General features: G+C 46.5%; 6 protein-coding genes across 8 annotated transcripts; 2 read left to right on the top strand and 4 right to left on the bottom strand.

The window, feature by feature from the left end:
* Positions 1-33,713: 33,713 nt before the first annotated feature.
* On the top strand, positions 33,714-58,752 carry LOC146182093 (transcription factor RFX4-like). The gene is made up of 8 exons (XM_084575894.1): positions 33,714-33,817; positions 33,886-34,009; positions 34,222-34,349; positions 34,403-34,795; positions 42,146-42,246; positions 42,296-42,484; positions 42,901-43,249; positions 58,425-58,752. The coding sequence occupies exons 1-8, from the start codon at positions 33,714-33,716 to the stop codon at positions 58,465-58,467; spliced, it is 1,431 nt and encodes a 476-aa protein (XP_084432020.1). The 3' UTR covers positions 58,468-58,752.
* Positions 58,753-58,897: 145 nt separating this feature from the next.
* Positions 58,898-89,874, bottom strand: alpha-PheRS (phenylalanine--tRNA ligase alpha subunit). The gene is made up of 6 exons (XM_084577090.1): positions 89,374-89,874; positions 87,899-88,242; positions 85,083-85,266; positions 79,270-79,423; positions 60,855-61,404; positions 58,898-59,383 (listed from the first exon to the last, which is right to left on the bottom strand). The coding sequence occupies exons 1-6, from the start codon at positions 89,509-89,511 to the stop codon at positions 59,278-59,280; spliced, it is 1,476 nt and encodes a 491-aa protein (XP_084433216.1). The 5' UTR covers positions 89,512-89,874; the 3' UTR covers positions 58,898-59,277.
* Positions 67,927-73,340, bottom strand: LOC146182092 (uncharacterized). Its single transcript, XM_084575601.1, has 3 exons — positions 72,981-73,340; positions 71,955-72,516; positions 67,927-70,363 (listed from the first exon to the last, which is right to left on the bottom strand). The coding sequence occupies exons 1-3, from the start codon at positions 73,070-73,072 to the stop codon at positions 68,357-68,359; spliced, it is 2,661 nt and encodes an 886-aa protein (XP_084431727.1). The 5' UTR covers positions 73,073-73,340; the 3' UTR covers positions 67,927-68,356.
* Positions 89,875-90,551: 677 nt separating the features above from the next.
* On the bottom strand, positions 90,552-115,263 carry LOC146182090 (GTP-binding protein 2). 2 transcript variants are annotated; one of them, XM_084577088.1, is made up of 12 exons: positions 115,084-115,263; positions 112,449-112,664; positions 111,294-111,469; positions 109,957-110,111; positions 109,213-109,412; positions 106,952-107,046; positions 106,578-106,667; positions 104,975-105,193; positions 99,201-99,329; positions 98,207-98,432; positions 95,355-95,620; positions 90,552-91,144 (listed from the first exon to the last, which is right to left on the bottom strand). In XM_084577088.1, the coding sequence occupies exons 2-11, from the start codon at positions 112,597-112,599 to the stop codon at positions 95,400-95,402; spliced, it is 1,662 nt and encodes a 553-aa protein (XP_084433214.1). In that variant the 5' UTR covers positions 112,600-112,664; positions 115,084-115,263; the 3' UTR covers positions 90,552-91,144; positions 95,355-95,399. The 2 variants fall into 2 exon arrangements, with proteins under 2 accessions (XP_084433214.1, XP_084433213.1); XM_084577087.1 differs by having other exon boundaries at positions 90,552-91,135.
* A 2,588-nt stretch (positions 115,264-117,851) lies between these two features.
* Positions 117,852-127,017, bottom strand: LOC146182089 (protein YIPF1). Of its 2 annotated transcripts, XM_084577086.1 has the most exons (10): positions 126,931-127,017; positions 126,624-126,663; positions 126,423-126,523; positions 125,798-125,981; positions 123,160-123,276; positions 121,629-121,783; positions 119,183-119,302; positions 118,756-118,818; positions 118,157-118,193; positions 117,852-118,046 (listed from the first exon to the last, which is right to left on the bottom strand). In XM_084577086.1, exons 1-9 carry the CDS (start codon positions 126,967-126,969, stop codon positions 118,185-118,187), a joined length of 828 nt encoding a protein of 275 aa, XP_084433212.1. In that variant the 5' UTR covers positions 126,970-127,017; the 3' UTR covers positions 117,852-118,046; positions 118,157-118,184. The 2 variants fall into 2 exon arrangements, with proteins under 2 accessions (XP_084433212.1, XP_084433211.1); XM_084577085.1 differs by lacking the exon at positions 118,157-118,193.
* Positions 127,018-127,227: 210 nt separating this feature from the next.
* Positions 127,228-132,496, top strand: LOC146182088 (glycoprotein-N-acetylgalactosamine 3-beta-galactosyltransferase 1-like). Its single transcript, XM_084577082.1, has 2 exons — positions 127,228-128,260; positions 131,065-132,496. Exons 1-2 carry the CDS (start codon positions 127,421-127,423, stop codon positions 131,287-131,289), a joined length of 1,065 nt encoding a protein of 354 aa, XP_084433208.1. The 5' UTR covers positions 127,228-127,420; the 3' UTR covers positions 131,290-132,496.
* The last annotated feature ends 468 nt before the right edge of the window (positions 132,497-132,964 follow it).

Raw genomic sequence — 132,964 nt, 5'->3', positions numbered from 1 at the left:
GCTACACAGTTGTGTGTGTTTCTTGTCATAACGGCATTGTCACTGCCACTTGGCAGCATAGACGACCGAATGTACCAGTTAGCTACCTTCTTGAGATATATGACTTCTTGCATAGCAAAGTTAACGCTCGTACGAAACTCATGCGAACAGACGATTTCAATTTTTCAGGTACTGAATGGACAAACTTAACAATCGGGAGCAACGAAATAGCTGTGAAAAGCTTCTGGTTCTGTTTGTGGGGTTCAACGTCCCAAAACGACTCAGGCTATGAGATACGCCGTAGTGGAGGACTCCGGAAATTTCGACCACATGGGGTTCGTTACCGTGCACTGACATCGCACAGCCCACGGACGCCTTGCTTTTCACCTCCATCGAAAAGCGACCGCCGAAACCGGGATTCGATCCCGCATCCCTGGGCACAGTAGTTGAGCGCCGTAACAACTGCACTACCACGGCGGGGCGGAAGAACTTCTGGACTCTCTCGAGTAGTTGTACGAGCGGAACGCATATCCAAGGTCAGGCTATTTCGGTATTAGGTCTACCCTTTGTATTTAGTTTTCTCAGTCCTGAAATTAGTGTGGAAAGCGGAATTTGGTTGGTTCACAGGAAGGGAAAGGCGAAGTATCTGTCACACTTGAATCTGTGGACACCTGAACCACGCCGTAAGGGACGGGAGGAAGGTGGGAGTTAAAGTGGAAAGAGAGAGAGAGGGAGGAGCCGTAGTGGAGGGCTACGGAGTAATTTCGACCACCTGGGGATCTTTAACGTGCGCTGACATCGCACAGCACACGGACGCCTCTTCGTTTCGCCTCCATCGAAACGCAGCCGCCGAGGTCGGGTTCGAGCCCGGGTATTCCGGACAGTGGTCGGGCGTCTTACCACTGTACCACCCCGGCGGGGCCGGAATTTCAGATCATAAATTGCTTTTTCTCACTTTTCCCAACCTGCGACATATTATGCTACTCGTAATGAAAGCAACGCTTTAATCACTGTCAAAGACTACAGCACGGCAGATGAAACGATCGATTTCCGACAGTTTTTCTTCCGCAGATTCCTTCAGTGTGAATAACCTGTGGCTACAATTAAAAGGAGCAATAACACCGCGAGAGAAAACATTTATAAAACGAACAAAAAGTAAAGCCTCGTGGATTGCACGTGTCATCATTCATTGCAAACGAAGATTGCAGCGAATGCGTAGCCGGAAGGGAAACCGCGTGCCAAGACATGTGAACTGGCGAACAGACAAAACTAGAAGTTAAACCGCGCGTGAAATGCTCTTCTCGACAGCCTTATCTGATTTTATCACTCACGATCCAGGAGTGTTTTGGTGATATTGTCACGTATTGGTGACAATGCCGTCGGCAACAAATGAGGAGATTTTCACATAAATGAACTCTTTACTGGGCTGACTTAAGCTCGCGAAAAAACTGACTAGCCGTCAAGAATAAGACTACAAGCTGGACTTTCGGCTGCAAAGGAGAAACATTTACACTTGTGGCTAACGCACAATATTAAAAGCCGGAGCTTGCTCCGGCTCCTTGAAGAAAATAGTTTACATGACTTCCTTTATGTTAAACGACAGCCTCATTCTATGCCAAATTGAATCCTTCGAATAAATCCTTCGAATAAAAAATATATACTCGGCGATAGCAACAATCGTGCTCATCGGTCGTCGATCTACTACTCCGTCATACCGACAAAAGTTCAATTTATAGGCGGCGAGAAAACATCTAGATAAAGCGCCGCAAACGGCGACTAACACAACCCAGAACATTGCCGAAACATACGCGAGTGGCCGGAATCATCGAGACGCATCTCGGCGCATCTTGCGCGATAAAGGAACTGATAAAGCTGCGTCTCGCGACAACGAGCATGATCAAACAAAGAACACAGAATTGATGCGCGTGCCAGAATCAGGGTGATAAATAAGGGCGCATGCCGGCGGCTGTCGAAAAATTAACAAATAAAGACGAATGGTTTGCAGCAATATTTATTGAGCCCATAACCCCGTGTATCACTAATGGAAAGAGATGGTACGGCAATTACAGACCCCCTTAATCGAAGATTACTTCAGACATCTTATAGTAGCGCGAACAAAAACACACACAAGACAGGGTACAGGACGAGCGCTAACTGCCAACTGTTTATTGGAAGGAAAGAGGAACGTATATTTAAACCCTCGGCCACTCAGGTGTTCATAGCCCCAATCGCACTCACCCCACCCGGTATCAAAATTCATCAATGACAAGCCTAGGCATGTGTGAATAAACACAACAAGGAAGCGATAAATAAACGATACATATCTTAACAACAGTCAAACGTAGTAAAGCATTGTGAAGACTTGAAGCAAAAGCAGTCAAAACTAAACAACGTAAAAAGTTAGAGCTCACAACAAGGTAAAAACCAAAGGTAACTAGCAAAGAGGCAATAGCAGTCAATCCCCCGTAGCAAAAGCAGTGTCCATAGCAAAGCAAAAGCAGTCTAACAAAAAGCCGTAAAAAAACCAGAACAAACAACAAGGTAACAAAAGCATTTTAACAAAAAAACCAACAAGGTAAGACCAAGGTAAAAACCAAACCCAAGGGTAACTAACAAAAAAAATTGTAGCAAAAGCAGTCAATACCTCGTAGCGAAGGCAGTGTCATGTATACGAAGCAAAAGCAGTCAAAATCTAAAAATTAATCAAGGTAAAAAAAATCTATATATAAATATATAAAAACGCCACCAATACCAAAGACATGTCGTCCGAGGGTTTAAATATACGTTCCTCTTTCCTTCCAATAAACAGTTGGCAGTTAGCGCTCGTCCTGTACCCTGTCTTGTGTGTGTTTTTGTTCGCGCTACTATAAGATGTCTGAAGTACTGCACCAACTAGGCCGACAACACATCTTAGCGAAGATTACTTCAATCTATAATTCCAGTCTGTCTTTGTTCGCTGGTTGGCCACAAGCGCCATGGCTTTGCGAGCGCTAGAAGCGAGCCACAATCACTGATGCCGCATATTGTGATTACTGATATTGCTAATTTGTTTTTGAAGATCAATGTTAAAGAGACTTCCGGGTCAGACAACATCTCAAGTACATTTCTTAATCGACACGCTGGACAGTGACCCAATTTTTGCACAAATGTTTTACACTTTCCCTCGAAACAGGTGTTCTTTCGGTTTGGTTATCAGGCTATGAGAGACACCGTAGTGGAAGGCTCCGGAAATTTCGACCACCTGTGGTTCTTTAACGTGCACTGACATCGCACAGCACACGGGCGCCTTGCTTTTCGCCTCCATCGAAAAGTGGCCGCCACGGCTGGGATTCGACCCCGGATCCTTGGGCGCCAAGGAGGTTATATATATAAAAACTTCCTCATTGTTGGGTGCTGTAGTTGAGTGTCCCAACCACTGCACCACCACAGCGGGGCCGTATTCATCCGTCTAAGTGGCTATGTGCAAAGGTTATTTCGATGCACATAAGCGGCAACAGACTATATGTTGACACGTATAGACCATTTTCACTAACTAGCTGCTGCTTAAATAGATCATGTGATCAATAAATCCATCACAAAATACTTGGAAAGAAATAGCCCAATTTATGCCAGACAACGCAGCTTTAGAGAAAGACTATCAATAATTACCCAACTATTGGAAATAACAGGCGATTTTTCACAATAGATAGATTCTCAGATTCAAGTAGATGCCATTCATATTGACTTTAGAAAAACATTTGGTCGTTTTTTCGAGAAGCTCCGTGCCATTGGCATTAATTCAGAAATAGTAATCTGGATAGCCTCTTACCTCATAGCTTGGACGCAACACGTCGACATGAGCATGCAAGACCGGAACGAGTAAGCGTTTCCTCCGGTGTCTCACGGGGATCCGTCTTGGGACCGATTCTACATCACATTAATCTACATTAATGATATTCATGCTGGCCCTGAACCAGGAGTAACAGTAAGGCTCTTCGCAGACGACTGTGTGCTGTACACCACAGTCAGTACACGTGACGACCGAATACAGTTAAATAATTCCATAAATAGGTTTGTGCGAATCATGGGGATAGAAATAAATGTATACAAAGATTCTTGTATCACAATAATGCGCCTTTAGTATATTTCTACACTTTATCAGGATCTGATATAGACAAGGTAGATGTGGTGAAATACTTTGGCGTCGCATTTACACATAAACTAAGTTTGGATACACATATAACAAACACGTGTGCAAAATAATTAAACAACTCGGGGTTCTTCGCAGAAAATTATCACAAGCTTCTTAACTGACAGCCTATATAATACCCTCATAAGGCCCATCCTTGTGTATGGCAGCGCTGTTTGAATCCCTCACACCTCAACCAAAAACTTGAAAAAATTCAAAATAAAGTCAGTCGTTTTTTTTTTTTTTTTCCTGCCACTCACGCCATGACACTATCGTTCATGATAGCTAAAGCAGGTATTCGTATCCTTTCTTGTCGGCGATGCGTAGCTTCCATGAAATACCTATTAATTCTTTACAATGGTGGAATAAACATTGATCCATATCAGTACACCAATGCGCCTTATCATCGATCATGGAGGTTAAATCACAGAAAGTGCATCAGCGCCATATAAATTCTCGTTTTACCCCCTTCAGCCATTCAAAATTAGAACAGTTCGCCTCGTTAATTCATGGACATGGTTCTTGATCTGTTAAAACAAAATGTATAGTAAATTTAGTTCTTGCGATGTCCTCCTTTATTCACCACGAGTGTTCAGTTTGTTTCATCTTGCCAGTGCCTCTTGATTATCATGTTGAGTCGTATAGTTCTTATCAGTGTTCTGATACGTCAAACTGTGTGCATCACAATGTTGCAGTGCGCATGCTTTCCATTTCTTTGCAAGTTTTTTTTTTTTATATCTGGCACTCTTTCATAACTGTGTCATTAGTTTGCTCACTCCTGTAAGAGCCTAATTAAAGCCTACAGTATCTTTAAATTAAATAAATGAAAAATCAAAATCAAATGTTTTCAATACCGAAAATATGAAAAGTAGCGTTTTCAGGAAAACTAACAGACGAGAAAATAACCACATGGACAAACGCTTAGAACAACCCCCCCCCCTCCCTCCCCCTTGTAATGTCTAGATAAAGGAAGTAAGCATGGACACCGAGCAGGACATGGAAATGCTTCTGCGCAGAACATTCATAAAACCGACGACGCGTGTGTGTGTTGCAGTCTGCACGCGGGGAGATCGGCTGCGGCGATAGGACGATAATCGATTCCCGCGAGTAATTCCTGGGTTAGAATCCGCTGCTCTTCTACGGTTTTCTTGTTAGCGTTCAAGCACTGCAAGCTGACATAGATGACGAAGCGTTGGATTCTGCTAGGCACCATCAGGGGATTAATAGATAGACCGATGACGTAACGTTTGTAAGCACTGTTCGAAATATCTGCACCAGGATACGCGGACTGTGACGTCACTATCTGGCAGATTGACCAGCAGCCGGTGTGCGGCAGTAGTACATTGACCGAGGGAGCGACGGACTCGTGCACTGCTTTCGCTTTCTGCCGCTGTGGCTACGTGCCAGTGAAGTTTGTGGACGTCGAACTTCGACCATCGGTGGCGATGACTGACCGACGGTGTTCGGGCGCAGCGTCAAGCGGAAATAGGCGGTGGCGAACTTCCAGCAGGTTCCTTCCGCGCACGAAACGGCACAGTTGTGTTCATGCGCAGTCGCCAACGCGATCAGCACACTTTCTTCATGACGAAAAGGTTTTTGTGTCCCGTTGTTTAAACAACACACACACACACACACACACACACACACACACACACACACACACACACACACACACACACACACACACACACACACACACACACACACACACACACACACACACACACACACACACACACACACACACACACACACACACACATATATATATATATATATATATATATTTACGGAGTTTCTTACATCCAATATGCATAGCTTCAGGACATGAATCCCTGCGATTTGAATGCTTAACTTACCGGGGTATATTATTCGGAATGTTTACATTTCCAAAAAGTCCCGATTATGAGGCGGCAGAGGCCAAAATGGAACGCGTTCTTGAGCGGAGCTCCCTTCCTAACTTTTAAAAACGCTCGGTCTCCCAACCTGCCCGCGCGTTTGGCACGACGCGCCAGTTTTTGCGACGATGACACGAACACTAAACGGACGGTTGCAAATGTTTTCGCGTGCCAGGCGACAAAAAAAAAAATAAATAAATCATACAAGAACGAAAAGAGAAACAGCGGCACTGTGGGCCAAACGCTTTTTAGTATAGCGATCGTGCGGGCAGAAGTGACATCACCAGAAGACGGTTGGCCCCCTCGGCCTCCGCGCACTGATTGCGTAACGCACTCGAAGACGTACTGTAAACAGTGCACGCAGTGGGGCAAAAAATAAAGGAAACGGAGACGCATTCGGGAAGTGGATGCATAAGACACGATGACGTCAGAAACAGTATCGCGAAAGAAGCATTTGCAGCAAGATGAAGTATGTTTGTATAAAGCCAGTGTGTGTTGACTTAACAGACTTCCGCATGGAACGAAATATGAGCATGTTTTCAGACTTCAAAAGTGAGCATATTTCTTTTTGAAACTACTAACCACGCATTAATTTTTTTTTTATATTTAGAGACATCTGTTATTTTGCCAAGTCAGCGTGACATTTCGAAGATAGCCTTTGGACTGCAGCCAGGACAGATCATAATCCTTGTTTTTTTCAGGATTAGATGTTCTTTTGTTGCTCAGAAACTGAACACATGACCTTATTGAAATTTTCATAAAAATGCCCCGAATGAATTTTCATCCTTCAGAATGCCTTTTTTTATATTCTTTGATATACGCCTACAATAATCCGACGACCTCTGGCGCTGCATGTTTATACGCAAACACAACACACACACACACAAGAGAATTAAACCAAGACGTTCACACAGATGATGCGCTCGCTACCGTTTGTTTTTGTGGTAAGAAGAATGCATGACAAAAAACGTAGGGTTACTATAAGAAGTAAACAAAAGATTCAGAAAAAATGCGAAGAAATTCAGAAGGAAAAAATTAAACGAAAATAAAACGAAAATTTCAACAGTGTCGCAGTCGTATAGCCAACTATAGCCCGCTCGCAAAGTACTACTAAGCCTACAATACTCTTGAATTTCGACGCAGATCAGTTTTGTAATATAATCAGGACATACATATCATATGCGACACTGTTCTAAATTACCATGCGAGGTTCATCTTCTGCGTAGTAAAACACACACTTGAGCTAGTTGGTACACCTTCGAAAACTTTAACAGCGCTGCCACAGAATACAGAGAAGAGAAGTGCTTGTCTTTCCTTCTCTTCTCTGTCCCCTGTCGCAGCGCTGGTAAAGTTTTCAAAAATCGTCTACATAAATTCTTGCAAACCACAGTGATGCATAATGAGCACAGTGTAGGAGTAATTACGAAACACGAGAACAGTGCCACGGGGCGCCTAGGTGTCCTTATGAGATGGCACGCATTGTTCGAACTTTCCAGGTCCGCGCTTGGGACGGAGAATAGTAGCACTTTCATAATTACTTTGCGTGCGATAAAACAGAACACGCGCAGTTAGACACCTTTGTGTAACGTTATTATTCTGGTAATACGCGCTGGTGGGGCTAGTTGGTCCACACTCGGAGTTCTCTCAGATAAAAACAAAGACAACACAGAAACAGACAAGGAACACAAGACAGGGCAGCGCCCTATCCTACTTTCTTTGTAATTATCTCGTTCTCTGTAGTCTATCTTGTTTTTGAGCTAAAGAAATTTGAAATGCACTCCCAAAAGATAAAAATTTCCCACCCCTCAGTCTGCCACAATCCCGGCTCGGCGGCCGCTTTTCGATGGAGGAGAAAAGTAGGGCGTCCGTGTGCTGTGCGATGTCAGTGCACGTTAAAGAACCCCAGGTGGACGGAATTTCCGGAGTCCTCCACTACGGCGTCTCTCATAGCCTGAGTTGCTTTGGGACGTTAAACCCCACAAACCAAACCAAACGCAAAACGTTCAAATTGCCTCGGCGGCCGCTTTTCGGTGGCGGCGAAAAGCAAGGCGCCCGTGTGCTGTGCGATGTCAGTGCACGTTAAAGAACGCCAGGTGGTCGAAATTTCCGAAGTCCTCCACTACGGCGTCTCTCATAGCCTGAGTTGCTTTGGGACGTTAAACCCCAAAAACCAAACTAAACGCGAAACGTTCAAATTGCCTCGGCGGCCGCTTTTCGATGGAGGCGAAAAGCAAGGCGCCCGTGTGCTGTGCGATGTCAGTGCAAGTTAAAGAACCCCATGTGGTCGAAATTTCCGGAGTCCTCCACTACGGCGTCTCTCATAGCCTGAGTCGTTTTGGGACGTTAAACCCCACAAACCAAACCAAACGCAAAACGTTCAAATTGCCTCGGCGGCCGCCTTTTCCGTGGAGGCGAAAAGCAAGGCGCCCGTGTGCTGTGCGATGTCAGTGCACGTTAAAGAACCCCAGGTGGTCGAAATTTCCCGAGTCCTCCACTACGGCGTCTCTCATAGCCTGAGTCGTTTTAGGACGTTAAACCCCACAAACCAAACCAAACGCAAAACGTTCAAATTGCCTCGGCGGCCGCCTTTTCGATGGAGGCGAAAAGCAAGGCGCCCGTGTGCTGTGCGATGTCAGTGCACGTTAAAGAACCCCATGTGGTCGAAATTTCCCGAGTCCTCCACTACGGCGTCTCTCATAGCCTGAGTCGTTTTAGGACGTTAAACCCCACAAACCAAACCAAACGCAAAACGTTCAAATTGCCTCGGCGGCCGCTTTTCGATGGAGGCGAAAAGCAAGGCGCCCGTGTGCTGTGCGATGTCAGTGCACGTTAAAGAACCCCAGGTGGTCGAAATTTCCGCAGTCCTCCACAACGGCGTCTCTCATAGCCTGAGTCGTTTTGGGACGTTAAACCCCACAAACCAAACCAAACGCAAAACGTTCAAATTGCCCCGGTGGCCGCTTTTCGATGGAGGCGAAAAGCAAGGCGCCCGTGTGCTGTGCGATGTAAGTGCACGTTAAAGAACCCCAGGTGGTCGAAATTTCCGGAGTCCTCCACTACGGCGTCTCTCATAGCCTGAGTTGCTTTGGGACGTTAAACCCCACAAACCAAACCAAACTAAACGCAAAACGTTCAAAATGCTCTTCCTATCTCAAGTCCTGCTGGAAAATACAGCGTTAGTTTCGTCCACTGTCCTGTCTAACGGCACCCGCACCTGTTGAACGCACTGCCCCGCTTCTGGTAGGAAGACGTACGTGCACTGCTTGGATTTACGAGGACACGGTTAAGTAGACACAAACGGTTAAGCGCGAACAAAGTGTCGTCTTCTTAACCTCGTCCTCGTAAATCCAAGCAGCACACGTCTTTTACGAAAGCACATCCCAACTAGCCCATTCCTAAGCACCTTTGGTAGGAAACGCGTCCGACAAAATGTGCGGCAGGCCCCACTTGTAAGCCGGAAAGTGCAAACAGTCAGAAACAAGCAATCGACTGAAGCCTGCCGCGCGAGCTCGGGAGGGCGAGCCAGCGGCAGCAAAGCGGGCAACAGCAGCAGCAGCAGCAGGTGTTACCGTGGTAGGCATGAGCGAAGGGGGCCATGCAGCCGGCAGCGTCTGTGCGGGATACCTGCGCTGGGCACTGGCGTGGTCGTGGCTCCCCTCCGGCTGCGCATCGCACACTGCGCCACGCGGGCGGCCTATTTCGGTGCGTGGCGGCCTTGGGCTGGCACTCGTCATCGGCCGCATTCCAGCTGCGGTCGTGGCCGCGTTGTTTTGGCACCGCGTTCCAAACCTCAGAGCTGGCGTCAGCGCCAAGAAGAGTAGGGACGTCGGCATGACGTATTGTTCGACTGCTGGCAACCGCACGTGTGATGGCAAGGGTTGCGGGGAGACCCAAGATCGTTGGCTGCTGACTGAACCGCAGCGCGGGCACCCACGTGTCGCTATTTCTCGATCACGGACTCTGGCCAGTTACTACACCTCGTCAACGCGTCGAGGGATCGCTCGGGAAGTTGTCGCGCCGACGAAATAGGAGATTGGCGCCTCCCATACGTGGTCTGCGCGCATAGTGTTGGATGCTATACTGTTCACGGTGCCTTGAACCTTGCGAATAGATATGACGACGAATTAATAATCCGCGAGGCAGCTAGCCGTTGTATGGTCTGGAAATAACCCTAAGGTAAATCGTGCAACCCCTAAAAAGCTTCGCTGTCTCTAACATCGTACACTGCACCGTACGCTTTATATTATGTATATAGTTTGAGGCACCTAACAGGACATTGCCTTGCTAAATAACTCAGGGGATGAACTGCAAATAATGATTGATGACCTAGACAGGAAAAGCAGAAAGGTAGGCTTGAAAATCAATATGCAGAAGACTAAGGTAATGTTCAACAGCCTCGGGAAGGAACAGCAGTTTACGTTAGGTAGCGAAGCCCTGGAAGTAGTAGGTGAATATGCCTACTTAGGACAGGTAGTAACCGCAGATCCGGACCATGAAAAGGAAATAACAAAAGAATAAAATTGGGATGGAGCGCATTTGGCAAGCATTCGCAGATTATGACTAGCAGCTTACCGGTATCGTTCAAGAGGAAAGTATACAACAGTTGCATCTTACCTGTACTCACCTATGGGGCTGAAACGTGGAGGCTAACCAAGAGTACCAGAGGGCTATATGGAACGAAAAATGGTAGGTGTAACAGTAATAGATAGGAAGCGTGCAGAGTGGGTCAGAGAAATAACTCAAGTTACCGATATTCTAGTGGAAATAAAGAAGAAGAAATGGGCATGGGCAGCACATGTAGTGCGAAGAGAATATAACCGATGGTCGCTTAGGGCAACAAACTGGATTCCAAGGGAAGGAAAGTGTAGCAGGGGGCGGCAGAAAGTTAGGTGGGCGGATGAGGTTAAGAAGTTCGCAGGGGTCAAGTGGATGCAGCTAGCAGAGAACCGGGTTAATTGGAGAAATATGGGAGAGGCCTTCGCCCTGCAGTGGGTATAGTCAGGCTGATGATGATGATGATGACCTAACAGGAAACGCTACCCGGTGAAGTGATTTGGCCTGGCAGTCAACCGAACGAGCGTTGCCCAGTGAGTGCATGGACCATCATCCAGGCAACAAGTGCGCCATAACAAATTAAATTGTTACAGAGCACCCTCACTTCCACCTAGCATCACAAGTGGCATACACTCGCAACCTCTCCAGAACCTATAGTGATAATGCCGGTATTATATCTCAGTCCGCGCACACTGGCTTTCGCGCACTTTGGGTGCACGGAGGACGGGGAAAGATAGAGCTATGTCGGACTCGGAGCAGCTTGCATGAGTGCTATCGGTTTTGAATAAATGATCCTAACATGGTTGTGCTGGCGCTCCTATCATTCTTATCCACCGGGCTAATCGTAATTGTTGCTTACTGAGGTTTGGCAAGGATATATACCTTTCTTTCTACTCCACCTCACGTGAGTTGTGAAGAGGATGCCAATTTTTGTACCGGCAGACAGCTGGGCATCGAGGCTTTGTTTTAAATGAATTTCTGAAATATCTGTGCCCACGTGTCTAGACGTGCACTGTTTTCGATCGCCCGAAATTCAAACTGCGGAAAAAATGAGCGCGGTCGAAGAAAGGAAAGCGTAATTTGGAACTTGCCAGACAAAACATGTACTTTAGCAAACAAACCATATTGCGAAACAGGATACTCCGATCGAGACTGAGACGAAGCAGTTATACCCTACCTGCAAGAGCTATAACGTACAGCAGCCATTCCGAGTGATAGGTGCGATCGCCACTGAGAGCCAGAGGATAAAAAAAAAAAAAAAAGAGAACTTTCGGGCCCGCAAAAGAAAAAAATCGACAAGAGGGCACGAAATCAGTTCATCATAGGCGGCCTTATACCACACACGTGCACAAGGGCTTACATTCTGTCTTGACATCGTGAGTAGGCGTAAAACGGACTGCAGAAGAGGCGCAGCGTATTCTAGGACGGCTCATAATTATATACATGGCGGTAGCCGCAGTAGAGCCCCGATGCATGAGCGATATCGTGCAGTTCTGAAAAGTGATCCGCTCCCTTTTCCTTTTTTTCCCGATCGACCGGCTCGAGTATACGTGCCATATTTGCACGATGCAAAGCACACCCTTCTTTTCGCGATCACCATGACAGAAGTGAAGAAAGGTATGCTTATATGGCTAAAAAAAAAAGGTAACAGTTCGAAGCCGCGAGAGGGTCTGCAACCATTCCTCATCGCCGAGGATATGGCAGAATATTTGGCAGATTTCGAGCGTGTCTGCAAAAATAAGCGCTTCGAGCGAGATACTTGGGCACAAAAATTGGTAGCTCTTCTCTCCGCTGAGGCGTCGGAAGAAATCAAGAGCGTGATAGACGGTGACTTGAAAAAGTACGATTACCTGAAAGAGTCATTACTGAAAAGACATCGGCTGTCACCAATGGAGCTTAGGGACAGGTATCGGCGTGAGAAAAACTGTACCAAAACGTTCTTGGATTTGGCGTATCAACTGAAAGCCGCTATAACCGAATGGCTAGACAGTCAGGAAGTCTCGGAGCAAATTGTACTTGCACCAGAGATTGAGACACAGCTTGGGGAAGCGGCCGAGCAACGCGACCGCAGCAGCTAGCCGATCGAGCCTCGAACAGCAATGTCTCGGGTTACCTTAGTCGAGCCACTGGCAGCTGTGGCGGTTGGAGCCGGCACCATCGGCGAGAAATCCGCAGTGACACCCTCCTACACACCGCCCCACGTAGCTGTAAGCAATCCACGAAACGAGAGTGGGGAACTGGCAGTAAATGAACCGCCTGACAACTCAGAATCAGAAGTTGTACAGCGTGGCGGACATGTACTCACGCTAGGAGACGACAAATTGGCAATTTCCGAGATCAGCGTTGTCGTAGATCATCGCTCGCGGAAAAACGAAGTGCCGTTCGTGGAAACTGCCCACGAGTGTTGAACAGCGAAGGCAGACACATGACGCGGACGCTGTCGGGAGCCACACTTGTGAAGTCGACAGCGAGTGACTAGACAGGAGCCATGAATTTTCGTGTCCTGACGCGCTCAGTTGTATTGGCGAAAACGACAACCCTAGTGCGAACATGGACCTCACGCGATCCGAAGCGCCCCAGCTGTCGGACGAACTTGATAGTGCGCCGGTTAGCGCTGAGCGATGCGGCACACCGGCAGATCAGGGTAACTTGAATAGCGAGCCTGCAGAGGATATGCCTAGCTCGGTAGCTGGCGTGAGCGAACCTTGTTCGGACGCGACTGGCAATGAGTCATGCTAGTCATGCGCTGCTGGCCGCGATGCAGGCGCGGCGACGCACTCCGACGATGCTGGCGCCATACCCGCTCCGGTTAGCGGCAGCTTGAAAGAGCTGGCACCAAAAGAAAGAAAGCAAAAATTGAAGTGCTGCCGCCGAAAAGAGCGGAAAGGCAGATGCATGAAAGAATGCTGTCATCGAAAGGTGAGAAAACGCAAACGATTGCAAAAGGAGAAGAAGCGGCGATCCCAGCGGCGCAAATGCACCCGTGCTGAGAAAATGCGCAATTGGTGCGCAAAGCGTAAGGAACGAGACAGATCGTTCAGCAAAGCGAGTAAATTGTGCACGTCTGTTTTTTCACTCACAAAGTGGAAAGAAAGGTCTCGTAGAGAAATGGAGCCGAAGCTGTAGCGGAGGAAGGAGAGCCAAACCGCCCGAATACTGCTACGCGTTCTGCTGCTTGCGGAAGACAGCAGCACAGTGCGAACTCGGATGCTTTGAGTCATGCATTCGAGACATAGCTACCTTCGACGAGCGTTTCGTCGCTAACGGTAATGTTGTAGACAGATCAGGGCAAAATTGAATGACCTCCTTGCTTCCTCAATTGTGGTTTACGGCCCAAGTGATTTCAAGGGGACTTTTTCATTATTGATTATTACTTTTCCCTGCTATTTAAAGTATCATTAATGTGCAAAATTGTTGTTTGAACCTTGCGTACTGCATCCTATACACTTGTCTCTTGTTGTAGTGGGAGCAAAAAGGGGACAACAATTTAGCTAACTGAATTTTAAATTTTGCCTCCGTCTGACGTTTGACGGGTGACCGAGGGTACTTGCTTGTGCTGGGTGTTGCCTGTTGTCGGTTGGTTTTGCAAGACGCAGAACAGTCTACCACTCCCAGTGGCGAGAGGCAAGGGCATCGGAGCGACCCGAGCGAAGTTGCTGGACGTGCCCCGGCAACAAGGCTGTCGGCAGAGATCCTGACCTGGCGAGTGAAACCCGAGGCACGTGAGGCTACCTGGCGCCCGCGGACACTGGGCGTGAGCTTGGAGGAACCTGGCGAACGAGCGCGCCCGGAATCCTAGCCACATGCGAGCAGCTCGTCTTCCCGGCGCATTGTCTGACGGCGGGGGTGCTGTTATGCCCGGCCAAAGCCGCCCAGAAATTCAGCCGGACGCCAAACTTCTCCGGCGAACGCCTCCTTCACAAAATCTGGATACTGCTCTGCTAGACACCGGTGTACTGGAGGCGAGCCATGCCAAGGGGAGAGAAGCGACGTGTTTAAACATGAGCTGAGCATCCAGACAGCTCGGCGCCGTGGCCCTGGCGGCGGACCCCTTCTCGACCCGCGGCATATTTGAAGCAAGAGCGCAGCAAGCTCTCCCATTGGCCCTGCGAAAGTGCTGCCGTCGGATTGGACCATTTGAGCGTCAACGGTTTCTCGGTTTACGGAGCCTCAAGTGCTTCCGTTCGAGACTCCTGAGTGAGAATTCGTCACTAGCGTCCATCGGGGGCAGTTCGCCCCCTGAGAGAGCGGACGCGGCGGAATCTCCCCGGTCGTCGCTGCGCGAGGACAGTCGTGCATGGCTATTTTAGCTTTCGGCCCCAGAGCCTAACTCGTTGTGTAAATGCCTGTAAATAGTGTATAAAGCTTTTTCGTCATCTCACCAACGCCGACTCGGATTCATCGCTACCGCCCAGGGGGCTGTCAGTCCTCGTTCACGAAACGGGTGACGAGCGCTACGCAACCAACTCCTTGGCACAACCCTGTTGACGGTGGGCTACTGTGTGAAAACCCCATCGGCACAACAGTCTTCTCCACAGACGTCGACTTCAAAAGCCTGAATTTCCTCGTTTAGTACACGGCCGTCGTTGCATGATTCCAGCCTCTCCTGAATAAGCTTTAGTGCAATAATATTTATTTCATTCGAATTCAAAAGTTCTCTTGTCTCATTTAACGGCCCGGTTAAAAAAGCGCTTCCCTTCGATGCGGTTCATGGTGTCTCGATGAAGCCCTCTTCTTTCTCCTGTACGGTTCGTTGGCGGAGATCCTGGTATTTTGCTAGAGGGTCGTCGGCGTCCCTCTTGCAGTTTCCAGGAAGGATCGATGGACGAGCTCACATTACCCTCTAGGGTTTAGGCACCAAATATATATAAGAAGCAGGGCGGACACCAGGACGCCTCTACACTGCGTTTAATACTTTTAATACTCGGCTGTCCTTACGCTTGTCGGTGTAGTAACATGGCATCCAAAGGACCCTGGTTCATTCCCGGGTTTCGGCACCAAAATATAGAAGAAGGGCAGGCACAAGACCGCCTCTGAATGCTTTAATGATCCCTGGCTGTCAATGTGCCTACATGGCGCTCATCTCTGCCGCGCGCCCTTCCTGTCCCAAACCTCTTCTTCCTCTTCGTTCAGCTTGCAGATTCTTGCAGAATCTGCAACACCATCCTCCTCCTCCTCCTCCTCCTCCCAAGGAGCCGTTCTTATTAGACACAATTCTTTTTATTGCGAAAGCAATACTACGCCAGCTTTCGGCCCGTCGCATAGTCCGTGGCCGCAGTCACGAATGACCTTCAGCCGCAGCTGGTGCCTTCGCTCCATATTCGGTTCAGCAGCGTTGAACCCTTCTCATTTTTTTTCAATCGAAGTGGACGCGGAAAGAGAGTTGGTGCTTCCAACCGCGCTGCGCTGCTCCTTTCCGCATAAGGGATGAGACCACACGGGGACCGGCAACAAAAAGCACAGAAAAACGCAGTTTTAAAAAACACACAGTCACAATACAGGCAATGTAGACAGTAAGAAAAAAAAAAAAAACTGCACAAAGTTTCTGCCGTCACAACAGAATTTCTATGCGGTTGCACCGATTTTGAATCTGTTGCGACAACAGGAATATCTGTACTTACATCAGCCTTTGTCCTTTTACAACAGAAACGCACTATGGAACTACAGGAAGACAAAATTACTGAACAAAAAAAAAACATAATTACAAAAAGAACTACAGAACTACAGAGACGCCTGGCGTTGTGATGGAACTCAACAATATATTGTCGTATATTTGAGAAGGTTCTGTGTTGTTTTTTCTTCGACTGAGAGTGCAAACGTAGAAATGTTAACATAAAACAAAATATATATTGCAAGCTAAGGTAGGTCGTAGTCACAGTAGCCGCTAAGAAACCGAAAAATAGAATAAAGGAAAGGTAAACACCGGGCAATAACAGTGACTTATGCCTCAGACATAACATAGCAACTTAAGATTGATTGATTGATTGCTTGATTGATTGATTGATTGATTGATTGCCGTGGAAATCGTGATCGCGCAACGCGCAGGCAAACACGGAGTGTACGAGCTAATTAAACAAATAATCTGCTCGAACAACATATCGGAATCCCAAGGATGCCGCGGTCCTCAAGAAAAGATTTTAGCGTTATGATTGCCCGTCTATGTAGTGCGCGTCAGCCATGGACGAATAACTTTCAGAGACTGAACGGCCTCCTATCAGCGTGGTCAGGTCTCTCACGCGAACTAAGATTATCGTGCACAGGACAATAAAAAAAAATAGATGATTATAATTCTTGTTCTCATTACAACATGCGGACATTGTCTGTACTAGCGATTCTATGTAGAAATTTGTTCCGTGTAAGCTGCTTCCAATCGTAAACTGTGACGGCCAGTTTACTGAATTCTGTGATAGTGGGATTGTGAACCGTGACAGGGAGTATAGATTCGATAAAAAATAAAAGTTTCTGTGATTTAGTTCGTATCACAGCTGCACATTCCGAAAAAGAAATGCTGCAAGTAGTATTTGTGTGCGTTTTCCTAGCCGCTGCATCTGCCTCAGCGTTTCCTTGAATGAGGAAATGACCGCGCGCGTATCTATGCTGATTCTCTGACGCTTGGGAGAATCCTTTAAGAGTTTCATAATATGACAGGTTGAACAGCGGGCAATGGACGAAAACACAAGAAAAGGAACGATGCGACATACAAGCGCTGACTTACAACAGTTTATTTCGAACTTCGGCCCTACAATAACGAAGACATCACGCATGCGCGGCAAGTTCAAAACACAGCCGCTGGCGGAGGTATATATATAAACCTCCTTTTGGGTGAGAGTTGTTGTTGTTGTTGTGGCTGAAGGAAAAGAAAATGCACGGGCCTGCTACTGGCTCTGCAGCTGAGCCCCTTCCGCTGCCTCGTTCATACAGAAGAGAAAATAGAGAAGAAAGAAAAGGAAGAGGGAGAGAAAGACGCGCGCCGCAACAACAGCCGTCGTCCACCACCCAACCGGTGGCGGGTGCAATGACGGCCTACAACAGATAATTCGGTGGCAGGCTAGCCCCCGCCGCAAGAGGCGGTGACCTATCTGCCCCAGCTCCATCAGGGGAGTACCTCATCGATGGTTTTGGTACGAAACATCACCTAAACGACCTCTATCATTTCGGCTTCAACAATTTCGCGAATCAGTTATTTACATATGTTTTTTGGGTGTTACATTGAGTATTAATAGGGGTGACACATGGAAACTTGAGTTACTTGGCATTTCATCTTCACTGCATCTTCAGGCTTCCATTTCCTGCAGTGTGCGTCCGGAAAACCACCTCGCTTTTCAGACACGTTGTAGCAATGCTCCTTTTCCCGCACGACAAAGGAAGGTTGAAGGTTGAAGGTTTATTTCCGCAACTGGTGTTGCGAGGACAACGAGAGGAAAAGCTGTATGGACAGCTTGAGGGGTCCTGGCTTCCTCTTAATGAACAGCATTGACGGCGGCCGAGTACAACATCAAACAAGATGTGAGGGGGGAAAAACATGTTCGGTACAAAGAAAGAGACATGTACGTTCGGTACGCAGTACATTGTACTTGTACAGTACAAAAACTACACGAACATTTAATTGGGGCAATTCTTTCAGAGAAATATTGGATAAATCTATAATTTCGAAACAGTACAACTGGTTCAGAAGGGTCGATAAGGTATGCTGCAATAGTTTGTATACAACTGTATACAACTGAAAGCTGTATACAACTGATTCGGAACATTCAACGAGTTTGGTTCGGTGCTTTTTGCACACTTCATTCTTTCCGCCACCGGACTTGGTCGAACGGCGCAGTTTTTGCAGCTTGTCTGCGGCGGAAAAAGAAGTCCGATCTTTCTTTAAGCGGTGGGAGAAGCCGTGTAAATGCGGAACTACCGCAATCTGCTGTTTGGCGGAAAGTTGGGATGGGAGGGGGTCTTCTGAACAAGCGTGGTTAAGAATTACATCTGCGACATTGACCAGTACGGTACATGTATTGGATACTCCGCCGCACTGAGACGCAGAATCTGCTCGTTGAAGCTGACAATCATGAGCTTACGACAAGACTTATCTAGAGCATTTTTAAAGCATAGTCCTGCAATGCCCTTCTTCACAAGTTTGTAATGAGAAAACCCGAAAGGCATCAGTGGCTTATTTGTGCGTGCTTCGTATACTTCCAGAAATATCTGTTCATAACGAAATGAAAGCCTAAAATCAAGATATATAATACTGTCGTCTGAAGACGTCTCGTGAGTGTTCTCTAGTGGTGATAAGCCAGCATATACAAAGGTTATTTTGTTACTCACCAATGGTTCAAATGGTCGGAACTGCGGTCAAGAAAAATTAGGAAATCGTGTGCATGCCTATAACAATCCAGGTCATTTAAAATCTGGTAGGCGGGCAAGGGCCCTGCCGTGTTCAGCTAGAAATAATCACAAACAACCGGGGCGATGCAGGAGCCAATACAAATTCCCTGTTTTTGAAGACAGAGTCGCTTCAACTCATGGAGGAAGGAAAGAACTTAGGAGGCCCTGGCGTAACTTTTTGAAGCCGACGCGGCCGCGCCGCGACCGGACACTGCAACGTCTCTTCTCCCCCTTTACCCTCCGCATTTTCTTTCTCCGCGCTCACGTACCTAGGGCATTTAGCAACGCTGTTGCTAGTGGCCCGAGTTTCCATAGCAACAGCGTCGCCGTTGCTAATGGCCCGACTTGACTAACCCTAAAATTTGACGTCACTTCCGCCACATTTTCTCCAATGCATTGGGTATGGCAAGGGCCTCTCCTCAGCTGTTTCCTTCCTCCATGCTTCTACTGCTGTATAAAAATTGACAGGAGGTAAAAACTAAGAAGCTCTAAAAAGAAACCCACAGTATCCGCTGTAAAATGTCACCCATGCACTGTCGGCTGCATTGAAATTTCTTATCAATCCAGCTAAGTGTTGTACAAGGCTAGTTTGACTTACGAAAAGAGAATTCTCCAAAGCACAACAAAAGCAGCATTTAAAATGCAATAAAATGGAGAACTGAGAAAATGGAGAATTGAGAACAATTAAAAGCAGCGCAACGGACAAAAGACAAGCGAGTATACGGGACAAGCGCTGACCATCAACGGCTTGATTTATTGGAGTAGCACATATATGTATAAAATGTTCTGACGTGCAACCAATTGCGCATGTTCGTTTCCTACACGGGCCTCTTAGTATAGACGACTACATTCGTAACTGATTTTGGTAAACTAAGACATAGCCGTAAAGCCTCTCCAAAAGCAACAATGGTCGTACTTGGTATCTAGGAATCCCAGACATAAGAAGATTAGAGGTCTCTCAAATATCTCTTTAAGAACGGTAAAAGCCTGCCCTTCCTCTTGTATCATTTGGCTCTAAAGCTTCTTCCTCTTTTTCTCTTACTGTTTGCGTTGTGGTCATTACCACTCATAGCTAAGCATATTTACTAATTTCTAGCCAGTTGCGGCAATTACAAGTCTTAGTTTGACATACTGGTCGTTCCACAGTCATGCCGAGTCATGAATAGTCGTTGTAGTCATTACCATTCACAGCTAACCATATTTACTAATTTCCAGTCAGTCATTTATTTATTTACCCACAGCACCAAGCGGCATTACAGTGGGGGAGGGTATACATAAACAAACAACATAAGCAGTGTCAGCCACTGAAGCAAGTCAAAATCGCATCAAAACAAATACAAAACAATACATTCACGGCCATTACAAGCCGTAGTTTGACATACTGGCCGTGAAATGTGGATTTAATAGTTTGGTCGAACGTCTAGCGCTGCCAGTAGTTCGGGCACAGCAGGATCGAATTGCCAGCAGCAGGGCACAGCTTCAGCGCGAGAGATGGGCGCCGGAGACAAGCGATAGTGATGGCGATGCCGCAGCGTTCTCTGTTCTTTGTCTTCCTTACAGCCGTTCCGTAGTCATGGTGAGTCACGCTGAGTCATGTCTAGTCATTGTAGTGATTACCACTCATATCTAAGCACATTTACTCATTTCCAGTCAGTTGCGGCCATTACAAGTCGTCGTTTGACATATTGGTCATTCCGTAGTCATTTTTAATCATTTTATGACCATTTATTTTATTAGACATTATCATTATTCATTAACTTTATCGATATCTATCGTATAACTTTTATTCATTACCAATCACCATCAATCGTTATCATTCCTAATTTTCCTCCTCATACATTCGTCATTAGCAATTAAGTGACACTCAGCGCACAGATCCCACGCACAACTCTCGCGCACGGGATTTCGTTCTATGAGCTTAGAAAGGCTTTCGCCTCAAAAGCTATCGAACTCCAGAATTGCCCTTACATAATTTTTAAAGAGAGGAAAGTATACAACAGTTGCATCTTGCCTGTACTCACCTATGGGGCTGAAACGTGGAGGCTAACCAAGAGAGTTCTACTTAAGTTGAGGACAATCCAGAGGGCTATGGAACGAAAAATGGTAGGGGTAACATTAAGAGATAGAAAGCGTGCAGAGTGGGTGAGAGAAATAACTCAAGTTACCGACATTCTAGTAGAAATTAAGAAGAAATGGACATGGGCAGGACATGTAGTGCGAAGAGAGGATAACCGATGGTCGCTGAGGGTAACAAACTGGATTCCAAGGGAAAGAAAGCGTAGCAGGGGGCGGCAGAAAGTTAGGTGGGCGGATGAGATTAAGAAGCTCGCAGGGGTCAAGTGGATGCAGCTAGCACAGAACCGGTTTAAGTGGGCCCACTGCAGGGCGAAGCTTCGCCCTGCAGTGGGTATAATCAGGCTGATGATGATGATTATGATGATGATGAAGTTTTAAAGAGAAACAAGAGTGAGAGAGAGAAACAAGAGACACACAGTTAACGGTATCGAATGGACATCTTTCGCAGATGCAAAAAAAAAAAAGCAATATCATCCGCATACATGTACACTTATATATCAGGATGAGCAGGAATATCCCGCATTAGCATGCTAAAAAGAAATGGAGAGATGACTGATTTCTGAGGCGCACCTCCAGTTTGGTGATAAGTTTTGGAAGTAAAATAACCTCTATAGTACAGAAAACTTTTTATTCCTTAAAGGGTCATTGCCCAGGGTACGTTTTTGCACGGTTTAATAGTAAACCATGCAAAAATGTAAAAAGGTCGCACAATTTCGTTAAGTTTGTTCAAAAATATAGAGTGTTGTATACACTGTCATGTGCTCTTGCAATATCCAAAGTGACTAATGCCGACACCTCCTTCTTGTCAGTACAGCCTTAATTCTGCTCTCCGAGTCTACATGAGCTGTCCAAATCGAGCACCCTCAACGAAACCCAATCTGCACGTGAATTATTAATATCCAGAGACATGACATGGTCTGTGAGGAGCGTGTGAACTATGCGTTCAGTAAGTTTCACCAAGTTTAACGTTATAGAAATCGGCCAATATTATTAAGATCAAAACTTTAAGATCTTTGATGATTAGCGTAATTTTGGCGACTTTCCACTCTTCAGGCAGCTAAGCTGACTCCGGAGAAAAGTTTACAATATTCAAAACCTTCGAGATGTGGCCTTGCAATAAAGTTTTTAGCATATCGACTGTGACGTAGTCGGACCCAGGAGCTGCAGGTTTCAGGCCAGACGCTATTGAATATAACTCCGATATTTCAACTGAGCAGCACATGGCGTATACGTCGAACTAACGGAACCATCGTTCGCGCTTGAGAAAGAGCCAGGCCTTGCGCTATCAGGTCAAGTTTATCTTTTGCTTCACGGAACGGTACACCACTGACTTTGTTGCATGAGATGTGGACAAACTTTGATTGCATTCCATAAACCTAAACTATAGGCTTTCCGATTATTCGGACTGAAGAGATGAATGTTCATATTAGCACTCTACTCGTCCTTGGCTTTACCAATATTTGTTTCAAATGAAGCCACAAAAATTGTAATTTATCTAATTTTGAGCACTCTGATTATGGGAAATTAAAGGGTCTTACATGAAGCTTTTCTACGACGGTGTGCTTTTTCACATTCTTCGTTCACCATCGGCACGACATTTTGTTATTGGCCAGCGATTTCACCATGAACACAGAACTCAGTGTCGTCTAACAGAGAAGAGAGTGTTGAGCGCGTTGAGAGTTGTCAGATGATGCAGAGGAAGAGAAAGAGGAATTCATAAGCTTTTTTAAAGAGTTCATGGTTGCGGAGGTGACGCTATATCAAACGTTCGCTGATAACGTTAAACCAATGATTGACCTACAAGCTGCAGGCATATAAATTATGTCTAGACTGTTACAGCTATAGCAAGCACATCACTTACAGACATCCTGTTCCAAAGTCGCTGTCGCAGACATCTGAATGGTGACGTCAAAGAAAATTAGGCGAATTAAAATCGTCAGCAGTAATCACTATGTTGCTAGAAGGCAATAGATCACTTAATCAGTTGTACGGACACCTGCTGGTAGGTAGGTATTTTCAATAGTATAGGGGGACACACTGTTGAATTTAAATATCGACTCCTAGCAGTTCACAATCTGGTCGCAGAATTTTGCCTGACACCTTCGCCCGATGAAATGTTTTTGAAGAAATTAATGTTATCAAGCCGCCACCTAACCGCTAATGAGATCGGATCTGAAAGTTCGGAAATATTTTAGAGAAAATGGCCGAATCGGTGAAGGCCAAGTTTCTTGTAGCAAAATTATGCCTGGGCTGAATTTAGAGACAAGATTCTGTAAAATGGGAAACGAAGATGCAATTGAACAGCAATTCCGCAGTAGTACTTTTAACCCCCTTATGATTATTGCAAAATCAGATAGGCTGCCACAGCCTCCTTTAAGACGTCAAGACGTCGGTCTTAAGCCTAAGACTAGGGGAACCTTTTGAATGGGCGAACGTCGATGAAGGGGAAGATGCGCAGCGCTTTTGGGATGAACATGTCCTCTCTATATCCGAAGAGAACGGTGGACAGGTGGGTGTACCCTGACTCAGCACTTTCGTGTGTGCAGAGGGAGCAGGCGACAACTGGGTAGAGTCCCCAGTAACGGAGTCCGCGGTAAAGTAGAAGCATGGGTCAGATAACTAACAGAAGCGAGTTAGTTATCTGTCTAGTTTACTAATCTTTTGGGCAGAAAATGAACCAAAGGAAGCACTGCACAGATTCCACCGTTTTTTTGCATGGAAGGACCGTTCGCTTTGATGGACATCTAAGGCAATCACTTGAGGTATCGTGAACTGATACCTGAAACCTGTCCAGCTTCTATAGGGATTCATTCCAAGCTTGAAAAATAGAAAAAATCGCTTTCGGAGACACGTACACGCACGCCCCTATATAATCTACATCCAATGTTTTCACGTGTTTCGCTCCTGGCTGTCACTCTGCCTCTACTTGTTCCGGTAACTCCATCTCTTCACACGAAACAAACGCAATATCCCTTCATTCACTTTTTCTCCACGCGGGTACTGGCTTTATTCTTCGCTTTTGTTTCACGTTTGTGTTACTCTCGCTTCTGTTCTTTTTTTTCTTTTTTTTCACTCTCTCGCGCCACTGCGTCCATATCCGTAGCGAGTTGGGCGCCGGGGGCCTCGTGCTCGCGCGGGCGCCATCTTTGACGCCGAGCCCGGATGCTGGAAAGGGGAGAGAGGAAGAGAGGGACCGCCGATCAACAGGAGGCTCGCTCGCATGCATGGGCGAGCAGCAGTAATCCAGGCGCCTGTCAGCCGGATTTATTAAATTCCTGGTGCTATTAGCGGGCGACGCGGGCGGAGCCGCCTAATTGCCGTCGGCACGTGGCTCCGGCATTCCCTGGGCGGCGCCGTAATAAAGACGCCTGTCACGCCGCCATCTTGGACGGCGACTACCGATCGATGGGGGGCAGCTAACGAGCGCCGCGCCCCGGTGAGCGCCGCCGGGCAACGCGCGCTTGTTGCGCGCTAATTGTGCCCGGCCCCCGGACGTCGGTTGTTGATCGCCAACGGCCTCCTCTGCGTTGCCGCCCGAAGCCTGCGTTCGGCTTCAGTGTTCGACGCTGCCGCGCTGATCTCGGCCGTTGGAGCTGCCCTCCAGATGAGGTGGCCTCCTCTTCGTGTGTCACGCGGACAGGCAACCCTCACTGCGCAGTCACGAAATGTTACTATAAGAATGGCGTTCACATGTCTGCCAAGCATCCTCAGCGATCTCCACGCGACCATTGTGCTAAACACTCATTTACTACTACTCTCTTTCTTGCCGTTTTGTACAGACGCCTTCAAAACGTAGTTTTCTTTTTTGGGCCAGTGCTGTATACAGGGAAGAGAGGGGACTTAACGATAAATGTTCGCTGCTGCGGTATATCTTGAGGATATCATGTTGTGGACATTTACAACGCAGTGGACTGAAGGGTGCGGCAAATGAAATGCAACCACCCATGCACATTTTCCTATCCGCATTCTTTTGTCCCCGGGACAACTATATTGGGGGAGAGAGTGAGCTACCCCAGAAAACAGGCTGCTAATCTCAGCAGTACTGGTGAATAGGAACAGCGACGACAGAGGAACAAGCCATCCGGTTTGTCTGTCTCTGAGGTGAACGCTTTGCCTTCGATCGGCACGTTCTCATGAAGCCGTCAAGGTCGTTAGACGTCTGTGAGAAATGTTGCTTTGCTGTGGGCAACTAGCAAAGATAAACAGCATTTGCGCCAAGCTTGTGCTGCAGCTTCCAAACAGGGGCAGCATCAGCGCGTATCCAGACCAAGACAAAATGACAGTAAACAGAAACTCCCTGTAGCAACAGCAACAGCTGCACCGCACCCACTGCTCGCTTCATGAGAATTCCCAGTTTACGCGCAATCAAGGCCTAACCGGACCACGTTACCACACGAGGCATATCCTCCAAATCACCAACTCTCAGACCCACTTGCAAAGAACGAGAAGTCTAATAGTTAGAAACTTCTTAAGCCGTTTCCCTAGGTGTAAGCAAGGAAGCACGGATGACAATATATATACGCGTCAGACCCGAGCAAAAATTTGGATTTATAGCTGTTTCGATTTGTTGTGAGTGAGGTTGTTTGCTGTTGGTGATCATGTGTGGGCTCGCTCGGTGCGTGATGACGTGGTGAAATGTGCGTGGCCTGGACGAATTAGCGAGTGAAATCGCCGACAACATATTTGGTGCATGTGAGAAACAAAGTGCGGTTTGTGCACGCTGACCACTTGCGACGATCCTGCATCATGTCGAGTGCAAGATGAGTTCCTGAGGTGGAACTGCCACATGCATCACACCTAGGGCTTCATTCATCCGCTGAATCAAACCCGTCACCATTGCCAGCACAGCAAACAAGCTGTGGCCAACCGGTGCCACTGCGAAGGAGCACCAGACAGCGACGGCCGCCGGATCATTTAGCATCGTAAAAGGAAGGCGTGCACTGCATAGGTGGGGCTGCAATTTTACCGCAGCTTGACTCAAGAATGTTGCTGTTAGCCGCTTGGTTCGCGGTAAACGACCGAGCACATTGAGCAGCATTATAGATACTCGTGTGACAGATAACGTCCTTGCCCAGGCACTCTCGATGTAACCCAGTTATCTGACACAGGCCATCCAAAGCTTCGACAGAGCGTGCAATCTGATCCCTGCAAGCTCATGAAGGTGGCGTGAAAACGCCCTAAAAAGCCGCCTCAGAAGTGTTTGCTCTTCTCGCTAGGCTATGTTACGGCGCGGCGATCGACACAGCAAACTTCATTGCAGGTTGCCAATAGCGTGGTGCTGTATCGCGAGTAGGACGCTCGCTGTGTATTGTGTTGGCTGATCGCGTTCGTCATGTTTGCGCATGCGCTGGCAGCTCACGCAGGAATAAGACGGCACGCGTTCTCTATGTACAGGGTTGTTGATTTGAGGCTGCGAGCTTGCACCTCGGAATAAAGCCTCCTGTTCCTGTTGGCCTGGCGTCTGGATACAACGGGATTGCCATCGTTTATCGAAATTAAGATGCATGCAAAGACGATCTCACAAGACGTTCCTCTGTGAGTTTTCTCTACCCTCTCTAGTGCAGGTCGTGTGACTTCAGAAACATACAGCATGTTTAGTGGAATGCAAGCAAGACATAATTGGATTATAATATCTTGCTCAATATGGGAGAAAGTTTAGTGCGAATTGGCAGCTTATTAGAGCAAAAATCTGATTTAGAGAAAGGAAACCGTATCATGTATATTTGGAGACACTTCCCCGTCTGTTATTAAGTGAACATTAAGTTAACGGCGCACAGTTAGATTCACAGCTACTTTTCATTACCATGATCTGGGTTCGTATTTTCTGGCGGTTAGACACATTTCTTGTGAATTCACGAGAGTTTTGCTAGTGCGTCCTATACAACGGTGCGTCTTATATGTGTTTTGTTTTTGCATTCGCAAACTTCATAGGTGGACTTTATCGTGAAACAGTGGCGATGGCGAGTTCTGAAATTACGAATCAATGGTCGTCTCAGAGGCTGGTAATATGAGAGGCCAAACAGTGCTCCTTACCTGCCCACACTACCAGGACAAGCCCACTATAACTTTTCCAGCTGCCATTCACTTTGTTAGGCGGCTGCTGCATGTGTGTTTTCCTACTGCGTGCCCGAGCACGGCAGTGATCACAGCAGCGATTCTGACTGCGAAGAGGATGTCTGCAGTGTTACCACCAGAAATCGGCGAAATGCCTGATTGCACGTCGGAAGCTTTTGAAGGCTTTTGAGGGAAGATAATGTAATGTGTATGCGCTTAGGGGTAATAAAATGAAATGAAAGTGTTGCTGTTCTGCCAGTGCAAGAGTTTTTTTTTTTTTTTTCTGAGCGTGATGTTGCCTCTTTTTATTTTACAATTTCCTGACGCGTAACGTGTGTTCTGACGAACACACGAGAACTTATCGACATTCATTCCCTCCCCAAGAACATGCACCCCGAACATCACGCTGCATCTACACAAGCACTGTGGCACCTAGCCGTGGAGACCGAGTATACGTAGGCGCTGCCCCTTACACCTCTTCTTCCGCATTTGCCCTGACGGTAGTGTCAAACTCATCCACCCTTCTTACGGCAGGTACTGTCATCGCTTCCAGTTCCGTAGAAGCGGAGGAGGAGGCAGTAGACTTAGCAATCGCTACTACATCGGCGACGTATTTTTCACTGACTCAAAGACAGCGGTCCAAAACTGCGAAATGCCGCATCTCCAAACCAGCGTTCCGGCTTCTAAACCGGTTTCCCGCCTCTGTCCGGCCTAGTCAGCTTCTCTGGGTCCCGGCCTACGCAGGCCACCTAGGTAACGAGGCGACTCATTCTTTAGTTCGAAGTTTCGTCAGCCGACCAAGAGCCGCCGACGCCTGGGTATATGCTAGAGATCGTACGCTCGCTTACCACTATATACTGTGAGAAGCGGTTTACGTATCCCCCTCCGCACAAGTCTTTCACTACATTGCAGCAGGTGAAGTGACGCCAGCTGCCATCTCGTAGCTTCATCTCCCCTGCCTAATTATCCACCAGAGAATGTTCACGTTGAAATGCAACCTCTGTAGCGCTCCCAAAGTGAATTTTGCGCATATTCCTTATTCTTACTTCGAGCTCCTTCTGCCAGCCAACTGGCAACTCACAGACCTCGAGCAGTGGGAGGCTGCAGTGTCCAGTTCTGACCCGTGGTGCACTGGGCTTTGGAAGTCGCCGGGAAGGGCTTAAAGTCAGAGGGGTCTGAAGGGGGGGGGGGGGGGGGTCTGAGACCCCCCGCCAGTATTTAAGAGGGGCCTGAAACTCCGCACTCGAAAGTATGAGGACTGCATGAATACGAGCAGGCTGTCATCTTTTAATCCTGTGAGGTTGTTAGAACGTTTCTCTGCTGATTCGGCAATTTGGCAGTGTTTTAATAAGAACCATAAACATATATTCTATAACCCATGACGGAGAAAAATAATTTCTCTCCTTTGTACGAAATGATGTGCGATCGAAGCAGGCCACCAGTCTCTCTCTCTCTCTATTTATTTATTTATTTCCCTTTCCACCTGCGCTGAAATCAGTAGAGACCCTCCTCCGATGGTACTAGACTTTAAGCACTTCCGGGAAGTATCCCCTGAATTGTACCACCATACGCCATCGCCGCGGCCAAAAATACCCCGCATGTTTAACTTCCAGGTTATCGTTGCTTTCGTTGTGATCTAAAAGACGGGAAAATAAATGCACGAGCTTGTCAATTATCCATTATTAATTTAAACAGCGCGAACAGGAAGACGCAGGACAAGATAAAAGGAAGCCACAGTACAAGCGCTGGATAATGGATGTTTACCAACTCGCCCAACAAAGTATCTTGGTAAACGGACTTGTCAACTTGTTGAGCCACAACCGCTGCCTCGTCCGTAAAGAGGAGAAATGAAAGAGATGCGAAGATATTGAAAGAGGAGGCCCGCGTTGCAACAGCCGTCGTGTGCCACCAATGCGGTGGTGTGTGCGGCGACGGAATGCACAACTGATACCCGTGTGGCAAAGGGCCTCTATCACAAGGCCCCTTATAGGTAAGAGAAAAACACCCTATGCTTAGGTTCCCAGCCTTTCAGGGCCAGGAGTAGCTACCACCATCCCTTTCCATTTACTCGCGTTGTACAGCTATAGGACCATTCAGATTCAAAGCGACGCGTCGCAGAGACGTTCCAAGAGGCGGCGCTCGCTCGCAGGTGGCATCAAAACAGAGGGACCGTAGTCCTGTAGCCTACTCCTAGTTCACGAGAATTGCCCGGACAGATGAAACACCTGAACAATAAGTCACTAGATTGAAAGCATGTGCTTCATAAGCAGGTAAATGCTAGAGAAAGCGCGAAGTTGAATGCATTAACACGGGAACCAACTTTGCAGACATACCTGGCGCGGCGGGATTTGCGGAGTCTTTTCCAAGCGCACGCCCCGAAGCAGAGTGGGCGGGCAGCTTGTACATACGCCTGGCGGCGGTTTCTAACGAACCACCTCCAGGTGCCAAGGTGGACAGGCCATTAGGTAACCCGTCGGCGCCTCCCATCATCTTCAGCTTCTCTCGCTCTCTCCCTTAAAAGTGGAAGGGGAATGCAGAACCTCTTACAAACACACAAGCGCGCACCCCAAACCACTAGAGCCCTCGTAGTCTCCTACTTTACCTTTCACCTCTCTCCCCTCTTGCTCAGGTATTGTGAGGGGCATACGGAGCCGTATATCCCAAGGATATATGGAACCAGTCGCCATGCTGGGAGATACTTGCACATAACCATTCCCGGTAGTGGGATTCGAATCAAGCGCCCCCCGGTGCCGAGGAGGCCGCCTAGGCTATAAGCCACATGTGGCCTCATACCCTTTCATAGTTCCTGCTCTCCCCTATAAGTAGAGAACGGGACGTGGAGCCTTTACCATGCACGTAACCCGATAGTATATGAAGCTGGTTGCCGAGGGCGGCTGCATCCATTGTTCCTAGTCAGCAACCTCCCACTGACGAGGTTCACAGCCAAGTCTATAAGGCCACCGTCACCTCTCACCCACAACCACTTCACTCTCTCCTAACCTCTAAATGTGGAAAGAGGAATGCAGAGCCTCCCCCGAGCACACATCACAATGCATGGTATCTGAATCAGGTCACTGGGCCGGGGGGAACTATAACAATCATTCTTCCCTTGCAATGGAATTCGAATCAACCACATCACGCTGTTCACACTGCCTCCCAAGCCACCTTTTCATGTTGATCTTCATCTCTAATATATTTTGTCCTCGCTCTCTCCATTTTCTCTTAAATGTGGAGAGATAGATGTGCACCTTCTTCTAAACACGCACACTTTTTAGAACGCAGGCGCCTGTTTCGTAACCAACGGCGTAGTCGGCAAAACAGGCCATCTGCCAGCCATAGCATGCAGAGCGAATTAAACGACACCTGCAACGGCAATAGCCGATAGCAGAGTGGAGAGATGGAAATTCAGGCTTTGTGACGGGAGTGAAGGGATACGCAGCTAACCGGAATGAGGCTGCTACGGAAAGAACCCGCAAGGTGGCTGCCGTGGAAAGAGGAGGTGATGACTAGGTAGGAGGATTGCGTAACCTGAGGTGCATGTTGCTGCGAGAAACCAACGGTGGCTATAAGTGAAAGAAGGTTGTGGTGAGAGCGCAGGAATGCATCTAGAGACAGGAGAAAATAAATTAACAAGGAGGGCCGTCTGCGGCCGGAGGATGAGGAAAGCGGCTGGTGCCGCGGAAGAAAGGTGGAAGTGTAAGGTGGAAAACGGAGAGGAAGGATACTACAGTGCGGTGCGCGTTGTGAAAGGTCACCAGCAGCATGCCTCTGGAATATGGCAACTGGCTTGTTACGTGGATTGCTGGCATGACGATTGCAAGACTGGTACTCGAATTAGCGGCTGCTAAATTGGAAGGTAACCAAATTGGAAGCTGAGATCTGAATCACACTGGGAAGCCTTGAGCCCCCAGTGACACATGCAACCCCGAGTCAGCGCAAACACTTTCAGACGGCTTCGTTAAAGTGGGGCTTTAAATATGTTATATGATCTTTCACGATTGGTATAGATTAAGGCTATTTAATTTGTTTGAGGTGACGTGTGAGATGATTATGTGCGAAATAATAGAGATACACATTAGAGTGATTAAGCGAATAGCAAAGTACATTCACTCGTATATAAATCCGGAAGTTGCAGATGGAAGCCATTAATGCGGACTTGTCGGGGAGCTTCACAAATTGCCCCCGGTGAAATATGTTTGCGCAGAAGAAACACGTGGTCAAGTGGTGGTGGTAGAAACAATTTATTGCCATTGGAACAAATAGTGGGGGGCGAAGCCCCCTGCATGGCACTTGGGTGCTCCCTTACTACATGAGACCCATGCGCGCGCCACTCGGGGCGAGGTCGACAAAACGCGATGAGCGCCGGCAGGTATGTCATGCCGGCGTCTCCTTCATAATGTTTAGTTGGAGCTAAAATGGAGCCGGTCGCCGGGCCGTGGAGCTATGTTTACACGCGCATCCTTGTCCGGCAACGAGGCTGCCGACAGAATAGCCAGAGGGCATACTTTCCGGGCACCTGCGCCGGCTGCCCCTTCAACCCGTCTCACATACGGGAACTAATGCAATACTTCAAATTAGAAAGAAAACGATGCGCAGAACCGCACAAAGACCACAGCAGACAGGAGGCAGTAACCTGGAGGAACATACAGGCTAGGACATTCCCAAACCTAGCAAAGTACCACAAAATCTGGCCCGAAAAATTTAAAAAATAACACATGCACTGCATGCGGTGAAATCTCAGACATCCTTCACATGTTATGTATCTACAAACAGCAATTACAGAAATATAAAGCTCGAGCGCTCAGCCAAGCGGAGTGGGAGGCAGAGCTGGCCCACACGGGTCTCTCTGAGTAGCGCAGCCTGCTCACCAGGGCCCGGGAGACAGCCCAGGCCAATGGTATCCTGGACTGAGGAAACCACCCAAGCTACTCCGTTAAACAATTAAAGTTTACTCTCTCTCTCTCTCTCTCTATCCGGCGGTGAATTTCGAACCAACTATATATCTCCCGCTATCAAGGTAATGTCCAAGCCACTAGAACATCCGTCGTCTCTCACTCTTCTCGACATCCGATTGACAACTTCGCCCACCAGACGAGCGACGTGCATCTGCCTCGCAGAACCAGTCGCAGAGTAGGGAGCCAACTTCCCTGCTGAGTCCGATTCCCACCTGAAAGCAGCTACGCGAATTGACAGCTTCCGCCGTATCGTGTGGCCCAACCTGCCAAACAGTCAGCGCCTGACCACGTCACCTGCCTTTAACCACCTGCCAGAGATGTGCTCTTGATATTTCGCTCACAACGCCACATTTCCTTAACAATGGAGCTTGTAGCGCTATCGATTTAAATGTGGAGGAGGCTGCGAAGCCTCTTCCAAGCATCTGGTGAACGCTTATACATTTGCGGCGAATTTAGAACCAAGTATACTGCAGTACAACCATCTCCCGCTGTCGAGGCGGAAGCCCAAGCCACTATAGCATACCCATTGCCTCCCACCTTGTATCTCTTACCACTATCGCTGTGGATGCCAACGGCGACGGCGCGAAACTGAGGAAAGAGCTAATAACCCCCTCCCCCTTTCTCCCCTCCCACTCAAGAAAGAAATGTCAATAATAAGATTCTTTAACGCCACAGCGTCAAAGGCCCTGTTCACCGAAAATCTAACGGAGCCGGCTTTGGTGTTCTGAGCAAAACATCGCAAGCGTGGCATTGACAGGCGGTAGCTGACATGGCTGCAATGACTTAACTGACATTAAGCTTGGCAAGAGCTGCCAACTCGGGCCTCTCCTTTCATATGGGAGGGTCGGATATCGGAATCAGCTGGCCAGGATCGTTGCATTCACGTTGCCCTTAGGCCCCACAGGCGCGTCCAAACGGCTTGGTTAAAGCGGGGCTTTATATCTGGCCTGGTTGCTGACGCTATCGCGTCACACCCTTGAAGGCAGAGCTTAAGTATCGCCCATACACCATCTAGATAATGCGCGAATAGATTTTAAGGCGAAAACACTATACGTTTTGAGGTCTAATCGGCTCTTTGGAATTTTGTGTTCCTCGATCGACCCCGGATTGTCCGTCAATTTGGCAGGCGTTGCCATCCCAAGCTTCGCAGTAGAGATGAGAGCGTGAGATATTTTTGTTTTGTACTGTGCCAGACCAACTAACACAATATTTCTCTGTCTGCTTATTACTTCACTTCCCATGGGCATCACCAGTGACCTCACTGCAGCCAACCAGCACGACATGTATACTTTCAGCAGTGCACTTGGAATATACCACCTGTACCCTCGTCCCCATCAAAGTAGCAAAGCGTAGTGATACCCTTCCACAACTCGCTCTCAGGGTCCCGCCACTGATTCAAACCGACCAGCAGCTCACTTTTCCCCGACTCGGCCTCCAGACGTGAATGATTATATGGCTGCCCGCCACGCGGTCGGTCTTCGTGAGATCCGCTGCCCATGCGCAGGCTCTTTCGCGCAGCTAACGGGACGTTGAGCTTTGGAGACCCATCGCACTTGGCTTAGTGGGCGCCGCCTCCGGGGAAGCCGCGCCCGCCGCCCCTCCCACGGGCGTGGCGCAAGCTCCGCGCCGCGGCCGCGGCCCGCCGGCGCCAGAGCCATGCACGATCCGGGCCGGGACGAGGCGTGCGGCGACCGCTCGCCGGTCAAGTGCGAGTGGGGGCACTGGCTCCGGCCCCACTCGACACCGGCCACGCTGCTCTGGTACGCATACGGCGGTGTACCAGAAGGAAGACGACGGCGTTCTCATAGGTGGTATACTGGTTACGCAGGCTGCAAGAGAACTACGAGGTGGCCGAGGGCGTGTGCATTCCCAGGAACACGTTGTACCTGCACTACGTAGACTTCTGCGCGCGCAACGCCATGCAGCCGGTCAACGCCGCCAGCTTCGGAAAGGCACGTGCCTCTTTTTCTCTCAAGGCCATGTGCCCAGAGATAGACAAACAGCGTTTATTGCCGAGAACTTGCTGACCCGCGGAGGGTACGGGGACGAACAGTCACTCGCAGCCTTCAGGACAATCCCCGGATATTCTTTCTGGAAGATCGTCTCCATGCACGCACTCTTCCACGAAGGGCACCTTCTAACACCCTGCATGTCCTCGCCGCAGATTATCCGGCAGCAGTTCCCGCAGCTGACGACGCGCCGTCTGGGAACTCGGGGCCAGTCACGCTACCACTACTACGGCATCGCGGTGCGCGTCGGCTCGCGGTACTTCGAGCCTCCCTACGCCAAGGGGTGAGTGAGTGGTTTTGGACGCTGCGCAACACTCAGCCTGCGTGGCCTCCCAGCAGGGGCGACGCCGCTGCGACGGGCTGCAGGCAGTGGCGCCAGTGTTCGCCGCCCCCGATGCCCACCTCTCTGCTGCCGGAGTTCCCAAGGGTGCGCGAGCTGCTGCTTCCGGCAGGCGCCGACAGCGAGCAGCTGTCTGCCTTCGTGGCCATGTACCGGGGCCACTGCCAGCGGCTGTTGGATGAGTGCTCTGGGCCAGCGCTACAGCAGGAGCCACCGTTGGCAGGCGTGCTACACTACGTCGCGCACTTCTGGCGCCGCGTGCCCGCCCACCTAGCGCCCCTGCTGGCGTCCAATGCACTGGCCAACCTGGTGGGCATCTGCGACAGCCTGCTGTACGGCGCCCTGGCCGACGCGCTACTGCCGCCACTCCAACCCCCTCCAGTGGACAGGTACGTGGCGGTCCTCTGTCGCACACGCCTATGTAAGCGGAGGCGATAACAGCGTATACGCATGTGCTACAGCACTAGATGAAACCAGCTGCCATGTTCTTTCCAGACTTTATACAGTATATGACGTATTAGTCCCAACATGCATGGAGTCAGGAAAAGCAGGACATTGTGACATACAGCTCCAATAATAAATGGCTACTTTTGGAAGAGGAGCCGGGCCTCCCAGAAAAATGATTGGCGGGTCTGCATGTGCGAACAGGAATTGGAATAAAGCTTCCGCTTCAATTAGATGGTGTTTCTTTTACGATGCAACAATTTCGCCCATTTCCGTAACTCTCGAACCATCAAGTCCGCACCTCAGTAGATGTGAGCCTCTCCGGCATAGGTTCTGCAGCGCTCTGACGTCCTTTTGCACACCACGCTGTAAGAAAACGAGGGCACGATGCATCTCCGCCGCCAACAATCTTGCTAGTAATTATGGACTACAAAAGATATGCCTGAATTGCGATCAGGACAGGTCAAAAAGCCTGAGACTTCTTACATCATATGCGCGAACTCAATACTTACGCTCTTTGATATGCATATTCCGGAGACAGACCTATTCTGGCATAATTGCACTCGATGTTTCCACAGAATATCGGAAAGTGCATTATGATGATGCGTAAACTATAGTATACGATGAGGAACATGCACAGGTAAACGGCGGCTGAAAAGTTCCGTGATGTTTTAACAAGAATCAAGGTCAATGGTGCCCTTTTGACCTTAAGCTCTCGCGAAACATCGTCGTCTTCATCGTCGTGTCAAGGCACATCACTATCTGCTATATATTGCCACAGCTAATTACGCCTCGTGTAAAACTGCAAAACACTCTCGCGCTGTGAATAGAACATCGTATTTTTTAAGAAGTTTTATTTGTGCCCCTTCTTCAGTTAACTGTAGGTAAATACGCCACATGCGCCATATCGCTAAAGAAAGAGACCCCAACCGTGCCAGACAGGCTGCCGAGACCATCGAGCAACGAGAAGCCAGACATCCTATTGCCGAGATTGTATTGGATTGGAAAATATTTATTGTCAGCATTAATTGAGCCCTGCATGGGTCGAGTCCGTGGCTCTCGGCGACTTTGTGAGCCCACTTAGCGGCCCAGGTACGCGGGCCCGAGCTGGCCACTATCGCTCAAGGGACTGGTAGTATATATGGTATATATGTCCGCGGTTGCGGCATCTTCTTGCAGCTCCATAAAACGTAACCATATCCGGCTATCTCGCCACATTTTCTACAAGTTCGATTGTATTGCATGGGTACATGTGTGTTCGACGGGCTAAAGAAAATGAGGAGTCAAAGAAAGATTTCTTCCGAATGGTTCAGGCTTTTGTGATGAGAAGATTATATATATCACTGTAAAAAAATGTGTTTGAAATTAGAGGTATTTTTAAAGAAAATTTCTGTCCCCGTACAGAGAATATCTGTTCTACGCCATTGACCGAAAAAAGTTAACGAAAAAAAAAAAAACAATAACTTTCTGTTTTCCAGCTGAAACCTCGATTGGAAGGCAAACAATTCGATATATTTTTGTCGTCTGTTCTATTTTCTGCTGCAAACTGATTTTCACTTGACTTGTAGGTAAATGCTGAATAGAAAGCGAAATGGTATGACCCCGAAGGCGCTGTCCAACGAACAACTGCGTAAGAATATAACTAGTGGCGCCACATTGAGGTCTGTTGTTGGTTGGCTCCCTGCTACAGTGGTATCTGCTGTGGATTTTTCACTTGCCTCTTTACGGTGGCTAGGCAACGACTGTTGCGCAGCCAACTCTATGGGTGCCATCAAGTATTGCCAGCACCGAGAGATATTCGTGAGACGGGGTTGGCAAGGATTTCGCCTTAGTAATGGTGTTCATTGAAGGAGCTGGCGCTTAACGCAGTTTTGTTGTTACATGCAGAAAACGAGAAATGAAAGACGAGTGGAGAAAGATATATTTGGACCATACTTTTACTGCGCAGAAAAAAACAACAAGAAAATAATAACAAAAACACCGAGAAAATTTGTCAATTTTAAAAAAATGCTATCAGTTGTAAAAAAAAGAAAACCGTAAATTGACAGAAATTAAAAACAAAACATAGTAGAGCAGAAATTTTCTCTGTTTTTCAATAAATGTTTACATTTTTATCAAAATGGCCGAGGACAGGTGGGGTCTTAAGCGGCGCTTGAGTTGCTCGAAGGCTTCTGCTTGCGATGCTTTCCACACAAACGGTACGTCCGCATTTGTAAGATAGCGTCAAAGGTTCAGCGAGGAATGAAAAGTTCTCGACGAATCGTCGGTTATACACGCAGTCCAAGGAATCGGCGCACAGCTTTCTTATCACTTAGCTGAGAAAACTGCGCGATCGCAGCTGTTTCGTTTGAGTCTGGACGAACACAATCCTTGCTTACTATTGGCCAAGGAACAAAAGCTCCTCGTAAGCGACATGGCACTTCTCTGCTTTCAGTGCAGTCCTGATGACTTGATTGCGTCGGACACTGTGCGAAGCCTTTTCAAAGCCTTTGTGGTCTTCAAAGGTTGAAGAGAAGACAACGACGTCGTCTAAGTACACCAGACAAATTTGGCACTTCAAGCCAGCCAATACGGTATCCATTACTCGCTGGCACGTTGCGGGTGCGGAGAAGAGTCCGAATGGCATTACCTTGAACTCGAACAGGCCGTCTGGTGTGATGAACGCAGTCTTCTCGAGGTCTCTTCCGTCGACCTCAATTTACCAGTAGTCGCTCTTTAAGTCCATCGATGAGAAGTACCTTCCGTTGCAAAGCAGGTCCAGTATGTCGTCGAAGCGAGGAAGAGGGTAAACATCCTTCTTCGTTATGCTATTCAAGCGGCGATGATCGACGCAGAAACAAAGTGCCCCGTCTTTCTTCTTCGCCAGAACTACTGGGGCTGCCCAGGGGCTCTTTGACGGCTGGGTGACGACGTCACGAAGTATTTCATCGACTTGCCCGCGGATGGCTTGGCGTTGTCGTGGCGATACGCGGTAGGGGCTTTGGCGCAGAGGTCGGGCGTGTTCGTCCGTGATAATGCGATGTTTTGCTAATGGGGTTTGTCGCACCTTCGACGCTGGCGAAAAGCACTCGCTGCAGCTTTTAAGAAGAGGACGAATCTGGTATTCTCTACACCAGGATAGTGCTGAGTTGACGTCGAAAGTGGTTAGACTTCCTCGGGTGGGTGCATCGTTTGCGGGCTAGTCGGGTAGGGCAAAGACATCTCGGGTATCTACTAGCGCGTCGAGGGCAGCGATCGTCATTCCTTTGTTAAGATGCTGGTATTCTTCGGTGAAGTTCGACACCAGCACCTGAGCTTGTCCTCTCCGGAATTTGGCGATGCCTCTTAAGATTCCGAAACCTCGTTTCCAGAGTAGCTGGGTGTTTCCTTCGACGACGCCTTCGGCGGATTCGATGTCTGCGCTACCCACACATACTGTACCACGTTTTATCGAGGCGGCACGGTCAATTCTTCGTCGAGAACGTTTAGATCGACAGGTTGCGTCGAAGTCGTCGTAATATAGGTATGGCATTGTCCGTCGAAAGCTTGATGAGCTTTGATCGAAGGTCTATATGCATGCAACTCGTGGGACAAGTGCGCCCATTCACTGTCACTCTTGCGGTGCATCGCCCGGACGGCGTAATAAGGTTACCACCAGCGGTACGGATTAGCGGGCCATGCCAAGTGGTCTTCACTTTTTTTATATTTAAACTGGGCGGCGAACGCTCCACTGACGACAGAATAGTCGGCTCCGGTGTCCACTAAGGCGGTAACCGTGCGACCATCGACAGCAACTTCGAGGTCACTTGTTCGCGTCCTCGTATTGCATGTTGACTTCGGTGTTCGATCTCTACTCCGCCGTGGTCTGAGATCGCGCCCGGGGCTCACCACCGTCACTTCGCTGGGCGGCGGCGCTAATTTGGAATCTGGACGCATGATCGTCGAGGGCGTTTTCATAAGGAGCGTCGGCGTAATAGCGTCGTCGGCGGCGGAGGATATTCGTTAGTTCGCCGTGTAGCAACCTCACCTCCAAAGGTTGCTGCCTTTTTCCCCCTAAAGGGGCTAGGAGACCTTCCTCGGACGTAACTGCGGCCCGGCAACGCAAATTGGGCGCTGTGCGGCAATGGACAACGGTAGCGAAGGCTTGGAGACTCTGCCCTGCGCAAGTATATATGTTCGATTTCTTCTGGTCGCTCGCAAGGACAGGTTCGTGGAGCGTCAATGGCGAAGGCCGATGCGTCTATACGGGCAGTGGAGTAAAATGTGGCCAGCGTCGCCGCAATGGAAGCATAGAGGGCGGTTGTTCGCAGTCCTCCAGGCATCGCACTTCCTGAGGCTGGAGGGTTCTTAATTCGTAAGGTTGACGGACGGGGGCCAAGGGGCGGCGTTCGGCAGCATCCTGGTCGCGTCAAGGGGGGCGGCTTGGAGGGTAACGTCGGAAAGCATTTCGGCGTAACGAAGCAGCACAGTTCATTGTTGTTGCTTGCGTGGAAGCTATCGGGGCCATCGCTTGAGGAACACCCAGTGCCTGCTTGACCGCCTCGCGGACGACGCCCGTTAGCGACGAAACCTGCGGCTGCGATGGCGAAGGGAGGATTCTGTGCAGCTCTTCTAAAACTACCTCACGGATAATCTCACGTAGGTTATCCCCACTTGCAGCGGCGGCGTCGCAGTTGTTTGCAGAGAATACTTGAAGAGGCCGGTTGTACAGTCGGGTCCGAGCTTCTGGGTTCCGTGCAACTGAATGCTCGTTCGAATTCGGCCACGGTTTGGAGTGGGTTTCTGACGAGGCAAGCAAAAAGAGATTCTTTGACGCCTCGCGTTAAAAAACCTTTTCCTAACTCATTCAGGGTCTTCGCGGCGAAATAGGCGCTTCATTCCTCTGCGTAAATGAGAACAGACTCATTAGGAAGCTGGATTCTTAACTGAATGTATGACTGGGATCTTTCTTTTCTCATAGTATGTACTTGTAAAAGCATTCAATAGCTCTGTTTTGAAAGTGACCCAATCCTTCAGAAGACCCTCGCGGTTCTCAAACCAGATTCGGGCGGGTCCCTGAAGAGCAAAGTACACGTGCCTGCAGTTTCGTTTCGTCATCCCAGGGGTTGTACATTGACACGCGTTCGAACAGCTCGAGCCAGTCTTCCGCATCCTCAGTGGGCAGTCTTTGGAAGATGGGGCCTCCCGGGGCTGCACGAAGACAACCGCCGCTGGCCATTGTCAATGTTGACGCCTTCCGGGGTCGAAGGGGTTGTGGTAGCAGACAGTGTTCAGATTGTAGCTCTTGAAGTCGGTGGCTGGTTCTGTCGCCTGTTGTCTGGTCCTCCAGGGCGGCAAGAACAGGGCTGTGGTCGCTTGAAGGGTAGACCAGAACACGAAGGCAGCACCTCCACCCGATTTCACGTGGTGGTGACAAAGCCGAAAAGAAAAGACAGGCGTAATCGCACTGAAATCGACTCGTTGTTGGGCTGACTTGCTCCCGCAAAAAGAAGTAAACAACTCGGAGGCGGCGATAGCGACAAACGTGCTGTCTGGTCGGCGAACAAAGGATGCCTGTTGCACGCGCCAACTCTCAATTTAGAAACGGCAAGTAAACATCGATATAAAGCTACAGACCGTGGTTAGCGTAATCTGGAACATTGCACAAACACATGCGAGTGGCAGGAATCTTCTAGACTCCTCTAGGCGCATTTTGTGCGACAAATAAAATGATAAAGCAGCATCTCGAGACAACGAGCATAAACAAAAACAATGGACAGAATCGAGCCTCGGGCTAGAATTACTGTGATAAGGCCGCATGCCTGCCGGTGGCTGTCAAAAAAGAACGAATAACGACTTGAATCGTTCGCGGAAATTTCTGGACAAAGGCTACAGGCGATATTTTGTTCCAGACGTAACTCATCATGCAAGCTGTAGTAGTGAAGCATCTCATGTTCATCCTTAATTGTAGCTGACCGAATAGACCACCTGGGTAGATGGCATGGACTGCACGCCAATGGTCTATATCAGGAATCTTCGTTTTGCGATGATCCGAGTGCTGGAACAGCACTGTGCGTTAAGAAACATGGTGGTGTGTTATCGTGAGACTTTTGACCCACGTTTTTCAGTCGGTTCTACCGAATTGCCGACAGCAGTTCCATGATCTGTCCCAGGCTGAACGCCTTGTTTCTGCTTCATAACTAAGTGTCCACTCAATATCGAAACACCATAGTGATAAGAACGATTACATTGTAAGAGGAAGCGAGACCATATTTTCATTCCTCAGGATGGCATGGGTGGCACACGGTGCAGCAAGCCTTGGAGTTGAAGGCTATGACTGCAGCTTCTAGACGGATGCCTAAGCATTATTAGGTCTGCGTTCGGATTCCTCTTGCAGAAGCGGCCATGCAACAGGGCCCCCGCTAAGCACGAACTAGAAGTTTGTGTAAGAGTATGTGTAGTCAAGACAGAAAGGTACGGAATAAAGCACACACACGGAGAGAAGGACCAACAGACACGAAAAACCGCGGTTAAGCCGTCAGGCAGGCGGAGAAAGTTCACAAGGGAGATCCTGGCTCGGGCGGTCGAGGTATAGTGCCAATCTCCTAAACTAAAGCCGAGGGCTGCCCTTGCATGCGGAGTGACCAAGCCGGAAAACTCGCCAATGAAATGCCGGTTGACTCCCATGAAGTTATTTGTTCGAAGTTGGCTAGCGATGCATGTACTAGGCTCAATTTCGGGGGAATCCTGAAACCAGCGTAGGGAAGTGCGATATTTTTTGTTATTGCAACAACGTGCCTTTCGGCATGAAACGTTCATTTTCAGAGGTATAGAGGCCGGGTTATCGAAGCAAGACCAGCAAGGAAAGTGCGGCATACATGCGCTGCAAGTGAACTGAGCTGGATGCACGCTGCCGTAGGAGTAGGAGAAACGAGATTACACCTTGGTGAACTTGCTCCCTGTCGTTTATATCACGGCCTCTGAGGTGCTGCGTTGTTGCAAGCGCAAGAGACTGGCCCGAGGAGAGCAGCTTACGATTGCCGACCGCCGCGAAGAGGGCGGATGATGAGATATATGAGCATGTCCTTGTTCACACTTGGCAAACCGAATGTCCAGAAGTGAGAAAGCTTTTCCTGTCCATGAGAAAAAGCGATGCCCACTATATAATAAAAATAGCGGTTTCATTTTACTCTTTCGCTTGCCAGCTCGGAAGGATAGGTCGACAGGCTCGATCTTTTAGTTAGGGAGAATTTCGAGGCCTTGGAATGATCTGTAACTCACCGAGAACAGAACCAATTTATGCGCCAAAACGTAACTTGTGATCACGGACCACGCAGCGTGTGCCGGGGTGCGCGGCTACTGTCGGAGCAGCTGGAACCCTGGCTAGACGCTGCGCTGGCTGGTTTCCCGGCGCCCCTGCGAGCCATTAAACTACACAGTGAGTGGTGATGGGGCTGGGGAGGACGAGAAACAGCCCTGGTGGCCAGTGTGCCGTTGCCTGTCGCAGGCGCTGCGCCGCCGGCTGTCGCTGGCCAAGCTGTCGCAGGCGTGGAGGGCAGCGGTGGCCACCGGCGCGCCCCAAGACTGGGCCCTGCTGGACCTGGCCACACTGAGCAGACAGGCAGCCGCCCAGAGCCCGAGACCCGGAACACCATCGGCGCGCTTCCTTTACGCACGTGAGTTGTGGTTTGAACGCCGCCGATGTATGTAGACGAGGAACATAGCCTTATACGAGGAACACCTAGAGGCCTACACACGGACTATAGGGACAAAGACTAGATATTGGCATGGTGCTCTGCCCTTGACACAGAACAACCCCACCCCAGACACAAACAGAACATCTAGACGTAGACAGCTAGGGCGCGCGGCCTTGACGTAGTGCATGGAGCAAATAAAATACTTATGCTCCATCTCGCAAACTGTTCGCAGCAGAGTACACGTAATAAGCTTGAGATGACGGCTTTCAGGCCTGTCAGGTTTGGCCGCGAGCGGGTGCGGACACTACACTTGAGGAAGGTGGTAGAGTACAGAAACAGAACACAGGCAAGACACACGGTGATTATATGCTGAGCAGCATTCTGTCACGGAGCAGGGACTCAGGAGCTGTCGCTGCTGCTGCTGGAAGGCGGCGAGCCACCGGCACTCATGGGCTGGCTCGAAGCCCTGGTCGAGCGCAGCGTGGCGGCTCCCAGTGCGGCCGACGGCCCGCGGCTGGCGGCGTCCCTGGCGCGCCACTTTCTGGCGGTGTGGGGGGCAGCAGGGGCCGAGGCCGAGCGTCAGCTAGCCTCTTCGTCGTCGACGTCGCTGCGGCCGCTGCGCGCGCTGTTGGACGAGTGGGCGCGTTCGTTGGTCGAGCGGCTGCTGGGCGACGCGCTCGTGCGCCAGCTGCTCGCCAACGTAGCCAGCGACGCACCACCCGACCTAACCGACTGCTGGCACGGGTATGTATAAAGCTTTCTGCCACTTAAATAACGGCCTTGTGTGCGCGAGGGCAGGGGATCTATAAATTAGTCTGAAGGCTCTTTTTGGAGCAATCATTGTGATACTTCCTAAAGCCCACAGTTGCCATACTAACAGCGATAATTAAAAATCTTAAGACTCCTTTCTCCAGCAGTGACATTTTCCTCAGTTATGGTTGTTTATATTCATGAGCAATAATTTCACGCACATGAAAAGAGCAAAGCGAACTATTCAAATCTTTTTTTTTTTCAACAGTAGCCGGCATGCGTCCTTATCACTGTGATTGTAGCGCACGGATCGGTTCATGCTCGTTGCCGCGAAACGCAGCTTTATCATTATCTTAATAATAATAATAATAATAATAATAATAATAATAATAATAATAATAATAATAATAATAATAATAATAATAATAATAATAATAATAATAATAATAATAATAATAATAATAATAATAATAATAATAATAATAATAATGTGAAGAGGAAGAAGTGCACAAGGAACATGCCAGTCAGTGGCATCGTGATCGCTGCGCGTGCTGGATCTGCCTGTGTTCGCTGCCGCTGTGTTCGAAGCTGATCTGCTCAGTCCTGCTGATCAAGTCCTGTTGATCCGCTGAATAAACCCCCCATTCTTACATTTGGTGGAGGTGCTGGGTAAGATCTATCCTCTCGCCCTGGAACTCCGCAGCCGTACATTACCACCTCCTGCGATGCCTGAGGACGTCAACCACCAAGCCGTACAAGTTGGCTCTGCCATCATCTGCCCCGGCTCCCTCCGCCAGCGAGACCCCGCCATCTTCAGCGGCACTGACGACCACGATGTCGAGGACTGGCTCACATCCTATGAACGAGTGAGCGTTTACAACAAATGGGACGCGGAAACAAAGTTAAGCAACGTCATTTTCTATCTCACCGGCGTAGCAAACCTATGGTTTCGAAACCATGAAGCGGACATTCCATCATGGTCCGCGTTTAAAGCCAGCTTCTCTGAAGTCTTCGGCCGACCAGCTGTGAGGAAACTCCGCGCTGAACAGCGCTTGCGTACGCGGTCTCAGCAAGCTGGCGAAAATTTCACGAGCTATATCGAGGACGTCGTCGACCTGTGCAAGCGCATTAACCCACACATGTCAGAGGCCGAGAAGATCAAGCACATTCTGCAAGGCATCGATGACGATGCCTTTCAGATGCTGTCGGCTCGAGATATCCGCACCGTCGCACAAGTGGTCACACTGTGTCAAAGTTATGATGAACTGCGAAAACAAAGGGCCATAACTCGCGCGAACACCATGCACTCCGAGTCCCTTGCTGGCCTGACAGATGCATGTGAACATTCTGCGCTCCTACCACAAATTAAGAGCTTCATTCGGGAAGAAGTTGCTCGACAGCTCTCCCTTATATCCTGCCATCAAGAACCTTCCTCAAACCTAGCTCCTAGTTTGCGCCACATTATTCAAGAACAGGTAGCTGAATCTCTTCCTCCAGCCCCTCAACCCATGCCTGTTACAGCGCCGTTAACTTATGCGGCTGTTGCGGCCCGACAGCCACCTGCATATGCTCCACCGCCACCAGCCTACGTTCAGCCGCCTCCTGCGCCTGCGCGAGAACCTGCGCAGTTTATGCGACCGGCTCCAAGACCACGTAATCCCTGGCGCACGACGGATAACCGGCCAATCTGTTACACTTGCGGGCTTGCTGGACACATTTCTCGTTACTGCCGCAACCGTCTCCCGGTGTCGGCACCACCTACTCATGGTTCTGCATACTGGTCTCCGACGCCTCAGTATTCCGCGCCTACTGAGCCTCCAGCTGGCCCTCAGTTCTCCCCAGACCGCTCAGCCATGTCCGACCGCCGTTCACCGTCGCCGCGACGCCGCTCTATCTCTCCGATGCGACGTCGACAGAACGCTTCACATGAGGAAAACTAGAGGCCGCAGTTCCTGAGGCGAGAACTGCGACCCAGTCGAACTTCCCAAGTCCTCATCTGTCGCCGACAAACCTAATTGAAGTTTTCGTCGAGGGTGTTGCTGTCATGGCTCTAATTGACACTGGTGCTGCGATTTCGGTAATGGAAGCAAAACTATGTCGCACTTTAAAGAAAGTGAAGACGCCAATTGCGGGACTTTCGTTGCGAACGGCCAGCGCTCAGCATATCAAGCCTTTAGCAGCGTGCACCGCTCGAGTAGTTATTCAAAATTCCCTTTATACGATTGAGTTCGTCGTGCTGCCAAGTTGCTCGCACGCTGTAATTTTAGGCTGGGATTTCCTGTCGCGTCATGCTGCTATTATCGATTGTGCTCGAGCTGAAGTGGGGTTCTCGACTATGCCCGATGCCTTACCAGACGCTGATCAGTCAAATTCCGGTGCTAAAGCCCTCGTCGCCGAAGATATCGACCTTCCTCCCTGCTCTTCAGTGCTTGTTCGTGTCGCTTGTGCATCTCTTAGCGATGACACCGTTCTCTTCACACCAGCCCATACTTTCCTGCGCCGCAAGTGCCTTCCATTGCCCTACGCAGTGCTCGCTATTTCCGCTGGCTTTTCCATGTTATGGGTCTCTAACCCATTTAACTCCCCTACTGCTTTGCGCCATGGCGAATGTCTCGGAAGTATCCAGCCAATCGCATCTCTTCTGATCTCCGAGGAACCTGACGACGCGCCGCACTGTGCCGTGACTGCGCTCAGCCCCCCTTCAATTGCGCCCGCTCCCCCCTCTACAGACTTGTTTCTCCGTTCCATCGATGCCGATCTTCCTCCAGAGCAGCGCACTCAGCTTTTGAACCTACTACATCACTTTCGCTCCTCCTTCGACTCTCATCAAAGTTCTTTGGGTCAAACTTCTACAGTCACTCATCGCATCGACACCGGCACCCACGCACCACTACGACAGCGTCCCTATCGTGTGTCTGCAACCGAACGCCAGGCTATAGAAGAGCAAGTCGACCTAATGATCCAGAATGGCGTGATTCAGCCCTCAAGCAGCCCTTGGGCCTCACCTGTTGTCCTTGTAAAAAAGAAAGATGGTTCTATCCGCTTCTGTGTCGATTATCGCCGCCTTAATAAGATAGCGCGAAAGGACGTCTATCCTCTCCCGCGCATCGACGACGCTCTCGATTGTTTGCAAGGCGCCGAACTCTTTTCTTCCCTAGATTTACGTTCCGGGTACTGGCAAGTCCCCTTGGAAGCGGCTGATCGCCCCAAAACTGCCTTTGTAACTCCCGACGGCTTGTACGAATTCACAGTTATGCCGTTTGGCCTTTGTAATGCTCCGGCAACATTTGAGCGGATGATGGACACCATTTTGCGTGGCCTAAAGTGGAAGACATGCCTCTGCTACCTCGATGACATTGTCGTCTTTTCTCGTGACTTTGACACACACCTCTACCGTCTGAAGCACGTTTTGACCTGCCTATCTGATGCCGGACTGCAGCTGAATTTGAAAAAATGTCGTTTTGCCGCCCGCCAGCTCAACATTCTCGGCCACGTTGTTTCCAAAGAAGGTGTATCTCCAGACCCTGCCAAACTTCGTGCCGTAGCAGCCTTTCCCAAACCGACTTCCATCAAAGATCTACGTAGCTTCCTCGGGCTGTGCTCTTACTTTCGCCGCTTTATTAAGAATTTTGCTTCCATTGCTGCTCCCTTGACAGAACTTCTGTCCGGCAGTTCTGTCACCCCCCCCCCCCCCCCATTCTTACAATAATAATAATAATAATAATAATAATAATAATAATAATAATAATAATAATAATAATAATAGTTCAGAGGAACTGAAAGGCGCAGTATCTGCCACACTTGTTCTGTGAACTATATGTGAACATCTGAAGCGCGCCATATCGGAAGGGAGGAAGGTGGGAGTGAAAGAGAGAAAGGGGTGCCGTAGTGGAGGGCTCCGAAATGATTTCGACCGCCTGAGGATCAACGTTTTCGGCGCGACTGGCAGAGCCAGTGACGTCAGTCACGTTATATGATTACAACGGGCGCGTCACGAAACTGCCGCCTCTACCGACGTGCCTCTAGCTCTGGCGTGGGTAGCGTGCACGGTGCCGCGGCGCGCAAGCGCACAAGACGCCCTCGAGCGCCGGTACGTTTTCGGTGTGCATTTGCGAGCAGACCATAAACCGGCGAACTCACTCATGAGTCGACTCACTCAGGCTCACACTCAGATCATAATCTGAGTCGTGAGTGAGCCCGGACTCACACTCAGATCATGATCTGAGTCGCGAGTGAGCCCGGACTCACACTCAGATCATGACTGAGTTGTGAGTGAGTCCGGACTCACACTCAGATTGTGATCTGGGCCGTGAGTTCGGAATCAAACTCAGATCATGATCTGAGTTTGAGTGAGTCCGGACTAACACTCAGATCGTGATCTGAGTTGTGAGTCTGGGCTCACATTTAGATCATGATCTGAGTCGTGCTGAGTCCGACCTAGAAAGTTCCTATGAAATCAAATGAATTCTTGCTCAAAGGGTGAATAATCATGATCTAAAGTGATCGAGTGAGTAATGGGCAAAAGTCACTATTTACATCCTAGCGGACTCGAATTGCCTGTGTAATTCCAATAATGAATAAGCTTCTTGGTGAGCTGATGATGTAGAGCAATTTCGTTGTTTTTTGTTACACAATTATTTTGACTATGACGATTAATGCAGATTAATCGAACTTTGTTCTCGTTGGCGTGTTGTAATGCGGTAGCTATATAGTTCTTCCTTTGCTGTTTATTTATTTCGGAATATCTCGCAAATGATTTCACGGGTTAGCTGTTCGTTGGTGCACAGAGATGCGAACAAGCCAGGCTAGCCGTGCATAGCTAATAATATCAGGCTAATGAAGTTCGAAGAGACCACTGTGTAACCACATTTTTTAACGTTCTTATCACGAAAGAAGTCATAGCTCACCACCACAGACCAAGAATCTTGTCCAATATTCCTTTTGTGCGCCATTGCTCTAATTGGGTAGGCTGTTTGAGGAGGTCACAAATACGTGGCTACGTACGTGGTTAATTTAAACGCATTCCGGTATAGCTGTAATTTTGCTTCGGTCGATTTGGTCCAAAGCCTGTCCAACATAATTCGCCTACGGCGATCACGATGGTGACCTCCTGGGCCGACTTAAACGTTGTCCACCCACCGCCGAAATTCGACCTCGATTGATTTGGGCAAAACTCTGTCCAATTTAATATGATGATGGCGAACAAGATGGTGACCTCCAAATTTGACTCGTCCCGCCTTCAAATTTGGTCCACTCAAACCAGATTGATCTTGGCCGATTTCGAACCAAAATGAACGTACAACATAATTCTATTACGGCGAACACGATGGTGACCTCCACATTTTGGTTCGGTTCACACACGGTTTACCAATCTTCGAAATTTGATTTGGTTTATTTGCATCAATAGCTATCAGTTCCTAATTACATTGACCATCCTCGACACTATGGTTATCTATAAGTTGGGCATGACCATTTCCAGAATTTGGCCTGGCCACCTTCGAAGTTTCACCTTTACAATGGGTATCCAACCACTATTGACTGTGCCCGACAAGACGGCAACCACCAAATCGGCCATAGCCATTTGCAAAATTTGACCCGTGCTATAGCTAAAAAGACCATGCTTTCATACTGTAATCAGCTTAAAAGAGATAATCCCTACAATATGTTTTTCTTTTTTTTTTGTAATCTTTCAACTCGTTCATTACTGAAGAAAAGTCTAATCATGTAATTTAGTAGTGAGTGTGAGTGAGTTTTTTCCATTTGTTTGCCGCGTTTTTCTCTACTGCTTTCCGCCTGCGAATACAAGCTTTAGGACCGTCAGTGGAAATGAGTCCATGACGAGTTCCGATGAGTGAGTGAGTTCAGATGAGTCTCGAGTCAAAAATGAGTGAGTCTGAGTTCAGATAAGTAGATCTCGAGTCAAAAATGAGTGAGAGCAAATGAGTCGCGAGTCAAAAATGAGTGAATCGAGATGAGCGAGTTCAAATGAGTCGTGAGTTGAAATGAGTGAGTGAGCCCAGATTAATTATGAGTCTGAGTGAGCCCGAGTGAGTCGTCATCATGCGTGAGTTTGAGTTCATGAGTCTGAGTGAGTCGTTATCATGCGTGAGTTTGAGTTCATGTCTCTGAGTGAGCCCGAGTGAGTCATCATGCGTGAGTTTGAGTTCATGAGTCTGAGTGATCCCGAGTGAGTCGCCAGCTTGTGTGAGTTTGAGTTCATGAGTGTGAGTCCAGGCCTTGCGAGTCTGAATGAGAGCAAGCCCGCAGATGGACCAAATTTTTCTGAGTGAGTACACGTGATTTTGCCAACCTATGGATCAGACGAGAGGGCTCCTGGGAGGAACTGGTCGCCTACCACTGGTTGCCTACCGAGACACTGTCGTGATCAAGGCAATGATGCGACGTGCTTACTGCGAATGTTCAAGTGGCACAAAGCATTTACAGCTGACCGTGGAGACGTCCAGCCAGCAACGGCCTGAGCCCACGTTGACGACGGCTACGGACGGAAAGGATCAATAATGATTGTGTACGTGCGTGTTTTACTGAAAAACTAATCATCACATAAGTATATGTACGACTGCAGAAGAGTTAGATATTGCACAGTCATGAGGATCATTTTCTCAGTCGGCTGCAGTTCCTGCGATTTCGCAATTCCCAGATTGTTGAGCCGCTGCCGTTCCATGTCGCCAAATTGACGGCCCTCGATTCCGGCGTGTACCGGTGACAACTCTATGCGAAGCCGCTTCCGCAGTTTCTGGTATTCTTCCACTGAAAGTACCGCAGATAAGGGAAACAATACCATCGTTACACCTCGAGCGCTGCATTAAAACGGGCATAACACATTCGCATTGCAGCGAGGAGGTGGTGAAGGGTGGCTAGTCCTGGCCCTGATGGGGCTGGGACAGGTGGGTCACCGCCGCTTGCGGCGAGGGCTGGCCTGCCACCGAATTTTATCTGTTGTGGGCCGTCATTGCACCCGCCACTGCTTCGGTAGTGGATGACGGCTGCTGTTGCGTCGCGCCTCTTTCTCTCCCTCTCCTTTTAGAGCGCAGCTCTTTGGCGCCCGTTCCTGCGTTTCGCGTCGTCGTCACAGGCGTTGTCCCTTGTGACCAGCTCCGCAGCCGGGGCAGCGCGCGCTCCCGCCACCGTTCGCCGCTACGTGTACCTCCCCCCCTCCCCCTCCCTCGTGTTCTCCGGTTGCTGCGCGTGCTCCTCCCGCCACCGGTCGTCGCTGCGTGTACCCCCCTCTTCCTGCGTGGCGGTGACGGGCGACGGTGCTCTTCAGTTGCCGAAGCGCCGGCTCGGCGTCAGTGGATCACGATGCATGCATTCGCCGAAACGCAGAGCCACGTTTACTTGACACGCTAGTGGCATGTCAGTCGCTGCATCTCTTCGCCGCGCAACGTTCCGATGGGCCCATGCACCGCCTCCCGCGACCTCCCGATCCACAAAGCTTCTTTCATGAGTCAAGAACTGTTAGTGGTGTGTTGAAGGAATATGAGTGAAAAATAAAAAGTCTGTGATTGTACACACGTCTTGTTCGAATTATTTGCCTCAACGTATGGAAAAGCTGAAATACCTAATGTGCTGCGCTCAAATTTCGCATTAGGAAGTAACGTAATCGTCGGCAATTTTTTTTTTCTTTCATCTCTATTTTCCTTTCTGTCCGCACGAGGCAGCACAGGTGGCTCAGCTACAGAGCCAGTAGCAGGCCCGTGCATTTTCTTTTCCTTCTTCCTACAGTCACAACAACATGGTCGAGGCGTTCGGCGCGGCACCTCGGGAATGGTCAGCGTGGGCTTCCATCTGACATGCAAGGAGCAGGAGGACAAACGTTTGTTGCGAAAGCAACATTACGCCAGGTTTCAGCTCGTCGCGTATGCCGTAGCCGCGGCCACGAATGACCTTGAAAAGCCGCGCCCCGCAACTGCAGGGTCTTTACGCTTAGCCGAGCTCCGCCAGATGGCGCCGTAGTCGGCACCGCGCTAAAGTTCCGACTTTACGCCGCGCTGAAGGATACAGGCACAGGCACTAATATCTTTCTCAATGATACAGGGGTTTTACGCCGCGCCGCAGCCAATCGCTCCCGCCAGATGTGTGCTCCGCGGGCAGAGGAGAGATGACGCTTCGCAGTAGTACATCGCGGATATAAACGCGCTTCGCCTCGGTTGAATCTATAGTCGTTATGAAGAGCGCTAAAGAAAGGCAACGACAGAACGAAGCTAGAAAGAGACGACGCGCTCAAGAGGCAACAGAACGCGCTGCACGACTCGCGAAGCGTAGAAATGAAGATGCAGCTAGAAGTCGTTCTACTTCCCAGAGTGACTCTACGACGACTACGGAAGACTCCGGGTTGAGTTCCCAGGAGCGTTGGGATGAGACGAAGCGCAAACGACGTGCCTAGGCGAGTGTGTGTGTGCGAAAACCTTTATTTCAGGCAGGAAAGCTTGAGGTATAGCCGGGGCAACATCTCGCAATCACTGGGTGGGCTCCTTATTACAGGAGCCCATTGGCGACCGCCGCGGCTTGGGTTCGGTGGACCAGGGCCTTCTGGCTTGAGGTCGGAGCAGCCGAGCAGGCCTGCCTCCCAGTCCTTCCGGGTGGGGTTAGGTCTGGGGGAGAGGTTCGGGGGTTGACTGGCATGCCCACACCATGTGGAAGATGTCCGAAGACTTCTCCGCACAGTGCGGGCATTTTCCTGTACAGGCAGGATCAAAGTATTTTAAAACTGCTGGGTACAGCAGCGTTTTGTTGTAAAAACGGAGGAGTGTGCGTTCCTCCACCTTTGTAAGGCCCTTACAAGACTTGGGATAAATTGCACGGCTGAATTGAAATCATTCAGTAATTTCTCGAAAAGTGAGAGCCGGATTGGGTTCGGGATCCGTATCAAAAGGGTCGGAAGGCGTTGCCTGGAGAGTGAGCGCGCGGGCGGCGGCGTCTGCCGTTCCATTGCATTTGAGGCTCGTGAGCTGGAGCCCATACAATCGTTTGAGACGCGGGGGCCCCGAGGTATTCACTGTTTTGAAGAATGCGGTGCGCAAAGAGAGGAACATACTTTAGGAAACGTAGCGCAAAGAAGACAAGGTCAAAACGCACCAACTCGTCCAATTCAGCATTCTTGTGAGGAATGTACCCCTGTTTAATATTTCTGCATGCCCCTCTAGAGTCGGTGATGATGAACTCGCGAGTCCTTGTCTGCGGCGGCTAACGCGATGGCAACTTCTTCCGCATGTGTTCTTGAGCTCGGAACGTTAGCGTCATTCACTGTCATTTTTGGATGGACGACTGCGGCCGTGTACTACCCCCCATGGTGAGGGCCGGAGGCGTCCACGTGAAGATTCCGTGTTTGTTCCCATAGTGACGGGCCAGTGCCTACGCCCGCGCAAGGCGCCTGCTGCTGTGGTCGTCGCATGTCATGTTGGCAGGAAGAGAGCGTACGTGCAGGGGTATCTCCAGATTCCAGGAATGTGTACGCGCTCTTCCGTAAATGTTGGGTGGTGGATGTGTAGTCGGGCTAATAGCCGGCGTCCCGACGGCGTTTTTGAGAGGCTTTAGTTTTTGAAAGCCTTGTGTATTGATTGGTCAAGTGCGCCTCCCGGAGCTCCGCGAATGTGTTAACCATCCCCAGGCACATGAGACGCTGGTTGGATGTGTTGATCAGGAGATTGAGGGCACGCTTGTACTACATCTTTCTGAGAATCACTTCGAGGGCGTTCTCCTCAAACCTGCGCAGGTGGAAGTAAGGAGTCGAGTAGAGGACTCGACTGGTCATGAATGCATGCGCCAGCCGCAAAGCGTCTGTGCACCGTAACCTCCCGCGTTTGTTGGAAACCCGGCGAACCATCCGGCCCGCCTGCTCCCCCACCTTGCGCAGTTTTGCTAGTATTATTAGCCCGTTTGTGGATAACGAGACCAAGTACTCTAATTTCATCGTGTTCGAGTCACTGGCCAGGGATAGTTCCATTTTGGTGGTGCACTTAGGCGACAGGCGAATGTGCACAAATTCGGGTTTGGACGGTGAGCATTGAAGGCCGCAGCGGCAGGCGTAAGCACCCACGATCTCCGCCGCTGCAGGTTTTGGCCTCAATGTCTCCAACTGATGCGTGTTTGGCCCAGGTGGTTATGTCGTCGGCGTACAGCGCGTGCTGGATGCCTTCGACCTTCGCCAGCTGAGCCGGGAGTTTCATCATGGCCAGATTGAAAAGCAATGGCGAGAGGACCGCACCCTGCGGGGTTCCTCTCGTTCCCAGTTTATATGGGCCGTGTTCTTCATCTTGTATTCGGATGAAAGATCGTCGATCCGAGAGAAATTGCTTGATATACTTAAATGTAAACGGAGGAAAAAATGTAGAAGGTGGGTCGAGAAACCGCGGGCCGACGCTGCAGATAAACGAGCCGGTGGTGCGACAGAAGAAGCCAGATGTAGGCGCAACGAAAACCTCGGGAGACAGCGTGCCGAAGAAACGGATAAGATCGGGCCGCACGTCTAGAGAAAAGGAAGCGGTCTTTGGCCGCTGCCAGTTTAATCGTCGAGTCTGGAGACATCGAAGTGCCGACTACAAAGAATGGGCGAGCACGAGATCGGCCCCGCCAGAGTTCCACCGCCGGGTCACAAACAAACCCTTCAGAAACAACTTCAACCATGCTTCGCCTTCTTGATATAACCATAGCTGCCACTATGAAACGTACATACACCAACTAACCGCAAGCTACCACAAGCGTAGCCATGCAGCGGTTGCTTTTGCAACTCGACCACGCTTAGCCAGAGGTAAACCGAGCCTAATGTTTTCTATACGGTTCAGGTATCCACGGTGAAAAATGTGATACTGCATTTCCTATAACCCAACACATTATTTCCAGGAGCCACAGGGCAGAGTGTGGCTATTATAGTGAGTGTAGGTGTATACCCAAAATTGTACTGCACCTTCCTTTCCCCAAAACATAGCTTATAAAAAGTATGTGCCCGGCCACGGTGGCGCAGTAGTTAAGACACCCGACTATTGTTCTGGAGTACCCGAGTTCGAACGTGACCGCTTGCGGCTGCGTTTCATTGCAGGCGGAGCGGAGGCGTCTGTGTGCTGTTGTTGTGGCTGTAGGAAGAAGGAAAAGAAAATGCACGGGCCTGCTACTGGCTCTGTAGCAGAGCCACCTCCGCTGCCTCATGCGGAAAGAAGAGAAAGTAGAGAAGAAATAAAAAGGAGAGAAAGACGCGCGCCGCAACAGCCGCCGTCCACCACCTAAGCAGTGGCGGGTGCAATGACGGCCTACAAAATAAAAATTCGGTGGCAGGGTAGTCCCCGCCGCAAGCGGCATTGACCTACCAGTCCCAGCTCCATAGGGCCAGGAACAGCCACTCTTCACCACCTCCCCCTTGCGTGATGCCCAATAAATATTCCCAGGTTGTCGAAATTACTCCATATAGCCCTCCATTACTGCACCTTTTTGCTCCCTTTCCACTTTCACTGCCACTTTCCTCCCTTCCCTTACACTGCGATTCAGGTGTCCACAGAAAAATTGAGATACAGCACCTTTCCATTCTTCTATTTACAAAATCCAAAAAAGAAACTGCATATTGAAAAAAATTATCTGTGGTTTAGCTTGTGGAGTTGTCATTTATGCAGACGACACGACATTACTTTTTTCCGCGACTTCGCCTAATCATTTATTTGACCAGGCAAACAGAGCGCTTATAAGGCTTGAAGAATGGTCTGAACGAAACAAGTTAACAGTGAATGCCAATAAAACTAAAGCTATTCTCTTTCGTCCGAAAAATAGAAAAGTGTTTATCAATGAAGATATCAGATATAATAATTCAGTAGTAGATATCGTTAGCTCATTTAAAATACTTGGTGTCGTTTTCACAGAACAGATGTCATGGGACGCCCAGGTAGATTACATTGTACACAAGTTGTCACGTGCTGTTGGCTTGACTAATATCAACAAACACACCTTCCCTACTCAAGTTAAAGTTCTTATATACAATGCACTGTTTCACTCGCACATAAAATATTGTCATTTGGTGTGGGGAACGACAACCCTAAGAAACATGCATAAAATACATCGACTGCAGAAAAAAATGTTAAGAATTATATCTAACGTTCCTTATGACCATCCATCTCTTCCACTTTTCCAGAAACATAACATAATGGCGATTCATGATATGTACGCTTATCACTTAGCTTTAGCCTATAAAAAGGAAATACGTAACAATGTCAGCTTTTTGAGAGAACTGGCTTGCCTGCAGAGAAAGGAAGTGCCTTACCCTACTCGTAACTCAGACATATGGAGCGAATTTCAATGCCGCACAAATTATGGTGAGCAGATGATTCAATGTCGCCTTCCAAAATTGTTAAACTTACTGCATAAGCATGATTTTCAACTCGAACAGTCATCGAAAGATGACGTCAGAGTAGTTTTATCAGCGACTGAACCTGTTTGTCTTTGATATGCTATTTGAAGCCTTCAAAGTTGTTATCTTGATGTACTACCTTTGTGACGGGAATTGATTGCGATTGTTTTTCTTTTGTGTAAAAACTCAATTTTTGAATGTTTTGCTGTCTTTCCTTCTTCTTTTCTGTGTGCGACAGTTTGACACTGCTATTATTATTACTGTCACTGCTGCATTGCTGACACTGCTATTATTACTACTGCTATATGGAAAGAAACTGGTCCTTTTTTTTTGTTGTTTTACATTGCCTGATCATACTGCGATCTCGTTTTTCTTTTTTGTTACCGACTCTCTGTTCATGTGCAATAAGGTGCTGGTTCTTATCAATTTTTTTTTTTGCGCTATCATCGAATGCGATGTCTCGTCGAATGTACTTCTGTTTATTTTATTTCACTGTTTTTTGTGGACGCTACACTGCTCTGCCTATGTATATTTACTTTGTATTTTCTTTGGGGGGGTGGGAGCTCGTCAAGCCGATTGCTCGGCTTTTTCTCCCTGCCTCCCCCATCACTCTGATGGAAAATAAAGGTATTATTATTATTATTATTATTAAACCTGGGGTTACGCCATAGCTATCTGCATGGCTACGCTAAGGTTGAAAGTAAAGACATATGGCTTTTGCACATATTTACTGTATGGCTTCAGCTTTATTTATGCCACGGGGGCACTTTGGACCACTAAAGTGCGATGACGCTATAGTGTAAGCTACCAGCCAACATACAAAGCCCAGCTTTAACCGAGCCGTATGAACGTGCCTGCATGGCCTAGGGATAAAGTGAATGCAAGGATTTTGACAAGCTGACTCTGATATCACCCTCCCATATGAAAGGAGAGCCCGGAGTTGGTAGCTCCTGCCAAACATAATGTCAGGAAGCCCTACGTCCAGTTAGTGCTCGGCCATATGTCAGCTGCAGCTACTGCCTCCCACGACTTTTCTTTCTTCGCTCTTCGGACAGGCACGGCGAAATGGCGAGACTGTGGCCAATGTAGCTCTCGCTAAAAAACTTGAGGCACGCTGCTTGCGGCGGGGGCTAGCCTGCCACCGAATTGTTATCTGTTGTAGGCTGTCATTGCACCCGCCACCGCTTAGGTGGTGGACGACGGCTGTTGCTAGCATGCGTCTTTCTCTCCCTCTTCTTTTTCTTCTCTAATATCCTCACGAGACAGCGGAGGTGGCTCAGCTACAGAGCCAGTAGCAGGCCCGTGCATTTTCTTTTCCTTCTTCCTACAGCCACAACAACAACAATGCTCCTTAGATGCGTACCATGGAAGGAGAGCGGCCATGCGCGGCAGCAGGAAGATTAAAAGGAATGTTTCGCGAAGAGACGCCGCCAAGCCGCTGAACAACTACGGCGTGCCGCTACCATAATGTCTGTAGACGAGGGTGAAGACATGGCTACTTGGCGGTAACTGACCACATCGTCCGACTGTCTATTTAAAAGTATACTTTAAAAGTATAAAGTCAAATGTTGAATAAACATGTGCCTTACACACAGCAAACTGTCTCTTACTAGTACTTATCACTGCGCACATACACAAGCAAAACCAGGCTTAACCTTAGCTTTCACTATGTATATTCTGGCTTAGCCCAGCTCTTTTTTCCTCCATGGTGTGGATGGAGCAGGAGCCAGACGCATTGGCAACCGCAGGTTGTAGCGAATTAGTGCATGTTGCGTTGTTAGACGCAAAAAATCTGGCGAGCGGTGATGGCACCGAAGACAAGTGTGCTAACAAGCACTGCTTACAAATGAAACCTACCACTTATTTTGTCTGTTCCAGTGCTTCCTTATGCACTTCATTAGCCCGCTAAACTTGAATACATCTATTGGTTTGACAGACTTAAATTCCTTGGTGTATATTTTACAGCAATGACTGCATGTGAAGTTGATGCTTCCCCACTATACGCCTATCTAAAAGATCTGGTAATGCCCAAGATATGCATTGTGGCACACTTCAATGTAGAACTGTCATTTTTAATCAGGACCATGCAACAGAACTAATCTGGCACAGAACAGCACCGGTTGTGCAGCAGTGGATGTATTTTATTTTGTTTCCAGGCATAGCCTGCTGCTATGTTAGCGCATCTTTTTTGCCATATATGATTTGAATTTGGTACAACTTTAGTGGAAAATGTTTTTCACGAACATGTAAACTCTACTGGCTATCTTTATTGCTGATATTTTTGAACCTATACTTATATATATATAAATCAGGAGCTAATCAAGGTTCAATTCTATGTATTTCAATACATGTGCTACAGAGACTATGCACAATAGATGAATCCGATATTAACTGGAATCTATTATTTACAGAGCGGTATCATGTCAGTAGATTATACAGTGGCCCCTAATTAATGTGAACCTGCGGTTTGACTAAACAGACACTTGAACCTTGCCAACATTAAAATACTTTTAACTGAAAAAGGCTTTTCGTGCTGAATACTGAGCTATTAAAGCAACAGAGTTCGAATTATTGATACCTACTTGGATATGCAAGCATGTGCAAAGTATTCTATGCAGGGCTATGATTGATCTTCAAGGTCCGCCATAGACCATCAGCTGTTTGCAGTCAGGTAGACCATTTTTTTTTCCGAACACGATATACATGTGCATGTCAGCATTCCCAATGAGTGTAGCCTCTCAGCATAGCTGTGAGCACAACAGGTAGGAGCAGGTGTTGAGTGCTGCCCCATAGCATGTCTGTTCCCTTGCATGCATGCAGATGTGCAGATGCCCTGCTGATGGAGCCTGCAGCATACACGTGACCCTACCCAGGCAGCCTTCCAGGGAGCCAGGCAGTGCCTGGCATGCAGTCTACTTGGCCAAGGCATGCCAGTGGATGGCAAGCATCCAAGCGCACAAGTCACTGTACGGGCAGCAACAACGGCTACATTGTGGCCTTGTTTAATCTAAGCAGCAGAAAAAGATGCTTGTGTGCACTGCAAGATATGTGATATCTTGGTGGCAGTATCCACCAAGCGCCCATGAACACCTCTGCTACTGCAAGCACTTCGACTCTGGACCAGTGTCAAGTGCCAAGTTTACTCACTACAGCACGTCTGCTAGCCACAGAGGATACCATTCCAAACCTGTGTAATGTGCTGGAAATATCTTGCCTACTGGAAGACCTGACTTGTGATGGAAATGCAGAGGTGAACTGCTTAACTGGTGCATGCCAAAGGACAGCACAGAAACGCAGTAAATACAAACCCATTTTATGAAAATGCAGCAAAATTGTGTCACACAATGCAGTTTCATCGACTTCGCCAAAAACTTCACAGTGCAAAAGCCCAAACAACATTAGCAAATACTCCAGATGCGAGGACTGAGAGTGCTTTATGCATAAATGAGTCTGTGGAATCGTGCTGCCACAGCATCTGAGCATTGATCATTTTCTGCATTGAGGCCTGGTGCACCACTTATGCGAGCATTCATTGCAAATATGCTTCAAGCGTTGATAGCTTGGCAGTGCACTGCATCAGCCTTGAAGTGTCTCAAAGACACACACCAGACTGGCAGACTGAAAGCGATCAGTCAATAAAGGGCTTGGCCCACACCGGTCCATTACGTGCACTTTAGCGGACAAATCTGCACAGGGGGTTACGGTACACCATGTCCAAGTCAACACGGGGTCCAACCAGGTCTCGGATGTTGTTCAACCCGCACTTTATCATGGTGGGCCTGCATACCAAGCAATTGCAGCATTACAGCACTGATCACGCTGCAGAAGAATGTGTAGATGAAACAAAGGGTCGAAGATTGCAATATAAAAAGCAGTCAAGAGATGAGATGAAATGAATTAGTATCAATACCCACCACCTCGTACCATTCAGTCTTTCCATAGTCTAACAGTGACTGAAGTGCATAGGCTTTTTGCATAGTGAGAAATGCCAACAACACAGTATGCTTGAGCAAAAAACCGGTGCAATTACCACCTGAACACCATGTCACAGCTTGATAGGATGCACATGCTTACGTGTATCATCCTTTTTTTTGTCACAAAGCCAGCACTTTTATATAGAATAAGAAGAGCCCATCATCAGGTATGTACATGCATAATTTTACACACACATTCTGCATACATACATTGCAAGGCCATTTCATTACAGGATTGCACACTAAACTGACCTTCACGTATAGATATGTATGCCAAACTGTCAACATGATAGTGCAAACCACACACTGGGGTGACAGGCAATTTCAAGTGGAAACAGCCATAAATAATCCTGTAATTTGCCTTCTAGCAAGAAAAGGGACGTCACTCAGAGGTCAGATGCACACAGGCATCAAATGAACACTGGGTTCACAGTAGCTTGCTTTCATGTTTGTGTTCAGCAGTGTAACGCTCTTTCAAAAATGGCGATGCTGGCCAAATATTTTTCTTTTGTTCCTTTTTTCTTCTTTTGCGTTTAGCCTTCTAGAACACAGGCCTGACCCAATGTGTTGCTAAAATGCCTGTCTGGCACACGATGGTGCAGCAGTCTGTGTGTGGTGCAGTTTGGCACAAAGCACTGCGATCACTGTGCAGCTAGCATAACAACCTCACACGTCAACAGCCATCAGTTGGCTGCATGCCACTCTCTTGGAAAGTTGGGCAGCTCATGGAATGCCAGCTACATGCATTCATTAAACACCAAAAATAAAAGAAGGCCACTTCTCAACTTTACGGCCACTTCAAAACAAAAATCACTTTCATCAGTTTCTGAAACACCTGTAAACACCAATACAAGACTCGCTCTAGTGTTCAAAGTAATGATGCCCAAAGATAAAATTGCTTAATTAGGGAGTATATACAAAATGTCTGCCTTTCTATACAATCCGCCTGCAGTGACCATACTGACTTACCTCTCGCAGGGTTTAAAATAACCTATAAACAGTTAAAAATAATACCCGGTGTACATATATGTGTGTGTTAAAAATAATACCCGGTGTACATATATGTGTGTGTGTGTGTGTGTGTAAGCGGAAATCAGGGGCTTGTTATGATTCATGAAGGAAAGAAGCCAACATACATCATTTTAATTATCGTTTACCCTGAACTGATTACAATTGTATTCAGGTCAATTGCAAAACTAAAAATTAAAAATAAAAATCGCCTATGCTCTCCTTGGCCTCACCGACTGTTGACCGTGCTGAATGCCGCCCCACTCACCTCTCAAGCGAAAGCCCCCAGGCAATGCAGCGCACGTCAGGTGGCAGTCCCATGGGCAAAAGCATCTCGGGCCGGAAGAGCCCCGAGTTGCCCACCTCGACCCAACGGTCGAGGCCCGGGTGGAAGGCGAACACCTCCATGGAGGGCTCCGTGTAGGGGTTGTAGGCTGGCTTGAAGCGCACCCGCTCCATGCCTAGGCGCGCAAAGAAGCCCCCAATGAGGGCCTGCAGGTGGCCCAACGTCAGACCACGGTCGGCCACCAGGCCTTCCACCTGGCAGAACTCGGCCAGGTGTGTGGCATCTAGCGTCTCGTTGCGGAACACCCGGTCAATGCTGAACAGCTTGCAGGGCTGGAAGGGCTGCTGGGCAGCCAGCGCATGCAGCATGCGGGCACTCACGGCCGTCGTGTGGGTGCGCAGAAGGTTCTTGCGTGCCTCACTCTCCAGCCACGGACCCTGGTAGCCAAGGGAGCCATGGCCACCCTCGGCATGCACCCGCCGGACGGCCTCTACATACTCTGGCTCGGGCAGCTGCCGACATTCCCTGGGCTCTGCAATGCAATGCGCCCTCAGGCAGATGATGACTTGGTCTCAGACCATAACCAAACTATGTGTCACCCATGTACACTTAACAGCAGGTGCTTAGAGGAGGCATGAGGCTGGGAAAAAATTTACTGCAGAGCTTCCTTACAACCCAGTTGCCTAGCATCATTACAGTGAGTGGAGCATATGGTTCTTGCTGCACTTAACGAATATTTAACTAATTAGCATCAGGATACCAAAATAAATTTCCTTCATCACACACTAGCATTGTAAACTTTAAATGACCAATGGTAGCAAAGCGATGAGCTGGGATTTGACTATGCTGCTCCTTACATCCAGCTTATCTTTCATAGAGCCACAAACCAAAATTGATAGATAAACAGTAGCTAACTGTTCCTCTTAGCACACCTTTATCATCAGTTTCCTGCACTGGCGACACTGCCTGTGTTTTTCATAGCTCCTTACATATTGAATAAATCATCTAGCAAGAGCCAGAACTGAATCTCTATTAATTCAATCTGAAAGAATAATTATTGGGTGCGAGGACATTCCATGGCGCCACAGTTCGATACCACTCCTGCAGCGATAGGAAGGTCATCACATTTGCTGCTCTCCTACTTTGTAATGTACCTCAGGCTCTTCAGTTCTCGTGTTTCTGGCTATGTGGTCCTGTTAACACACTGCCCGAGACACTAAATAAAATTTTTTGGTGAGAAAATGCCTCAAAGCTGTTGCAGAAAAATGTGGTGTGTTTTATATGCCACTAAAACGATGCACTGATGACCGTTCCGCAGACCAGTCAGTGCATGTGTAGCTGCCGTTATGGACAATACCGAAGCAGTTACGGCAATGAAAAAAGTTACGAGGGTCATCAGGCCACTAAGCCCCACCGAGAAGAGAATTTCGACGCCCAAGGTGAGGAGATATGCAGATGCTCTGCAGTACAAATCAAATATGGGCATGTAGGTTTAAGGTGGCGGTTCCACGGTCGCCATCTTGGATGTAGTTCAGATTCTGCCACCAGGCTACGCCACTAATCCATGAGTGAGGAACTGAGTACCCAGCCCTCTCAACTTGCGCTGCCTGAACGCTTTTCTTGTGTTGCTGCGCGGACTTTCAAAAGTTTTTATGGCTCCACAGCAGTGTCAAGGCAGAGAAGGGGAGGGGTTTTGTCCCCGTCCTGCGCAGCATGGGCTGCCCCATTGAACTCCCCTCTTCAACCCACCGCACCACTACTCCGAACAATACGCTCCCCGACAATGAGTCAAGAGCCTTCCCTCTCTTGCCTATACTTCGTCTCACAAGTCTCACAAGATGTTTGCAGCACAGCGAAAGGCAGAGGCACCCCAGCCGGTCCAACCAGGATCAGGCGTACAATAGGCAATTGTGCTCCTAAGCGCCTCTCGCCCCCTCAAATTGGCGGGGTGACAGTACGAACACAATTCTCTATTATAGTGCGCACGGGCGAGAGGCACTTAGGAGCACAATTGAAAGGGCTCCTCTGCCTTTCCCAGGGCTGCAGATATCTTGTGAGACGAAGTATAGTTACCGCTGTAGAGCCACAAACCCGATTGCTCTTACCCGCCGAGCGTGGGGTGTTGGACTAGGCTGCAGTAGGCTAGCTTGACTGAACACAAAACAGGGTGTCAACATGATTGCACAGTGCAATCTTAGTACGAGTGAAAAGGAAAAGCGAATTGCATTATTTCTGCAGACTTCGTCAATGAACCTTAGTTGAATTCGGCGCCTGTCTTTTGTTCTTTTGATCCTCGTCTTTTGGGCTATACAATCGAGTGATCATTAGCGAGCTTTAGAATACGGCGATCCTATCCGTTAGTGGGATAGAGTAATAGCGGAGCGTGTGCACAATAATAGAGAATTGTGCTCCTACTGTCACCCCCGCTATTACCCTGTCCCCCTAAGCGGTAGGGGTACCATATTCTAAACCTCCCTATTGTTGATGCCATAGATATAGTAGGGATCGGAACACTCCTTGACTGGAGTGGAAGCTGCCAGCTCTTGCGGTCAACAGAAATTTGCTTTATCAAACGTGATTACAAATATGATAATGTGGCTATAATTAGCTGAACTTCAGTCAACAATCGCCCTTGTTTATTTTTTGTTCGTGCTTGTCCAATCTTCGAAACTAGACCTGGTAAGTTACAATGTGCAAATAAGTGAATGATTGCTAATTTTTTCCTTTTGAGATGAATCGATATTTCGAAATAGATGTGAAATCCACCAAGAGGCTATGTATCGCGCAGGAGGCCGGCATGTATTCATGTTCTCTTCGGCATTGAGGAGGCGCATTCACACTAAACTATGTGGGAAATGGGGGAAGGGGAGAGGGGGTTGTAAAGGAATGTTGCCAGAAGAAAGGGCCTAACAGGGACAGTTTTGTAGGCGCTTATGGCGGCCACTTCCCCACTGCCAATTGGATGCTCCACAGAGTCCTCATTGTATTTATTCGCTCGCGCGTGCGCGCGTGTGTGTGTGTGTGTGTGTGTGTGTGTGTGCGTGTGTGTGTGTGCGTGTGTGTGTGTGTGCAATTAAAGGAACACACTATTTTCAGTCAATTAGTATAAAATTTTAACAATCAGTCTCCTGGAAACATTTTTCTCCGGCAGAATTTCACTCGACACTGAAATCTGATGTGAAAAGTAGCATGCTATGGAAGACGCTGACCTGTCCTGCTGCAGCTTCCCGTGATGATGAATGCGCTTTCTGAACCAGTATATTGGATGGACTACTGTTCATTATTAGCTTGGAGCCTGACTTTATTGTACTCATTTCACAGGGCACACACACGTATGCAACAAGTATACTGTTGAGCCCGCCTTTCGGCTTCATGTGTTGGTAGTAAATAATTTCGTGATGTGGCACTTACTTGTACATTCACACATTTGCAACATAATAATCAGAGTCCAACTTTTACTCCATGCAAGAGCGCCGATGCTTACCAAATGTTTTCCTGCAAACGCCAAACGATTAGACGCAGCGATCAGATCGCGTTCTGTCAGATTTGGCATGCGCTATAATTTGTGACTTTTATCATACCAATGCAGTACAGTGGTTTTACTTCATGTGGTCAAACGGAAGCACGTTCATTGTATGCTCCGAAATTTTCACATGCTTCTATGTCAGTTTTGGGAACATGATCAGACCGCTTTCAGAGCACAGGAAGTCGAGTTGCTTCAAAACAAGGTTCAAATATAAAGTCAACAAATTGGGCGTTGAGACGGTGGGTGAGTGGACGCCTGGGTGACACGGTATCTACCTTACTCGAGATAAGGGCCCCATTCTTCTGCCTGCCGACGGGCTTTTAGAGCGTTAGCTCTGTTGCTCACTTGCATGAGTGGCGCGTTTTTCTAAGAATCGTAAACAGTGCTAGCAATATCGCCGTCTTCATTGTGCCTGGGCAAACCAGACCGAACGCTCCATGCCCCCGGCCACAGCGGCAAAGCGCGGTAGCGGGCGATGCTACGGTTTACCCTAGACGCCGTAATGCTTCGGACAATCCGCGGTATATCCCCCTTCACGAAGCGGAATTAGCTGGGAAGAGGACGGGACATCATGCACGTATAAAATAAATAAAATAAGCGCAAATAAAAGCATCAAACGGGAAACCAATTCAGTGTTTTCTCTCATAAATATATATATATATGTATATATATATAGGGCCACTGATCAAGTCAAAGTATTTGAAGAAGATATAAACGAATGCTTTATGTTTGATTTATCCATTGTGAACAACGAAGCTGTAGGGCTTCCGAAACGTTAGTACGTTTTCATGAAACTTTGACTTGGTCAGTGACCCTGTATATTTTTTTATGCCACCACCTGATCAACTGCATTTCGTCGAACTCTTGATTACAGTGGTTTCTCTCATTTGAGCTAAAGCTCGACATTCGGTTCAGCACCGTTGAGCCTCATCGTTTTTTTTTTTTTTCTTTTTGATTTTTAGTGAAGGGAATGACGGAAACGCAGTGGCAAAACCCGATTCAACATTACATTTTTGTATTGAAGAAGCTTCACATGGCTGTTTCCTACTTGCCCATTCACCGAAAACATCCCCGGCAGCTACTGCGGCACGTTACCTTTACTACCATCACCGGAACACAACATTCCGAAAAAAAAAAAAAAAAAAAACATGACTGAAACGCTGGTGATTACCTTCGGCCGCCCACTACATCATTTTTTCTCCTTTTCTTTGGAGCCTGCACTGCTTGCGCTATATAGGAAATTCAGTGGGAAGGTTGAAGAGGCATGCTTGTGCATGTTCAGGTTTTCAAGTTGCACTTGGCAGACTGTCGAAACATTTTATCTGTACCAGTAAAGTGGCAGAGAGTACAAGTATTCGTGCAATTTCTCCTAGGGAGACGCTCTCTGAAATTATATTATATTAATTAATGCAGTGCTATAGTTCCGTGCCCCTACTATTCATTTTAGCGTAGAAAGAGGAAGATATTTTTTCTTTTTGCCACTGAAAAAAAAAAAAAAACTCTAAATTCCACACCCTCACAACATATGCTAACACCGCGAACATCTGAAGATAGCTTTGTGGCGGAGCTAAGACGAGGAATAACCAGCTCCGACAGCGTTCGGGTTCGAACTGTTTTTTTTTTTTTTTTTCGCTGCTTGCACTGAGATGCTTAGTGCCAAATTCTTATTTGTCCAGCGCCGTGCCGTTGTTTGTGATAAAAGCGCGGCGCGAGGGACGCTACAAGACTACAAAACAAAACCAGAAAAAAAAAATTCAATGCCTCCGGCACGGTTATACCTTGCTGAGTAAGTAGCTAGATGACACATTCAGTACACAATGGGGCGACATGTTTCCCAGCAAGTTTTAAATAAAGTGCAACAACAGAGGCAGTGAGACAAGCGTTTATTGAAGTCGGTACGAAAATTAGGTCGGTGCCTCTCCACAGAACAGCTTTACTGCGCTGTAACAGGTCCCCTGCTGACAAAGCAGATTTAGCTCCTAATCTCGACGCTGCAAATAACCGAGTTGGGTTGAGAGTTTATTTATTTAAAGTTTATTAATTTCATACATACATGCAACAAAAATGGATGCAGTAAGAGTTGTACAGGAGGTCCCGTAGTACAGACTGTCGGGGGGACCTCCAAGAACAAAGCAAGTGAGGTAGAAATGTAAAAAAATGGGAAGCAGTGTAACAAGTAGTTGGATACACTTCGCTCAGCGATATCAAATCAAGCTGATCACAAGGTAAAGCATATGCTTGCTTTATCAGCATGCTGTGGTACAGAACTCTCTCTGCTAGCTTGACATGAGCAAGGGTAGTTAGCATATGTGTCGCTATTTTAGCCAGGAGGTGTGATCCTGAATGAAAACAACCAGACAAGATGACAAAAAAAGATCGAAGCATAGAGGGGCTTTATTCTGAAACGGTATATATTGTAACGGTGCAGGCTCGGTAAATAGACGCATACGGCGTTGACTCACACAGACGCAGCCACGGAGACAGTCACTCCCGAACACCGGCTTCATTCTTGTCTTCCTTCTATCTATCCACGCGATCACCCCCCCCCCCCCACTCGCGCTAGCACCGCGCTTCCTCTTCTTCAATACCGTAACATATTTCCACCGGATAGGGGAGGGGGGGGAGGGGTAGAGGGACAGGGAACTAACTGTGTCCGACCACACACACACACGAAAACACATACTACACAGGCAATGGACGATAAGATAACACACAAGGCCACACCAACACACAAATCGAAAATCACCAAAACAAAAACGCAGTCCAATAAGACCGTAGAGGCCACTCAAAGCTCAAAATTTCTTCACGTGATACCATCCCGCGGTAACGGCCGCTCTCTCCAGTGTGCGGAGGCCGCGCGAGGGTACTCAGGTTCCAATTTTACGCAGTGCTTACAGCACGGCGCATCGAAGTTGATGAGCGGGCCGCGTGCGTTGTTGACCACCTGGTCAAAGTAGGACCAAATGAGCATGAAGACGTTCCGCTGAACGATGACTCTCATGGCCTCAATGTCCACCTCTGTTAGCGTGGACGCCGTGTCCGGCTCGACCTTCGGCTTCTTGGGCTTGCTCTCGTTCTCCTATTCACCCTCCTTGCTCGATGACGAGCCCTCATCCTTTGTATCCACTTTCATGGACTGATCTCCCTGGTCACTCTCACCACATGCTGTACTCTCCGGCCTTGGTCTCGTCCTTGGTTTCTCCCTCGATGCCTTCAGTTTTCGTGGACTCATGTACCTCAGGCGCCAGCTTGGACTTGCCCACATCCAGAGTCGGTTCTTTCATCTCGGTGTGTCCACTGAGTGCCAGGTCTATGTAAGCACATGAGACCTTCCCTGTTACCACGAGGATGAAAACCAAAACTGCTATCCCAGACTTCGTCATGGCATATCGATTTTTTGGACGCTTCGCTCTCCAGGTGCACATCTGCCCAGGCGAGTGTTGATCTCGGTGAGCTGCTGCAAGTGCTCCCCATCTGAAGTGGACGAACCGTCCTACTGTGCGAGGTGGCCGCCCATACCACGCCGTAGCTGTTGCTTCTTGAGCCATTCCCGCAGCTCCCTCTCAAAGCACACCAGCCACCTTGATTGCCGGTAACAATCGTTCCAGCAGCTCCCGCTCCTTGTGCTCACCCTCGGCCAACAACCTCTCTTCCAAGCTCTTCATTTCCCTTTCGTGCCTGGTCTTCAGCGTCTCCAGTTCCATGCTGAACGCCTTGGCTTGGGCTTTATTTTATTGTCCGTGTGCCCGCATGGCCTCTTCCTTAGTCTTTTTCGCTGAGTCCATCTGCCGGTCGGCCTCCTGGAGGTCTGCCTCAAGTTCTTGCGAAGCATCAGGGCTGCCGACTGCTGCTTCCGTTCCGGTCGGCCAGCTCCTTCAATCAGACGGCCTCTTGGTCGCGGAGTCTATATGTTTCGGCTTCCCATGAACGCGGCAGCCGACACGCCAACGTATAATGTTTAGGCCTTGTCGTCAGCCTTAGGTCCTTCATGCGACATCGCACTTCTTCCTCTCTTGTTAGCTTTTTCCCTGGCCTCAATGGCCCTCCTATTCCATTCCGGGCGGCGCACGTCCATGGAGCGAGCGAGGCGGGAGTCTACAATTTCTGGAAGAACGCAGTCCTTATAAAAACGAACCAGAAATGGCTCCATTTTTTTTGTCCAGAAAGCGTCGTCTCGGTGTACTTCTTGTACATGTATCCCTTTCGTTGTGTACACCACAAAGTCACAGACATCCCTTCTGGTAACATGAAGCTGGCCTTGCACTTGGTAAAAATACCTGTGTGACCGTTTCAGCACTGGATCTCCGTCTTTCTTCTTGTCTGCGAACTTCCGTGCCGCTTCCAGGGGTTGGTCATCCTTTGCAGTGAACGGGCATTTGACCTCCACGATTCGTTCGTCGCCAACTATACCATCAGGGGAAGCTGCCAGAAATCCGTACTCAAGGTCAACAAAGAGCCCACACGGTTGAACGTCTCTTTTCATTTCGGCTGCATACAACTGGAGTGCAACGCTCTCATGCTGCTTACCGTGTTGCGTGGCAGAACTTGTGAAGCTCTTTGGATCGAGAATGGTCTTGACCAGTGCGTCACAGGGTGTTGAGTCCTTTCTAACGCAGACAGCGTGGAAATTAGAAGCAGTGAGGCGAAGCCTTCTTTCCTCGAACCAATTTGAACTGTCTGCCTGCCCGCGTGTTTGCGCCTCAATTCGTGCACAGCCGTCCTTATCAACCTGGAGTTCTTTCAGTTGTGCTTCTGCTCTCTCAGCAAACTGTTCAGGTGGCAGGTCCGGCTTCATACAGTTTGCCCCATAGTGAGGTGATGAGGTACTGTCGGCACGGACCCTCTGATTATGCTGGCTGTCAAAAAGTCGCCTTTTTCGCGGCAATCTTTTGCCTTTTTCAGTCACTTTCCTGCCGGCATACTTCTTGTAGACAACACCGGGGCTCTTGCAACTTATTGCTTTGCTAGTTTTTCCGTGCCACTGAGGCCCCAACTGGAAGCTTAGCCCAGCAGCTTGGCAACGATGCTCATAGGAGCCCTTCTGGCATCGGTTAACCTGCTTGCCACCACAAAGCTTCGCAACAAGAGACATGAGGGCTTCAGCAAGGTTGCTTGTATCGTCAGTGATGAGACGGTCAGCTTTTTCCGAAATACTGTTGGCAGCAGTCATTATCTTGGTTCTCAGCATGACAGGGAGCGTCTCGAATAAGTTTTCTCCCTTGCTTCGGTCACAGAAGTAACTCCTACAGCCATCATGGCACCCAAACACGTGTTTTGGACCATTTCTCAGGTCAGCGGCTAAATCTCGAACAAGCTTTCTTACATCACCTGGACATTCTCGCAGCAATTCGGCATAGTGACTGACAGCCTTGCGTGCCCCGTTCTTTATCCGCTTTATTCTCGGACCCGATAGCATGGGCCGGCCACCTTTGCTCTCCTTGGCAATAGCATACAGACGGGAAGTGTAGCACTTCACCGCATGGTTTGCACATTCGTGCTTTCGGACAAAACGGCCGTAGCTAACCTTCGATTGAATCTGGTGGTATACAGATGAGTCACCGTCGCCTATAAAGGTGCGGTATTGAACGCCGTGCATCTCCATGCTTCGCTGAAATCCTTCAACTAGGACATCCGCCTCCATGGCTCCTGAGCTTTGATCCCAGTTTCTGTAGCACGTGTGCTCTTTTGCCTCTACGTTTTTCCTGGCATAGAACTCGCAAGTGCTGCACAGCTTATTCCTCACACCTAAGTAGAGGAGCCTTTTTGTGCGCTTACCGATGATGACGGCCACGCCAGAATTTGCAGAATACCGGTGGCCATGGCTCCTGTGGGACCAGCCACCATCAACTACCACGGTGATGTTTGGGGTGCAGTCATCCTCGCAGAAATCACAAGCTTCTTGGGCCAGCCGCTTTTCCTCCTTGCCAGCTTCGATCATTAGACCCAGGAGCACTTCTTTCCATTGCTGAAAGAAAATAGAGCATACGTGAAGCTGTTACTGTTCCCAACAGATTCAAAGTTGCTTCGCCACTTGCAAATGCCAACATTGTATTTTGCTTAGCACATAGAAACGAGTATGCCCTAATGAAACTTCTGACGACATTGTCCTTCAAAATTCAGCTTTTCACTATTGTATGCATGATAAACTTTAAATAAATGTAACGCCCCTTAGCTGCATGTAAGAACAAATGAGTTCGTAAGAAAAAAAAATCAAACCATGTCATAATAATAACTGGATTCACGAACGTCTCTTTCTCCCACTCTTTTCGTGAAAAAAAAAAAAAACTATAGTTGCACCCAGAATTTGAGATAGCGAAAATAACATGAGCGGGGATTTTCGGAGGCTTCAAGGAGCTTCGACAATTCCTAATAAGAAGTGACAAAAAAAGAAAAAGGAACCGACACGTTCTATAAATAAAAGGCGCAGGATAAATACAACTTCTGTTCATGTAGGGTATACTGATATTCAAAGTATGCATGCAGGATCTGCGCCCATGGTCCTGTACATTGTTTGCGCTAATACCGATTGAGTGGATTCGTGTATTCGAGCAAAGCCTTAGTAAGAGTCGCGTATTCAACGTGGGACCATATGTTCAGTTCAAACGAATGCATGTTATGCTGTATACAGCCTGAAACATACATTATCCATCTAGACTTTGGCAATTTCAATCGCAACTTTTGAAATAATTTATAGTACTTCATCTCTATTTGATATTCCTTCAACTAATTTCCTTCATGTTATATTCATTTCTGTCCATTTCCTATGCACAGCTTCAAAATGCAGCTTTCTTGTACAGCAAACGCTTTTTCATCAAGATGGCCGTCTAAATTTGTGCAGCTCTGTTTTCTGCTATTCTATGCCTTGTACTCTGTTGGCGTGTGGCGGGTAGTAGGGCTGCGTTTCACAATTCAACAGAGTCAGTGGATTGACAGAGTTGTACCTAATCCCTTTACTGCGGCACCGTGAAGTAAGGTGGCGCGACATTATTCAGGCTCTGTACGTTTTCAGGGTTGCGCGCTATGTTTGACCTCAAAACTAATACCGGCTGGGAGGCCGTGGAAGTTTTTTTCTGCTCAAAGAAGCTGACTTCCAGAGTTTGCAAAAGGTCCAAAGTTACACCCGCCTGTCTGTCTCTCATGTGTGTGTGTGTGTGTGTGTGTGTGTGTGTGTGTGTGTGTGTGTGTGTGTGTGTGTGTGTGTGTGTTGGGGGTGAGGAAAGTATAATTAGAAATAAGGAGATTTAAAATAGGGTAATAGCGGCTCGACAGTGTGCACAAGAGGGGGGAGGGGGGATTGCCGAGACGAATGGGCGAGGAGTGTGGCTATATAATTTTGCCCGCGATGTTTCAGCGCAGCTACCAACTATTGCCCAAAACAAGTCTTTGCCGCCATTCTGCAGGAATATATGCTGTACAGGGAACTGACATGTAGGCTATGCAACTGGTGTATAAAGTAGGCAAAAACAAAAAGGGCGGGAAGCAAGTGCACGCAAGGAAACATTCCAGGCTACACATAAAAATTCTCATAGAAACAGAATTTGGCACCATGCTCATACCTTTCCAAGTGCCTCCTCTCGACGCAGGAACGTTCCCTTGCCCATGGCAGGAATCTCCATGAGAGACATTGCCTCCTCCAGATGCGAGTGGCCAGATCCGATGCTCGTGAATGCCCATACAGCAGCATCGTTTATGCCAACAGCCGTCTTCTCTGTGAGCGGCGTTGGCTCCACAATAGGGTCTGTAGTCACTCTTCTGAGCTCGTGGCATCCATTGCACCGGAATTTGAACTCTGACCACATGCCAATCCTTCGTTCCTCTTGATACTCAAAGCGCCCTCCCTCAGAACGAGGACAGCGGTGGTCGCCAAGCGCCTGTACAGATTTTATAAAGTGGTCTACAGACACAACTCTTCTTCCAGGTATGCCTCCGTGCTGCGCTGTCTGGCAGCTGAAGTCCCTTTGAACAGCAAGATCTGGCAAAGACTCCTGAATTCCAAGGTCATCCCAGTAATCAGTCATTGTGACGTCACAGCTGGTATTACTAGGCGTAGGTTGTGGCGGCGGGCATTTTGATGCTTTTGATTTCGGGCTGTCATTCATCTGCAGCAATGCATGTTTTCTGTAAAACAATGTGAGGAGTGAAACAAAAACATTATTGAACGAGGGCACCTATGCTGCTGCAAGCAGAAGCGAGGGTAAAAAATAAAGTTGACAAGAAATGCAATTTTAGTAAACCTCATGTGCATTCTACATTATTGAACGAGGGCACCTATGCTGCTGCAAGCAGAAGCGAGGGTAAAAAAGAAATTTAACAAGAAAAGCAATTTTCGTAAACCTCATGTGCATTCAAATGACAGGGCTTCACTGTGTTAGTATGAGGCTTCTTCAACACGGCGTAGAAAAGAAAATGGAAAAAGGAACGGCAAGAAAAGCAAGTAAATGGTTATCTTATCAACGCTGAGAGACACAGACCAATTATCTGTAAATAATGTGCACTAGCGTTGAAAATCTATTCAGTTGGTATGCGTTCATAATAACCACGCATTGAAGACAGAACGCAGAAGAGGAAAAAAAAAGGCTTACCTCCAACGGGCTGTAGCAGCAAGTTGGGCCCTTCCTCGACGAGCCTTCAGACCTTTCTTCCTAACCGGAGGCTGGTTATGGTGTTTAGCCATGATGCGATCGAGGTTCGAGGGCCTAGTCTTCACCGCAGGCTGGTCAGGAGCAGACGAGAGACGAGAATATAGCTGAGCGGGGATAGCTGACCTGAGTGAACTGATGGTGGATACAATTCCACATTTTATACTGTTGGTTGTCCCCAGCTAGGGAACTGGGGAAAAAGAGTTCATGTTGAGCAGACCAATCAGGGAGACACTTATGAGAATTCGAGGTGCCGCCCACTGCCGACGGTGGTAATTGAGCCTCCTCGCACAACTTCATGTGGCGAAGGTGAACATCCTTGGTGGCGATGGCGATTATTAGCTGGCGGTGGAAAGGCAGTATTGAGTTGAAACAGCTCCGAATTCCGAGCAGTCTGCCCCTGGCAAAGGCCACTTTTCCACGGCATCTAATTCTCGGAATTTCGTGGGCACTCCAGTAATAATTGGGAGTAATTACTTACTGGCATTCACCCAAGCGCAGCCATAAGACTACAAAGGAAAGCTATTCCCACTTCCAGTTATTGATCCATTCACTCTCGCCCTACCATATGATCTGCTGACAGTCCTGGTTAGCTCAGTTTAGTAGATTGGAGAGTTGGGCCAGTTGGTACATAATGGTAAGGATTGCGCTTCTCTCTTTGTCTGCGTCTTTCCGCTGGTCTGCGTCTTTCCAATAGCTCAGTAGTTAGAGCAATTGCCCAGGAAAGGCGGGGGTCTCGGGTTCTATCCCCGGACCAGGACCATTTTTTCTTTCACTACGAAGTTTCCGAGAAAGCTTTCCTTTGTAGCCATATGGCTGTGCTTGGGTGGATGCCTATAAGTAATAACTCCCTTATTACAAACCTACTCCGTCTTGGAAGATTCCCGAAAATATTTGGGCACTCCCGTCGGCGAAAAGCTGCGTGCATTTGCTCTCACAAACAATAGGAAAAACTTTCTCATGGTAACCCCTGTGTGCGTCAGGCGGGTAATTATAGAATAATGGGTCGCTTCCCGGGCATTCAGACCCGGCGAGGTGATTGACAGCCGCAGCACGTGGCGGTGATGTTGCTGTAGCACGTGGTCGCGATGTTACCGCCGACACGGCGCCTTTTCTGCTGCTCGCCGGGCTGGCTTGGTTCCTGTCGTCGGTCGCTGGAGCCTCGGCTGGAACCCCCGATCATAACAGTCAAGGAAATACAGAGCTTTTGAGACAAGGACAGAACAAAGAGTGGACAGCACGTGCGCTAACTCTCAACTCAGTTTTATTCAATGCATTTCAGGATTTTAGACACTGTAGGAACATAGACAAAACATGATACTAGCATGCTATCGCGAAGCACGTCACCACATAATCGCACAAATTAACATGTTTCTATTTTCCCAAGAACTCTAGAATATATCTCCTTGGTCGAGAATGATATCGAAGGATCGCTTACACATTCTTCTTTGAGTTATCTTATTTCTCTGGCTTTACAATCTCGCGTGTCAGTTGTTCTTTATTTCTGCTTATGAGAGTGCAGTCTGAAGCGGCAGAAACACTACTCGTTACAAAGCAGTCGCAATTTCAAAGCCAGGCAGAAAAGCACAAAAAAGTAGCAGTACAACCTATCTTCCCAGGATGTGGCACACTCTGACAAAAAAAAAAAAAAAAAAAAAAAAAAAAAAAATAGTAAATCGTGCGAGCAGATGCACACGTTATGTTTTCAGCACCTGAGAAACTAGCGAAACTATGTAAGATGACCGATCTGTTGGCTCTCAAGAAACAAGGATGCACAAAAAAGCCCAATAAAAAGCCTGTTCAGTGTGCGGAGGGCGTTGTGTATTCCTTACAGTTTTCTTGTTGTAAGGTGTACATAGGGCAGACCGGGAGGTGCCTAAATGAGAGATTTTGCGAACACAACAAAACGTTGAGAACATGAGTGATAATATTGACGATAAAGAAAAACTGATACGCGATATATTGTAGAAGACAGGAAAATCAGAGAGTTGAAAGAAAAATGTGGAAGGCGATCCTTCGATATTCTTGAGAAAATAATTTGTGCGATTATGTGATGACGTGCATCGCGATAGCATGCTGGAATCATGTTTTGTCTATGCTCCTACAGTGTATAAAATACTGTAATGCATTCAATAAAATTGAGTTGAAAGTTAGCGCACGTGCTGCAGCACGTGCGCTAACTTTCTTTTTTTTTTTTTTGTCCTTGTCTAAAAAGCGCTGCATTTCTTTGATGATGAACCAACTCGCGCGAACATCCACCCTGATCATAACAGTCATGCCTTCTCTCTATTACCTAAAATCGTCAAATATTGCCACGAGAGTTTTCCACCACGCCGTCAGAGAGGTCAAAGGTGAATTTCGCGCGCTCATAGCTCAGTCATGAACCATATACAGCGGCGTCCCTTAGTCACGATCGTTTAGAGGTTCAAAATCAAATCACATTCGCTTGACTCTAACATACATGGACATCCTCATGAAGGAGTCCGCACCTTCACCTTATGAGGATTTGAGTCGTTGAGGTGAGGGAAAATCAGCACTGAAAAATTAGCGAGGACGAGGATGAAGGTAGGCAGAGGCGGTGAGGTGAGGGATAGGCTGCGAAAGATAGTTTGAGGGCGAGGACGAATATATATGCTTCACGAGATGCGTAGTTTCTGTAGTAACAAAATGTAGCCGGCGAACATGAAAGACACAAATGGCCAGCATACTCTGTCTTCCACTGGTACTGTTGTTGAGAAAACAGATGCAGTGGAACGGGGCACAATCGCTATAGCTAGGCTTCGAAGGGAAAATAATAAAAAAAAAACTGTAAAAACGACCAAGGAGCAGGAACAGAAGCTACGAAACCACCTCAGTGCTCGTGATGATGAAAAGCCTAAAAACGGCCCATTTGATAATTGCCGACCCGACAGGTAGCTGCAAAAAGTCACTGAGACCGATGTCGCTGGTTCCACTCTCACGGAACATGACGGGAACGGTAAAGTACACAAGATCGCTGTTTCTGACCGCTAACGTTTCTTTGCCACTCAGGGAAACAACTAAGAGGGCAAGTTTAGCGAAAAAAAAGCGCTCAAATAAAATAAACAAACCCGTCCAAAAGAAAGGGGACGCGCAGAAGAAACGCTGAGCACAGAAGACAGAGGTCGGGTCATTTAGCAACTACGACCCTCCAACCATTTTTTTTTCCTCCCTCGGCTGTGGCGGCAAAGTCAAATTTATTCACACTTTTGTAATTTTTTTTCCTGTCCTGCCTAAGATATGGAAAATAAACAAACAGCAATGTAGTTGGGCTGATACCAGTAAATAAACTACACTTTAGCAGCCGATGCATCCTTTATCATGTGGGCAGAGCGAAGCAGAATTTTAGTATTTCTTTTACCGTTTCTATCTTTGTAGTAAACTCGTAAAACCTTCATGTCATGCAATAAATTTGTGCGGCACGTAACCTCTTATCCTTATTTGATAATTTCCATAGCATCAAGTTCTATTTTTCCTTTGAGGGTTTGCATGGTACCGACCCTCTAACGCGCAAGATTTCATTGTCTCACTTTCAGTGTAAGATTGACTCGATAATAAGAATGCAGAGATTTCGCGTTGTTTGGATGTATCTCTAGCTGCTAGGTTCAAATTATGGCAGCACTGTTCTTTGAATTGCTCATTCCGCTTAGTCGTTTCAGAGGAAGGAAAGAGGCCTCTTTTGTTCGTTGGTTTCCAATGTTAGCGGTAATTCGCTTCTCGTGCGTGGCAGCCCTACGAGGAGAAAGATGCCTGCTTTTGCAAAACACAAGCATATATCTTTCTAGTAACGAAAGCCACTACTTGTACTGGACAAGAAGCACGTTTCGTTCGCCGGGGTACAGTGTTGATTGTAGCCGGGGCGCACCTCAGCTGCACGCGCGAGAGCCTTAGCTGGCAACGTTTCGGCACACAAACAGTATGACACACTTAATTCGAGGCGATAAATAAATATCAAAGCAAGCAAGTGTACATTTGTCAAAGGACAATTTTCAAGTAGCGCTACTGCGCATGAGCGAAGCACCTGAGCGCGCGAAGCACCTACACCCGACCCGACCCGACCACTCGACCCGTCACGCCAGTGTTTACCTCTCTCGCCCGATGGAAAGGAAAGGGCAAAGGAAAAATGTTGTAGACGCACAATACCCTCTCGTAAATACCCCTCGATTCAGGGTGTTTGTGGCGCCATCCTCGTAATTTTTCTGAACTGCGACATTTTAGTGCACATAAAATTTCATAGATGGCGCTAACTACTACATTTATTATACCTGGCTTTGTTATTCCACTTTTATTGGCTTTTTGTAGACTTTGTAGTTGATAATTGTTACCGGTTGAATAAGATAACGAAAGCCCGAACCTTGAAGTTATATTCGCCAAAAAAAACAAGCCATGGAGCATTTCAATCATGCTTAAAATATTTCATGAAGAGCTCGCGCGCTTCAAGTGAACCACGAAAAAATTAGCTGAAATCATCCTGACAGTGCACATTCCTCGAGAGTCGTAGAACAAAACCGATGCTTATCCTCTGACAGCAAGGTGTAAAGTTTTTTCACGCGAAATTTCAGCACAGATAAAAGCTTATTACTTGAACAGTTTTGCATATACTTTTAGCCATTTTACAAAAAACGCTAAGTTTGATAACAAATAACTTTTACACTAAATGAAGCAGACAGATGATATTTTCAGGAAAGAGCGAACTATGTACGACCTCCAACTGCGCAAAAAAGCTCCGCAGCAGAATGCATATCTTGAAAGTTATTGTATGTATAATTACCTGTTTTATACACTTTTCACAGGTGCGTGGCTAATAAACTATGCGATACACAGTAATAAAAATGCTTAACTTTGTTCATTAATATCTCATCTCAAAAGATCTCGAACGGTGTTGTTCTAGGTGCAAAAGATTTTGCACAATTTTGCTTTTCCTGAGACAAGTAGAGCTAAAAAGCAGTTTCTTACCTTTGCGTTTTTCTTTACAGCTTAAATATCTTCACAGCTATTTATAAACCAAATGCACCATTCAAAATCAGAGAAAATAAGCTTTACAACGATACTAAAACCACGCTTATAAACTAAACGAGTGAGGCACAGTAGAGGTATGAATTTCACCAAAAATGTCGTCTCTTCACCGCTTGAGTGGGACCGCCACCTTAAGTTCAAGACACCGATGCGACACTGTTCGACTTATCCCTTAACTACAATGAATTCCCGTTAAGATGAATTCCTGGATACGATAAACAATGTGAGAGGTTGGTTTCGTATGGGACTCGGTGTTAAAGGGACACTGGAGAGAAAACGAAGTTGGCTTGTATCAAAAACATACTGGCTTCTAATCATAAAAACACCACTCTTACAAAAAATAAAGCTCTTATAAGGTAAGAAAATAGCAATAACAGGTAATACAGATATCGCCACCATAGCCTGTTCCCACAAGCACAAGCTGCATGATGAGCAAAGGATCCTGGAGGCTGATAAATGTGCATTAGAGTTAGACTCCTTATTACATTGAGTTCCATATATCTGAATTGTGAATTAAATTTTGTTTCGAAACCGCATGCACATTTTTACCACGCAAAGACAGCAAAAAGACAGCCTACATGCTTGAATCTAAAGGAAGCCAGTGCTTGGTAGTACTACAGGCGGACAGTTTTGTTTTGGTGCTTGTGCTTTCTACTTCATCCTTTAATAGAGCACTCCTCTGCACATAACTATCGTAAGCTCACCCCTTTGGCACTCAGGAAACACTTTGCAGTTGCACCAACAACACCACTTAAAATGCTAGATGGTGCGAGCAGTGCATTTAAACACAATCTGCAGCGCAAGTGAAATTACAGCAGAGCGTCTAGGAGCAATGATATGTACGACATGTACACTGCAGCTGCCCACTTATCAAGCCATCATAGCTGCAAAGACTGAGCATATATCGCAAGTAAACAAAAACACCAGAGAAAAAGAGTGAGTTGTCCTGCACTGTCACATTTGAGTGCGCAAACAACTCTGTGCAGAGGCAGGCACTGAGTGGTACTGATATGAAGCAATAAGCACTAGCCCAGTGCTAGCGCTAGAAACAGGTGCGTCAAGGTGTCTAGCATTTAGCAGAGAATGTGCCCCGAGTGTACAGTTCACATGCACCCGCAAGAAGATGCTGTGTGCACCTTTACATGGTAGAGAAAACTGAAGTGCCCATACACATTAAAGGGCTTTGCTCACAGCGCACCTTTCAGAAAAAATGTGTCATGGGCATCCCTGGCCGGGTGCTGCTGGGGCTGGAAAAGGGCGTCGAAGTTCCAGAAAGCACTCTCTACGTAGCGTGATGTTGACATCTCTGTGAAGCCCATCTCCAGGAAGATCTGGCGCACTTCGGAGCGCACCTGCACAAGAGCAGTGTGTCCCTCACCACAACCTCTTTGCTTTGTAAATGGTGCTGGCCTGACATGCACTGCCATTCTGGTCAAAGACCCGTTACCTCTGCTCACTGCTATTTTCATTCAAAAAATGAAGCCCAATGAAAGAAAAGCCTGGCTTCATGTGCTTTCATGAAAAGCAACCACAGCTTTAACTCAGGAGATACAAAAAAGAAACTGCAGGTCCCCAGAAGATGTTGGTTTGGTTTGGTTTGTAGGGTTTAACGTCCCAAAGCGACTCGGGCTATGAGAGACGCCCCCAGAAGATGTGTACTGTTATAACATGTTGCATTCCAACCCAATGCTGTGTAAGAAAAGAAGAAAAAGACACTTTTCCCTTCCCACACACAGGTAAGTTAGTTTCTTGTTGTACAGAAGGACTTCCAGGCCTCTCCTAGATTTATGACAGAAACAAACATACTGTGCTTTGCACAGTAAAAAGGAGGTTGGCTACACACACTGCAAAGCTCGGCTAGCTAGTTTTTGGACGCCCTGTATGACAAGGGCTCTAAAATATTTTAAAACGACAATAGTCATCATGTCTGGCTACACAGCACAATTGTAACACAATAAATCTTGTCTTTGTTACAGTGCATTATAATTGTACCGCAATAAAAAAGCAGCCCAAACATTTCAGTGCCATCATAATGTAGTAAAATAACATTAGTTCAGAAGTTAGAATATTTCGAACCAGAAGCGTGATATCGGCTGACGCCCATGTAAGTCTATGGTGTTGATTCGGACATGCGTTGGCTTACATAGGCTAATTTGGACGACCAGCCACGTTGACATACAACCTGCAAAGCCAACAATCATCCATATAGACCTCCCCAAACATGAATCACATGAAACAGTGGTGCTCGAATCTCAGGCGAGCGCACTATGGCAGGCGCGACGATTGGAAGACCCCCCACTGCAGAAATATAGCTTAGCAGCAAAGTTTCAGTTTTAAGACAAAAGCCTTTCTAGGCTCATCGAACGACATCCCGTGCACGGGAGTTGTGTGCGAGATCTGTCATATTGCGCAAGATGTGCTCTTGTGTAGCGTTCCTGCCATCTGCAATCTAACCCTTGAATGCGAGTCAAGGAATGCCACACGACAAGAGTGATGGTGTATCTTCCAAACTCACACTTGCCGCAGAAAGTGTGACAGATACTGTGCCTTTTCTTTCCTGTAAACCAATTATAATTATATGTAGCACTGCAACGAACGCCGATAAGAGGCAAATGGTAGAAGAGTAAGGGTAGGCTTTTTGCTATTCTCCTCTTAAGAGATCTAAGAGACCCTGTAAAATTTTTCACTTTCAAATCGGCCAGTCGAGCCATTTCAGATTTTACTTTGCATGCCACTAGTCTTTTCATTTTATCTTGAGATGGCGTCATGCCAATCTAATGCCTAGGCATGTTTATCTCTTTTGTATGCATGTGCTTCCTTTCAAGCATGCTGACCGTCTCGTTTTTTTATTTTATTTTTTTATTTAGTACATACTGCAGGCCGTGAGGCCCAAGCAGGAGTGGATTACAAACAAGTTATTACGAGTGAGCAATAATACCAAGATGCGAACAAAACAAAGCACAAACAGCGGTAAATGAAAAAGATAATGGCACAGCATAACCAAAGCTAAACATGGTCATAAATCAGGTCAAGAGACTGTAGGCAGGTAGCTGGCAAGTTATTCCAATCACTGATGGTCTGCGGAAAGAAAGAGTGTTGAAATAACCTAGTCTTAGCAAAGTACGGGGTAAGAGAAAGGGGGTGAGAGTGTCGGGTTTGTCTGGTGTTCGATACTAGCAGGTACGGTGAAGAATCTATTCCAAGTTTATGGTTAAACAATAAGTATAAAAATTTCAGTCGAAGGAATTCTCGCCGGGATTGAAGGGTAGGTATTGAATTCGATTGCATCAGTGTAGAGACAGAGATTGTTCGACAGTACTGCGAAAACATGAAACGGACGGCTTTCCTTTGGATCCGCTCTAGAGCGTTTATGTTGGTGACAGTATACGGGTCCCATACAATACAGGCATACTCTAATTTAGTCCTTATAAAAGTTTCGTATGCTAATCTTTTAACTTTGAGAGGGGCATCCTTTAGCTTATGGCGCAACAAGCAAAGTTTTCGAAATGCAGACGAGCAAGTGTTAGAGATATGAGTGTTCCAGTTTAAGTTGCTTGTTAATGTCACACCAAGATATTTAAATTCGTTAACTTCAGCTATTAGACCTGAATCTAAAGAAAAAGAGTATTTTAACGGATTATGTTTTCTTGTAACACGTAGTAACACCGTCTTTTCCGAGTTTAGTTTCATTCCCCATTTACAACACCATGTGAATATGTTGTTAAGGGTCATGTTTAGTGCTACCTGGTCGTCAACTGACCGGATCTCATTAAAAATAATGCAGTCATCAGCATACATGCGGATCTGCACAGGCTCATTAACTATATTGACAATATCATTGCAATATATCAAAAACAGCAGCGGCCCAAGAACACTGCCCTGAGGGATACCAGATGTAACCGGAAGAGCACAAGAACTTTCTCCGTTAATTGTAACATACTGTTTGCGTTGCAATAAATACATAGAAACCCAGGCAACTAGGAAATCGGGCAATCCTATCATTTGAAGTTTCTCTATTAGTTTGTTATGCGGTACTAGGTCGAACGCCTTGCTGTAATCCAAAAAAATTAAGTCTACCTGGCCGGTCCTATCCACGACGGAAGCAAGAAAGTGAAATAAAGTGACTAACTGTGTGACCGTAGAAAACCCTTTCCTGAAGCCATGCTGGTGTTCCGACAAAATGTTATTATCTTGGAGAAATTTAGAAATGAGGTCGGCTACGATATGCTCCATGAATTTACAAGAAGAGCATAATATAGATATGGGTCGGTAGTTAGATAATAAAAGTGGGTCCCCCTTCTTCAGGACGGGCACCACACGCGCAGTCTTCCAGTCTTCAGGTATGGATGCAGTTCTAATAGAAGCTCGAAATATCAAAACGAGAAACTTGCACAGTGTTTCAGCAAAACGGCGAAGGAATGCGCCTGGTATACCATCAGGTCCTGGAGAAGATTTAACTTTTAGTCTAAGCAGCATGTTCAATACCCCTTCGTTTGAAATCAAGTCGGTAACATTAAGGAAATGCGAGGGGAAAGTAGAAAGTGAAGGTCCAGCTGAAGTAGAGAAGACACTGTGGAAGTATTGGTTAAAGTTTTGTGCAATAATCTTAGGATTAGTTAAAACTGCACCGTTATGAGATATTTGTTGTACACTCCTTTTGTTTTCCTTCATAAAGTTCCAGAACCTTTGAGGATCCTCAGAAATAAAGTTCGGGAGAGTAGTATTAAAATAAAAAGACTTTGCACGTACAATGGCAGCAGACAGAGCTGCGCGAGCTTCGCTGAAAGCATGAGATGCTGTTCTTTTCTTTCGTAGGCGTTTGGCCTTTCGTTTTAAATGTATTATATGTCTATTCATCCATGGTGTGTATTTGCCTGTTTTCTTTGTTCTATCAGGCACAAAATTGCTCAAGCAAAAGTGGCATATCTTCTTAAATTTGTTCCAAAGAACAGCAGCATCATCTTCAGAGAAGTCAGTAATCTGCGATTCTAAGTAATCTAAAATGGCATCATCATCGGCACGTTCAAAATCCTTCACCGTTCTAACCACTGGATTATTTTTTACACGTTTGGAAACAAATTCCAAGCAAACAGATACTATTTTATGATCGGATAAGCCTGAATCGACCGACACAACATAATCATCAAAACAACGATCAAGAAAAACCAAATCAAGGACAGAACCAGACGAACCGTCTACACGCGTAGGCTCATTGACAATTTGAACGAGATTATTTTCAAACATGATATCGAACATAGCACTGGCTTCATTTTCAGAGTCGGGCCTGGAAAACAAGCGGTTCCAATGAATGCACGGAAGGTTGAAATCACCAACCAATATCATCTTGTGTTTACTGTAATCCCTCATATGATCTCTGAGCTTTATTAGAAGGTCGGGAATCGACTCTGGTGGTCTATATACTGCATACAATAAGAAAACATGCCCAAATAGGTTCACTTTTAAGCATAAACATTCAACATCTTTAACATCTGGAAGCAGAACGGTTTCTATATCAGATTTGGTTATTACAGCTACACCTCCGCCCCTAGTTGGTCTGTCTTTGCGATAAATTTTGAATGCTGGCGGAACTAGATCATCATTGCTGACCGCACTGTGCAACCAGGTTTCTGTAATGACGGCGATGTGTGGGTCGTATGATAAAAGAACTCCTTCAAGTAGGCTAGTCTTGTTTACAATACTCCGGGCATTTATGTTTAGGAGCCTAACACGCTTATCCTGGACGCGTCATGTGCATGGTTCTTGGGGGGCTTTAGAAATTAACTGGCGTTCTTGTTTCGCCTCGTCCCAGTCATACACGTCACGGTCGATGTGCAATTTGTCATGAACAAGAAATACTTTTCTGCCTTGCAAATTCTCAGTTTTAGTACTCTGCCACAGCATCTTTCGTCTTTTTAAAGTAGCCGGTGAGTAATCGTTCTGGATAGAAATATCTGACCCTTTTAGTTTGCTGCAGTTTTTAAAGAGTGATGCTTTTTCATTGAAATCCGTAAAAAAGACTATAACCGGTCGTTTTGATGCCTTCTTACCCAGCCTGTGAATGCGACCAATTGATACGCATTTCACGCCAAGTTTTCCTTCAAAGGTTTCCGTGATTACTTTGCGCTTAAGATCAGATTCGGATTCATTTATTTCTTCGGGTATGCCGTAAACGATAAGGTTACATCGCCTGCTTCTATCTTCTAAATCTGTGAGCTTACGAGCTTGATGGCCTACAGAAGATTGGTATGTACGGAGCGCATTTTCAAGATCTTCTAATTTCAAGGTTTTAGCTTTAATTTCGGAAATGTGGTCTTCAATACAGGTGAACTGAGCTCGAATGTCCGCAATCATGCCGTCCGTTTTTGATTTCAGCTCAAGTATCTCATCCCGCAGAGAATTTTGTCCTTCTAATACCCTTTGCAGTAATTCATTGTTGGAAATAGGACCCGGATTTAGCTCAACGTCCCCACACAAAAGAAGTTCAAGAACATGGTAACAATCATTCACTATCTTCAGACACCGTAGTGGGCACGGCAGGACAAGCAAAAAACGGCAGTCACTTTTAAGAGAACAAGAATACGGACCAACCTGTACAAAGTAAAAAAAGGTTTTAAGGATCGTTCGCTGTTTAGTTCGTATGATGAAGTATCCTCAAAACGCAACGGGGCCATTTGTGAAGAGGCATCACATAGCATCGCATCAAGTAGTTGAACTGCAAACATTAGCTCAAAGGTAAAATGACCAAAACATACCACACACAAAAAATGCCATAAAGGAAAGCCCATTTCAATGCAACAAAAACAAACAAACAAAATGTTTGCTCAGCAGTTTCTAGACAAAGTTGCAGGCTTGCAATCACACTAGCATTTCTCTTTTTTTCTTGGATAACAATCTATTAAGTGAATTAACAGCATTCTTGTCTCTACAGCTTAACACTGTCTCACCTTGTAATATCTACTCACAACTATCATACGTCTATGATACTGTAATGCACACTATAGTTCACAATACCTGCAGCAGGGGGTGCAGGTGGCCTCCGTCTGTCGGCTGGCCCAAGGCAGCAAAGTTGTACGCCTTGAAAGGCCGTTGCCGCCATGCCCCGCTGGCCAGCAGCTCGGCTGTGAGGTCCGTCTCTGGTTTGCTCAGCTGCGTGGCAAAGTGCTCGCCTTTCTCCAACCGATAGCTCTTCACCACCCTGCACAGTGCCTACTCCTCAGTCCCCCCCCAAGGAATGCACATGCAACACGCATAAGAACATCTCTGATGAATGGCAAGCCAGACTCCCCACAAGGATCACAACATAAAAGAAAAGTGGAGAAAGAAAAACGAATCATTGCATATTCTTGCTCCAGTGCCCGATACTGCCCTACAATGCATTTGTACAAAAAAACGCGAGCAGTGCATATCAGTGCATTTGTACAGAAAACACCGAAGAATAGATGACACTACTTAAGAAAATGATTTCAAACTGTATTGAGGCTACAGGTTGAATTGCCAGCTCGATACCAAGTTCAAGAGTCTTTTTGCAACTGTGACGGCCATAACATGCCAATGTCACTGCCTCGATTCGGAAACAGGTGCTGTACAGCCTGAACATGCCTACACAGCTTGCATTGTTCATGTTCTACTCTTTGGCTAAAAATTCAATTAAATATGTGCAAAGTTTGACGAATAGAACAGAATGCAAGAAACAGCAAGTATTAACTAATCAAGACACAGAAAGATGACATGCCATCAGCTTTCAAATGTTCCACTATGCTATTTCTTACAGTGAAAATTGTTTTTGTTATGAAAAACATGTGAAAAACAGGAAAAGTATTAAAAGTGCTGCTTTTTCTCAGTCGATAGTACACTAGCCTTTGCCAAGCCATTATTAGGATTTCGTTGGCACCCTGTACCATCACATGAACGGCTATTTTTGTTGATGCTGAATTAAGGTAACTTTACAAGCCCTTGCAATAAAATGTTTATTTGGAATGTAAAATAATGACTACAAGCACTCATGGCAAGAAAAGCACCCCTTCAGGATCAATACTTTGCTAGGCATGCTCACTCATGTGCAAATTTGCAGCATAGTTTTTTTGCAACCATGGCTCACCTTCCATTTCATCGGTGAGTGTAACTAATATTAAAGCCAACTGATTTCAACTCATTGAACAATGCCTCGGCCAGCCCAGCACAACATAGGTTACAGTTTTCATTGTTACAAAATGATGGATGCTATTTTAAGCAAATGGCAGGTTCACTTGTGAGAAGAAAGCTTAGGCCATAGTAGGACTGATGACTGGATGAGTTGATGCTGATTCAGTTTAAAACCGGCTAAAAAGATGCAAAAGAGGGAAAGAAAATGGACAGAAAAGTCTGCTTCTCTTTCTCTGCATTGTGTCTTTTCGGCTGGTTTAAAGATGAATCAGTACAAACTTGTCCAGTTGTCCCCTTTGCTGATGTCCATTACAGCCTCCACTCCGTTTGCTACGTTTGCTTCTCTTTCCCTGTATTGCATATTTTCGGATGGTTTTGAGAGGAAACCTAGACCAACCACATGGACGAAATCCCACAAAAATGAAACAGCAATAAGAGAGTGAAAGAACAACCTACCCTTCATTGTTAAACACTAACTGTCTCTTATTTAATTCAAATGGTTATTATGTTCTTTCATTTGTACCCAAATCTATCTCATTGAAGGATATATTTATTACCTCAGGATCAGTAAGGTATGAGATGAAGAATGAGGAAATGATTAAATGAATGGAAAAAGGTTGGCTGATTTATGAAGTCCAAGAGTGAGTGACGATGTGGTCCCTGCGTGTAAGCGAGATGCGAAGTAGGATTGCTTGCTGAAAGGCCAGCTATCGTCAAGTGACGGATTCGTGTCGGTTTCAGAGCAGGGCATACCCACAGCAAGTGGTGAATGTCGGCTTCAACATTTTCTTCTTTACATATCGAACACCCTGAGCGGGAATTTAAGCATCGGAAGTGAGACCACGTTTGAGTGACAGCTGGTGTGAAGGTAACCCCGACCCGGATCCTCCTATGCGCAACCTCCTCTGCATGTGTGAGACCGCAGGGGATGGGTACCGCACACAGAGGGATAAGAGCACGTGTGTGGCGCAGGAGGTGTTCCTTTCTTGATAAAAAAAAAACAAAAATATCTAACTCATTGATCGCCTTTTCTTTTTTCTAACATAATATACCGTTACTAGTCTGTTTTCATGACAGGTTATTATTGCTGTGTTCTTATGTTTTCTTTGCTGTTGTACTGTTGTTTAGTAAGTGTTACTGCAGTTGTGTTCGCGCTTTCACAGTATTTGATGGTCATTCCTTTCAAAGCTAACATTCATGAATTACATCTGCTTTTACACAAAAGAACCTAGTTCAGCTTTCTGCTTCGATACCATTTTCTGTAATACATATTCTGTTGCTTTGCATTTTTTTTTAGTGACAATAAATTTGAAAGTTGGGCTGGTTATAAATATGTCATCACTCTAGATGAAATTGGTGCCCATCTAAAGGCACCCCATTACCTCCTGCAATTCGCTCCAAAATTTTGGTACCCCCCTTCCCAAAAACATGAACCCAGAACGACATGGGAAACGTAGAACAGCCAGGGTGCAAGCCTTACACAGACAATATGGAGAAGGCCCCAGTGTAGCATATGTAGGTACGGACAGACAGGAGCACACAGGAGGCGTCACAACAAGAGACAAAAAGGCATGACAACAAGATACTAATCACTCATTACCACGTGGAGTAATCTCTGCCTTGGCAAGTAGTCTAAGGCCAATACATTAAGTGGAAATGCCTGCGCAGAAGAAGCTGGCACATACACCTGGCGCAGCAGCTTGCGGCGCTTCAGGTCCTGCCGCTGACCTTCATCCAGCAGGTGGGCATGGCCATCCCGCACCTGGCACAGGCTGGCCTGCACCGTGTCCAATGGAGGCTCCGGATGGATGGGCAGCACAGTGCCCCGCTCCTTGTCCAGCTTCACCCAGTTCAGGGCCAAAGCCTTACTCAGCCCAAGCTGGTCTCCCTTCCCCAGAGAGGCACGGGGTAGTCCATCGGGGCCCAGACGCCGCACTAAGCGGCCCTCGGGGCTCCCTTGGGAGCATACTTCGGTGCCTTCAGCAGTCAGTTCCCAGTGCTCACCACTTTGCTGTTCTACCCGCAGAACCTGCATCACGTTCAGAGAATGCTTACACACCGCTACTAGTGAGTATCATTCTTCAAATCCTGGTATTCTCACTTCTCTAATACTTTGCAACTGCAGACGGTCACAGGACCTGTGGCAGTACTCTAGTCAGCTGTCAGATACCATCAATATCTGATGCCTGATGCAAGTACTGCTATGAGTGAGACGTTTTGTTCACATTTTCATCAATAGGGCGACCTGCAAAGGCATGTGTACAACCAACCGGCCAGTGAAACACAAAAGGCTTGTTTTGTGAATCACACGGCCGAACTGGGGCAGTGCCTCTGTAGCCAATGTGCACCTTGCACTCCATTGCCACAGCCCACACTTTAGTTCTGTCTTCCCATATTTGCAGCATGCACCAAGTGACAAATGGCAACACAGTAAAGCTGACCAAGTTTTCATGTCCTCCGAATTACTTATCAAAAAAGTGTAAATATGTGCTTTTCAGGGCACATTACATGTAGCTAACTTGGCACATACACAGTCCACAGCATGCATGTAGTCCTACTCCTCGTTTCCTGTCCAGAGATCATATATTTTTCTCTGAAGGCAGCTGAGTGTCACAGTCCACAGTTCTACTTCTCAAATACAATGACATCTTCAAGCCTACATATCAAGCAAAAATAGAACAAGAATTGCACAAAAACATCCAGAAATCGTCACTAAAACTTGGTATATATTTCTATGTCCTTCAAAGACCTAACCAGACACTATTATTCACAAACTTTTTTATATTTTTCTTTACTCGGACAGTATACCACATAACGTACGTGAGAAGGGGATGAGAATGTAGGAGAAAATTAGCAGTGAAAGTAAACTATTTTAGGTGCACACTGCAATGTTAAGGCCCAAGCACAGCCTTTTCACACACAAGCACACACAGATCGCTTATAGCAGCTGCAACAACCTCCTCTTGGCTTACGTTCCCGCTGTTCCGTGCGCTTTCTGCGAACAAGAAAGCCTACAACCTATACGAGCAAAGGCACATTTGTCGCGCAGCTCTAGCTCGGGACGGTAAAGTGCCACGCGACAGCGAAAAGGCCTGAGCGTGTCATTTTTGAGTCATTTTTGAGATGCATGCTGCATCAGCCGGTCGACTGCGGCACTTACGTCTCCGAAGGCCTGGATGCTCTTGATGGCTCCGACCACTTTCTGATGATCCACATTGAGGATACGACCCAGCTGGAGAGAGTCGCAGGTCCCATGTTCGGCGACATGCTGCAGAATGTGTTCTGCTAGATCTGCCATATTTCTCAAAGCTCACGAGAGCTGATGCAATGCGTCGAAAGGACCGAACCAACCGAACTCACGACGGTGTTACCTCAGAAGAACCGTTACGGAAAGTAAAACAACTTTCCGACACACGTTACATCCGGCTGGCCATTTTTTGATGCGGCCAAAGATACAACACGATAACACGGCTGCCGGCGTACACAGAACGCTCGATCAAAGCGTGTCACAGATTTTCGCAAGCACCACCTTATGCGAGACACACGTGCACATTCCCATTGAATTTCATACAAACAGTTCTTGCGAGCACCGCGGCATACGCAAGAACTAACGGCACTGCTGTCGAATCTTTCTCATGTGCAGTAAGTCAAACGGCGCACTTACACTGGAACATTGCTTGTAGAAAAGTGTATAGAGGGCGCAACAGTCATATCCGCCTTCCTATGCCGCCTTTTTCCTCTTCCTCCTCTCAGCAGACGTCATTCTCCATGCCTTCAATTCCTTCTACCTCCATATCCTTTCTTCCTGATAACGGCTAGGGTACATTTTTTCGCCCGCCTGATGCAAAGGGGAAGGCCACAGCATTATCATCATCATTGCAATATTCTCGTGGGTTGGGTGCCAACTCCTGAGCCATGTTTCCTTCTTCCATGTCCTGAACCAAGCCGGAAAGCATGGATTTGACATAATGCAAAATCTGCGATGCTCGAAACAAAACGCGTCATAGCCAAGGGCTTTCCAATAACCGCCAGCACGATGCTTACATATTGATTCAAACGTCGGTAGAGCATTTGCCATGGGCTTGCTCTCGTTCTGCCTCCACTTTTTCAGCCATCTATGCATGAAGGTCCTTTTCGGCTGAATTTTTTTTTTTTTTCCAGATGCAAGAACGATCCCCGTTGAGTCCAAGAAATATATGCTACCATTGTGATAAAACCTGAATGGGGTACTGTTGAAATTGCAATGCACCTGCTTACAGAAGGCCAGAACTAATGCCCACTGCAGTCATAACCACATGACCACAAGTGGCAGTGTCCTCTGAAAAAGTACACATGTGGTGAAACTCATAACAATAAAAACTTTATTTTTCTTTCAAACCTCTTCTCACGCATAAAAGCGTGAAATCTACAGCAACACGAGACCGGGTCCTTGCACTTGCAATGACTAGTGCAGTGTCATTTTTGTACACAAGACACTGATCAGATCAGGCATAACAAATACAAGTTTTGAAGATCATGTGCCGCAGTTCAGCATAAAAGAGTTCCAAGGAGGTGACCTCACTAAAACACTAAAATGTTAAAGAAGAGTTTTTCCCGTGCTGCAGGGAACGGGTCAGCGAGATTGCGACAGCTCACTGGGCTGCGACATGCCTGTGTGCTTGCGTGCTGATGATGATGAAAGCCCATTCAGATCGCGGATGGCTCTGCAGCCGAGTAGAGCTGTTTCGGGGTGGCACTTTCACAACACAGGTCAGCTCTGCTAATGCTGGTTACTCCAGCAACACATGCTGTCTCGAACAAGGCACCACCACAGAGGCACCGATCAGTGGCCAGCCCACACCCCAGCAGCAGATGGCAAGTGGCTGGAATCCCTTGAGCACGCACCTGAGTTCTTGGAAAAAGAGCAGCTGTGGTGGTGGATGCTGCAAAGACTGCATAAATGTAGCACACTTGTCTGTCCCGCAATGCAGCAGTGGTAAAGATTTCTAAACCAGTTCCAAGCAGCAAACACGCATTATCTGGAGTAAGAGCAAAGAACTATTCTCAGTGTGGCTTGTTGGCTCAGTTGGTTGAACATTATTTTAAAACAGCGCTAGAACACGGACAGACAGAAAGGGACAAACGCACATTGTGCTTTCTATCTGTCCGTGTCCTAGCGCTGTTTTAAAATAATATTCTCAATGCTTTACAGTGGAAAAATAAGGGACTGGAAAATAGAACAAACAATGTATGGTTGGGTGGCAGTCATGTATTTTATTTATTTACAGCATATCCTGCAGTGTCGAAGCAGGAGAGTGGGTACAAACTAGAATAAATAAAATACAAATAGTCAAACAGAGAATAAATTTAAAATATGATGACAATAGTGAAGCATTTGGGATATGAGAAAATGCTATACAAGCCACACGAACAACGTGTGCAAGGGTAATTACAAATTATTGATGAGGTGAGCGAAGTGGACACCGTCAGGTGTCACCACCTCGGATGGTAACGTGTTCCACTCAGATATTGTTTTGGGGAAGAAAAAAAATGTCATGTAATTAGTACATTTAATTTCTCTAATTTTACAGTTGTGATCTTTTCTGCTTGACAGATAGTGAGGAGGCTGGATATATTTAAATTTTTCTATACGACTGGAGTTATTATAAATTGCCCGCATTAACTTCAGCCAGTTTTCTTTCTGTCTTAAGAGGTTTGACCCAAGACTAGCCTTCATTTGTGTGACACTGGCTGCCCGTGAATAGTATTTTAATATAAACCTCAAAGCACGATTCTGGACACCTTCAATTTTATCAATGAGACAATTTTGATGGTGGTCCCACAAGCTGGATGCATACCTATTCTAAGTGTGGTCTTACTAGTGATTTGTAAGCCACCATTTTCAGTATTTGAGGTGCACCACGAAGACTCCAGAAAACGAGGCTAAGCAGATTGCAGCTTTCTTTATGATGCTATTAATATGCTGATTAAATGAGAGATCTTTCGAAAAATGTACGCCTAAATATTTGACTTCGGGGACTTTTCGGAGTATACTTTATTACCAACTGTGTATCTTGTGTTCATTATACGCTTCACTTTGTTAAAAGTAACGTGGTAACTCTTGTCTGCGTTATATCTAGTTCTCATGTGTTGTACCATAGAGCTATAGTATGTACAATCTTGGAACAATATCAGAAAGAGTTGGTGCTGATCCCATTGCAAGGCAGCAAAAAAATGGTCCATGAGTCTTCTGGTTGCTGTGTTGATTAGTACGCACAGTAAAACGCTGTTGACATATTCAAAAAAGCAAGGAAAAAAGATTGGCTGACAATCACTATAGTTAGTAATGCGAATTAAACCCGAGTGTAGCTCTTTACGCATTTTGGTTTTCCGATATGCTTAGGTAAGGACATACTATGCAATTAAAGGCTACTTTATTATTTTTCCCTACAACCATCCTTCAAATGGCAATCCTTTCCTGGTTCGTGATTGTTAACAGCGGCCCCAGCGCGACTCCTGTCGGCACTGCCACCATGCCTAGTCGACCCCATTTTGAGTGGTACGTGGTTGCTGTAGGCACGTTTCTCTTCTGTGCAACATATCACAACAGCAAGTGTAATACTATCACATCAGTCAGCAAAAATCGAGCGTGACTATTCTCCCTGGCCTCCGCAATACTATCCTCCTGCATTTCCCATATTACACTTCTGCCTTGCTCTCTTCCGCTACTTTGCTTCCTGCACTCCAGGCGTACCTCCTGCTCCGCCTTTCCCTATTACCCCACTGCTGTGAATTCGTCTAATTTCGCTATAATTTTATGGTTTCCCAGTAGTCTCCAACTTTTCGTAGCACTACCCTCAGGTTATGCATTGTTCAGCTTTCATTAAAACCTCCTCATTCCATGGTAGCCACCTTTCAGTTGTGCATTCCTCTGCCTTGCCATACCCTCTAAGCCACTAAGCCATCCATTGAGTCTTGGAGGAGATTTCAATTTCTTCACACCGCCCTCTGCTAGCCCTGGCAGGCGGCTGGTTATACAAATACTATATCGACAAATAGGCCGATGATAATGATGATGTGTGGCACAGGAACAAGCGTCTAAGAGTTGTGCTCTAAAATGTTTTATTCAAGACAATGTAGAATCCAAACCACCCAATTAAAAAAAAAAAAAAAATTTAACAGTCGAATGAAGCCATTTACTGACAGTTTCACTTCATAAAAAACGTAGCAGGACAATCGTGAAGCCTGATGTGAGAAACTTTAATAACGATTGATTTTACTCTTGATCACTGCTTTGATGTTTTTCTCTAGGCCAAAGCAAATGCAAGATAATTTTTTTGGAGGGCGGAGGTGAGCAGAGGTGGGCGGTTGGATCTCAGATGACATTTCTTGCTCTGGGATGGAAAGGAGGGTCGAGGGAGATAGTGGGTGATTGAGCACCACCTTACTCACCACCCATACTCCCCACACTATCACTCAGAGTCAGTTAAAGGTGGGCGGTGTGGAGTGGGAAGCTGGATTGAAGGTGGTGGTGAGTAAGGGAGGTGGCTCGTAGGTAGTGCATTCTGAGGGTGGAGGCTTCTCTCATGACTGCTTCACCCAGACAACATTGGCATTTTCCCCACGTGTCACTGTTACCACTATTCTGTCACAAAATAGACGCATTCGCATAGGTAGAAGCACTGATTACAATAACAGCACTCTAGTCATCATCGAGGGTAAATATAGGTTTCCATACAAGGTTTCATGAATTTTTTAAAAAATGAGAATGAGTGAAGTGCCAGCTTTATCTGAGTGAAGCCTCATACAAAATGTTCCCGAAACACAGGCTGCAAAAAAAATTAACGAGACAGTTGAGGATGCTTAGTAATTGCAGAACCATATTAAGCATTTCTGTTAGGCTGACATCATGCAAAAAAATAAAGATACAGAAGAAAAGAACAATTGCAAAATAACTTAACAGGAATATTTGTAGCGCTAAAGAACAACACAGGGTGGAGAGAAGCATAGGACAGCGTGTGAGAGAACATCCGGGCTTAAAAAAATATTTCTGGCATAAGCCATATGTACGATGCGCAGAAGTGGCCTATAGCATCCAACTTGCACAAAAGCATACACCGGCCAAACGGGCAGATCTATTAAAGACTTCGGGAGCACAAGACATCACTAAGAACTGGCACTGGCCCCAACAATTCCTTTGCCCTGATGGGAGTTATTGAGGACTTCTATAGCACACAACTATTTTGAATAACTGCAAAGATGCGATTGCGTGACAGCTCATTGAATCCTACTACACTGATAAAAAAAAAATAGGTGTAGCTGCATGAGCACGGTTACATTAATGCTGCACAAAAATGAATATGCCTTTCTTGATAAATCCAAAAGATTGTAGCACGTGAAAAAAAAAAATATATATATATATAAAAAGCCTATTAGTATGTGCAACGTATATATTTTCGACAAGGTCAGTTGTTGGGCGAGTTGGTGACGATGTTCCATATCTACAGCGCGATAAACGGGACAAGAGAACATAATAACGACATAATCAGCGCTGTGTTTGTCGTTATGTTCTCTTGTCCTGTTTACCGCGCTGTAGATATGGAGTATATATTTTGTGTGTTTTTTTATAATAAAGTAGAGCCGTCATGTGCTTCTCTCCTCCCTGTATCGCCCTTTAGCGCTACAAATAGTATCCTGTTAAACTGTGAACCAACAAGCCCAGATTGAAGTTTTGTTTTGATCCGGAATAACCTAATGCTCTGCTTCAGCCTTCACTGAGCATTTCTACCTTGTATCCAAACACAGCAACAATAAAATGTTGTCGTGCTTCCACTTAGCAAAACTGAGCTACTGTAGACGGCAAAGATAAGCCATCAAGTATGCCACCTTGTTATGCCCATATTTTTACCCTGCACAACCGCGCGCACTCCAGGTGCACCCATCAATGCCTTGTTACAATGAGTATGAAAATATCTCATCACCAATATCACAAATGTGCAGAAATGATTAACAGGGGAAAAAAAAAAAAAAAAGGTTCAACGAGGGTTAGGAAGAAAATGAGATCAAGGTTAAGTGGCCTTTAAGACAGAAAAAGAAGCTCAAAATGTGGAAAAAAAACACAAAAACAAAGAACAGAGGTGTCAAAAGGCATCATTTGCTTACCTGCAGAGATCTATTACGGGGTGAAGATCTACAGTGGCAGTGATCTCAGTGCGGGGCAGGCAGTACAGGTGCGTGAAGTGGGTAAACCTGGAGCACCCTGCCAATGCCCCGGGCCTGCCCCTGGTGGAACAGCAGGCGGCTGCCTGGCCGCAGGCATTCGGGCTGGCGCACAAACTTGAACAGCAGCACCCCCCGGTCAGTGACCCCGAGGCTGGCGCTAGCGCCGCCGCGCACCCCCACCACCACTGCAGCTTGCTGCACATTGCCTGCACAACACACCGCGAAAGTCCGCCGCCGCTTGAATAGCTGGCAATTTCATGTGAATACAATGTGAGAAAAGTCATGCACCCAGAGAGGTACAATATGGCACACAAACATTGAATAAATTAATAAATTATGGGAGTTCCAAGCATGGCTAGAAATCTAGGGATAGAGTGAAAGCTGCATGTGTCGCAGCGATAGCCTCTGTAACCGACTTTTCAATCTGCAGTTTTGGCTGCCATCCTGGGTGGCACCACGCAACCTAGAGTGAACCTTAGGGTGGCCACCATCTTGGGTGGCACCACGTGACATATGGTGGACCGTGGACCTTACGGTGGATGCCATCTTGTACTGCAAAGGCAGCAAGCCGCCATGCTGAACACTGCTTCAAATTTTTGTGCCCCTACGTTGCCATAGAGACGGAAGGAACACTAGACAAGGAGAACTAAGATATGCTGTAGTTGGTTAAGGTGGTAATCTGGTGACTGGAGGGGTAGGGGTTCGATTCCCGATGGAGGATGATTTTTTTTCTTAAAAGTTAAACAAAGCGTCACTCAGCAAAGCATCACTTGGAGTGATGACACGATTTAACTGATCTTGTGTTACTAGGGTGGCAAACCACCATGATGAACACCCTTTCGGATTTACAGAAATTTCTAATTCAAGCTTTTGATAGTCACATGACACATCCGCCATCTTGAATTTGGAGCCGCTGACAGACCGACAGAAAAAACCAAACAAAGAAGTATAAAAAAGTTCTGCATGTCTTGTCCCCTTGTCCACCATGTTCTGTATTTTCTATACTAAAGCATTAAGCTCAGCACTTCACAACAGCACTCTATACAGTTTTCTCAGGCCTACGATCCTTGTCTTGTCTTGAAAATGGCACACCATGTCGGCCTGACCAGCAGTGAGAGCCAGCCATGGCAACAAGGTGAGGCAAAGGGCCACTGACTTACGTTTTGCAACACTGAAACCAGTGCACAGTTCCTGTATTGTAAACAGATAAGACTAAGTTTGAATGCATCAGAGCATCCTTATTCTAGAAGAAAATGTAGCGGATGCACGTTTGCTGTGCTATTGTGTGCCTGCAACAAGAAATAGATGCAAATTACCATTGCTGTCATCTAATTAACGTTTTTCCTTTGATGGCCCTACTTCTTATGCCCCGCTTAAAATACATTTCCCTCGGCACTGCCCTTTACTGCTGTGTTTTCTAAGAGAATGTCAGACAGCTAGAGTTGTTGAATAAACTGAGTGAAAGGAGAATTAGGCTGGAAGATATGCACACCAAAGAAAAATTTTGAAACAAGTGCGAGTCTCCTGCAAAGGAAATGAACAGCACGTGAATAATTTCATGCAAGTTATGTGATTTCGAGTTCTACTGTATTTCAGACATGGCACTGCAGTAAGAAAACAAACATAGATGACACATTTGCTGCAGAGAGAGCAAATTAGTGCAACCTTAGACTACCATTGGGATGGAATAATAAGAAATGAATATTTAAGGTATCTACAGGGTCGGAGAGGCTACTATTGTAAACGATTTCTTGTATGACCAGCAAGAATTGCTAGCAAGACAGCTAGAAAATAGAAATAAAGTTGAATGAAAGACAGCAAATAACTCTTGCAACCTTCTATTCATCACCTTGAACAAGCAACTGCGCAAAACAAAATTAGACATGTTGTATATAATGAAATCATTAAATTATGTATTGCAATGAGGAAAAATTAGCATTGAATAAAATAACTCACAGTGATAAAGCATTTGTATAACTACAATATTCACACACACGCACACACACACACACACGCACACGCACACACACGCGCGCGCTAGTTTATGTAGGGACGCTTGTTTCCATGTCTTACTTTTTTTTTTTTCCGGAATTTGAGGGGTAAAGTCGGCTGATATTTTTCGACCTGAAGTTCACTTACAAATTGAATTTAAGCGAATCAATTTTTCATTTCAGGATTTTTACATCTTTTTATGCACCAAAGAACAATGCACTACACAATGTACTTTACACCTTTTAAACACCAAAGAACAATGTACTATACAATGTACTTTACATCTTTTTATGCACCAAAGTACAATGTACTATAACCATTTGCTTTTGCACTGGGAACAAAATGGTCTAATATTTGCTAATTATATGTTTAAACAATGCATAAATGGCAGGTTGAACTTGAAAATTCACCAAACAAGATATTTGCAACAGCTCTTATACAGGACTATGTACAACTCCCAAGTTTACACGCTGTTCCCAAATCCAGCAATTAGACAGTTAGCAAATTACATTTTACAAATGAATAAACTTTGGAGGACAAAATATTGTGGACAAAGCCACATGACTCTGAGAAAGTTTCACGGAGCTAAAACGTGTCATCATTGATTTTCTTTTTTTAAGCCCTGGTTGCATTTAGCTGGGACATTTTGTACATATGCCAAACTTCAGGATTATCAGTGATCTATCTATGTTTTATTGCAAGACATTACATAGCAACATGTAACACTGCTGTACATTGCTTGTTGCTACGCAGCATAACCACTGCAATTAAAAACAAGCTTGACAGCACACTGCACTCACCGGCCTGTACCAGTGCCTGGAACCCCACTGCCAGGCGGCCAGGATGGCTGAGCACTCGCACACGAGCACGGAAAAGACGTGTGGCCGTGGGCCGCACATCTGCAGGGCTGCACAGAACAGTGCCACGCCTCAGCAAGGCCCCTGTGCTGGTCGCCAAGGCCAGGGTGGCACTCTCGCCCGCGCGCACCAGGCTGCATGGCACCCGGTGCCGCTGCACAGACACCACCTGCACACACAACAACAATACCACAGTTGCATGGGGCACTTACTTTAATCCCAGAATCTGAATGGGACAATTCCCTAAAGTAGCTCAGGGCACTTAATCCCCAAATCTGAAAGGGGACAATTCCCTAAAGTCGCTCAGGACATTTACATTAATCCCCGAATATGGACGGGATAATTCCCTAAAGCTGACCGGGACATTTTAATCCCCAAATTCAAACAAGACAATTCCCTTAAGTTGCTCAGGTGACTTACATTAATCCTCGAATCTGAATGGGACAATTCCCTAAAGTTGCTTGGGGCACTTACTTTAATCCCTGAATCTGAGTGGGACAATTCCCTAAAGTTGCTTGGGGCACTTCCTTTAAGCTGTAGGGACATTGCCCCAAAGCTGCCGAGGGTGCAACCTGAGCATAAGGACAGCGCACATTCCAACTTCTTTCTCTAAAAGACAGCTAAATGAGCAACGGTACTGACGAAAGACATTTTCAGTTGTACTCCAATTCTCTATTAAACAGCACAAGACACAATAGATATCTCAAGGAAGTCAGTCCCAAAGAAAATTAGGCGAAAGAAAAAAAGTAGCTGGTGAGGCAAGCATCGAATTAGGAGTTAGGAAATCCAAGACACTCCTAGGGATTCGCAGGTTCTCTGGATAGCTTGAGAACCCTAGTTTACAGATTTACGGTGCTGTATATGTCTGCCAATGATGACGCAAGGAACACTCCAGCACGCACGCCCCACGACACAACAGTAAGTGTAAACAACTGACCCGCACTGGGTGGAAGCTGCCATCATGGCTGGGTCCCGCCAGGAGCCGGTCGTTCTCACGCAGCACACCTCGCGTTAGTAAGCCACCCACAACGGGCCCCACATCAGGCACCTGGAAAGTCTCGTCAATCTGCACAGGGGAATATAAGGGCAGAGAAGTTTATCAGCTGCTGCAAAAGCACAAGAGCAATGCATATGCCAAATTTTGAGGTTCAAGCTCAAAAAGACGTGAATACGAACATGGTATCGTGGCCAACATAGTAACGCTTCCCCACTTTCCCTAGGAGCTGCAAAAATGGTGTCACTGTTAGTACTTAGTATGTTTCCTAAACCCCTTGTTGTCAATGTTATCATAGCCCAGAATTTTCCCAAACTTACACAAACTTCTACAAAGCAAACAGGATTCACACCCTGTCAACTTGCTGACATTGTGTTAATAATATAATCATAATACAATATATAATATAATCATAATACAATATATAATATAATCATAATATGCTCCCTACAGCTCACGTTGTCATCCGCACTGATGACACACTTCAAGCAGTACGTCTGCTCCGACGTGTCAGCCGCTGCCCTAAAATTTGCCAGGACATCCACCAGCTTGCGGCGCGCATCCCACAATCAATACGCATTGAGTGGGTCCCACGGAATCTGCTGCCTTCCTAAAGTCAAGCTGATTTTGCAACCCGCCTCGTCAACCAAGATGCATCAATCCCACGGCTTCTCGAAGTCGACGACGCTACCCTCCTTTTGTCAAGAAAGGAGCACCTCCGGCGCCGCACACATGCACTTATCCCTCCGTGTGCGATATCCCTTCCCTGCGGTCTCACCCGTGCAGAGGAGGTTGCGCTTAGGAGGATCCAGGTCGGTGTTGCCCTTACACCAGCTGTAACTAGGACGTGGTCATACTTCCAACACTTATATCCTCGCCCAGGATGCCCGATCTGTAACAACGAAGATGTCGAGGCCGACATCCACCACTTGCTGTGGGACTGCCCAGCACTCAAGCCAACACGAATCCGGCACCTGAGCATAGCTGGCCTTTCAGCAACCAATCCTGCCTCATACGTCACTTGGACGCAGGGGCCTCATCATCACTCACTTCTGGACTTCATAAAATCAGCCAACCTTTTTCCATTCATTTAACCATTTATTCATCCTTCATCTCATACCGTACTGATGCCTTGAGGCAATAAATATCGACAAAAAAAAAAAAAAAGGCCCACAGTTAGACAACAAGGATGGAGATAACTTTTTGCTAACACCTGCAATGCCACATATATTTGGAGAAAGAAAGCGCTTTTGGTTCACAAACTTCTGAAAGCAACACTTACTGCCCTGCGTAACATGACATATCAGGAGGAATACTGTCATACAGTACAGCTATGTTGCTACATTTTTACACCGGACCATGTATAAAGAAAGATACAGTATTTACTCACGTAATAAACACACTTTTTTCCCCGAAAAATTCGAAGCAGAATTGGGGGGGGGGGGTTGCGTTTATTATCTTGGAAATCAAACTAGCGCACTTCAAAACAAAGACACAGGAAGAGAACGACAACACAGCGCTGTGTTGTCGTTCTCTTCCTGTGTCTTTGTTTGAAGTGCGCTAGTTTGATTTCCAAGATGATTTACCAACTAGCCCGTTCTTCCACCCTTGCGTTTATTATGCAGGCTAAATTTTACAAAATTTGAGGAAAAAGTGTGAATGCAAAAAACAAAAATGCATTAGACAACTTACCTTACTCAGCTAATTACACGTGCACTATATGCAAATAGCTTTTTTTTTTTTTCATTATATTTCACTCATCTTCGTTTCTCTATGCTCCACTCTTCGTCAGAATTGCTAGACCTGTCATCCAGATCGCTGGCCACTTCCACATTGTGCTCCCACAACTGGTCATCCCCGCTGCCCTCCAGCGCATTTGCGATTCCAGTCTTTTTGTAGCTTAGAGATAAGATTAACTGGCAGAGAGCGCCATGCATCCAATATCCAGGAGCATACCAATTCGACAGAAGGCCTCTTAATCTTGTCGGTCGACGTCAGGGTGTGCCCTCCCTGGGCCATTCAGTCTGTGTACAAGCAGCGAACACTGTCTTTAAACGGGTTACTCACACAAACATCAAGGGGCTGCAGCACTGAAGTAAGTCCACCCAAAATGATGGCGATCCCTGTGCGCAACTCCTTTAGCTCCTGGCGTACATTCTCTTCCAGGTGGCCGCAAAAACTGTCAAGCATGAGGAGAGACTGGAGAAGCAGGGCACCAGGTCGCTGTCCCCAGAATGTCGGGACCCAATCAGCCATTAGGTTGGTCAACATCCATCCTTTCTCGTGGGCTCGTACGTGTATGCCAGCTGGGAAGTTGGCCTTCGGCGCAGTTTTCCTTTTCAAGATGACATAGGGTGACAACTTCCTGCTGTCTTCTGTGATAGCTAGCATTACCGTAAAATGCTGCTTTTCGGCGCCTGTTATTTTGACTAGCACGCTGCGGGCTCCTCTTTCATTGACTGTCCAGCTCATCGGCCTGTCGAAGTTGATGGGTGTCTTCTCGGTCTTGCCGCAGGCCTATCAAAAATTTTTGATAGTCCACTACCTTTTCTTCGTAGCAAGGAAGCAGTCGCTGACAAAGCGATGTGCACCTCCTCAAGCCCAGTTCATTGCGCTGCATGAAGCGTGTCGTCCACCCATTACTCGCTTTGAAAGCGGTGGTCGCAATGCCATGCTACCTGGTTGTCGCTCGAACGTGCGTCCTGATCATTTCGTGTAAAATGACACAGCCTTTCTTTCACAGGTCCTGGACATATTCTAAAACCTCTTTTTCTACACCAGGAAACTTTAGCGCGTTCGATCCCCTGAAAGTATGCCGCTCCAGACTCGTAGCGCACAGCTTGTCATGCTGCTTCCACCAGTAACGCACGCGAACTTCATCTATGCCGAAATGCCTACCCACTGCACGATTCCCATGCTCAATTGCATACTCCACAGCCTGTAACTTGAAGCCAGCCGTGTAACTGACATTGCGGCCCATCACCCATAGCAAAACACAATACATAAAATGCACAAACGCAAAAGGCACAAAAAACAAGCTAGTCAGAGCAACTGACAATGTTGTCGAGTAGCGGTAATGGCTGCCAAAAAAAGTAGGGCTAGGACTACGCCACTGTCTAGCATTGATTTGATTGGCTGTCTCCGCGCGCCCCTGTCGCCGTGCTAGCACCTGCAGTTGCCGCTGGCTCCTGAAAATTTCGCATAGGTGGAAAGCGGCCAGGAGAGGGGGGGCATTATAGGAGAAGAGCGCTAGGGCGATAAGGTACCGCACGGGGTCTGCTTCAATTGCCAACAGGCGGATCGAGTGAACAGGGAAAGCTACAGCACATCTGTTGATGGGACTGCAAGGGACAAAAGTTGGAGGTGTGTTTATTATGTGGGAGAAAAAAAAGCAAATTTTGATGACTAAAGTTGGGGTGCATTCATTATGTGAGTAAATACAGTAATAAGAACTTCAGCCAGGAAATGTAGTAGCCAAACAGGGTGCATAAAGAACTGCACATCACTGTCTGCTGCATTTTTCTTGTTTCCCAAGAGTGTGACATGCTGCTTTAGAATTTACAAGGCTTTGTGGCTCTTGCAAACACAGCATATGAGCCAAGCATCCAAGATGCCTCGTGACGGCTCTTTATCCCAGATGGAAATCCTGATCTGTTAAGTTGGCTTGCAGAACAATTCTCATTTGGTTCCAGCTGATTGGTTCCAGCTGGAACCAACTGGGAATTGTTCCAAAAACAATCTTGGCCGATTAAGATTCTCATCTACATAGGTTTAAACTCTGCCCTTTAAGCTAGACAGGGCAAGAGAATGGTGATGGTGGATGGTAAAAAAAAAAATGACGAGGCCAAACTGTGCACCACATCTCGTACAGTGCGGTCACATGCAGTCCCTCATGGCATAGTTCCATTTTTGTAAATTCGGTCATTCATACTCTCATCACAGCTGCGTTGACAACCTGCGGGCATGCAAGCCATTGGCGTGGGACCACCAGTGATGGAAGCAGCATTTTACTTTTTGGAGCAGATTTCGGAGTAGTAAAAATGCCAGTTTGGAGCAGCCATCGGCGTTTTTGGAGCAGAAAAAAATGCCAGTTTGGAGCAACCATTGTTGTTTTCGGAGCGGATGACAAATAAATTACGCCAGAATGCCTCCACAGTTGAAACCTTTACCGAAATGACTGATAATTACAGCAATTTATTATGAAAATACTGCACATCTCACACATACCAAAATCAACATGAATATCAAACGAAAAATTTTTGTATGTAACTGGTTATAGAATGTGTGGTAAAACAATTAAATATTTAAAGCACCAGTTCTTGTGACAGAAATACGATCAAAGCCAATGAAGGTGAGCATCACAATATGAACAAGAAGTAATCACAGTAGCATATCACTTGTCACACAAGAAGTAGAAAATAAATTTGAGATCGAAGTAGTCAGTCCCGCAACACATTTCACAATAGTCTGCCGGTTAAGATCTATGAACACACATTTTCTTTTGAAGCTTCAAGCTTGCAGAAAGCATCCGTAAGTCTTTCCTGTCCTTTCTTGAGTAGTTCTTACACGTTTTCAGTTTCTCTGGGACCAACTGGTTCGTCACACGCTTGACGTTTTTTGCCTTCGTTTCTGCAGTGCCGCTTCTGCGCAGGTGCGGCGCAGTTCTAACAAAAATGTCCGTTTGGCGCAACATGTAGCAGCATTTTTATTTTGGCGCAGTTTGGCACAATTGGCACAGCACTTCCATCACTGGACAATGCTGGAAGAAACTGAATGCTGAGGTGGTCAAGTGCCGGCAGAGTGCATTGCAGACAGTCCTGCTTTGGCCTCTGCGCCATATTGCCAGCCATGTTGCGGGTGCTAAAAGCACGCTGTCAGTACGTCGCCACAAAGTGAGATGCAACAGCGTGAGGTAATACATTCCCATCACAGCACGCGGGAGCACTGCAACAATGACGATCTAACCACTGAGCTTATCACTGCCTGACTTGCTACGAGAGCTACAGCAAGACCGGCTCGCAACAATACAGCAGACAGCAAAATGCAGTACCCAGGGGAAATAATTTTGGAGTTCCCCTTTACCAAAAAACGTCACACGCTCACAGTTCACAGTATCACTTCATTACACGAGACTTGCGTAGAAATACTTTTACTCTGCTTTCTTTTCAAAGCAAGGAAAATGTTTCTAAGTACCCTGTTTTCCTTTCCTGCTCACTAGCTAAGTGGTGCGGCCTTGACAGCAAGGGGGCAGAAGCAGACAATAAAGACAAACTTCACATGTTGACTGTATAGGCCATTTTACTACCCTTGGAAAAACCGTATTGACTGGGCTGTTAAAGGGTGAAATAGTCAACACTTTCCTGTGCTACAAGAGCAGCCCAGCTCCCCAATATGTCGGCACCCTTCACCCCTTTGTAAAATCGTGTATAGAATGTGAAGTCTGTCATCTTTGGTATTTATTTTTTTTAATTAATGGCACCTTCACACTTGTTTATTAATTTCAAACACAGTGTCATTTCCAATGTTGTAATTTATTTGCCAGCTGGACGCCATACATTTTAACGATTACTGTTATAAATTCCACCCTGCTATGACCATTACGTTTGGGACGGCAGTGTTGCAAAACGAAAAAATTAATTTTAAAAAAAGATAGCCTGGCTAGTAACATCCTAGACACGGTCCCTCTCAACCAGCTATGGGCGCAAAGGAGTCCTTACCTGGAACTCGGGAGCGAGGCGCATGAGGCCGTCGCGCTCCTTGGGTCCGTGCCCAGGTGGCAGCACGTTGAGAAATGTGTACAGCAGGCCCAAGCCGTCCCCGTGCACGCAGGACACCAAGAACACAGGCACCACACTACCCTCACGCACCCGTGCAGCCGCCGTTAGTGCATCGTCCTTGCTCAGCACTTCCAGTGGCAGCTTCTTGCAGCCAGGACCCTGCACCACAAAGTTATAAAAAAGGCTAGCAGGTATTGCCCACTAAAGCGCAACGTTCGAACGTCTTGGTTCCCTCACATTCTTGGAGGCCCTATGGGAGGTCCCATTTCAGTCTCGCACTTTGGGAACTCCTCCTGTATATGATCCTTATGTGAAAAACTATTTACGTACTATTAGAACGCTAGATTTTTATGCAGAAAAAAAAGGAACACACATAAGAAATGCAAGCTTTCTGATAAGTTCATAGATCTGAGTGGCATATGTTGCTGGACTAGTTGGTTTCTACCAGTCATTATGAAACCCCAGTACTAGCGGACAGACACAGAGTGAGGACGCACTTGAAACTGTGCTGAGCTTTCAACTTTACCTTTCACGTGTTTTATCCGCACCTTACATCTTATAAAAGCGTAGTGATGTGCAGGCGTGCCTACAGGCAGAGATACGGGGAGCAAAATCCCATAATAGCCACTTGCTAACTTCTCCCTCCCTCTGTGTCCGTGCCACTGTTCAATTTAAAAGAGTGGCAGACCTGGTTAGCCGGCATCTCTCTCATACAGTGGAAGCAGCTAAGAAAATGAGTCTTAGTGGAACAATACAGCACAATGGCAAACTGGCAACTAAAACTTCTTAGTTGCTTTCTACACAAACATTTTGTACCTTTGAACCATTCCTCTTTTTGCTGGTTCTGCCACATTAGCCCCTACGCTATGCAAGAATTATCATCACAATCTTTATACAGGAGATTCAATACACAATGCAGTGCCACTTCCTATTTTCACGACCACACTGAACAATGAGCTTGCCCTCAATGCATGAGCTTGCTTGCGCAACTCTTAGATGTCACAATAATTGAACATTCTAGGCAACAGAAAAGCATAAAGCAGCAAAACACAATACAGTGTATGCAAGCACATTCTCTCTCCTCTTTTTCACTTCTGCTCAGTCCCTTCTCAGTATGAACCTTGCACACATTTCACAACATTAAGGAAGGCAGTTGTGGATTCGTTTCCCCGCCGACATGTCCACCTGACAAGGGTATGGCATCGCTGCTGCCTTCATCTGAAGAGGTGTCGCTGTCAGTATCACAGCCATGAAGGCTTCTCTTTCCAGTCCTCAGCTCAAGCAGAGTTTCATTTCCTATGTTCCCTAAGAATGGTGCTCTCCTGCGCCCACGCTGAAATATTTTGTTTCCTGCCTCAATTGGTTGATTTTGCTGCCAATTGCAAATATTGAGAGATATGCTTAGTGTAGTTCATGTTAGTTCCCATAGATGGCAGCTGTTTGACAGATCTTTTCAGCCTCCGTGGCAGATGTGCACACTCAAAGCAGTTAAGCATCTAGGTGCTAAATCCAATTTAGTGAGAAAGGGAGAGAAAAGTCTTACCTTGAGCAAGCCGTGCAGCTGTGCCAGTGTCTTGGCCAGCATTGCCGACCCTACAGTGTCCACTTTGTTCACCACGATGGCCAGGGGCACCTGGGTGACAAAAACAGTTTTCCCTTTCTACCCTCAATCATTTCCCCAGCTCAGCAAGCACCAAGAGCCAGTGGTCTCTTTGAGTCCCCAAAATGAATACCACTACTATATTATCTAGATTATAACGCTCTTCAGTGACGGTAAAAAAAAAAAAGGAAAAGCATAATACAGGGCAAGGAGAAATGTACACACACACACAAAAAAAGTATCTACTATTGGGCCGAATTGCAGCATCTTAGCACATGTCACACTGTGAACACAATGGTAGGTGACATGGCACCAACCTGGAGGGCAAGGGCGAGTAGCAGGTGGTCACGACCTGTGCCAGTGAGGCCGCCCGAAGCGTTCACCACCAGCATGACAAAATGTGGGCTGTGCCCTGCACACAGGAGGGAGGGGGATGGACACAAGGATCATGTGGCAGTGCCGTCATCTTCGAAAGCTTCGCATGGCTCCCGCTTAGAGAGGGGCAAGCCAGGTTTCACTTCAATGCTGCATAATACCACTTCTTCCTGTGCATTCTCTCTTTTACAACACATACATATCCCCACCATCAGCCTCACTGTAGTTGTGGCAAGACAAAAGTGCTCTACCATATCTCTCAGATTAACCGTGTCCTGTGCCAACCATGACTTCATATTATCCCCGCAATGTATTTATTTATTCCAAATACTTGCAGCACCCTTACAGTGTAGAGAGGATGCAATAAAACCCTATGAGAGTAAAGATGGCAATAGAAAGACACTTGCGAATCGACGTGAAAAAAAAAAAAAAAAAAAAGACACATCATACACACTATGATCGTATGCCACATGGTAAGAGTAAAAAGTAACAAAGTAAAAGTAAAAAAAGGCTCAGCGCACACAGATACATATGTCGGTTAACCTTATCAATGCAAGTCCTTGAGTTGAAAATATTATAAAATTGTGATAGGCCAGGCCAGCCACTAAGGATGAACGAAGAATGAACAGGCTTGGACAGCTTTTCATATCTATATCAAACATTTCATCATATTTCATCATATATTTTATCATATATTATATATCATATAATATCATGATATCTTTTCGAGAAATCAATCACCTGAGACGAAGCCATTGGTTTGGAAAGGTTCCTGTTTGTGTTTTGCGCCAATGGACGGCCTCGCGCCGGGATAGTTCCCTGTGTGCTGGGTGGTATAGACACCGTTCGAACCGATAGTGTTGGAGGATGTCCATGTACATAACAAGGCGGAAATGAGTGCCTTGGGGGGGTGTTAGAGGAAGCGACAGGTTGAGGAGGGTGCTCCGCCCGGTAGCTGAGTTCTCGGGCTAAAGCATGCGCCTGTGCGTTCCCGTTGAGCACCTCATAGGTTGGGGCCCATATGAGAAGACGAGGTGTGAACGGGAAGGGGAGAGATCGGAGGATAGTGTGTGCCTGTCAGGATATACGACCTGCATCAAAGCTATAAATTGCTTGTTGAGAATCGCTAACGACTAGTAGTACTTTCGTGGAGGAGTCGGTCAGAGCTAACACGATGGCAACCTCTTCCGCAGTGGTAACGGTTGCGGTGTTGAGGACGCTGCAGGCATTGTGCCAGTTTCGGTGCGGTGCCAATGCAACCGCAACCATAGCGAGGCGAAGGAGGTGGTGGGAAGCATCTGTGTATGCAAAATTGGGGCGACCGGCAAAACGTTTCTGGAGTTGCCGGGCTCAATCGGCTCTGCGCTCTGTATGGTACTCTGGATGCACATGTTTGAGAAGCGGAGGTATACGAAGACTGAGTCTCTGCTCAGGCATGAGGCACCCCCTTTCTTGAACACAACCAGCATTTCACTGAAAGCATCAAAGTTGACCGGTGTTCTATAATTTGTTTGCAGGAAAGGAAAGGTGCAGTATCTGTCACTCCCAGAATCCCGCTATCATCATCACAGCAGACAGGGGAATTATTAAGAGCGTTTCACAATTCTCCAGACATGAAGCAGTTGGTAAAGCAGTGGGCTGGGGACCCAAGGGATGGAGGTTCAATTACCGGTGGAGACAAGGTTTATTAATTTATTTTTAACTTGCTCTCGAAAGCGTGACACCTCTGCTGACAATCTTCTGTCGACAACGATGAGACATTAAAGTCTTTCGCCTTAAAAATGCAGCGACTCTAAGCCACTGCGATGGCTACTCCACAGTCTTTGTTGTAAGGGGGCAAAGTATCCAGAAGCAAAACGAAAAATGTGATCCCAGCTCATCATTGCCATCCAGAAACCAAATTTATTACTAAATATCTTCCATGCTTAGGAAAGGAAAACGCGAATATGAACCCAAATCGGCGAGAACGAAAAGAAAAGCTGTTCATACCTGATGTCAAGAAATTCTAATCCACACTTTTATGCAGTGAAAGCGTCAGTTCTAAATGCCTTTGTACCTCATTCAACAGTTTAATTTTTCAAAATCAGGCAGTTAGGATCATATGTTATCCTGGATAATACATTTTTCTTTCGCATCTTTTTTTAAGTGCATCAAGGAGGTTTTACTGTTGTTTTTTTTCTTTAACAAGCAAGCAGCAACGCACCCGTGAGTCCGAAGACAGTGGTGCGCAGGTACTTGTGGTGTCCGGCCAAGTCGATGAAAGTGATGAGTTTGGCCGAGTGCTCGCAAAGCTCCTCAGGGCTGCGGCAACGGCCGTAGGTGACAGGCTGCCCCTGGCTGGTGAAGCCGAGGATCTCCCGGCTGATGGATGATGTGTGGCCAGTCTGGATTTCATGCAGGTGCCTGCACAGCCACCACACATGAGGTTGCTGCACGAGGAAGGGGAGTTGCCCTACATAGGCAACTGTGTTTCAAAAATTCCAAAATAATGCCGCAGTGCTCGCAGAGGACTGCCGAGGAGCCAAAATTAATTTCATGCAGCATTACTGATGGCTCACTTTCGGACGTAAATAAGCATCAGTAAGATGCACACTGCTGTCAGCCTGTAAATAAGACAGCTGAAGCTTAAAAGAAAAAGGCTTGACGCAAAAAAGTGGTACACCGTATAATTCACAAATAGTTTGCTTGTGCAATGAGCACAATGGCGACAAATTCCAAAACTAAGAAAATGAGTTTGCAACAAAATATTTACAGGACATAGCAATTGCAGTTGTAAGGTCACCAGCTTGTGCTAAAGCCAAGCAGCAATGTGAATGCCTTTACTCAATTCTTTCAAATGCATCTGGCACATCATAGCCACAGTTGCTTATGTGCTATAAAACCCCATATAACCAACCACCAATTCTTTCCGATGCACGCAAGACAAGAAATATAAACGGGGACTCACCGGAAGAGGTTGAGTCGTGCACTGCCCCGCCCATTGTCCAGTTCACCCTGGGTGAGCACTCCCAACACTGTGCTCTTGCCAACATCTACGCTGCCCAGTACAGCCACCCGGATCTCAATGCTCTGCTGGTCTTCGGGAACCTTGCGGACCAGCACCTGCCACACACAATCTCTACTCACACCACTGGCCAGCATTTCCAGTTTTTGACTCCTCTCAAAATCCTTCATCAAGTGTTCTATGGATATGAGAAATTTGCAATATCAGGATGGGGGCACCCAAGTACTCATGGAAGAGGACAGGCACTGGGCCTAAGCTATTCTTTGTTTGGCAATGATAGCAGATACCTAGCTCTGCCACCTTTACTTGAAACTGCGTTGTCCCAATACAGTCTGGCATTTTTAGATATTGACCTCGTAGCCTCATACCCATCACAGCCGAGCAAACAGACCTTTCAAAGAATGCACGACAATTCACCTCAGTGAGCTCACTAAGTGCATAGCACTATCTGTATTAGTACAACAATCTGCAGCAACAACTTTATGCACAAGCTAATAGCTATTGACAATTTTGCAGTATAACAACGTGGTCAGGCAGTTGCAAGGTCAGTAGCTTGGATAGTAATGTTGCTGTGCAGTTAATGATTGGTAGTTTATTATTTACTGTAACCTGCCTTGCCCCATAGTGCACTATAGTAGGAGGGCTATATATGTTAAGTACGGCAACATACAATGCTTATAAGAGTAAGCATATACAATCATACGCTGTGAGGGAGGTTGCAGTGCGAACATAAATTTGTAACCACCTAGTAGTATCCCTGATTTCTCGTTGAAAAAAACAGATAGACTAACAATCGTATAGTACAGTATTTCTGCATGCTTTTGACATTTGCAATTTCGCCAATAATGTCACCACAACTCCGCTTCCCTGAACTAAACCCAGAGTTGGCTGCTGCATGGCTACCGGAAAAACTACAATGGTTCGTGCAGAACCCTGATCAGTACACATCTAATGCCACAGAAACAAGAGCATTTCCATAAGGAAACAAGCAATCTTCTCAGACAGTACTAATCATTGGCCTAATATCGGTACTGTGATAGTAATGCCCAGCCCAACATAGGAACAACGTATTGCCAACATGGTGCCAACATTAGGTGATTGTGCCGCCTGGGTTGGTATCCATGCACAGTGACGTGTTTATATAACACTTGGTATAATGCAACAAGGCCTCTGCCATCCTACAGGTATAAGATGTGACCATGTTGCCTCTCACACACCATGTGTAGCTTTGAGCGGTTAAAACCAGTATTGAAACAAGGTAGACTAACAAGCCTTCGTACCTCAGCAGCCTTGCGGGAGTTGCCAATAGTGCGCTCACGCAGGACAGTGAGTGAAGCACCCAGTTTGGTGGCCATGCACTCCAGTGTGGTTAAGGAGGCCGCCATTTCAGCCGAGCTGAGACCCACCAGTAGGCCCCCATCCTCCACACCAATCTCATAGATGGCTTCTCCCTGACCTGCACAGTGGAAGGACACTGCTTTTAGACACGACTGAAAGAAAGCATCTCATTTCTCCTGGATACTATTGCATCAATTTTAGCTGGAGATATAATCGTTTGCCTCATAACATTTTACATCCACTATGTAATATGTACCTGAGCACATTTACAAACACAAGGTACTCATTTGGGGTACTTTTTAAGCATGCACACACATAATTTAATAAACCTGACAAATTCACTCAGGCTGTTGAGACTTTAAGCTTAATCACGGAAAAAAAATTATATGAGAGTGTGAAAAAAAAAAAAACATTTTTGCACTGCTAGCATCCAACAATGCAAAAACAAAGACCTTAGTCTGCTTCTAGTACAGCTGCTGAAGATACCTCTAGAACAGCATTCCAAGGTCATGGTGCAGCCTCGTTTTTACACAGCATGCAAGGGCACAAGAGCATGCTTTCTCAATTCCCTGAACGCCTTTACAGGAGTGATAAAGGATTTCCAAATATAAAAGTAATTTAGGATACACAACTATGAATCGTCTACCCACCGAGAAATTTAAACAAACACAGGACACAAACTAAAATTTACAAAATAAGAAATTCCAGATTTAGTATTGAAAATACAGTATATAAGTGTGGCCAGTATGTGAGAGGTCAGCACATACAAATTCTTCGCTGGCAAAGCAAGAAAAAATCTTTTCACCAAAAATTGCAGCTCTATGTAAGAGCAGGCTGACCATCTTTAGCAATCAAATTTGTTTCTCACAGTTTTTTAAGAACAACAGCATACATATATCAGCAAGCAGAAAAGAACAAATTAATCAATAAAGTGTCATATTTACTCGCACTGTGCTCATACTTTTTGTAGCAGTGTTTTTCATGCTGGCTTTTTAATAATTATAAGGCTCAGCAGAAACGAGCAGCCACTCCATTAACCCTTTGAGAACACAATGGCATATCGGTTGTGTACAGACTGTGCTATAGGGGCAACTGACCCTCCCGTAGCCTCCACTTCATTTGGGTGACCAGATGCTCCAGCCGGCTTTGTGAGGGGCTGACCAGCTTCAGCTTGTACTCCACGTTTCCCTCGGCTGCCTCAGGTGGCAGCCACAGCTCTTCTGAGTCAGGTCCGAAAAAGGACTCCATGGCACTGGGCACCGCTGCAGCAGCAGCAGGGACTGCACAGCTGGAATAGCTGTACAATGGCAGTTCTGGAAAAAAAATATGGTGTGCCCAAGCCGATTAATGTTAAAGTATGCTAAAGAGAGCCACGAAAACCCAAGACTAAGTTCTACCCTCTGCCTCTCTTGCCATCCGTTGCACATGCCAGCACTTCCCGACAGCAACAATCCTTACCCCCAGCCTTCCAATGCGCTAATGACCAAATTATGGCCAGAGGATGGATGTTAGACAAGCCCTCCTTTTTTCCAAGTACCCTACAGAACATAGACAGCTGGACATATGGCCACACTTATCTGAACATGCACCTTGCATGGAACAAATACTTCACCTTTCTACTGGTTTCCAGCCATGATAAAGTCAATACAAGACTGGAGTACATGGTATTCCACTGGCTCCTCTCAGAGTTGAGAATCTTGCCATACGCGCTATCAAGAGCAAGCAGAAACTAAAAGCAATTGGCTCACTCTCGACCACGAATGTGCACTTGAGTTAACAGTGCACCTTGTACCCAAGTCGATACACCCAGTGGCTATGTGATCTACTGCAGTGCCAAGCTGCAATAAACTTGGTTGGTGTACAAATCAGAACTGCTGGTGATCATTTTTCAAGAAAATTATAAAAAGAACAGTGTGTAACCTGTGATAAAAAGCACACTGACTTTTCCTCACAGTCGCAATAAGACCAACCACAGTACCACCCATTTTGGTCTAATGTAATCACAGTTTGCTCAGCTCAAACCAGCTAGCTTTAAATCTTCATAATCTGTACCATACTTGTTCCCATATAGCATGTTTAAAGTGTTATTTTCATTAGACTTCCATAAGTAGGATCATAATGTTTCTTTTTTTGAACTGCCCATGTTTCTTCATTTGCGAATTACAATTGGAATGTTTTGTCGTGATGGCTTCTTTATGCAGCTAGAGACTGCAATCACTGTTTTATTGTTTTTCCCATCCTCTGAGCTACTGCAGCCTCGAGAGTTACTCATTATGAATGCTGAGTGCTAGTTTAAGAACTGGAAAAACATATCAAGTATTAAACATAATCTAGGAAGTACATATTCTTTACAAGCATTCCACTGGCATTGATGAGTATGTGAGGAGTCAGAATGGCAGTGATGAGTCAGCAAAAACAATAACTGCCTCTTTTAACATCACACTGCATTTCCGTTGTTCCAGCAATCTTCCACTGGTGTAAAAAAAGTCTAATCAAAAGCTGCAAGCCAGTTGTCTATCCACAGCGGTTGACGGGTCTGAGCAGACTGCCCAAACTGGTCATGGCTTGCCATTTTTCTTAGTCGTGGTCAAAAAGTGAAACTACCAGTGGTCAGCTCGCGTTTTTTCTTTTTTTTTTTTATGAAAAATTTCTACTCCTTGGATTATGCTATCTCCGTTACCACAAGAGGTTCATAAATTATCAACAGTGGTGTTTCTGTCTGCTTCTGTACTGCCGGTGTATTAACAAAATTTTTCACACGAGAATCGTATTTTACGGAGTGCTTATACAGTCATGCACTTGGTATAAGTGCCCGCGTCATAGCCGAAAACCGCCGCCTAACCGCAACGCCGGCAGTCGAATTTCTTACAGTAGCGCGAACTACTGTCCCCACCTGCCGGAAACAGCAGCATCTACTATAACTAATAGCCAGTATGATCATCACACTTCTCCACTAGATGGCCAAATCAGTCAACTCAGCTTCCGAGAACCGAAGTGACTGCTATTTTCTACCTCACCGCATCATGTATTGATGGAATAATTGAATTCTCCCAGCGATATTTGAATGCTCATTAACCGTCTGTATTACAGTCGACTTTGCAAAGACTGTCAAAACATTCAGTTTTCTGCGATCTCCGTGCAAATGGACGAAGGAACCGGGAAGCTAAAAACTGATCTCATCAGCACCAATACTGTCAGTCAGAACCCGCCAACACAGATGCATGCACTTCGAAGACCGCAGTGACAGCGGCGCGGGGTTACTAGAGCAGCTTACAACAGCAGCAAACCGGTTCGCGCACAATAAAATCACGCGGGGCAGAACACAGCCTGTAAGCACAGCGGTCGCAGGTTTCCACAAAGCACAACGATTAGCACGATTCCTACAAGACCCTGTCCTTGCGCACTGTTTTTAGGGGCGCTTTGTAGCGTTTTGCCAAACGGGGATTCCAAAGACACTCATGACCTTGGTTACTCTGCAATGTGGCAAGAGCCGCGCGACGAGCGTAAGCGAAGCGGGCATCTGGAAACCTTCGTTCATTCCAACCATACAACAAACCGCGACAACACCACGCCTCGCTCATCTGTTCCTCCATCGTGTAGATAAAGCATAGGGATCAAACGTACGGGAAACTGTTTGTGTACTCGTTTGTCATTGAATGAAACTGTAGCCCAATCTTGTCACAACTGTTGCTCTCGCGCAGGCCACTGTCAGACTCTGGAGGTGAAACTCACCGTCAAGTAGCTCTAGCAGGCGCGGCCGCAAGGTCACACTAAGCGTGCAGGTTCAAAGAAAAGCGGCAAGCACTGCGCGGATAGCAGCGCGGGCTACCAGCCTATTTGCAACTGCCACCGCACCTTACGCCATGTTTTCATCAGCTGCTTTCGCGCATATCCAACGATCCAACTTGTTTGAACACCTCAGTAGGATGACCTACGAATTCCCACTGGAAATCCTTGCGGGAAAAAGCTGACCGAGGGCGCTTCGATCGAGATGTCACAAAAGGATGAGGCATGACCTCGCGTTTTCTACATGCATTTGCTTACGTCAAAGTAAATTATGCAAGCATATAATCACGAAAGTAGATTTGTTAGGTCCACGTACATATGTGCGCCTTCGATGGGCAAATAACTTTTTTAATAATAAAGGGGGCAAAAATGTACAGAAATGACGCAATTCTTTATCCTTTTACAATCCATATATGTCTAATAAGCAAACCATAGAAAGAATTGCCATAGTGAAAGCTTTGCCATAAAAAAATAAAAAAATAAAAATAAAAACGTGTCATACATACACAAACAGTACACCTACCAAATTGGAATCATTTGCTTCGGCTGTGTTTCGATGAAGGCGAAACGAAGGCGTCCGTGTGCTGTGCGATGTCAGCGCACGTTAAAAGATCCCCGGGTGGTTAAAATTACTTCGTAGCCCTCCACCATGCCCTCCACTACGGCTCCTCTTCCTCTCTATCCACTTTCACTCCCCCCTAAGGTAAGGGAGGAATTCCTCTCTTCCCTTGTGAGAGTGAAAGTAGATAGAGAGGTAAAGAATTCCTCTCTTTCCTTATGGCGCGGTTCAGGTGTCCACAGAAACATGTGTGACAGATACTGCACCTTTCCTTTCCTGAGAAATAATAATAATAATAATAATAATAATAATAATAATAATAATAATAATAATAATAATAATAATAATAATAATAATTAAAGTTTTTTTCATGCCACAGCGATGCTTAAAAGCAAAAAAAAAATGCCAGAAGGCAGTCTTCGCATTCTTTCAACCACGGGGTTATATTATGTACATAATCGCGGCGATCACGGCTTGTCCCGATCATCCTGTTTTTCTCTGGTGGCTGCCCGACATCGCGGCGGACAACCTAGTAACGTTGACGGCGGCAAGAGAAAACACGCCACCTCGATCACAGCGCCTCAATATGTCATTCGACAGCATGCACTACGCCTCTGGCTGCCTCACTCGTTGCACTACAAGGCTGCATGGCAGCAGCGTCGGTATTGGCTGCGCATGCGCCAGCTGAGTCGAACGCATGAAATCGAAAGTTGGCTCGTTTTCCTGGCACACTTTTGCTTTCTCGTTGTCGCTTGCGTACCACCCTAAGGTGCCGTCCAACAACGTAAATACGGGATGATGCGTGCGCTCGGAGGAGCTTGAGAGCGAAGAGGTTGGTTGTGTCACGCATCACCCAGAAAATTAAGCGGGTGTAAAGAACACAACAACCGAAACTTCGTCACAGGACAACTCAAGTTATTGAATAGACTGGCGCACACGCGCGACAGCTGATGCAACAATTACATGAGAAAGCGCAGCAACGCCTGTCCTCCTAGTAATATCCCCTTCAGGCGCTGCGTATATGCGAACGTGACCCAAATTTCACTACATCTTTGCACGGAGTGCGGATTTCCGCCTTTGAAAATGGCACCCGTCCTATCGAGTACGTGGCGCGCTAACTCTTGTTGCTACAGCGAATTGTGTTTTTAAACAGAAAGTAAACATGGACGTCGCAGCGTTTTATGGCGGGACAAAACAGCAGCTCTAATTTTTGCATACCTCTTTTTAAACCGATGCTTAATAGTACTATATTGTAATGAATGTGTAAATAAGGGAGCATAGATATTGCATTCCAGATTTCATTATCTTAGACATAAAAAAAAAAAAAAAGTGCTTCAGTGCACTAACTGTCCGCGCGGCGCTTAGTTATTTCGTGCAAGAACAGTATGCAATACTCTGATTTGCGGGTAGGTGTCTTGAAGACACAATTTTTTCCCAGGGGTAAACATTTACTCACGCATAATTGGAAAATGCAGAAAATGTTGCAATGTTTTCATTCATGTAGCAGTTTTCAGGCACCATGTCCACATATGTGGATGTAAATAAAATATATTCTTGCATATTCTTTTATATTTGAATTCTGCCGGGCCTGCTAATCATGCATGGGGCAAAAAAAATTTTTCTTTTAAAAGATTTAATTGCCGCCTGAAGGGGACATGCTGAGCTCGGTGCAAGTCACGGTGCAGGTGGTTTTAGCAAATTACTAATTCCGATCAATAGCAAATTGTAAAAAGTAAAAGAAAAATTGTCTAAAATTCCCTTGCCCTCGTGGACTGTTGGCTTCTTTCCTTCGTGCATTATAGCGAGCTTTTGACTAATAGGTCAAGGAAATTCAAAAAGGATGTCACACAACTTTCCAGATTATTGTATTTTATTCTAATAACAGTTTTGGAGTGGACTGTCCCTCCCTTCAGGGTAGAACTGAGAACTCTCAATTCCACCCTGAAGAAGAACGGTCCAACGTCCGAAACTGTTGTTCGAATAGGATAATCAGGAAAGTTGTGTGACATCCTTTTCACACACATATATATATATATATACACACATAGGCCAAAACAATTGGTTCCAACCATATTTGGCCCCCGTTTTCCTTTTCAACTCGAGCATGTCGAAGTTGGCCAGCACTGAAGTAAAATATGTAAAGAAAGGAGATTGGGCTTTTCAGTGGCGTGTTTTAATGGAGATATCACAGTGTGGGAACTTTCGTGACAAGATGTCAATGAGTGTTATTTACTGGCACAACCACTTTGGTCACGCTGCTGGTGATGGGATGGATGGTTGTTGCTGAGCTGACTAGAGGTGGCAGGGATGCTTGGACACTGTGCACAACTTCATGTTGAAAGAAGTACTTCTGAAAAGTTAAAAGAAAACCATTCCCCAATGAGTAACACTAACAGAACAAACTAGACATATTTATGCACAAGAACAAAAATTTCTGAGCGTCCAAAAAGTACAGCTTACCTGACCAGTGTCCGAGACAAAATGATGACTAAGAATGCTTAAAGGGGCAAAGAGGCAATCCATACCAGAATTACATTTAGTCAAGATCAATACATGATCACTGAGCATTTGGGGGAAGCAAAACCTCAGCCCTCACATCAAATGAAAAAAAGAAAGGAAATTCTCAGTACAAATTACAGACCTAAAAGAACTCAATGAGTACTACTACAATAGCTACTAAACAACAACTATTAAGCATGAATCCAAAATCTATAATCACACTTAAAGAAATGTTAACTGCTCAGTACAACCTATCATTTATAATTTGCTGCCGTTTCTTCAGAGTGTAAACAATTTTTTGCACACCATAAACAATCAGCAATACATTTAAAACAATGCGTCCACAATCAGAGGGCCAAAAAAGAAATGACATTTGGAAAGAGTAACAGGAATACCCTGAATGCAACAGTCATAAGAGATAATTAATTGACTGGATGCCACTGGCGGAGGAGTTTCTCCTGCATATAACTTGACTGCGCTGATGGTACAGTTACATGAAATTTTACTTCCTTCCTGAGGCTAAAGCTTCCCAACATGTGAAGTTGTTGAATAGTACTCACCACAAAGCCCAGTGCCAGTAATGCATGCAATGCAAAAACAACAGCAGCAGTGATGACAGCCATCTGTAGAAATAAGCAAACCCAAAAAATGCCACAAATTAGACAAACTAATGAATTATGAGCCACTAAGCAGGGGTTGTGCTGCAGAGGAAACCACACTGCAGCACTATACTAACCAAAACACATGTTTTCATTTCCCTTTATGCTAACACAGTCCTCTCACAATGTATGAAGGAGTAAAGCTGCATTAGTACTACTCTTTTTGACTCCAACTACATTAAGCTATTAATCCAGAAGAAGCACGAATATTTCATTTTAGATATGGTACCTCATTCTAGACCTGCACAAAATAAGTTTTCATGGGAAAAATTAGAAAGAAAACACAGCTTGATTATGTGCATCCGGAAGAAAAAAAAGCAGCACATGCCTTGCGGGAGTCTTCCCTGAATGAGGGCCAGAGTGTGGCAACCAAGACCCAACCAGATAGGGTGGCACCCACTACAACAAGCAGCCATCGCAGCCAAGTCAGGTGCACAGCCCACAGGATCTGTGCAAAGAAAAAGAGAGTTCTGGTCACTGTTCTTGCTGCATGCCATTTTCAGGGCTGGCCAAAATCAGTAGCTATTAATGCATTGAATATTAAAAGTGCAAATATATAACCTCTAAGCAGTTCGTAGATAGTATTTGCTATTAAATTCGCACCAAAATTTTGCAATTCAAATGTACTAAGCATTTAGAAATTACGAATTTCTATTTCATCTAAACTTGCAAGGAAACATTGAAACATATATTTCAGGCACGAGTAACCGTAAAATTACGAGCATGCGCCTCCACCCGTGCAAGCGCCTCCTCTAACTTCACTACTAATTTAACATTACCACGCTGTTCCCGCAAAGTATCCCCCCTCCCCCCCCCCCTCTCTCCCACACCGCACGTCCTCGCTGCCTACCCTTTGCGTGCACCTCCCCTAGGCAGCACTACCAGCCCCATCCAGTCCCAGGATCCAATCCAACTTCAACTCTCAGAAACATCACAAACAAAAACGGCACCCCCTAAGAGTTGTGTAGGGAAATCACTCCTAATAGCTGGTGTCAGAAAACCACCGCGAGTGAGACATCCATTGTGCACGACCCAAAGAGCAGATGGTCACTGTCTAGGCAGGAGCCGGTGACGAAATGAAAAAAGACAAATGTTAACATGTTTAAACAGTACGCCGAATGAAATGTCGGCAGCGGGCGCCAATCAGCTTGCACTGGTGGTGGCGGCGCAGCAAGAACACACTGCGTAGCAGCTCGCCAACGTCTCAACGCACTTTTCAGCTTATTCGCTCCGATCAGAGATAAATAAAATTTTAAATACATGTGCACTTCGCTCAACATTTTTAGCGGGAAATTTTGTCGTCTTAAATTTGGTCCCATACCGGGAAAATGCCCCCTCCACTTTTCCTGTAATTTTGACGTGGGAGAGGGGGGTGCTTGCTCGGAATTTTACGGTAACTTGCTCTTTTCACACAGAGTAAACTACCAGCATGCGTCAAAAGCCTGTGCACAGTAATGCGTTGACAGACATTAAGAACCATTAAAAATCACAGACATGGTTCTGGCAAAAGGTAGTCTGCAGGTTACACGGCCGAGCACCGATTCTTCAATGGGTTGTGCGACTTCATCATCATCATCATGAGCCAGACTATACCCACTGCAGGGTCAAGGTCTCCCTCATATTCCTCCAATTAACCCAGTTCTGTGCTAGCTGCATCCATTTGACCCCTGCGAACTTCTTAACCTCACCCTCTCACCTAAGTTTCTGCCGCCTCCTGCTACACTTTCCTTCCCTTGGAATCCAGTTTGTTACCCTAAGCAATCATCGGTTATCCTGTCTTCACACTAGATGCCCATTTCTTCTTGATATCCACTAGAATGCCATTAACTCAAGTTATTTCTCTGACCCACTCTATGTGCTTTCTATCTCTTAACGTAACATCTACCACTTCCCACTGTATAGCCTTCTGCGTTTCCCTCAACTTAAGTAGAACCCTTTTCGTTAGCCTCCATGTTTCAGCCTCATACTTAACGAGACCATATGATATCCCAAAGTTAGAAGCAGCTGACAACTCAGGTTCCTCCTTTGAGGTGGAAGGGTGGGAGAGGAGTCAACCTTCCAGAGATTTTTGGACGCTGAGTCAGGTGCACGTATAGCATTCTTGTATGGCTTGGTTCAAGCAGGGCTTTGTATCTATGTAGGTTGAGCACCTGCGATGGCGGCTGGATAACGCGGTAGCTTAGGATTGTGTGCTAATAAGAATGTGCTAGATACTAGATGGTTTGTGGGGTTTAACTTTCCAACGTGACTAAGGCTATGAGAGGCGCCATATTGGAGGGCGCTGGAAATTTTAACCACCCGGGGTTCTTTAACGTGCACCGACATCGCATGTCACACAGGTGCCTAGCTAGCTTTTCGCCTCCATTGAAAAGTGACCACCGAGGCCGGGATTCAATCCCGCACTCTTGTGCACAGTAGTCGAGCGCCCTACCACTGCACCACCCCGGCGGGTTCTTAGATACTAGAGGCAGACATTAACGGACTGATAATTAGGAGAGCAGAGACTATATGTACGCAGACAAGGAACCACAAGGGGAGCAGCAGACGGGAAAACTAATACCCTTAAAGGCAGGCTTATGGGTTCCTTTAACCTTTTTTTACCCAAAAGGGAGCTACATCAGCTTCCTGAAAAGCTAGAAAACATGAGGTGCGTCATCAGAACTACTGCATCACAAAACAAAGATAATATGATGCAATAAGAAATACAAAAGAGCTGCTACGATAAAGCTGGTTAAGTTAAGCTGGAGGGCCAAGGTTAAAAGGACACGACTCACGGAAATTGGCACGTAGACGGCCAGGGAGTAGCCGTACAGGCAGAGGGTCTCCAGAAGAGAGTAACGAGATTCCACCTGTCGGTACTTGAGCACAGCCCACAGGACAAGTGGCACCAGGAACATGTACACCATGATTGCCGTCGATGCAAATGACACTACACCACAGTTTAAGAGAGGAGGCAGGGAGTCGGGACAACTCAGTGTCAGCCAAACTGCTCGCCCTAACAAAGCAACTGACCAGCATAGCCAACTGACTATGTTGCACAGATACCATACTTACACAGAGTATTTTTTTTTTCTTTTTTTTTTTTTTTTTTTTTTTTTTTACGCAAACTTGCCATAAGGCATATTATATAAACTCATGTAAATGGTTTTCCGTGAGGAGCCATTTCCGGTGAGCCATTTAGAAAAGTCATCTTCCCTTGTTGTGGTTAGACCCACATCGCACAGAATCTTTGTCCTTGATTCCCTTGTCCCTGCACAAGTCCATAGCAGGTGGCGAACATCCACTTCTGCAGCTGGTGTGGAACACTTTGGGCATGTGGTTGGTCCGATTTCAGCTTGCGATTCCCATCGGCATTTTACCGACGGGGTAAGGGCCGCCCCAGCTCTTATCCTTCTAAGGGAAACCTCGGAACCTCATATTCTGAACAGGCGCAGCGGATACTGTGCCACCTCTACAAGCACAGTTATGCAAGAAGCGTGATGGCTGGTTGCAGGGTCTTGCAATTGCACAGAAAATAGCCATGACACAGTTATGTATTTTTATTTCTTTTTTCTCTTTTCACAATGCCTGCCATAATACTCAAACTTGTGAGGATTGCTCTGCTGATAATGGATGAGAAATGTTTGGTACTAGTGACCATCCGTGGTAGAAAGCACCACACCTTAAATCACAACAACACTCACAACTGCCCCTCTGCAAATCAACAATGCCTATTGCCCGAAATCGAACTCATTGAATTCCTTTGAGTGCGATCTGCACTGGTGTCCGAGAAAAAAAGCTACTACTGTTAGAAACAACATCACGGCTGCTTGAGCAACTTAACCTACAAAATAACAATTGCAAGCACACTGGGGAAAAATTTGTGGCCTCACCAGTGCTGAATAACGTCACCAAAAATAGGCTTTTGCTCCTCCAGCCATCACAGACAATGGCTGGTGAAGCACTGCTCTACTTTCACACATACGAACAGAAATCTGTGGTCAAGATATTCAATGCATATAATCAAAAAACGTCCAGTATCCTGCTTACATTTATGGTGCTCTCGTTCCATTTATTACATAATACTTGCTAGTGTATGCAGGTAATGCCACGATTCCTTTCAATGACCTCACTTAAAAATAAAACCCAGAAGAGCACTTCAACATTACTTTTCAACCCAGCATTGAAGTATGCATATGTTACTCAACTATGAAGACTTTGATTCTGGCCCCTGCTGCTAATAGTTGATGCTTTTGTTCACTTAAAAACAGGTGGCAGCTTTTCTTTTAACCTTGAAAATGGTATTAAGGGGGCAAAAACAGGCACCTCTCGTGTAGTCAGTGTGCCAAAAATCCTTGTTCTGGCCGGCTGTCTCCAGGTAGCTGGCCACATTGCTGCTTATTGAGGTTGTCACCACCAGGGTCAGGCCAATCCAGATGGGCCCTGGAAGAGCAGGACACACACAGACAAGTCATAACAAAACCAGAGTGGTGAATGCACTGTGTCCAAAGAAAGGACCTACTGCCAACCGCGCACCAATTGTGCCTAAGATAGCAAATGAAAATGAGAGGCTGATCGCTTTAAGATGGTGCTGATGAAACATTTACTCTTACCCATAAGCCACATGCATTATCATAGCAACGAGAGTCTCAGGCAACAATGAACAATGTTGCCTGGCAAAGAAGGAAGTCAGCACTAGCACTGTAAAATGCTTTCGTGGGCTACTCATCTGAGTCACCAACAATGTCCACATGATTCAGAGGTGAAAAAATTTAACCAATAGTTACAAGCATGCAACATGAATGTCTGAGCATTAGACACGTTTTGAGTGCACGAGAAACTTTCATTTAGCCGCTGTGTGATGTTTGAAGCCTCCAGGCTCAAGCAGCAGCAATGCTCATGCGACATGGTTCTGTCTGCGTCGGCACCTTGCATGACGTCATGAGAACATGTGTAATGGCCGACTTGGCACGTGCCGTCAATATGGGCAGCACTTTTGTTATGGAAAACAAACTCAAGGGGAAACTTGGATCCCGAGCCAACCACGCTACTTTTAGACCATGTAGGTGCATTTGTACAGCTGGTTTAAAATGGGCCATTCCGTATATGTCAGGTGACCTTTAGTACATTGTGGTAGGTTACAAATGCATGTCAATATATGCATATATATGTGACCCAAAACTGAAGAGAAAACTGGGGTACTGGTGCACGTAATTTGCATTTGGCATAACCACACTAAATTGCCTATCATTTTTTTTTTTTCTCGCAAAGTCTGAAAGTTAGTGGTGAATCTGGACCTGCCCAAGTCTGCAGCGACTCTCTAAAGTGAACTTCTTTGGAAAAATCGCTTACAGCAGGGACAGTTAACTGCTATAACCTGTTTAGACACACTAGTTAGCATTAGACACACTAGTTAGCATGTCCTCTGCTCTAGCCATATGCTCCTTCAATATTGGCCACCCTCTATCTGCACATTCCTTTGCTCTCGCCATAACCTCCTCTTTTCATTTTATATAACTACTCTCCAGGCTCTTGGCATACACACTTGGCATGGCACTACAATCAAGTTACACATTCCTCCACGCTCACCGTAACCTTCTCCTGTCGCTGCAGCCACCTTCTGGTTGCATATTCCTCTGCTCTCGCTATAACCTTCCAAGTTGCTAGGCCACCTCCCACTCTCTCCAATAAAAGTGAAAAGGGGGATCTGCTTTCCGCCCCTTTGCCACCACGGCAGGTGTACTGTGGATGCCAATTGTTCAAAACTGAGGAACAAGCTAAACTGACCATCAAACTAGAATAAAAGCGTTCAATCTAACTCCTGCTCCAATAATTTATAACTCGGTTTATTCACAGTATTGTCATCTGTAAGCAGCCTGCTCATGAGGTGAAGTATGTACTGTTGCCAGCAAGCCTCTCTAGAGCACTCAAACACTGCCCTGTTGCACAAAAGAAGTGAAAGTTAAAAGCAGTAAAAGCATATACTTGAGTTATAAAGACAATGCTGGTGCTAGACTGAATGAGCAGATGCACACTATTCACCCTGACAACTGCACTGTACCAATTATAGAGCACCTGGGTCAAGATTTCACTTTGTTCTGCTGCATACTGCTCCAGTACTCTAAACAGGTGTGCTGATGACGGCATTGCTTCCTTAGAGAGAAGTATGGGACGCCCTCATCAGAGTCTCCTGCAAAAGTGGAGGCAGTGCCTGTTCGGTATATACAACATGTAAACTGATAATCAGACAAACTAAAGTGCAAGCACGAACATGACATGAAGTAGGACTTCCTCTGTAATGCAAAAGCCCTGAGGGTAAAATAAATGAAATGAACATAATTCAAATATGACACCATGGTGTCAAAGGTGCTGCACGCAGGGCACAGCACTTGACCCCAAAGATTATGCCAATGTTCATAACCTTGCTATATAAATTGAAAATAGTGCCGCTCTTCAAACTAGTGTAAACAGTATTAAGATAAATATGGACGTATGTTAAGGTAGGCATGCTAGTATATGCATTTTTCATACGAGCACAACACTCAAATTCCCACCTTTCTTTTGCACCCGATAATCCTAAGTAATTGAGCACAACAGCGACAATAAATGGATAGACTACATTAGCTAGTCACGTAATAGGTTTTGTTTTCATTATGCTTGCTGTCCCTGTTGTACCCCTCTTCCATGAAAATTTTCACATCATTAAAATGTGATGACAGTGGTGTTGTATACAAAAAAAAAAAAAAAAAAAAAAAAACCACTGTTCTCAGTCCTTGAACGTTATAACTCCTTCACTGTAATACTACATGGCTTTGAACATGTTTGGTGACACAGCTGTCAGTCGCGTCACATTTTGCACTGTCATGAACCCCCCTCACCAGAACCACCAAAACTTGAGTCCAACATGTGCCCGTATTTGGGGAAAAAACAACAGAAACATGCCGCGAGTCCTATGGAAACGCACCATAGAGGTCAGGGTTAGGCCGGATGTGCTTCTCGAGATAGGAGGAGCCCGACAACTGGGGCACAGCTGACCACAACAGTCGTCTGAGCACATCGTTGGTGGTAACATCGAAGAGGCTCTGGTAATAGCTGAACTTCCAGAAGGATGGTGTGCCACCCCCAGCGCCTCGTTCTCGGTTCAGTAGCTGCAAGGAACGAGTTACTATGACCTTGCATCTTCAATTTGGAAGCAAGGGGTCATACACATCTTGAAAGCGCGACAGGGCTAGGGCGATGCGGCCTTTCTGCTGTCTCGTCAAAGCGCAAGAATAGCCATTACAAGAGAGTGTTAGAAGCTATGCTAAAAATAACAAAGAGAGCCCCAAGAATTACAGATGTGGAGACAGGTAATTTCGAGTGAGTTCAATGCAAAACCACGGAAAGGCGGCTCAAAGGAAAAAGAAAGGATGCCGATGCGCCGTAAAGTTTGATGCTACCTTTTCCTTCAATTCTTGCATGTTAACTCGCGTGAACCTGCACACTCATGTGAGCTTCATATAAAACATTCACAGGAAGTGTTCGGCGGCTGCTCCACCTCTACCACACGACGTGAAGCGTCCAATGGGCCATTCCCCGACGGTACGCACCTCATCGCTCTCGTCATCATCGTCATTCATGTCGTTGAAGCTTGTGTACGCCTGGCTCGTCGGCCCGCCCTGGCTGCTTCCTTGCAGCGTGTCGGAGAAATCTGAACGGAGGCGAGAAAGGCAGTTGTCACAGTTTGTCGCCAATGCCGCGAGCAATATAATACGCAATATGCATTGCCGGTGCATATCGCCGAGGCTTACCTTGGAACTGCAAGCTCGCTTGCGCGTCGTTCTGGTCGACCTGAAATTTTCGGCTGCTTTAAAATCAAGATCCACATTCGTTGCCTTAATTCAATGAATATCAACGCGAGAGCGAAAATGGGATGGCCAATCGCGCATTCTCGAGTTCGCTGCGTTGGCACGGTTTACGCGCGCTCGCAAACGCAAATAATGAAGAAGAAAAAAAAAAAACAAATCATGCAGATACGTATATTGGGGAGTCTAACATTAAATGAAAGCACATGTGCTACTAAAATACCACTCCTAGATAATAACAAATATACCATACATCAATGTCGATAATCTTCGCCGTATTAGGCGCAGCCATTTTTAAAGGACAAATGGCTCAGCATGGCTCCTGTCGATTCGCACGCACTAATGGCTCTACCATACAATCACAACGTAAATATATAATAATTAATAAAAGTTTACATAAAAATAAATAACAATTTTTATTTAAACTATGATATGCGTTTATTAGTTTTCTTAACACTTAAGGCAAGCTTAAGGGACGTACTTTACTTCGGATCGGCGTTATCGATTGTAAACAAACGAAATGCGGCGCCATGTGTGAAGGACCGTGAATGTATGTGAATGTGTGTAATGTGGGTAGACCAGTGGTGGGTGTGACCAAAGGATCGTCTCCTGGAAGCACGATTCCGCTCTGACGTGTTCGTTAGTGCGCGTTTAAACAACGTTAGAAGCATAAAGGGCATGCATCGCTTCTGTAGAAGCCGAAGGACTGGTCCCAGAGAGCCACGGCTGCCTTGACGGACACCATGCGGGGCCTCGTCCGCGTAGGCGCTTTTCTGGTGGCAACCGTGTCAGGCTCGTTGTTGGCGGTGATCGTATTGCAGTACCGAGATATCCTAGAGTCCACGGATCAACTCGCAACCCCATCCAGTTATGCGCTGCAGTCGCCGGGCTACCAGAGCTGGCTATCCAACCAAGGTCTGGAGCGCACCTCGTCCCAGGACGGCGTCAACGAAGCCTACGTGCTCTACGAGCGTGTGCCCGTACTTTGCTTGATACATGCAACGTCTACGCAGCAGGCTCGGGCAGTTCTTAACACCTGGAGCCGGCGCTGCAACCGGGCGGTGTTTTTCGGGAGTTTCTCAGATCCGTACGTGCCCATCGAGAGGGTGAGCGACTCGTGCTCGCTCTTCCGGCGCGTGGTGCGTAAGCACGGCGGGTCCTTCCGTTGGCTGCTGCTCGTCGACGACGAGACGTTCGCAGTGGTGGAAAATCTCCGTTTTTACGTAGCCCCGCTGAACGCCAGTGCCGTCCACTACCTGGGTCACCCCGTGCGGGCCGCGCCCTTCCACAACACACTGGCGGCGGGTGTCGCGCTCAGTGAGGGCGCAGTGCGGACGCTCGTGCCACCGAGCGACCATGCCATGCGGTGCCGAGACAGCGACCACCAGCTGGATATCGCCCAACTGGACAAGTACGTTGGTGCGGTGCTTCGACGCAGCGGCCAACGCTTGGAGCCGGTGGACACACGAGACCCGCTACGCCGGGGCCGCTTCAACCCGCTGGCAGTCGAAAAGATGCTCATGCCTGGGTCCGTCTCTTACTCGGACCCGTACTGGCGGACCAGCCTTTTTCGCAGCCCCGAGGTGCGTGCGCCAGTTCGCTTAAAAATTAAGCGTGCGTGCGTGCGCGCGCGCATGTATTTGTGTATGACGCCGAAGGCCAACGTTACTGGCTGAAAGCGTTGTAAATCAATTCGAATCTGTATTTCAGTGGGAAAAGCTGGCCCTTTCGGCGATCTATGGTATCTAGATGATCAGTGGTCTAGAAGCAAATTCTAGACAAAAAATAGTATGTGTACGTGTAAAAATAGTGTGTGTGTGTATATATATATATATATATATATATATACAAAACAAGATGGACTGCAGTATGTTGGGCCAAAGTTAAAAAGTGGATGTTTGCATGCAGGGTTTATAATCGGGGCTGGTGCTTATTATGGGTGTCCCTTGCCTACCATACACTGAGGAGCAGGACAGGTGCAAGCTGCACCGGAGAACTGTGCAGTTACTTCTTTGGCTGCCATAATTCCCAGAGCTTTTGTGATTGACTTTGGGTAATATATGGCGACTAGAGGTTCCTCCATTGCTGTTCATCATTATCATCATCGCTTAATTGATTTCGCAATGCCTGCCTCACCGCTGAGGTTTCTACTGAGTCAAATGCTTTTTGTAGTCAATGAATGTTATGTATAGGAGCAGGTTATATTCCATGCATTTTTCTATCACGTGGTTGATAGTATGGGTATCATCGATAGTAGAGTATCCTTACCGAAAACCTGATTGATTCTTTGGTTGATTGAAGACTAAGGTTGCCCTGATTCTATTAGTGATTACCTTTGTAAATACCTTGTACGTAACAGATAGTGAGCTGATTAGTTTATAGTTTTTCAACTCGTTTGCACCCCCTTTTTTTATGAATTAAGATAATGTTTGTGTTCTTTTCCGGCACAGTTGATGTCACTGGGCATTACGCATACACGGTGGCCAGTTTTTCTAGCACAGTATCACCACCATCCTTCAACAAATCCGTAGTTACCTGGTCCTTCCCTGCTGCTTTTCCCCTTTTCATAGCTTTTAAAGCTTTCTTAACCTCGTCCGTTGTTACTGGCGGAACATCCTCTTCCCTACTGCCAATCTTATAATTGTCCTGACTACTATGAATACTGCATAGGTACACATTTTATACACATTTTTATTTTCATTGTTAGATACATGTATACATGGTTATCGGTATTACAGAAGGAGGTCCCGAAGTAAAAACTGTCCGGGGGACTCCTTGGCTTGTTCTATTATCTTGTTCATATTAGTAATGACATTGCCTGCTTTGTCCCTTAGTGCATACATCTGATTTTTGCCTATGCCCAATTTCTTCTTCACTGCTTTAAAGCTTTGCCCGTTCTTTACAGCATGCTCAATTTTCCCCGTATTATACTTCCTTATGTCGCTCACTTTATGCATATTGATTAGCTTTGATATCTCTGCCAGTTCTATCCTTCTGTTGGGTTGGAGGCTTTCATACTTAGGCATTTCACCTCCGGGCTGACCCACCCAAGGGAAATTGGCAGTCGTCTTTTCCTATCCTCCCCTCCATCTTTCACTTTCCTATCTTCTATTCTGCAACTCTCCTGTCCTCTACTCTCTTCTTGGTTTTTGTTACTTCCTGGTGGCAAGGGTTAACCGTGTGTGGAGTAACTACCTTGTGTTGCCCCATATTAGGCTATAGTTGTGGTGTACAGCTGGCGGAGGAAAGAATTGTTCGGAATGCACCTCCATGGCCTAGGATCAGCACACCGATTCGGGATACAAAGTTCCAGCAGGGCTCGATTCTCTCATCCACCTACATGGGCAGTGCCTGCAAACTCATTTATGCCATGGTCTCGTGCTGTCACACAGTGTGTCAACTACTGCCAACCAATCTGTGCCTAGTCATTTACCTTCCAACTACCACGTGCCAAAGGCATACACATGATTTTTGCTTACACCGATGCCAAAATGCCGAATTTTCTGAAGAAAGTGCGTTTAAAGTATCACGTTAAAAATTAAATGCAGACAAAAAGAAAAGCAGTTCTGAAACAGTGCACTTAACATTGGCGATGCAACCATAGCTGGCCCTTCTAAAAGAAAAAAATAAATATTATGTTCGAGCAATGATGTGCTAAGCCTGAATATGTGATGCTACAGAACACCAAGTGTGGGGATTAAGGGAATACAGTAATAAAAAGCATTATTTTTTAGATCTATAATTGCACCTCATATTGTAACATTCACTGTCAAGAATACTAGTGTGCATGCACTCATGTCATCATCCTCATCAACTGGCGTCTCTCATAGCCTGAGTTGACGTTAAACCTCACAAAGCACAAACCATCATCAACTGGAGTATATCCCCTACAGGTCGAAGGCCTCTCCCATATTCCTCCACTAGACCTTGTCCTGTGCTAGTTGTATCCACTTGACACCTGTGAACTTATCCTCATCCATCCAGGCACCCCCTGCCACGCTTTCCTTCCCTTGGAATGCATTTTGTTACCCTCAGCGACCATCAGATATCTCTTTGCACTGCATTTCCTGTTCATGCTCATTTCTTCTTGATTTCTACTATTATGTCATTAGCTCGAGTTACTTCCCTGACCCACTCTGCAAGCTTCCTATCTCTCAAGATTACACCTACCATTTTGTGTTCCATAGCTCTCATGTGCCACATGTAAACGTTTTGGACATGAGCACTTGTATTTCTATGTCAGAGAGTGGATGCTATTCAGTTTTGATGTTGCTGCTAATGACTAGATTTAAAAAACGCTTTCCCTGTGGACATGTAGAAAGCGGCATTGTTTTGTATTTGCATCTTTGGTATTACCTTATGCAAATCGCTCACCGTGTTTTCACAGGGTGGGCGTTGCTGCAGCCGGCGAGCTGTCACCTTCCATGGCATAAACCCGGTTGACATGTTTCTTCTCGAGTACCTGGTGTATGGGCTACGTATGGGCTCTATTGGAGAGGGCGCCCAGGCTTCACCCACGAGCAGTCCACCAGCCCTTGCGCCCATGGAACTGACCAGCTTGCTAAGGGGCAAAGCATTCATCAAGCCCTATGGCATTGGTGGCACCTCTTGAAGCCAGTGCTCGCATCTAAGCACGTCCTACAAGCACAGGATGGAATTGACGAGTGGCACAGATCTCAGAGAGCACAGGCTACCAGGGACCATGTGCTACTAAGCTGAAGCCATGTTCCTCGGGCAGCTTTAATCAGCTTGCAGCTTCACTGTGGAGGGGTTAACGAGGAACAGTTTTGTCGGCTTGTCCGATATCGCTGTGCTGGTCCTACCAGTTGAACCTGTGGAGGCATTTGCAGCACGGAGCTTTCCAGCAGTCTGACAAGGATTTCCATTAATTGTGGAGTCAAAAGTGCCATTATTTTTTTACTTGTTTGAAAGCAAGTCATATGCCTTCAAGCCAAGCAGTGCCTTGTTTTAGCCACCTTATGTGCCCGTGCAGTGAACTTTATACGTGACAGTTCCACATTTCAACTGCGAAGTGCAAGCAGTACAAGAGTGCATGCACAATGGCAGCTGTTGTAAGCACATGAAGTTCGCAGTCATATTTGTACCAGCAAAAATGTTAACAATCTTATAGACTGTGAGCACAAGGTTTTGCATGCTTTCCCTGGTGGATCTTGGCTATTACCCAGTGATTTAGCAGTATCTCTGCAATGTTTTTACCGTTTTTTTTTTCTATCACTACTGTCCTTGTAAACATCTTGCATGTGATGCCATACTGCTTCTGCTGCTATAGCATGACCTAACATTCTTGTTTTCTATGTGACATCTTGGTCAGCATAAAAGATTGTTCAAATATGCCAGTCACATTTGCCTTCTTGCTGTATACTTTAGCGGCAGTTCTTCACAAAGCAGTGATTGTGTTGGGAACCCCTTGAACACCAAAGAAGGTGATATGAGAAGCCAAGAGTAGTGGGAAAAGCATTTTGACAACAGAGGATAGCCTTTGTGGCTAACTGTGACCATGAATTGTACTTGCATTGTGTGTTTGTACGAAAATGAAAGTCCAGCTGATAATTCACTGTGTTCAAAGTGGTATCAAGAGAGAACCTGAATAAGGTGCAACACTACACGACATTTTGTCATTACCATTTCTGTAAGGTGTCTTATCCCAATTATGTGTGGAAAGTTGTGTCAAACTTCACCCTAGTTCATGCTTATTTATTAATGTTGCAGATGCCATTCAACCAAGGAATGTTATGCAGGAGCTTTGGGAGCCTTATGAACCTCTTTTGAAATGTCTCAGGACTGCAGAAGAAAATTAATGGATTAAAGGCTCTTATAGCATAGCGTAAGGTGGTAGGGTGCTACCACATAGCCTACCCAAGCAGTGCCTGTCCCACCTAACTGCTCAACTGATCTGTCTCTCTCCAATCTGTTAGTTGGAACAAAGTGATTTTAGCACAAGCTTGGACAGCCATGTTGCAAGGCCATAAACATGCAATATGTTTCTGTAGAGTACCAGGTTGTGAGCTCTAGGGCAGCATTTCTATTGTGACGATAAATATGAACTCTGAAGCATCATTTTTAAAGCTGTGATATTGCATTACACAGTTGTGCAAGGTGTTTGATGCAACACGTTTTCGAGTCATGAAGGTTTTCATCAAGTTTTTTATTTTTATTTAATCATTGAAAGAAATGACCTCAAATTAAGTGCCTGAAAACTACTTGTAATTTTACACATAAAAACAAATTTATATCCTTTTGACAAGTATTCAGATGCCTGTCAATTC

The sequence above is a fragment of the Amblyomma maculatum genome, chromosome 8 (assembly GCF_055883805.1).
Source record: "Amblyomma maculatum isolate TAMU_Amacu chromosome 8, ASM5588380v1, whole genome shotgun sequence".
Taxonomy (NCBI): Eukaryota; Metazoa; Arthropoda; class Arachnida; order Ixodida; family Ixodidae; genus Amblyomma; species Amblyomma maculatum.
Note: the sequence above shows the minus strand (reverse complement) of the source record. Positions and strands in the feature narration are given on the sequence as shown.

Excerpts from the sequence above, each read along its gene's own strand:
- LOC146182093 (XM_084575894.1), top strand. The coding sequence starts at position 33,714 with ATGCACGATCCGGGCCGGGACGAGGCGTGCGGCGACCGCTCGCCGGTC. Across the intron at positions 34,010-34,221 it reads ACGCCGCCAGCTTCGGAAAG|ATTATCCGGCAGCAGTTCCC; the intron begins GCACGTGCCTCT and ends TCCTCGCCGCAG. Across the intron at positions 42,485-42,900 it reads GGCGCGCTTCCTTTACGCAC|GGACTCAGGAGCTGTCGCTG; the intron begins GTGAGTTGTGGT and ends GTCACGGAGCAG.
- LOC146182092 (XM_084575601.1), bottom strand. The coding sequence starts at position 73,072 with ATGGCTAAACACCATAACCAGCCTCCGGTTAGGAAGAAAGGTCTGAAG. Across the intron at positions 72,517-72,980 it reads GCTGCTACAGCCCGTTGGAG|AAAACATGCATTGCTGCAGA; the intron begins GTAAGCCTTTTT and ends ATTGTTTTACAG. Across the intron at positions 70,364-71,954 it reads GAGAGGAGGCACTTGGAAAG|CAATGGAAAGAAGTGCTCCT; the intron begins GTATGAGCATGG and ends ATTTTCTTTCAG.
- alpha-PheRS (XM_084577090.1), bottom strand. The coding sequence starts at position 89,511 with ATGGCAGATCTAGCAGAACACATTCTGCAGCATGTCGCCGAACATGGG. Across the intron at positions 85,267-87,898 it reads CGCAAGCTGCTGCGCCAGGT|GGTGGTGAAGAGCTATCGGT; the intron begins GTATGTGCCAGC and ends GGCACTGTGCAG. Across the intron at positions 79,424-85,082 it reads ACCTGCACCCCCTGCTGCAG|GTGCGCTCCGAAGTGCGCCA; the intron begins GTATTGTGAACT and ends GCTCTTGTGCAG.
- LOC146182090 (XM_084577088.1), bottom strand. The coding sequence starts at position 112,599 with ATGGAGTCCTTTTTCGGACCTGACTCAGAAGAGCTGTGGCTGCCACCT. Across the intron at positions 109,413-109,956 it reads GCACGACTCAACCTCTTCCG|GCACCTGCATGAAATCCAGA; the intron begins GTGAGTCCCCGT and ends GTGGCTGTGCAG. Across the intron at positions 98,433-99,200 it reads GCAGCTTCCACCCAGTGCGG|GTGGTGTCTGTGCAGCGGCA; the intron begins GTCAGTTGTTTA and ends TTGTGTGTGCAG.
- LOC146182089 (XM_084577085.1), bottom strand. The coding sequence starts at position 126,969 with ATGGCTGCGCCTAATACGGCGAAGATTATCGACATTGAT. Across the intron at positions 126,664-126,930 it reads CGAAGATTATCGACATTGAT|GTCGACCAGAACGACGCGCA; the intron begins GTATGGTATATT and ends CGAAAATTTCAG. Across the intron at positions 125,982-126,422 it reads ATGATGACGAGAGCGATGAG|CTACTGAACCGAGAACGAGG; the intron begins GTGCGTACCGTC and ends CGTTCCTTGCAG.
- LOC146182088 (XM_084577082.1), top strand. The coding sequence starts at position 127,421 with ATGCGGGGCCTCGTCCGCGTAGGCGCTTTTCTGGTGGCAACCGTGTCA. Across the intron at positions 128,261-131,064 it reads GCCTTTTTCGCAGCCCCGAG|GGTGGGCGTTGCTGCAGCCG; the intron begins GTGCGTGCGCCA and ends GTGTTTTCACAG.